The 144,179-nt window shown below is 41.5% G+C and overlaps 1 protein-coding gene across 9 annotated transcripts; it reads right to left on the bottom strand.

Annotated features, from left to right (window-relative positions):
- Window positions 1-42,381: 42,381 nt before the first annotated feature.
- ARHGAP12 (Rho GTPase activating protein 12) lies at window positions 42,382-117,535 on the bottom strand. Of its 9 annotated transcripts, none has more exons than XM_041487765.1 (19): window positions 117,454-117,532; window positions 112,364-113,115; window positions 85,717-85,980; window positions 80,502-80,642; window positions 78,838-78,918; window positions 70,478-70,603; window positions 67,164-67,238; window positions 64,327-64,388; window positions 62,635-62,716; window positions 60,497-60,619; window positions 56,142-56,246; window positions 55,690-55,788; window positions 52,640-52,748; window positions 51,777-51,893; window positions 48,812-48,910; window positions 46,694-46,771; window positions 45,778-45,912; window positions 45,406-45,508; window positions 42,382-44,986 (listed from the first exon to the last, which is right to left on the bottom strand). In XM_041487765.1, the coding sequence occupies exons 2-19, from the start codon at window positions 113,030-113,032 to the stop codon at window positions 44,812-44,814; spliced, it is 2,643 nt and encodes an 880-aa protein (XP_041343699.1). In that variant the 5' UTR covers window positions 113,033-113,115; window positions 117,454-117,532; the 3' UTR covers window positions 42,382-44,811. The 9 variants fall into 9 exon arrangements, 8 of the variants coding, with proteins under 8 accessions (XP_041343699.1, XP_041343690.1, XP_041343715.1 ...); XM_041487756.1 differs by having other exon boundaries at window positions 51,777-51,896; window positions 117,454-117,531; XM_041487781.1 differs by lacking the exon at window positions 60,497-60,619 and having other exon boundaries at window positions 51,777-51,896; window positions 56,142-56,243.
- Between the last annotated feature and the right edge of the window lie 26,644 nt (window positions 117,536-144,179).

Genomic DNA, 144,179 nt, shown 5'->3' with positions numbered 1-144,179 from the left:
ACGGGCTTCATTAAACAAAGGCTCAAAATTGTACAAATGAGAAAGGAGCCTGCAAATTAGGATACACAGCTCTTGTTCACATGGCAAAACATCGTTAGCTTTGAGGTGGGAGACTCTGTTACCTTTTACACCCTGTTGACTTTTAATGCTGGTGTTTTTAATACACATGCTGCAAGCTGGTTTGGAAAATACAAACTGTGGTAATTGCTGCAAAGCTCAGTTCATCATTCCTGGGAACAGATGTCAGTGGGGAAGGAACCTGCTGAAGGAGAAGGGGAGGAGTGATCGAAAGAGCTGAGGAGTAGAAAAGCAGAATAATTTGCGTGACTGAAATAGGTTACCCATCTGGACACAGAGACAGGGCAGGCACTGCTCAGGGCTCTGCCATGATGCCTGGTACTTGCTTTTACCACTGGGTGCTTGCACATTCTACAGAGTTTAGGAGAAAACACATCAGATGAGGGATATATCAAAGACAGAAAAACAAATGGTCCCTTTGCTTAAGTGTTGCCTCAGCTTAAACCTTGCTTAGCCCCAAAAAGCAAAGGTGATGTATTGTCTTTCTGTCTGTCTTTCTTTGAGAATGGAAGGAAAAAGGAAGGGAGGAAGTCTTGAAGTGGAAAAACAAAACCAAAAAAAAGCCTCCATGGACCCGTACGTGTGAATGCTGCCGAGGAGAGCGAAGACGCGCTGACAAAACAAGCCAGGAATGCTGAGGCCCGAGTTCTGAAACACATACGGTTTATGTTGTTCTTACCACAAACCAAAAATATGTTCCCATTTGAAATGGTTGAATCCACAGCTGTTTTAAAATCCCTTGGTACTTCTGAGACAAATGATCCAAGTCAGACTGTGCTAACAGGGTCAGTTTTAGAGCCAGGCAAGAGCTGTGACTGATGCAGAATCACTGCAGCTCCATCCTTTTCCGCATCAATCATAGCTCAATGAAAATCCTCTGGGGCTGTCGGGCTCTCTTACAATATTGTTTACATTACAAGATGATGTAAAGCTCCTCCAGCAAAACTGCACTGCTGGATTATGATCTTCACTAACAGCAAAAGATCTTAAGTTGCAGCTGCAGGACAGCACAGAGAGATGCAGGCACATACCCTCAAATTTACATCTACAAAAGCAATCATTAATGTTTCATAAAATACACCCATTGATTCATCTCTGCAGGCAAATTTTCTCCCTTTAAACCGATGATTATAAAGCACCTTGGGGCGAGTCTACATCCTAGATGGTCTATAAAGTAACCAGCTTGTATTGTCATAAAAGCTGAAATGGCTTTAATCCATTTCCTCACAATAGCAGTTTTAATTCACTCCAAGAGGGCTGGCTGTCAAGAAAATAGTATTTTTCTCAGATTCACACCTGAGGTCAAAACCTTGCCCTCTATGCCAGAGCTAATAAATCACATTTCTTTTTTCCTGTTCCTTTTGAACAGTGAGGACAGTCTTTTGCAGAAAGACAAAAAGAAGGGTCTTTGCAGAAGCGTGTGCAGCATTGTGGGGGAGGGATGTGGAAAAAGTCCCAGCAGCATCCCATAATCATGCACCAGTGAGGGCAGGCTTGCAGCTGTGCCTGGCCTTGAAAAGAAAGACTCAGCACCTGTTTACTCTTGACTGAAAGGTCTCAAGTTATGGCTGTAATGCTCTAATACACCCCATTAAATATTTGCATATTAAACATACAGAAAATAAAACCCTTTTGAAGTGACAGAGAGTGAATAGCATTGCACTATCCCACTCTCCACTGGTCCCTCTAATTGGTCCCTCTCATCCTGTCACTTGATTGCTGTGGAGACAGGGTGGGTTTTAAGGCAGAAATTCTCCAGGCATTCCAGTGGTGCACAGCAGTAGCTGCTCACAGACAAAGCCCTGGCGGCTGCCATCACAGGATCCGGGAGCTGGCAGCCTTTCCCTCAGCCAAGGAGAGGACACTAGACTGTGTCTCCTGCAGTGTCAACAGGAGCAATCACGGCAGGTCATGACCCCTCTTCAGCCCAGCTTTCCCACCATCAACATCCCTTTCCCAAACCAAAGTGAATCTGAAATATTTCTTTCTACCTGCACACTCTGCCTGAATCCCCTAAGCCCCTGTGAAAGGTCCTCCTAACTACCACAGTTCTGGCTGTAACTAAAGCCAGATAAAATACCTTCTCTGGGTTGCTCAGCAAAATGCCAAGGTGCCCACAGGGCATGTTGCTCTCAGCCACCAACAGCTCAGCACACCACCATGGTTTGGGACCACCCTGTCCACCCACAAATGCCCTGTAGTGATGCCAGCAGATGGAATCAGGTCTTGCTGTACTTCCTAGCTCAGTGTTTGAGCACTTGGACCACTTGCTAGGGAGCAGCTGTGGGGCTGGGGAGCACTGGCAGCACTGGGAGCATTTGTACCAAAGTTCCAGAGGCTGGTCCATCCCCTGGCTGCTCCCCGGGATGAATGCTCTGCTTCACGGTGCCGCAGTGCCCGGGCCTGGGGACAGCAGGAAGTGTGACCTCACCAGCCATTTTGCCATGCACTTTGTAAGACTCAGCTGAAGTCAGACTTGCATGTGGTTTCAGAGGTAGTCAATGTCTGGTTTGATATTCTGTTGACATGGTTTGTTTTCAGTTGTGGTTTTAAGCACCAGCCTCACAAGTGCTGCCGCCTGTACAGAGTGTTTTTCATTTGAGTGGCAGCAGGGGCCCCCTCAGCTCACAAGCTGAGCTTGGACCAGCAGCAGGAGAACATTTAAGAAGTGGCATTTCTGCCTGCGGTATGAACACTTGTTTGGGGCTTTTCAGCTCTACAGCCTGCATTGAACCACAACCCCAGCCTTGCAGGGTGCAGGAGAAGAGATTACCAAGCCTGATGGCCTGACATCCTTGCCAGAGGTGCCAGGATGGCCTGGTTGCACTGGAGCAGCAGATACCAGCCACGTCACATATTCAGATACAACCCTGCAGCAGCAAGTCCTCATCTTTGCAGCCCCAAGCTCCCTCACAGAGCAGGTACAGGACAAACCCGTTTCCATAGCCTGAAACTTTGCAATCAATGCTGCCGTGTGCTCTGCAGCATCGGAGGAAGATGCCTCATTCTGGGAAAGGATGCCTGATGCTGCCTAGTCCCTAGGGGTGTTCCTTCCACTGCCACACACTGGAAGTGCTCTTCTCCTGGCACAAAGAAGCTTTATTCTTACTGCAGAGACTTTTATTGTGCCAAAGGAACTTGTTCAGTACAACGGCCCCCTTTGTACGGCTGCTTCACCCATGAGCCGTATGCAGTCCCAAGGCAAGGCCTGAATACTGTGGAAGGCATTACAGGGTCTCTCTGCACAGAGATACATTCAGCTCAAACAGTGTTATTTTTGTCTTACTTTTGGTGACTGCCAGGGGAGACTCAGATGAAGACAATGGCAGGGAAAGTGTGCATGAGCCCTGCAGACACTTTGTCTTTTCACTTACAAACAAGCAGAGAGGGAAAGAAGCTGACTGAGTTCCTGATGTGCCTAATTGCCCAGCAGCAGCAGCAAGTGAATTGGCAGTGTCTGCATCAGCCCGCACCGGCTGGTTCCTCGCCTCACCATATGTCTGCTCAGACACTCACGACTCCCCCGAACAAGACACATGGCAGCTTGGACACTCCATAAGGGCTGTGCATGCTGTTCTAGAGGAGTAATCAAAAATAATTCCAAATGTTCAGTGTTTCTGGCCTTGCCAGAGACTAGAACTGGGCTGTTATGGTACCATTCTATGCTGTAGTTTATTATAAGTCTCACAGATGTTGGGAATGTAACGCTGTCCTCTTACCAGTCACATTTTTAAACAAATTATTGAATTAAATTACCAATAAGCTTGACATTTCCTATTGCTCCTTACTGACTGGATTGTTTTTCAGCCACAAAACATATTTAATCACAAGTAAGCCTGTAAGAAATGCCCTTTCTCCCAGGTGCTCTTGCTAAATGACCTTGAGCTAGAATGGTCACAGGCTCTCAGAGGTCTGGAGGGTTCAGCTGAGTCCTGCTGCTCCCCTACAGGGTGGGTTTCTGGAGCAGCACAGCCTTGCCTTCCAGCTGGCTCCTGCCTCCATCTCACCAGCAGAAGACAGCACTGCTGGGTGTTCCAACAGTTGTCCCCTCCACAAAACCATTTTTCAGAATGACATTCAACACTACTCTGTGCTCCTATCTCATTGCACTGAGGTACCTCTTTACCAGGATATGCACAAACAACACAGCAGTCTCAGCTTCTCGATTCTTGCTTCTGGGGGAAGGAGAATGCCTTCAAAATACTTGTCCCTGGTATACCATCAGCTCATCAGCATTAGATGTTTTCATGTGATGGAGGATGTTTCGGCCTGACACAGTTCTAACAGCGGCAGGAGTTACTAAAGGTCTTGCTGTGAGTATTGCATGCAGCTCTCTCAGCATTTAGCTTCCAGCAGCAGAAAGTGGACAAGTACATTTCTCTAAATCTGCTGCCCTATTGCAGGATCAATCAGACAAAAATCTTGATTCCCTTCTTGTGGCAATGAAACAAAAAATTTTACTGCAAAAAAGACCCCAGATACAGACTCAGAAATTCATTACCCACTGGAGGCTGTACACTTTTCCTTCTCAGCCAGTTTTATACCCCACAGCAGTCAGATATGTGAGCTCCTTTTTTGAATTACCTTCAGTGGGTGAACACTCTGTAGAGGCAGGGGGAGAGCTCTTTCAGCTCTCAAGGCACTGGAAAGAGCTTGGATCTGGCCATGAAGTCACCCAGCCCAGGGCACGCCCGAGGGAGACGGGGTGTGTAGAGCAGTGTCAGACTCCCAGGCCATGCTCCTCTCCTCCGGCAGCTGTGCAGAAACGCAGATGGAAATGTTTTCCAAGCAGACACTTTGCAAACCCTCACCCAGGGGGCAGGCAGCACAAATCCTCAAACAAACAGCTACCAGCTGAGGAAAAGTGAGCAGCGTGGCTGTTGTCATAGCTTTGGGCCCACCACCACCGCTGTGCCTGGCACCTCGGCCTCCCTTCCACCTCTAATCCCTCACCGCTATCGGCCTCAGCGCAAGGCTAGCCTTGGCTGGGCTGCGTTTTTTTAATCTTTTCAGGCTGCCAAAACCCAAGCTGTCAAATACAAGTTAACAGACCGAAAACACAGATGTCCGTTCTTGACTGAGTTTCCCATGCAGACTGGACGTGCTCAGAACAGATTTAAGGTCAAAGCACTGGTCCCTTTGGCCAGGCCTGGCTCCTCAGCACTCAGGCACTCATTGCCGGTGGCGTCCCTCAGGCCCGGCCCGTCTTTGTGAGCATCGCTTTTCACACACGTTGGCTTGACAAAGCACTGCCTTGGATATATGTGGCTACAATTTATTAGGGACAAAAGCAAGGACTTCATGACACATACACTTTGTGTGATAGAGTGCACTGGGGATCAAAGATTTTTCAGCTACAGTGCTGGAGAGTGGCCTGAGGCAGGGGGATTCAAAGTGTGCAGGAAGTTTGTTTAAATGCCCTTCTTACTCCTGGAAACAGAGATGCTCTTCTTGCTCACAGCCTGAAGAGACTTGACCTGCACAAAGACACAGCATATTTGTATTATTTGTGTGTTGCCCATGAAGAACACAGCATTGGGGACCTCTAGGATTTGCTAAGAGCCTCTATTTGGCAGCCAAGGCTGGGTTCCAAGCACCTTCTTCATCAGTAGGCCTCGGATCTTCTCCAGAAGGCAAGTATACCTGGGCTGAGATCATTACTCGGCTTCCATATCACTGAAACCTCAGTTTCTCTCCAGACACTGCCAATAAAACCACATATTCAATGAGAAGATCAGATCTGTCATTGTAGCAGTGTGGGAGAATCCTGTTAATTTTTTCCTAATGCATGTAGAAGTTTGCCCTTCACCTTCGCTGCTGGCTTACCTGTTCCATTCACTTGCCACAGATTCTGTTCAGGACAGTAAAGCCTTTGAAAGGGGGGTGTCAAAACTGAGATAGGCTTGTGCATGGGCTACTACTGTGGGTCCTGGGCAGGATGACCTGATAAAAACTTAATAGAGGATAAACTGCGATAATAAAATCAGAACCTAATAGTTGGAATCAAACAATTCTTGCTGAGGCCACCCAGCTTGGTGACTTCAGGGGCCTTTGAGCCATAAGTGAAAGGCAGTTTTTGTGTGTCAAACTGCCAGAGTGAAATCTAATTTCTGAGATGCTCACCCACAAAATTATCCCTGAAAAGCCACAGCTCATTTTCAACAAGGATGCTCAGAACTGCATAAATATTAAAGTAAGGCCTCTCCTAAAGAAATTATCAATAATGTGAAGCAAAAATAAAATTAATACAATCATTCCCTGCAGTACTGTATTAAGATATTTTATTCTCTGTTACTCTAGTCCCAGCTACATTGAGATGAGGTAGTAAGTCTGAGTTAGGTATTTGGGATGCATTTCCAGACAGGGGCATTGTTTTTTAAATTGTTTTTTTCTTTTGTCTGAAGCATAAAGAATGGGCCACTGCCAGAGGCAGGGTACCAGGCTTGACAGACCAGTGGTCTGATCAAGTCTGGCATATCCTTTGTTCTTCTGTTCCAATTTAATGCCTGCAGGGAGTGAATTCCAATCATGAGGGGATGTTTTTGCCAATGAATATTTACCAACATCCTGACTACCCTGGGAGTACAGTTAAAAAACTAACTCCCAGAGAAGTGAACACATACTAGAATAAACACTTACAGATAAGGCATGAGCTTTTTTTTTAACACTGAAGGGAACATTTGGTTCAATTCCCATGTACATTTAAAACTAAACTAACACAAAGGCACATATTCCATGTGTCATTGTTACTAGACCTGGATTTTTAGGCCATTTATAAGCACGTTGATCTTGTTAAAAGCATATATTATTCTAACAACCTATTCATCCTTACAGTCCAGGACACAAATAGGCAGCTTGTAATCTGATTTCCTTAACTGCAGAGAAAGTAACTTGTTAGAGGCACAGGGTTTGTGCAGATAACCCCAAAAATTCAAATCCCTGATTAGTACCAGGAACCCCTCCATCATGTTGAATCTGTGGATATGTCTGTACCTCTCATCTTCACCAACTGCTACCTCAGTTGTGGTTTGAGGATCAGTTGGTGCTTATCTGTGAGAACTGGTTGATGATGCAATGTTTGTTCTGCCTCTCTTCTAATTGCTAAACTCCATTGAAGCAGGCAAGAAATCAATGATACTCTTCCCTGGTGTCACATGGAAGAGCAGACAATTGCAGCAGCTATGGGAATGGTAGCTGAAGAAGATGAGGTGGGTTCTGTGACAATATGAAGTGCTGGAGGATGTTGTCACTGGGTGATCTCTGCTCCAACCAGTTGATGAGTTTTAACCACCACACTGCATTTTTTCATCCCTTGAAACAGCATCAAAGGTAGGTAAATGTGAACTCTTCCTGGCCCCAAACACCTCAAGTGAAGCCTGTGAGAACAGAGGGCACCTAAGGTCTTCTTCCCTACATGAAATTCACAAGAAACACACCTGCAGAGGAGCTTTGTAGCAAAGCCCTGCTAACACAGTGGCTGGAGAGAACTACAGAAGTACAGAGCTGCCCTGGCTATATGGTGTTCAACAAAGTAGTGCTGGCAGCTTCAACCTTCAGCCTGTCCATCTGCTTAAAATTACAAGATTTTACAAAAGCCCACAACAAAGATGAGAGACTTTTGAGTTTAAGTCTGTTACATGGCATTTGCTCATCTTTTCTGGCATTTCTCCATAAGAAGGGTTAGAAAGTTGGTGAGGAGTTTTGTATATATTTTAGTTTGTTTTATGGTAAAAACATCCTGTAAAACCTTGTTGCAAAGCCTATGGCTTCAAGAAAAAAGAAATCAAAGCCTCCCCGTGAAAGCTGTGGTGCTGGCAGCACAAATGCTCTGTTCTGCTCTGTGATGTTGACCTGGTGTCCTGCACACAAATCCCCAGTCTCTAGAGGGGTGAGGGTTTCACCTTCCCACTTTCATGTGCAGAATGATGACAGGGTCAGGATTTTCTCAGATGGAAGCTGTTTTGGGCAGAGAGGGATCTAGTGTTGCCAGTTTCACCCTGACTCCCAGCACTTTGGAGCTCTAATAAAAGCCAGGTTCCCCGAAGAGCGTGCCTGCTCCCACGTGTGCCTTTGCTGGCACTGACCTTCTCCCTGCCCATGCAAGGCCTCACCACAGGTATGGAAAGAGGAGCAGCTCTGAGGACCTTCTTCCTCCTCCTCCTCCTCCTCCTGCCTTATTTGGGCCTCACACACTCGACTAGTGAATATCTGCATCTCATCAGTGAGAGCAAATGGGCAGCACGAGGGAGCTGTTAGTGAGCAGCCTGACATAGGAATGCACATTTGTACCTCCTCTAGCCCTGGATAATTTGGGGTGACGAGATCTGATTGCACTGGAAGGAGTGAGGCAGAACTCCAGTATTTATACAGGTCACCATATAACCACAAGAAAAGTAGGACAGACAATTTTGGATTAACCTGTAATGTTAAGTACTTAATCAACAACTTAAATATTCTTCAAATTCCCAGCTTGACTGACAGCATCTGAATAGCTTTCTGCAAATTAAGTGGGCTTAAATTTAAGCACATTAAGGCTCTCTAGTTAGTATTGACAGTCATAACCAGGGCTTCAGCTATGCATATTTATGCTACAACATAACACAGGGTGTTCAGTCTAGATTTGGAGGATTTAGGAATTTTTAGAGTTCCAAAAATAAATGTAACGGAATGAAATATCAGAAATATGACATTTGCTCTAGTGCATGATTTGCAAGAGACTCTAGGTCTGTTCCTTTGAGAACATTATCATTGCCAGAATATACTAAGTCCTAAAAAAAGTGTCAACTATAATTTGCAAATACTAAGCCACATTCCTCAGTCATTCCTTTCCAGGGCAGCCTGTCTACTCTGTATCCGTTCAGGATGCTTCTCTCTTTTTAGTGCCAGAGAGTCTCAGAGTATTAAATGTACATATCTTCATCATCCTTGCAGGGCAGCAAAGTGCTGTCACCAGCTTTTAAAAGATGGGGAACATGAGCCTTCGGCTTGCCCACAGTCTCTGAGGTAAAGCAAGGAATAGAAAGACTGTTTTCCAAATCCTGGTTTCCCTTTCATCTTTCCTACTGGGTGGCTTGGCTGTTTAGGCAGCAGCTTTTAATGTGTAGGTCTGCTGGTGAGAAGTGAAGATTAAAGCAGTGGTTCCCCTTCAGCCACAGCAGTCTGGCTTCATGCTCCTGGCTAAAATAACAAAGTCCATAGTCTTGCCAGAATGGGCAACCTCTCTATTTTTACACACTGCTCTGCAAATAATAAGCAATTTGCAAACAATTAATATTTTATACCAGTTTTTCCAAACTTTGCTTGTCATTTCCTCAGGTGCCCTGAGTATAGCTGCTATTTTCTCTTTTCCAAAGTGATGAAATCAGAAGTCCTGTTTACATGGATACAGCTTTTTGGCACATCTTCCACATCTTTAAGAGCAAGGCTCATAACTACTAGCAGTAAGGAACTGCACAAGGGCTTTATAGAGCTTGTGAAGGCTGGTTTTAGTGCCTCTTACTCAGTTCCAACTTGCCAGGAGATGTAGTTCTGATTTAAACACTTACATGATTAAATGCTGCCTCCACAGTGGTTTTCAAAATCTATTTTTTAGCATGGATTAAACAGAACCTGAGTTATAAACAGTTTCTTAGTCTTTCCATCTTCCCCCCACCCCAAAATTGCATAAATATTTGATATTTACTATATCTCAAAGCCTAAACTTTGCCATATGGGACATGTAGACTGATAGATTCTGAAAAGAGGTTCATGAATAATGATTTTTTTTGTATCTGGCAGCCAAAACTGTTACAAAAAAGCGAACTCCCAAATATTTTCCTCAGGCCAGAGATAAAGGTGAGGTTTTTTGGTTTTTTTCTGAATTACCTGCCCTTACCATTATGATTACCATAAATCAAGGTTAAATAAAAATGTGAAATGTTGACTTTTTAAAATACATGAATGAATAATCTAGAAGCTTCAAAGTTTTCCTCTTGTTTTGGGGCAGACTGTAAGGGTCCAGCCCAGGTGCTTCACAGCTCACACTTACTAACAAATGTGATTGTCCTGCAATTTTCTGAACGATCCAGCTTGGCAGAGGCAGCTGCTGCAGCCTGGGCTGAACAGCACTCTCAGAAAAAGGCTCTGCTTATTGAACCACTTGTATGGCAGTAGCTGTTTTCTCCTGCAGCAGTTCCTTGGAAGTCTAACAGAGCAAGTTGCTTTTAGGCCAAAGGTGCTAAAAAAAGCAACACATTTTATCACATTATTATATGGAAACAATTATACCGCAATCTTTAAAACCTAAAGTCCTGTCATCAATCTCTGTATTCAGTGTGTCACTGAGAAAATGGAAGACTTCAGGTACAGACTTATTAGACACTTTGAATAGATACGATTTTCTGTTTTCAGAAGTGCCCAGTACCCACTCTGCCAGCATCTCTGAAAATGCAAATGGTGTCTTTTTTTGTCTTTTTTCCCCCCATATATATATATATTTAAAATTAAAAGAAGATGGTACTTTGTGCATGATGCAAAAAAACAAACCGAAGATATCTCTTTGGGTGAAAAAAAAGCCAGGAGGCTTCAGGGGTGGCCTGCCTGGGTGACAGACTTGGCTCAAATGAGGGGCAGAGGCAGAGCACATCCCTTATCTCAGTCATGCTTGCTCAGAGCAAAGAGTTCTGTGAGATCTTCCTTGGAGGGGACAGCTTTGGTAGAGAAAAAGAACATTTACTATTGTAGCTGTTAGCTGCCATTAGCAGGAAACCAGGTGTAGACTGTGTGAATATTTTAAGTCTAATTTAATTTGGTGCTGGGATTAGGTGTGCGCTATTTATAAGCGAGCAATGCCAAGTGGCTCCTCAGGTCTTGCAGCAGGTGGGAGCCTATTTAATGTGGAGTCAGGGAGGGCTGTGCACGCTGCAGGGTGAAGCTGGAGCTCTCTGTGGCTGGCACTGCCAAAGCCCAGCACACAGAGGGGAGATTTACATTCTCTAACCACCCGAGGGGTGATTAACAGGCAGAGCATGTGCATCCCCCCAGCTCTGTAATCGCATCCCTGAGAAACCACACAGCCTTTTGTGCTGAGTAACATTTGCATGAGGTGAGGACAAGTGGTTTGTTCTTGCTTTAGGGCTCTCCCTGGTACAGGGGTGGTTTGGTATCTTCCTCTGGACACAAAGAGCCATTCCTAGCCATCCTGGCAGAAGGCTGTGGCCAGGAGCTGTGCAGCACCAGCGGTGCTGGTGAGCGGAGGCCAGGCTCGGTGTGTTCTGCACAGCTTGCTTCACTATCTAGATACTGAATTTTATTGGACACATGGCCCTGAAAGAGTTTCCGGAGCAGTAAAACATTGTCAGAGATAGGAACAGGGCATTTAACCCATTAGATCTGGATCGGCTGCAACTTTTTCAGTGGGGGACACAGTTGATCCCAGGAAAAAAACCCTCAAAATCTGGATAAAAAGCACTATAGGGAATTGCTGAAATTAGGGGGAACTGCCAGCTCAGTTAGTGATTCTTATTTCCCATGTCCCTTTGTTGGGGCAGGGAAAAAATTTCACAGTGCAGTCTGATGGCAAAGAAATTGATAAAAAAATATATAATATCATTTTATCTCCTGCTTACTGTACTAATATTACATTATTGCAAAAATAAATCCTTCAGATGGAGCAGACACATTCCCTAGACATTCAGTCACAGTAGCCCTACACTTCTGTCTGCCTGAAACATGACAGGCACCCAGAAAAGCTGTCTGCTAGGGGCAGGAAGTTTGTCCTGGCTGTCCCAGCACTGCCAGGTGCTGTGAGTGTTCCCGGTGCTGTGAGTGTTCCCAGTGCTGACTCACAGGAGGTCTGTGCATGGCTGCTGCTGTGTTGTGCAGAGAAGACCTCAAATACTGCTTGTCTGGGGTTTGGATGCACATTGTCCCATTAAATGCTTCTTTCTTCTATTCCCTGCAATTTGCAGGTGGTACTGAATGGGGGGAGAGAGATAATTCATATGCTGTGTTTCAAGGCTTTACTGAAAAACCTGGAGAATCAACTGAGAAGAATCTCATGGCACTCAAAAAAGACAAACACAGAGTCCTGTACCTAGGGTGAAACAACCCCACATGGCAGGACGGGGTGCAGGTGAAGCAAACAGACAGTGGTTTGGCAGAAAAGGATCTGGGAGTCCTTGTGGACCAAATGTGGGACATGAGGCTGCAGTGTGCCCTTGCAGCAAAGGCAGCCAGCTCCACGCTGAGCTGGGGGAGCAGGAAGCAGAGGCAGCAGGCAGGGAGATATGAGAGTGTATCTGGAGCACTCTGTCCACTTTTGGGCTCCACAGTACATCAACAAAAAGGATTGAGTCCAGAGGAGGCCACAGAGATGGTGAGGGGGTTGGAGCAGGTGATGTATGGGGAGAGGCTGTGAACTGGGTTTGTTCAGCATGGAGAAGGGAAAGCTTCAGGAAGGGGGTCCACACAAGGGCAGATGGAGTCAGACTCCTCAGTGGTACACAGTGATGGGCAGTAGACCAGCTGGAACATGAGAAATTCAAATTAGGCAGTGGGAAAACCTGATTCATCAGCAGAGCAGAGGAAGATCCTGACCCTGCAACAGCTTTCCCAGGGAGGTCGTAGAGTCTCCATCCTTGCAGATGTGCAAAGCCCAGCTCATCAAAACCCTGAGCAGCACGCTGCAGTTGACCCCTTTCCGAGCAGCGGGGTGACAAGATGGTCTCCAGAAATCCCTTCCAAGCTAAATGACTCTGTGCTTCTGAGGCACTATCCAGGCTCACTGCTGAGTTGGTCTCTTCAAGCATGTGCCCCAGAGCACAGTTTCAGGTTAGGTTCTTTGAACTGACCACTAAGAAGACTTTCAGTCTTTATTGAGACCTTAGTGAGATCATATGAGTAAATAAGTGTGCAATATTGGTTGTGGGAATATGCTCCTTAATTATCTGTAAACCTGATGATACAAATACAGGTGTGAATTCTACTGAAATTGCTAGATCTTCCTTTTTCTGGAAATCACTAACTGATTTCTGAATATTTTTGTTTCTTAAAAAAATATTATATACTTATTTTTTCAGCTTTCCAAAAACCTCAGATAAATTCTATTAGTATTGCAAAACATTTAAATACATGCACAGCTTAATGATTACAGACATTATTGGTTAGACCAAAGCACTTGTATCACATCACATCACAAAAGTCAGAAGTGTGATATACTGTATTTCTCAATCGGATTTTCTGTTTTGTTTGTTTTCACCGTTCCAGTCGTTTGTTGTATGCAGAACTACATGATGAAATGAGAGAACAGTGCTGGTTTTAAAACTGCAGAAAAAATTCTGGCATGAATTGCAGTTTAGGATTTCCTAGCATTCTTTTATCAAACCATCTCAATATATTCTCCTAGGTATTTTTAGTTACTTGACATGAAGCTATTAATGCATCAGTGCATAAGCTATCTGCAGGCCAGTCCACACTGCTAATTTAGCTGGAGATTAGGCCAGGAGCTTTCTTATCCTATGTTAATTTATATTTGAGCCCCTAAACCTGGGTTATTGAATGACATCCCACTGTGATCTAGAGCTTTCTCTAACCCCAGAGTCACTGGCTAGTGAACTTCTTAAGAAAGACTCAATTTTTCCCTTAAGCACCATTTAATTGAGAGTAGTTTTCCTTCCTGCTGGAGAGAATAGTCAAAGTTTAGAACTTCTGAGTACCTGAAGCTACTGTGAGCTTATAAAACCTCAGGCAAGTTCCTACGAATGCTTGTATGTGATTTTATGGAATGAACTGTAAAACAAATCCATTTTAAAGCCTCATCCTTGCACTGCCCTGCATGAGAGTGTTTCAATCTGTCGTGACAGTGTCCTGAAGCTGTGCTTTTCAGTACATGCTTGCAAGCTCAGAACACAAAGCCATACAAATCCTTTTTCTGCACACATTCAGCTTGGTCTGTAATGAATAGAGGCTATCAGGTTGTACCCAAAAATGGGAATCCAGCCTCCTTCTGGATTATTGGTATATGCAGACACTCATAGCTGTAGTGAGATGATGAAACTGAAAGAGGTGAGGTATCTCCAAAAGCAACCTATGTATTTGGTTATGTCCTAGCTCTGATTGTCTTGAAAAGCAGAAAATTACCTCCCTTTTCCACTGGCTTTCAAACAGCAGTGATTGCTTTTGAGCACTGAGGTACCTTATGAGATAAGGAGGTTATTAGTGCTTTCATTAGACCAGAATGAAATTAGAAAATTAATAACCAGAAAGATCTGTTAGATCTTTCTAACAGATCTGTTAGATCTTTCTACTGTTTCCCACCAACAAAAGTCACAGAATGGAGTAAAATAACAGCAGCATATTTCACCTCTTTATTTTTGATAGGACTGATTGTGGCACAGAAAGTTCCTGCTTAAGGTTATCCAACAGGAAAGTGCTGAATGTACAGGAAGTGGAAGGACTTGTCAACTCTTCAGAGACACTTTCTTTGTGAAGGTGAACTCTTTACCGGAGAATTTGACACACGCAGAGGAGAAGGTGTTAATCTGTTCACATCTAAGGCACAGTCTGCAGACTGCTGGTAATTGCTGCCCCATAAATGTGCCTGTCATGCCTCCTTAGTCTTTAAATATCCAAACTCAAAATAGATGTCTGTGCAACATGTTGAGCCCAGCACTATTGTTTTGTGAGGCAGTATTATTCATTTAGCTTCAGCCAGCTGCTCTCTATATTCAGCCTGGAGGAACAGACTGGAATTTATAACCAGACAGGCAGGCTGGGAAGCTATAACTTATTCCCTGGGCTGATAAACCAGTGCATCGAAAGTACAGTAAACAAACGCCCACTGGAAACCCATTCCAGGGCTGTGTCCCCTCCTTTCCCCTGCCACAAATAGCAATGATCACAAGGGAACCTGCCTTCATAAACAAATACCCTAGACCTTAATTCTAGTATCAGCTGCATGACATAGTGTTGCTGGTATGTTAAACACGGCACATAACAGCAGGATACACTATTAGGTCACACATGGCAATATAAAATACTAGGTAAGGTCTATGCCTTCTTCTGGGTGGGGACCTGGAGCAGGTCGGTTGTTTGTAACTACATTGCCCTCTACTGACAGATGCCCAAAGAGGTTGAGACCCTAATTCTGCTGAATTTCACTCGGGAAGAGGCTGTCCTGTCACTCATGGTGAGGCAAAACAAGAGGTGATGTCATGGTCCAGCCTGGCAGGAGATACCAGATTCATCTCCTTTGGTGGAGACACCATTTATTCTCTCAAAGACGGGTACTTGGCTATGAATTGATGTTCTCCACTGAGAGAGTCTCCTGCTTTTCCTTTTTTGAAAACAAATAAACAATTGTCTGAGATGTTTTCTCTGCATTCTTCAACCTTTTGTGGACATTGGAAGCAACCATGTGCATAATCCAGCTGCAGGCAAACAACCATTGTGAGTAGGAGTGCCTCCAGCCTTCTGCAGAATGCTGCAGCTGTGTGGAGCCTCAGCACAAGCACATCCTCTGGCAGCTGTTCCTGCTGCTTGAGGAGCAGGAATCTTCAGAGGGCTCCACAGGGATAAACTGGGAGGTCTGTCTCTAAGTGCTCCTACAAGAAATAATGAAGCAATGGGTGACTTCTCCCCAGCCTCCAACAGCTCCCAGTCGATGGCTGTGACTCTGTGCTCACCCTGGGAGTTGCCAAGGCTGACAGAGCACTCAGCTAAGCAGGCACAGCCTTGACTTCATCTGTACATCACAGGCTCTCAGTTGGATTGTGTCTGGCCTTCAGCAGAAGCTGTGCTGTCTGCTGCTTGTAACAGGCTCTCACTCCCCATATGCCTTTGAACCACCTCCAGCAACATGTGGGCTGCAGAGGAGATGGCACTCGTCTGTGAAGCTGCCATTCAAAAGGCTGAGAGTTGGCACAGCAGATTTAAAAGCCTGTGAACTCCTCTTCTGGGACAATGCTGTGTTTTACTGAGGTACTTCATGTTCTCTGGTCTTTATTTACTTGAGGCAGCACAAAAGTTTTAAATAAGGCAAATGCAATTCTACAGCTATGATAGCAAGGAGAGTTACATTGTATCTTCTCAATTAGCAATTCATACAATCAAGACTCATTTATATATGTTCCTTAATGTAGGGAGAAATCTTGGATGCCATATATTTTCCCAAGGGAAATTTCCACTAGTGCCTTTGCCATAAAAATTCAAATAGTAGAAACTTCATGTCGGTGCTATGCAATTTTTCCTGTCTCTAAAGATACTGCTTCATACCAAGAGAAACCAATAGAAGAAACATATTATCTATATTATCTGCATAAGAAAACATGTCCACGTGCACATGTCTGAAGAGTGTGGAATGTATATGCATGTGTGTGTGTCCCTCTCTACAGCAGGATTCATACGATTAAAATCAGCACATTTACTTCAGGCATGAATTATTTTCATTCAGTCAGTGGTGGATTTGAAATGTTTTCAAATATCCCATGAAAACAAGTGGGAACATCTGCAAAGCCGACAGACTGTGGTGTGTGTGGGACTGGGTGAGTTCAGAGGAAGGAAACCAGCCATTGATCAGGTCACCATCAGGTGTCATCTCCATGGCTGGAAATGCTGGCAAGGAGGGAAGCTGGACACGGGAAGGAACTGAGCAGCAAACAAGCCATGCGTGAAGGCCTGGAATAAAAAGTGCAAAAACAATGAAGCTTAGGTAATGGGAGAACTCCTGCCATGTAGGAAGAGGAACAGGCTGCAACTCATTCCAGCCCAATCACTCCAGGACAAGCATGTAAATCATCTGAGTGTGCACACAAGATGCTATTTATAGCTGTTAGCTGAAGTACTTCTTATTTATTGTTGTGTTTTTGCAGAAAGAACAGGAAAGATGTTTCTCCAAGTCTCAAGTGTTTCCTGCAAATTTTATATATGGGCTTTAGCCCAGCTTTATTTATGTTCATTCTTTGTTTTAAAAAGCATATGGATTAATGGTGCACTGCTGATAAATATTTATTGATGCCAGTGTGGTCCCCTCCCAGGAATTCCTGCAAAGGTGGTTTAGGGGACCCCTGGGCTGATGAGTATGTGCATCTCCTGCCAGGTCTTCCATTATCTCCTCCCTGAAGGGCACAAAAGGCTGAAACATGAAACGCCCCAGGCTCATCTTTACAAGATAAATAAATAAGTAGCAGGCAGAGGGCTCGGTGGGCTCTGGGCCTGGAGGAGGAGGTGGCAGGTGATAGAGGGCACGGTGAAGGTTGGCTCTGGCTTTCCCCTGGGGAGTTCACCCAGCTGGGTTGTTCCCCACTAAATGCTCCAGGGTGACAAATGCTTTAGTCCAGAGTGTGCCTGAGCAGAGCAGCCCAGCAGCTCTGCTTCCCTGGGGCTCTTCCCCTCTGCCACCACTGCCTTGCTGGGAGCACTGGTGTGGGGGAAACCAAGAATACAGGCACCACCCCTTTGGCCCAGTAAAACACCTTTCAGGCCTGCCTGTCTCCTGTCCCCAGGAGCCTGGGAAGGCTAACAATGTGTCCCTAAATTGCCAGCTCTACAATGCTGGCAGGCTTGCATAGCTCCCAGAGATTTTTTCCTCTGCCCTTTCTGTCAGTGGGAACCCCCCAGTTGGTAATGCCCATGCAGAAAGTGAAGTCTTTGTGGGGCAGATCCATTTATGCTATTGCTTCTCATGGAATGAGACATGAGATGGGTGGTGGTTCCCACTTCTCTTCGTGTGCCAGCATTTCTGTCCTGCCTGACTGCTACAACTTTCAGGGCCCTTCCCTGGTGGGCTCGAGGTCTCCTGTCCAGCAAGGAACTGGCATGTCTTGGATAACCTTTGGTAAGAGGGAAGCAGTGAGAGAGTGCTCAGCTGTAGGAATTGTCCTCCCATTTGCATGCCTGTGCAATCCCATTTCACCTCCAGTCCTACTGTAACCATCCAGCTCTCCTTTACTGAGGATCTCTGTTTAACCCTTTCCTGAAACGTCAGCATCACTTCTGTCCTTCCAGAGAGCAATACACAGATAGATCTGTTTTTGACTGAAGGTGTCAGGAGTTCCTGTTAGCACCAGTGAGGAAATACCATTCAGTTCCTTGCTAAACAAACATTTAATATATTGTTAAAAACCCCACAGTAAGTAGTATTTAGAATACCAGTGCTTTAATTTTAAACAAAACCCATTCAAGCAGTAAATCCATTGGCTTTTCTCATACAAAATTTCCTCTTTGTTACCACTACACATACTTGTAGTAAAAGGTCACATCACAGCACTTGCACTTTCTACTTCAGTGTGCACAAAGAAACACAGTCTTCTCCAAATGTCTTTCAGGGGTAATTTTCCTGTCTTAGTATAACTGCAATTTGCAGTCTAATTTCTTAGAGCTGGAAAAGAAGAGTATCATCTTATTTGTTACCTAAACACTTCAAAACTCCTTCAGCAAGCAACCTGGGTATCTTCACAGCCAACAATATTTTCCTGTCATGACTTGACCAGCATCTTCAGCTGCAGTGAGACTCCCCTGGAGTTCTGCTTTTGCACTAACACTAACACAATCTCATTTGGCCAATTAGTGCACACATCTAAATTTAATTTCTAAATTTACAAGCTCTCTCTGGGCTGAGACTCCTGTCTGTCTCAGCAGAGCTGCAGTCAATGAAGAGGAGACTCATTCACCTGGTAAGTTTTTTAGTTGGGTGAACTTTGTTAGAAGTTAGAAATCAGAGATTTTCTTTGCTTGGGCCCTTCTGGCTGAATTGTCCTGGACACCATATAGTCAAATAAGAAATGCATCTTTGTTTTCATATGATTCTTCTCCTTTGTTTTTGTATTTCCCATCACAACTGAGGTGTAAAGAGAGTGGATTGTTCCTCCAGTTTTAGCATTGCAAATGATGTAATTTAGAAGTAGCCTTGGGAAATCTCACTCCATTCACAGCAGACAACGTCCAACTTAGTAGCTAGGTGGAAATTTCCAGGTTCCAGATTGTATTCTGTGCCTTTTGCTGTGCACCTCTTAAAAGAGTCTGGCTCCTCTTCCTTCTTCCCTGCCCCCCAGTAGCTGTAGACAGCAGCAGGAGCCCTGACAGCCATCCCTCTCAAGGCTGGGCAGGCCTCTGTCAGCCTCTCCTCGTCCACATGTACCAGCCTCCAACAATCTTGTGGCCTCCACTGGGCACAATTCAGTATATCAAGGTCTGTCTTGTTCTGGGCAGTCCAAAAGTGGACATGGTACTCCCAGTGTACATAATTCTGAATAAAGGTTAATCACGGCTTTCCTCAAAACATGAAAAATTCTCTCAAACCGTGGTAGCAAAAGCAGCTGTTGCTGCATTTTTGGGAATGGGGGCATCATAAACAAGAATTTTCAAATCAAAACAACCTCTTCTTTTCCTGTCTTCAGCTAAGGCTTTAAGCTGAGCATCTGGGAGTTTCTCTTCAGTAGGAGAAACCTGCATGGAAGCCACTTTTTCATGCCCAATGTCTCCTTCTAATAATTCGCAAGTGGATCCATTACAAAGGGTAGAGGAAATCAGCTGCTCTTAATTTTCATTTCTGTACTTTATTTGTCCACAAACCTAAAGCAAGACTCTTTTCTAATGTCTTGGCAGCAAGGAAGAGGAAGCATTTCGCCCAGATGCTGTATTCTGTGTACATTATTTTATATAACTTGCATTAATAATATCATTATAATAACATGCAAGGAAGAAATTTGATCCGCTATGCTCTCCCCTGAAGGGAATGCATTTCTTTTTCTGCTGAGTGAACCTCCCAGCATCTCACAAACATATGGTCTCTTAGATGTAAGTGATGCTCACCCGCTTTATTGTCTTTAGCAGGAAAGAACTAAGTATGTAACAGATGCTCAAGTACCTTGAAATGAATGTATTGTGCAAACAGAACTGTCATCACAGCCCTTGCAGTCACATTTTTCACCTGTTGTGTGCTTGTTTATCTGTGGTTTGTTTTGACAATGTGTAAAATGTTTTTTTTTAAAGATTGGAAAACTCCCAGTTTTGGAGCTGGGCTAATGTCTTATGTCTCCATAGGTGGCACCTTCATATCTAGACTATTTAATATTTGTTTAAAACTCAAGCAAATGTATTCCGCTCCCCCCACACCCTTTTTAATTTTTTTTAAATTGTGCTAAATTCATGCTTGATAATAGACAGTTTGGCAGAAAAAAGGTGTTTCATCTTCAAACAGCAGAAGACAGTCCTTCTTTGTTTTGCTTGGAATGGATCCAAAGAAGAACTCATACCTGAATTTGAATTCCTTGCATTTCAGATGTTTTCAGATCAGACTTCAGGTTTAGACTGTTTTAGAAAAAACACAAACCAACATATACATTCTAGCTACTGACAGTTTTTTTTCTTTCTTTTCTCCCCATCACTTTCGTCAAGTAGAGTTTGGATGAGAATTTTTCCTGCCCTCATGTTCCTCTCCGCTGAACTAAATCTGTGTCATGTCAGCAAGTGAGCCAGGTCCTCAACCCAGGGCCTTCCACAGGTCTTGCATGTAATCAATTTTCCTGGTTTTATTAAATGTCTAATCTTCTTAACAGAAGAAGGGGAAGGTTTGCCCTGGCCTTTAGGGCTATGACTTTTATATTTCTGTCTGTCAGGTGATTTGTACTACAACCCTTTCGGCACTGAGAAGCAAGAAGTTGGCACTTGTGTCCTCCTGGGCACCACCTTTCAAGGTCTCCACCACTGCTGGGATGTGAGAACAGCACCCATCCTCTCCTCTCCTCCTCTGTTTCTTGGTTGCCTCATGTTCATGGCTGTCAGCCATGCTGCACACATTGTATGATGTGTACTACAGAGTTTACCTGCCCCAGAGCTTTTCTTGTGGAATCAAAGAGACAGGAGGTTTGTTTTCTCTCCACAGGTATAAAGCTGTGATGGAAATGGTGGGTCCATGGGCACTCTGCTTGGTTTGGGGTTGTGCTTGTCACACTGTTGAATTTCAGAACAGGGATGCAAACAAGAACATGGCAAAACTGTTGCTAAGTGATTCCATGTTGCCAAGAATTCTGGGATGTGCCTGGTGGACTGTTAGCTGCTCCACAGCTCCCATATAAGGCAAGATCTCGTCCAGATGCCCAGTATAAACTGAGCAAAGGCAGTAAAGATTTCCTGATATTCAAGCAGTTTTATCCTTTATTGTCTCCATAGAATGTTTAAAAGCCTCTCTCCCCAGTGCAGCCAAGTCAGAAGGATCAGCTTTTTTCCATTTGAGGCACTCCATGGTGGTGGTTAAATGGGTGGAAGAGAGAAGCTCACACTCAGTGCAATCTGCCTCAGAAGTGTTGTACCTGACTTGCTGAGTGAGTTTTCTGTCTCTTTGATCCACTCAGGCTCCAACTCTCCAGGCTTGTCCTGTATTGTGAGGCAAAAGAAGTGGCTTCTGCTACAGGGACTGGAAGAGCCACCTTGCCCTCAGCTCAGACCCTTACTGCATGAGCCCCTGGGGCTGGCAGGGGCATGCCTGAAGCTACCACAGCCAGGGAGAGCTGTACCTCTGCCTTCTACCTCATCAGGTAATGTGCCATTGCAGGATTTATAAAAGGCTGCAGACAGCTCTGCCTGAGGGATATAGGCTCTGTAGTTCCAAGGGTGTCAATCTCAGATAAACATAATCCACTGCTCTTGCTGTAGGAGTTCTGTGTTTGCTGGGTACATGGGCCAGTGCACAAGACAGATCTGAGTGTTTCCTAATTGCTGTGCAGGGTTCTTTTTTACCCTGCAGCTTGGTTTTCATCACTCCTTGTGTGATGAAGACTAAGAGGGGCTTGATTCCCTGCAGTCATACAGTGTGCAGAGAGCTTCGGGACATAATTCAGGGCCATGACTTCTAGTAGGCAGATAAGGTCCTAAAAACTTTCTTTGTGCTTCTTGCCCTTAGAGATGTGCACTGAGAGTGTGGTCTTAGTAGAGGGTCACTTCCCATGCTCACAGGCCCCTGACCCATGGCTGGCTGGCACTCTGAGCCAGCACATGCTGGGCTCATTTTTCAGTTCTGCAGCAATTTTCTGAGAGTTGCTCAAAGGCTTCACTCTGACTCCAGGACGTGACTCTCAGGCACTGTGCGGCTGTGTTGGCTGACTCGCCTCCTCTTGTATGCTGTGTTTGGGGCACTTAGACCTCAGCAGAAGAGGAGGTGCCCGAGCCCCTTCCTGTCCAGCTCACAGGAGAAATGGCACCTCAGCTCCATCTCCAGGCACCCACCAGCTCAATCAGCCCCCAGAAATGGTACAAATGCAGCTCTGCAGGAGCACTGAAGCAGCACTCAGATGTAGTGTCTTGGTTGGGAGGGGGAAAGGCTTTCTAACATTAGCACACTCGCAGTCCAATTTCCTTCTCTTTAGCTGCTCCAGGATCTGCTTCACCCTCAGTAGGACTACCTGGAAAGCCAAAGTGAGCAGAGCCTGACCTTTGACATAAAAGAATGTAGTTGCTTCATCCCAGGCTTTCTTCTGCTTTACTGTGTTCATCTGTATGTCACCTAATTCCTGGTACCCAACCATGGCAAGCTCATTTTAAAAAGTAACAGCTCCCAGGATCAGTCCCTGCTGCCCCTCTCATGAGTGACACAGTGTCTGGAGGGCTCACAGGTGCAGGTCCTGGGACTGCACAAGCACAGTTTGCAGGATAAAGTGGGAATTGTGTCCCTGAAGGGACCCACTTCAGGCTTCTCTGTGGTCAGGCAGGCCTGGGTGTCTGGTGAGGTCCTCTAAACAGTGGGCAAACAGTTTAGAGTTTTCATTTGATGTGAGACAAACAAATCACAACTTAGATACTGGAAGTTTCTCTGTTTAAACAAAAAGGACTCTGACTTGCTAATTTATTTATTCTTTTTTCATACTGCAATGACTGTCCAAATCCTTATGCCTTGAAATACTTTCAGAATGAGATACAACAGAAAGTCTTGTATTGGTAATAGAATATTTTAGAAGCCAGAAAAATCTTTGGAAGGTAAATGAGGATAATTCTGTGTGTTTGTATACTTCACAAAGAAAGTATCTAAGAAAAACTCACCTTTACAAAACTGTTATGATATACCAAGGTTGCAGGTAGTTAAGCTTCAGCCAATTTCTTTCAGTTCTGCAGCTTGCAGGCATGCATTGGGTGGCAGAAATTCCCACCTGTCCTGGCACCTGTCGTTCAACTGTTTCAAGTGGCACCTCTCATGGATTTTTTGTTTACAGCTTCATTAAAGGCAAGGCACTCTGAACCCCACTTGATTTTGAAGGACGTGTGACATTTTGCTGCAGTGACATCTCCAGCATCAGAGATGTTCACTTGTTCTCTTTAAGATCAGAACTGTAGAAAATTGAGGATAGTTGCAAAGCACATTATGCTCTGGCTGAATACAATTTCAATGGGTGTTTATAAATTCAAGTAACAATGACCTAAGTTAATTTGACCCTCATTCTCTTCTGCAATATCCTGCATTTTTCCAAATGTAGGTTTTTGTGGCTATTGTTTAAACTAAGGCCAACACTGGTCAACACAAGTTTGAACACCAGCCAAAATACCACTAAATACAACTCTCTGCTAATTCTGAGCAGCTGCACCTTGCAGGTTCTTTATAAAGCTGGCCTGCTGTGATCCACTGGCCTGAGAACAATTCCATGAGCAAGGAGTGAGTCTGCTCCTGGCATCAGGGAGGGTTTGGTAACAGGGCTTGGGCACTGCAGTGTGCAGCACCCTCTCGTGGGAGCTGGCCCTGCTCCTTCTCCCCTTCACTCCCAGCCATGCAATCATCCCTTTCATTGCAAACCTGGAGGCTGATTCTTCAACGATAGCATGTCTAATTTCCAAAATCCATTATGGTGCACCTGCAGATGTCAGTATAGCCTAAAAAATATATAGTTTAAAAAAGGGGCTCCTAATTAGTGGAGGCTAAGCCATTCATGCAAAGCTTGTGACCTCGCTCAAGACTTGGGGTTCTGCAAGGGAAAAGGCTTGTACAGGAAGTGTCCAAATGCTTCAGTCCACAAAATCAAGACACCTGAAAGGAGACAAAAGGGGCAGAGGCTGGAGAAAGTAGCTTGCACAGCACAGGTAGGAAAGGGTTGGGCTTTCTATTCTGTGCAGCAGAGGCTGTGGCTCTGGAAAGCACAGGCTTGACTATGCTTAGAGGTGAAGCAGTTGTCCATCAGTGCACCTAGAATTTCTCTTTAGGCCATACTTCTAAAAGGACCACATGCTGAAATAGAGTTTCAGGACACATTATTTGCTTTTAGAATCTATGCCCATCTGTTTCAGCCTAGGCTGTTAGCTCAATATAACATTTGCAGATAAAATATGGACATTTTGCATCATCTTTGTGTATTTGCAGGAGGCTGAAAGCATGCCTTTGGGTGAGAAGCTGGAGCCTTTTTATTTCAGGTGATTTCTGCCTTGGAGAAAAAGGCAATTACAGAGGTCAGATTTCCTGTTACATTCTGAATTTTTTAGAATAATAATGAAGATGGGACAGTTATTCTTAATTTGTCACTCATGAAGTTAATCCTGTGTGCTCAAGGACACTGCCTGCCTTGTGAGCTGATGGCTGTGTATCACAAGCTCAATCCCAACAGGGGCTATTGCTTGAGGGTTGGACTCGGTGGTCCCCTCCAGCTCAGAACGTTCTGTGATTCTGTGAGCACAGCAGCCTTTCTGCTGCCAGGGAGGGCAGAGCACTTTGCAGGAGGCTTGTGGAGGCACTTGCTGCCTTTCTCCTGCAGGCTCTGAGGTGGGAGGAGCTGAGTTAGCTCTGTAATGTAAATCTGTAGGTATTTACATCATGATTTTGCAGCCTATCAGAAGTAAATACCTTGGAACTGAGCAGCAGATGAATGCCAAATAGCTTTGCTGTAAGGGACTTCATGCTAAGCCTTTTAGGAGCCTGGCTTACGGCAAATACCGTGGGGATATAACACAGCAGCAAGCAGCCTGTGCAAAGAGCTGGCACAACTCAAGTGTGGTGTCTCTGGAGATGACTCAGAGGAAAAGCAGCATACCTGGCTGGGCCCCTGCCTGAGCAAGAAAGTGCCTGTATGTGCACAGGTCACAACCCCCCAAAATCAAGGGGGATTTTTGGTCAGGGTTTTTTGCTATTCTTGTTTAAATGTTGAAGGGTTACAAAAACCGGTGACAGCTAGTGGCCAGCAGCCTGCACACCAGCACATGGCCTTTGTGCCCACGGAAAACCAGTGCAGGGGTGTCTGGTGAAGGTTTGCCTCTTACATTAACTCCATCCTGTGCCAATCATCTTGTTTTGCCTAAATAGGACCATGAAAATATTTGACTAACCAATGCCTGCATGTCCCATATATAGGGCTTTGTGTCAAGGGCCCTGGACTGAGTTCACCTGAGGCTTTTTCCAGGACAGACTTGCAAGTACTTGGCCAGGGTGTAAAATTATGCCAGGAGATCTCTAGGCAGGTGCAGACACAGAACAAATGGACCCACACAAACCCACAAAAGAGTCCAGGAGAAGAGACATGGATGTGACTCCTCACCCAGGTGTGAGCTCTGGTGCTGCCCATGGTGCGGTGCCCCAACAGAGATGCCCAGGGAGGAGTGATGCTGCTGTGCTGGCAGCCTGCACTGCACCACCCTCTGCCTCAGCCTAGAGCAGCTCCATGCCTGTTGTTGGCTAGTTTGCCCCCTCAATCTGTATGTTTTAATCCAATAAACCAGAGCATGCAGGAGCCAAGTACAGCAGAGGAATGGAACAAAAGCTGTTTCTTCTACCCAAAGCAGTCACACCAAGCAGTTAAAAGCTGACAGCACAACAGTAAACAACCACTTTCTTTGGCTCTGAGAGTTTGCCCTAAGCTGAACAGAGTTAACAGAAGTCTTCCAAGTCTTCCAAGACTGGGTTTGTTTTCTGCTTTGTTCATCATCTGTTCACATGATAAAGAGAAAAGCTTTGCAGCTCCTCCTGCTAACCTTTCTCCCTTGATGTGAGAGGATACCAGTCCTTGATACCCTCAGACTGAGTTGAAAAATAAAGAAATTACTGGAGAAATGAGAATCTGACTATGACTTGTCTTGCTTGTTTTGATCTAATTCAGTTCTCCTGAGTTTGTAAATAAATAATATTGAGATACACACCAGACTCAGGACATAGGTCTAAATAGAAAAGCAACCCCTTTTCTCTCTCCTAGGACACACTGCATCACCAGTTAAACTGTTCTTGTCAAGAGTTGTGACAAAGTGGGGACCCACAGCATCTTTGTGCCTGGGGCTGGGGCAGCAGAGAATGTTGGGGGAGGCTGAAACACCAGCTGCATGATCCTCTAAAAGTGTCATTTTCTCTCCCTGAGCCCCAGTGAAGCAGCCAGGGCTGCACCTGCAACAGAAGCAACAGCTTTTCAGGAGCCATCTCCAATTTATTCCATAGGATAAGCTGTGTCTGAGTTGCCCAGCGACCTATGGGTGGTGGTCAGTAGTAAATGCTGAGAGGAGGAATGTGTTGGATCTGTCTATACTGTAAGTGCTCCTGATTAATTTCTACCTGTTATTCTCTGTGTTTGGAATCTTCTTTGATGCCCTCAGTAAACGTCAGTTAAGTGGCAGACCCTGAAATAACTTTTTTTTTTCCTTCCAAGTGACATCATTTAATGAACAGCAGTGGTGCTTAAAGGTCAAGTTTTCCTGGAAATGCAACAAATTAAAGGCAAAGTGGTGCTAAGTTGTGTGGCCTTGTGTTCCTAGGAAGGCTGTGCTATGCTGAGCTGCCTCGCTCCATCTGCTCTCTGCTAGCCCAGGTCCTGCCTGTACCTCTGGCAGTTTTAGATTCTACAGCTCTTGCAGGCAAAACCTTCAACCAGCAGCATTGCAGCAGGCAAGGGTGAGAGTCCCAGCGGGGCACTTCCCAGCATGGGAAAAACGCGCCAAAGTTCTCACTGCAGTGCTCCCCTCCCCTCCTATTAGGTTTTCAAATAACAGACGTTTCCCTCTGACATTGCACAAAAACTTCTCTGTGAGGTTTTCATTGCTTTCCAGACACTTTCCAGTTAAAAGAAACTTATAAAATTTCCTACTGTTTAACACCTGTTTAATATCAAGACGAGTGGCAACTCATGGCACCTGTGCTAGCGCTAAAGGACCACTTTCTAAACGTGTCACTTCCAGTTTCAGCTCCTGCTGTGCTGTGAACCAGGACACAGTGGCATCTTTGATCTCAGAGGGATGTGGGGAGCACAGGGATGTTGCAATTATGGAGACTTGCAGGAGCACAAGTTTGCTGTAGTGAGTATTCCAGCTGTATCCATATGCACCTGTAGCAACAATCAGTCAGAAGTTCTGGAGAAATTTCATGGAAGGTAACTATGGAATAACTTTACTAGGGCTTGTCACTCAAAACATGTTTATGTCTTGAATACATCAGCTTAAATACCATGAATGAAGTGGGCTGTTATTTCTTTAATGATATAAATACACAGCATGTGGACTTGAAGGTTTTTGGCACAGCAATCCTGCGAGTTTGTGGGTTATTGCTGCAGGGAACAGAAAAGCACCATGTTTTCAACAAAGTACAGTACTGGCATAAGAGCAGAATGATGCTGTAATTCCTGTAGTCTGCTTTGTGCTCCACTTGTGCTTTTTGACCTTTCCCAGCTCCCTTTGGCTTCTATATTTTTCCTTCTTTGTAACCAGCTCTTGCCCATCATGATCTCTATCTACTGCTACATCATAAGTACTAATTTCTAAGGCAAAACTTCTCAAAGCCTTTCTTTAAAAACCTGTGGCTGAAGAGAATTCCTTTGCACCAGGACAGTTTCAAAAAGCACCAAAATGTAGGAGAAGACTAAGTTTTTCTTCGAACACCCCTTTTCTTTGAGCATGTTCATTTTCTTTTGAAGTTATTGAATCCACAACCCTATTACACACATTCTCACTCTTGCCCAATGCACTATTCCTTCCCAAGTGTGGGTTTTGTGTATGTGTAGTAGGCAGTTTGTGATGTCAAAATCACAGTCAGTGCAAATTTTCATGGTTTTTGTATTGCCCTTAAGCTGATACTTAACTGTGTTCCTTTTATAAATCAGCTAACAAGTAGTAGGATGCTCTGTGGGGTCTCTTTAGTGAGGCATCCTTCAGACTCTTCCGAAACACCTGGAAGGGACAGCAAGAGAGTAACAAAAGTCTCATGGCTCTCTGGATAAAACCTGTGGTGCTGGGGTTTTTGCGAATTCACCCCATGCCTAAATACATCAGGAGACTGAAAAACATAGGCTTAAAATCCAGCCAGGCTAAGCTGAGGTTCCAAGTGAGCTCCAGTCTGCAAGCACCAGTGACGTCTTGTCCAGCTGGGAGCTGAAAAACTTGATCTGCTGCATACCTGCTCCCAAGGCTCTTGGAGAGTTCTCTGACAACCTGCCACATCCAGACATAGTAAGGTGAGCTAAGGATAGCTTAGGGTAAACTTCCATTTTTCTCTTCCCTTATTTGGACTTGCAGCACAGTCTTAACTTTTTAAATGGCTTTCTTTGTCTTGGCAGATTGCTGTGAGCTGCACCATACTAGGATGACATTTTAATATTAATCTCAGTGAAAGAGCAGTTTAGGGCTTCATGTGTTTTCTGAGATGTTCCCAACATCTGTTAACAATTTGGGCATGAGTGTTCATTTTTGCTTTGTCAATGGGCACACCACTATTCCAGTAGTCAGTAAAATCATGATAGGAAGGGAGGAGGCTGGAGACTCATTGCCTGCCAGCTGCCAAAGAAGCAGTGGCAGAGTGGGTTTTACTCCCTTCTGCTCCTGCTTCTTCACAAGAAACTAAAGCCTAAGTGCTCAAAACATTTTTGGTAGTGCAAGGCTTCCTCTGAAAATGGGGAAACATATTTTCACTGTGAAAGTGAAAGACCAAGCAGTGGCACAAGGTGCCCAGGGGTGTGCTGGAGTCTCCATCATTGGAGATATTTAAAAGCCATCTGGGCATGGTCCTAGGCAGCTCCTCTAGGCATCCCTGGCTGACCTCCAGAAGTCCTCTCCAGCCTTGTCTCTGCAGTGGCACTGTGGCGCTGACTGCTCCCACCAGGGCAAAGGTCCAGAGAGCCTATAGCCGTGGATGACAGGAATGGTGGCACTGACTGCCCATTTGTGCCACAAAGACCCTGTAGTTCTTCTGGGGCTCTTCAGCCACCTGCTGCTGGAGTTACAGCCCTGGCAGGAAAACTCATGATGGCCACTGACGTGGCTGGCATTTCCAGAGCAGCTCCAGTTACATGTGCCAGACCAGGGTCAGACACAGGGCGGGTGCTCAGGAATGTCCCTCTGGGTCCGTGTGTTTTGGTGCAGCCTGTAATTTTTTGTTCCTTTCTAATTTTTGTAACATGAAGAAGCAAACACGGAAAATCTTGTTTCAAAGCCCAGTTTGTTGTAAAAGATCAGGAATGTCAAGGCTGTGTAGCTGTAGTTGTTTGGAGAGCTGTTAACAGCCTGGAGGAATCTATGCCGGGTTAGAGGTTTGCTTGCCTCCTTTTTAAAGCTTTTCCTTCTGCTCACAGCTGGGATTAAATAAAGAAAAATAGGAAAGGAGCTTTATTAACAAGAAGCACTATAGGGTATTTTTTTTCCTTTGTAAACTTTTTATAAGCAACTTTTTGTCAATTGTATGACATTTCTTCCTGTGGCTCGTTCCTTCACCTGGCCCAAACGTCTCCCTCTGGCCACCTCACACCTGGAGACTGTGGCTCCACCATCCACCTTCCACCGGCTCTGCTCAGTGTGCACGTGCCTGACAGTTCAGGCAGTGGCTTTGGCAGAGATTTGTACCTTCTGACCCCCTGTTGCACGCCAGTTCCTGCAGCAGCCATGGTCTCAGTGAGCTGTAAGAACGCAGAGTCCTCCCCACATGGATGAGCCGCGGCTGCACTCACAGTCCGTGCAATCCTCCATCCTCCCTTCACCTGTGCATGACTTGCAGGGTGGACAGTCTGGGGATTTTTTATCAAGTTCTCTTATCTGCAGAAAAATGTCCTAAGTTGCTCTCTCATCCTGCCTTTGAGATGCATTTGTTTCTTGGTGTGGATATTTTTGTCTTGTTTTCATTTTTTTTATTACCTTGTTATTTTTACTACTTGCTTCATTTTACGAAGGCTTTTGCTGAGCCTGTTTTCCAGAGGGGAGAAACTCCTGCAGATGCTGCTCACCCTTCTCAGCATTCCCCACCCCGAGCTTTAGCCTGATGGGCTTATCTCCTTTCTACCCTGTGTCCTGGCAATGTAATATTATAGAAAATCCATGACAGAGCCCAGCCAAGATGAGTTTATGCCAATTGCACAGGCTTTTTCTGTAAAGACATCATCTTGCTCTTTTGAGTAACTCTGTTATTTGAACTAGTGTGTAAATCTTGGCAATGCAGTGGGGAGTAATAAATAATTAAACAATTCTTTTGACAAACAATAAAGACATACCTTTGACATTTTTGGTTATATGAACATGTTTCTTGTAAAAGCTTTATTTTACATACTTTAAATACAGGAAATATTAATTTCTCCAATGGCTCTGTTACAGCGGGAATCTTCATCTTGTTTGTCTGCACAGCTTTGAGTAGGGTCATTGAGCCAAGAAATTAATTAAAGGGACCTCTAAAATTAAGGTTTCTGGAATAACTTTAATTTGGTCCTTTGCCCCCCACAGTGTTTGTGCCCCACAAGGGGAGGTGTGGAAAGCTCATCTGGCATCTCATGGCCCCTCAGTGGGCCCACATGCTGTGGGCACTGCATGTTCAGTGCAAAGATATTTTAGCTGGCAGACTCCAGCTGGAATTTATTGCCCATGTGCAGTCTGAAAGTTTTCACAGACTCAAAAATTGGCCAAATTTGGTCAAGCTGCATGGAAATGACAAAATCCCATCACTAACAGGAGACCTCTGGGCAAGTTTCTGAATTTCTGCCTTGAACAATAGATGTGCTAATGCTCCCCAGTGAAAGCCTGTCACCACAGTGTCTCCCCCTGAGCTCCTTCTGAGGTTTCTCTGAGCAGGTTTTGTGACAGTGCCTCTCAAACATTACAAACCAAAGTAGAAATCCCACACAGCAAACCTTGTCAAACTTTTCTGCTCTTGATGGGTTTATAATCCACTGGAAAACGATCTTGTATTAAAGAACTTTGGACTGCCCACAGTACTCATAATTATAAATGCTGAAATGCCTTGGGAAAGGGGTGGAGGGAGGTGAGTGATTCTTGCTGAATGATGGGAAACATGAAATGCAAGGTGAGGAAAAAGAAATGGAAGGAAATAGAGAAAAGAAAGAATTATTAAAAGAATCTAGAGGTAATAGCAAATTGCAGCCTTTACAATGGAGGAGAAAACCCCAAAAGTGTGCCAGTGGTTGAGCTGGGATGAGACACCCCAAAGCACTTTGCCTCATCATGTCCTGCTCCCAGGTCATGGAAACTCACAGCTCGTGCCAGGTACTGTGACATTAAAGCAGCATTTACTTCCTCTGGTGCAAAGCTTTTTGTTAAGTCCTATGTGTAAGCAGGAGCTGCTTTCAACCACCTTCTAACCAGAGAGCTGCTCTTTGGTCCAAGCTGGAGTCCTGCTCTGTGAGGGTGAGCTGGGCTGCAGAGGAGATGCTCTGTGGGTGAGAACTGAACACACTTCATAAGCATGGTCTGTGCCTCTGGCACTCTCCTTTTTCTTCCTTGCTCACTTGGCTTATCATCTCCACCAGCACACAGGTCTCATTTCCTCTTCTTCCCCTCCCTGCAAGCGGCTATGGCTTCGGTGAGTCATCAAATACCCACGTGGGGACTGGAGGAAGATGGTGATGTGGTGCTGACTGGAGCAGAGGGAGACACACAAACAAAATATTTTCTGCCTGAAAGACTCTGGCCAGCACTACTGAAGCCAGTGCTTGTCCCTGTCCCACAGAGAAAACTCTTCTTGGCTCTGTGCAGGGTCTGGGGGTCACCAGAGACCTCTGCTAGGGATTAAGAAGAGGACCAAGAGCTCATGGCCGCTGCAGGGAGAGACAGAGTGAGCCTCAAGTGATCCTTTGGGGATGGGATGCAGCATCTGACTGAGATACTTCCCTGTGTGAACCACTTCACAGTGCTGATCTGTGCTGACTCACAGAGCTGAGGATGCACCTTATTTCAAGCTGCTCTGCACTCTTAGGCTGCCTTTCAAATATCTTTCCTGCAAAGATTAAAGATGCTAAATAGTAGGTCCTACAGCTGCCTCTCAGACTCCACTCTCTCATATATTAATCCAATAACATGTAAAATGATAGACAGCAGCTCTCAGAAATGTCATACAAAGTGCTCATTTTAAAAAAACCCAAAACCAGTCGAGTTCTCAAAATAAAACTAATATAACTCACAGTGCTTCTGTCCCCAGTATCAGAAGGCTTAACTCTGGGAGACATTTAGGAACAAGCAGTGTTTAAAAACAAAGGGGTTAGAGGTGCAAAATGTAGATCCAGACTGCATGGCCACCCAGGCCTGGGGTCCAGGCTTGGGAAGGATGGAAATCTCAGAAACAGGCAGCTGCACGGACTTCATGAGCATGAAGATGCTTCTCCTACTTTCGGACTGTTGAGGCCTATAAAGTACACAAGAATTTTTAAATAGTGCTGTGGAGTCAACACACCATTTTATTAGTAAACCAGCTGGGATGAGTGGTGATTGTTTACAACCTTAATGAATCTGTACCTCAAGACAGGAGGACTGCATATGAAGTTTAATTAAGATTTGCAGAGGACTTTCTGCTCTCATCCACCCCCAAGCTGCTGGTACAACATTGCAGGGAGGTTGAGACCTCACTGCTGAGCACAGATGGTGGAGATGCAGAGGGTAGCACCCATCTGGGAGCAACATCAGCAGCAACAACACACTCAAAATCATCTCTGTGGGGCTGTAGATGTGTTAACATCAGCACCAAGGCTGTGATCAAGGTAGCCAGTCCAACACAAACCAGCCAAGGGCAACTTCTCAAAAAGAAGGTATTGTCTGCACACTGCTTTTATGCACTTATACATCATCATGTGCCAAAAGGAGAAAGGGGAGAAATTTTAAAACATTCCCTTCTTTCTCTGTTTGCTCTGGGAATAGATAAATATTTCACATTAACTATGTTCGTCTGCCAATTTTTGTCGTGAGAGCACTATCTCCGAATTGTAGAGCCTGTGAATTATAGTGGTAAACGCTGTATTGCTTTGACCTTTTGAAATGTCTCCAGCATGACTGGCTGCCTGTCCTCCTCTTCCCCCAGAGGTCAGGCAGGTTGTAAATATAGGCGAAATGGAATAGCCAGATAATCAAATTGAACCCATTTCACTGCAGTGCGGTGCAATCACAGCGCAGCGAAATTCCATCAGCGTCGGGGGCTGCATCTCGAGTGCCACGGAAATCGCTTTGTAACTGTCCACACAACCCGAGGAGCAGGGCTTGTCATCTGCCACACTGTGGGCTCTGCATTTTTAAGCCTCCTTTAGCAAAGGAAAAAAGAAATCCCAAAGCCGCATAAAAAAGGGTAAGGAATAGGCTGACATTTAAAAAAACACATCATCTGAAAAAAATTACCTTGACATATAGGATGATTGATAAGTTATATTTGCCTTGTTGCTGGGTTGCTTTTTTTCCTTTTCTTTTAAAGACTCAGAAATGCTTCCTCTGCTCCAGTGCAGATAACAGAATTGCTTGCTGCATCATCTGAGTATGCCTTCTTCAAAGAATAAGTACTTTAGTCATTATACTAGCAACAGCATTGAAGTACAGCACATAAGTAGTGGTACAAAGAGCACCATAACTCTTGTTATTCATGAGGATGGAATTTAGGAGCAATGTCCCTTGGTCAAGCAAGACAAAAATCTGGAAGTTGAAATCCATATAGATGGTTTTTTTGGTAGGAGGAGCCAAGCACAGCACTGTGCTTCTGTTTCTTGCAAGCCCAGAGATGTTAGCAGTGGGGTAGCAGGGCATAATTGATGTTTACTTACAATCAGCATCTTTCTGTGCCAGCAATCATGGCAGACTGAAACTAAGCAGGGGAACCAGAAACCCTGCTGCTTTCAGCTGTCTGGAACAATAATTACACAGTGCCACGGCACCTCTGGGAGTCTGGCACCATTTATCCTCCCGGCTCTCGGCGTTGGTTACCTGCCACAGAGCAATCCCCAAAGCAACCAATCCTCAGCATCATTTTCATACAAAAGGTGGAGAGAATGATAATGGCTATGCTATTGCTCTGCCTTCAGAAACCCGGGCTGATGGCTTAATTGAGGTTAAAATAAGCTCCAATCAGAGAGGTAAAAACTTAACAGGGCTACTTAATCTTATATAAATACAAGAGAGATACAAGTGCATGAGGAGAGAATAATAACTGACTCTGGTGAGGTTTCTATGGAGAATAATCATTAGCCAAGCAGTGAACAGATTGGACTGGGAACAGGCTATTTAGCATTCATGCCCTGGTGGTAAAGGCTTTGAGCTGGAGCCTAATTTGAATTTTAGGGTTGGGTTAAAAAGAATAGAAAAGAAAAGAAAAAACCCACCCTGTCTGGAGCAAACAGCATCAACCTAATTTTTGCCCTAGACTGTGCCAAAGAAATTCAACTGACTTTTACTCTGTCACCTGAGTGCACACTGTCAAATACAAGAGAGAAGTAATTGCAGGGCACGAAGGCTTTCCATTGTCTCAGGAGCAGGAATTTGCCCAGCCCAGGGCAGTGTCCTCAGCCCTGTTTGTACCTCCTCCCTCTCCCCATACTCTTTGTAAGGCTGAACAGACAGCTCAGCCTGCTGCCTTTCAGCAGCAGCACTGGGCCAAAAGAAAAAAAAAAAAAAAAAAAAAAAAAGTAAAGAGGGTTTGATTTTTGCTTTACATTTTCGTTCTCAGAAATATTTCCCTTTTTAGAGCTTGAAATTAAAATACTTACTCTTTCACAAATCACTGCAAAGGTTTGGCAAAACTCTGATGTTTTTATTTTTCAGACTTGCAGATTGTTGCTTATCTGTTTTGTTAAGCTAAATTAGATGTTAGATTTCAGAAGCATTTGAAAACACTTCTTTCATGCAATGGCCCTTCAAATAGGAGCTATAATTTCAATCCTTTTCTGCACTGGTTTTTTTTTTTGGTTTTTTTTGGTTGGTTGGTTGGTTGGTTTTTTACCAGTTGCTTGCAAGAGTGGTTTATGTTACAGTTGCTTTCTTTTAAACAGACAATGTGAAAAAATGCAATAACTAGCTGGAGATGTGCAGATCCTGCCAAAGAACATTTTCTGGGCTCTTTTTTCCATAGTGTGTATCCCAGAGATGAAGTGATGTCTTTCCCAACCAGCAGCTCAGCTGACACAGTCCCATACCAGCTGCAGCTGGGCCTGGCCTCTGGATCTCTACTGGGGACAGATGAAGTTAGAAGCATGTATGATACTGCTGACTGTATTTCAGAGTTTATTTATTTTAATGTAACTCGAGATCCAGTCTCTCCTGTTACTTTTTACTTGGCATTTAGTAAAGCATATCTTGTTACTATACAATTTCAAAAACTTGTTGCATGTACCGTGATAGAATCTGTGGTTTGCTAGGGGCTTCTTCTGTGTACTTACTAGCTTTGCTCATACCTCCCTATTTTCCTGATCTTAGCTGGAAGTCCTTCAGCTTATGCCCATCAAGAGATAAAAATAAACTGTGGGCTGCAGCTCGGTGTAGCTGGATGCTCCATTACTGTTGCAAAGTACAAGAGTCCTCAGGAAAGCAATGAAAAATTACCCCTCTGCAGGCAGTGAAAAATGTCAGGAGCCTCATGGTCTCTGAGGCCTTAGCAGAGAATAATTATGCTGTGAACAGATTGCTCTGTGCCAGAGACCTCGCAGCACGCTTTAAGGGAAGACTATGAGACCCCCTTAAAAGGGAGATCAGAGCCCTCACATGGCACTTTTTGGGAGAAAGCAGGTGACCATAAAACACCATACTCCCAGACTGGCTGCCTTCACTGAGGTGAGTGGTCCTGCGCCTTCCAGGACTCCGTACACCCAGGAAAATACAGGATAAATATGATCCAACAGAAAATTGGGTGGGTATTTTTAACAAACTGAGCTGTGACCTTCATTCTACTTGTAGCCAACCACTGGACAGCAAAACAAACAGGAAACAAGTGTGAGGTCTCAGGCAAGGAGAGAACTTGGCCTGGGAATTTTCCTGGAACACCCACCTGCCCCTGTGCTTGTAAGCATTGCCTGTCCTCTCCAGGGCACTCCAGGCAGAGGATCCAGCCCACCCTGGCCCAGGATGTGCCTCCTGCTCGTGCCCATCATGGTAAGGGCCAACCCAGAACTTTGCCCTCATTGTTGTGCCTGGTGCTGGGGCTCTCCTGCCCACGGGGAGCTGCATCCAGTGTCTGACTCCAGAAGCAGGATGAGAAGAGGGAATTTTTTGCAGCATGGTAGCATTCATAAGTGTGCTCTGCAGAGGAGATGTAATGAGGACGAAGACCAGGACCAAGGATGACCAATGTGATCAGGTCAAGGCAATTCTGAAGCAATTTGTGCTTAATGGGTAACAGGGGCCAGAATTTGTTAGATATTTCACCTCCCTAGGAAAGGGTCTGACAGAGCCAAGTTCATTATCCTGGGGAAAGGTGACAGTGCTGTTCTGCCAGATTGAACAGGAGCAGGGTTAAGGTTGCAAAAAGAGGGCCAGAGTCCTCCTAATTGTGTCTTCCCTCTCTTTTCAGTGCTTTAATTACAAAATGTGTTTGTGCAAGACTGTGAGATGCTGGGCAGCTTGGTGGGGAGCAGAGCTTTGGGGGCGGGCAACAACTTTGCCCAGGGTTTGTTTGCAGGGCAGGTGGGAGGGGGCCCAGATGGTGGGATCAAAGGAGCAGTAACTCACTCACTTTGACTGCACCATCTGCTCTGCCCTGGGTTATAATTTCCAGCTCTTTCAAGTTCACCCAGGGTTTGGTGACTTGTTTGGGGACCACTTTGTGTGAATAAAAAGGGAAATGGAGGCTCTGCTTTGCAGACTTTGAATTTCTGTCAGGAAGGGAATTGGCCATATCTTCCACACAGCAATGCACTGTGGGGAAATCATTGCTAGACCCCAAACTACCACTGAATGGCTTTACAGGGTTTGAATTAAAGGCTTTTCATGGGTTCCTGTAAATGACAGGAAGTTCAGCTTTGTCATGCTCTTCCTGGTGTTGCAGGTGTAGTGTTGATCACCAGCTCATGTCAAATAGTGATAAATGGCACCTCTGTTCATTCTTTTAATTTGTCAGCCAAATCTTCCAAACTAAGCCAAATGTGCTGGTACCTTATTTTTATCTTAATCTTGGTTCTGAATGTTCAGAACCTTAATTTTTTTGTACATAATTGCAAGATGCTGAGACCCGTTACAAAGTAAAATAGCTCATTGTCACAACAAGCTTTGTTGTGACAATGAGCTATTTCAAAATAATAATCAAGCTAGATGTGTTTGGTGTTTCTGTGTCCAAAACCTCTTCCAGCTGCCACAAGGTAGCTAACAACATGGTCCTTCAATGTTGACTTTCATGCCATGAGCAGAAAGGTAATTCCAGCTTTTCCTTCTCTGTCCATGCACAGCTGGTGGGGCAGCTCTTGCCCAGGTGACCTGACTCATGGAAGCTACAGAGCAGGGCAGGACAGCGTGGCAGATGTCATGGTTACCACTGTGGGAGACACAGAGGAGAGGGTACTGACAAGAGGAGGGAGGGGGAACCCCAGGGTTTTCCCATTTTGTGGCCCTGGCCCCACCCAGGATGTTTGCAAGGCTTTGCAGGGCGTTCTAGGGAGAGAACAGCAGGGTGGGCCAGGGCTGCTGCTTTGGTGACAGCTCCTGAAAGCCATTCTTCTTCTTCTTCTTCTTCTTCTTCTTCTTCTCTGTCCAAAGTCTGGTTTTGAGGTTTAGTGCAGTCCCTCTGCAGTGCCCTGGTTTGCCAGTGCTGCTTAGGCTCCCTCACCCTTGCACACAGCCCAGCCTATGGAGCAGCACTTTCTGCCAGTGCTCTGGTCCCTGGCACTTCAGAAAAGCTTTGGTTCACAAGGATAACAAGAGTTGCAGTTACCAACCTGAGTGTTGACATCACCTAAACTTGTTGTTCTGGAAAGGAGTCAGAGTAAACAGCTCCTCTGTCCAGACCCAGTGCAGCTGCCCATGATGGTTTTCACTTTCCTCCCCGATAATTAATGCCAGTTCTCCTTGCCAACACTTCTGAGTAGATTTGTGAATTTTGGAGCACTTTGATATATCAGCTGTTAATGTGAGCTTTTCTCCTCCCAAGGATATGTCCCTGCAGATGTCAAGCAGAGTGATTTGCACACCAGCAGGGCTGTGAGTGCTGCCATGGGTGATGAGACAGGTTTGCTCAACTGAGCAGTGTTCCTTTAGGACAAAAATTGGAAAGAAGCCTTTGGCCAGAAGAAGTGCTTTCATTTGCTAGAGACCATGAATGGCCAAGTAGGAACAAGGAAGCCCATGGCTAAACAGGAGGGTACTGCCAATTCCATTCATAGATTCTCCAAAACCCGGGAGGACTGCTACAATGATGATGCCTGGCCTGCAACATGCCAAGAGCCTTAGGTCACAACCAAGCAAATGAGAAAGGCAGTAGGAAGGAAGGAAAGGCTCTAGTCCCAGCCTCTGCCTTGTACAGCCTGGGCAGCACTTCTGCCATCTGAGACTGATGCTGGCAGAGTGGGATTTGGTGGCACAGCACTCAACATTTGGTTGTGCTGCATCCTGCTCTCACGTGCTCGGGCTTTCTTTTAATCTCAGGGATGCAAAGAAAGCCCAGAACACATTAGGACAACCACCTGGGGAGTTAGTTATGATTTTTAAAAGCTAATGATGCCGCCCACTGTTCAATGTTTATAATAAACTGTCTTCTCCCCCTCTTAACTAAATTGTGTATACACAGGGTAAGAAGCTGTACCCGAGGGCCCTGAGCACTTGGCTTGCTGTACAGAGCTGCTGTACTCCATAAATAGGAGAAGTGGACAGAAAGTTATTAATTTTTGTGCATGTGAATGGGACAGGCTGGGAAGCTCAGGCAAAAGAAAGCAACAAGAATGATCCTGGCCTACAGCTGCAGTGTTTTAATGCAAACCTGAAGATTGTGCTGTCCTCTTGGCAGCTGGCTGACAGCTCAGCCTGCACAAGTGATGCAGACGGGGACACAAAGGTTGCATGGAAACACATTGCTTTCCTCCAGCCCTGTGCCAAACGTAATACCTGATTGCTCAGCTTACGTACATTTCTGAGGTACCAGAGAAGAGGCACTCTGCAACACGGAGCAGCACACAGTCTGCTGGAACTGTTACCTGGAAAGGAACATTTTTCTAATTCTCTAGTCCGTGGTTTTACACTGATGTCTGCTTTGTGATGAAGTGTCTATGGCTGAGTGGCCCGTGCCTCAGGCTGCGCCAGGGAAGCAGCGCTCTGGGCAGAGCACAGCACATTCCAGGGCTCCAGACTGTTGTACAAATAAGGAAGCAAAAGGTCCGAGCTGGATCGGAGCAGGACTAGTGTATCAGTGAGAAGAGCACTTCAGCTCTGAAACAGCTCCGTCATAGCAGGAAATGCAGTGGCATCCTTCAACCTGCCAGAGGAGGGGCATTTCCTTTTGCACAACCATGTCTCAGTTTTTCCTCACAGAAGAAAGCTGTGAAGGTGAGCAGGTCACACGTGTGTGTTGGCAGAGGCCAGCACCCACAGAAGATGCACTCAGTCACTCTGTGCAGGGGAGAACATCCCTGCAGCAGCAGGAGAGCTTGGGGACAGCACTGTGCAGGTCAAGCCCCTGCAGCCCAAGCACCGCCCAGCCCCAGCTGGCAGGAGAGGTTTTCTTGTAAAGAGGTGATTTTTCAGTTCTGTTTCTAGGTAAGTTACTTCCTTTACTGGAACAACTGAGTAGTTGGACACTTGCATGCAGGAAGCCACCAAGCCACCGGCAGCTCAGCATCACCCTCTTGGTAAAGGCAGAGAGCACTGGCACATCAGCGGCCAGGAAACACTGCCAGTGCTTTGATTCCAGTTATTTGGCTGCAGCATTTGATGAACTAGACAGGCTGACCAATGTTTAACATGTATTTTCCAATGCCTGATATAAGAAATGACAGCTTTTAATTACAGTACTTAATTTTTTAGAGGACAGCTGTTTCTTTCACATTATGAATTAACAAGCTATTCTGAGCATATTTGTACTGTGCAAACAGATCTAAACTAGCTGTGAAGATAGTTTAGCTTGGAGCTTTATTTTTTTGGCATACTCCCACTTTTGAGCTTCATGCATTTGTTTCTTCTGGTGTGCTGAGGTTGTAGCAGACAGGACCACCTGTGTTTTTCAGGATCTGGTGCCACAAGGGTTGGATCTTGGATGGGGCCCTCAGTGCCACCAGAACAACATTGCCCAACTGAGAACAAGTTTATTTTTGTATTGCACAGATGCTGGTTGAAGGGACATAGTTCTTGACACCCATTAGCACTCAGGTCTTGTGTCCAGGGAAGTTAGACACAAGTGCATCCCTGAGGAGCTGACACATAGAAGCCACTCCAGAAAAGATGGAGAAAGGCAGGTACTGCTGCTTTGCAATGTTACTTAACTTCACCTGTTTGCAGAGCAAATTACTGTTAAAAAACATAGCTAGGCCTTCATCTGTATTTTAAGACATGCAAAGAAAGAAAAAGAGAAAATAAAAAGCAACTCCAGCCCACACTCTTGGCAGCCTGGCTCTCTCCCAGGTCTCTGGCCTGGATTCCTGCAGTTCTGAGTGAATGTTTCTTTGCTATCTTGCTTGTCCATCACACCTGCTTTGTCTGTTGCCTTCAGTGTTCCTCATTTACTTATTCCCACACTCAGAGCCTCTCTCCCCTTCCCCAACCCAATACATTTTAGCGTAACAAGCTGTAAAATGAGATTTTATGAAAAATAAAACTGACGCTATACCAGCTTGTTCCACTTTGCGTTCTGAGTTTGCTGAACAAAACACAGGTTTCTTTTATTTTTTTAAAGTAGCAGCTGAGTACCTTAAGAAACTAGAATCTGTTTGGGGAAGTTGTAGGAAACTAATATTAGAGCTGCCATTTAATTCTCAAGGCAGTAAAATGGACTGAGAGGCCAAGTCCCTCTGAATGTCTTTCATGTAGGTTTGTTACACAGTGTGAGCTTGTTTTACAAGTGCTCTGTTTACAAGAATGCTGGGGGAGCTGGAGGGGGGGGAAATGTTCATTTAAGCCCCACATTCACATAGGGCTACTTTTGTAAAGGCCTGATCCAGTCCTACCAGCTGCTTGCCCACAAAACTTCCCAATTGTGGAGGCTAATTAAGATTCCTCAGAGGAGCTCTCCTCTCCCCAGCGGCTGCAGGCAGCCTCATCAGACATGCTGTCCCTCCCCCTGGGCCCGGCAGAATGCCCTACTGTGCCTGGGTTACGTTATGCCTTATGAATTAACCAATTGATTCTGAAAATATCACTACTTTAGGGCTAAATAAAGCTGTTCCCTGCAGGGGGAAAAAGGCAGGGCTCTGCCTAGGAATAAACTGATACTGTGTTACCTATAACTATAAACTCCCTTCTCTCTCATGCTGCAAGGCCAGGATTTGCTTGCCAGGACACAGGGAGTTGAGTACAAAGGGAATTTATCATGGATTTCTGTGAAAACAGGGAGGCTTTCCTGAGCCTGGATAGTAAGCAGGACTATCCACTTGCAAGTAAATAAAGCTGCCTGCATGCAACTCCGAATTAAACAATTACTTTATGTGAAATGACTGCATATTTGCCTTGTCTGTGTCCACTTCACTCTCGAGCTTCAAAGTGAAGAAACCTGTAACCAGCACAGATCAAGCATGGCTGAAAGGTGCTTGGTGCTACTGCTGTGTAGCTGAACACAGCTCTAGCGCTGGAACAAAAATTTCACCGGGCACCAATACATAATGTTGGACCTTCAGTATCCTTTGAGTGGTCAAATTTATATTCAGGCTTTAAACTGATTTTAAACCAGAACCAAATCTGATATAGAGCCTGAACTGAGGAATATAAAAAATTAGTGTGTTTCATCTGATACACATAGCTTTCCCCTGTTTGTGCAGATCCTATCCCTCATGTTGATTACTTAAAAGAAAGCTAATTGCAGGAACCAGACAAGATCTTTCAAGCACTGGAGAAACCCAATGTGGTGACATGTACAGTTTCATGTTGGTCACAACAAATGTACCATCAGCTTGGACTTCCTCCTCTTCCTGAATGTCTCAAGTGTTTGCCTACAACTCTTCCAATTAAAAAGGATCCTCTCCCCACCCCAAACTAAAAATCAGAATATTAAGACAACTTCACTGCACAAAACCATACTAGATATTGTAATAACAAAATGCTTTATTTTTGGGGAATACAAGGAAAAGTGTGACATCCTCATAATCAAATAGCTTTAAAAAGGCATTCTTCCTTTGAACAAGGTAACACTCGCAACAAAAGGTGACCAGTGAACAAGCCCTCTCATGTAGCAGCAGGAATTCCTCCTTTACAGCCAAAGGCAGGGTTTGAATAATGTACAGCCACAGATTCCAACTCAGTCGATATTTTCTAGTAGGTTAGGGCACAGGCTCAGCACTGCTCGGTGTGACAGCCCAGAGGGAGGCTGACAACACACCTCTGAGACAGGGCTTTCACAGTTCTCACCCAGGTCGCTTTGCAACAAACCACAAGACTTCACCATTACCACAAGAAGACACTGAGAAAGCCACAAGGTTACTAATCTTCTCGCTCATCTCCAAAAACTTTTCATGCAAGCCCTATGCTCGTGAAATTCTCGTACCATCAGTCTGGTTACAGCTCAGTGTGTCACCACACGTCCCCTCTGCTGCCAGCCAGGGCTGTGTGTGAGAGGGACACAGCAGACCCAAGGCTACTGACACAATCCCCTCCTCAACGTAACTGTTTCCTGTACAGCGGGCTCCAAGCTGGGATGTGTTTTAAAGACTGCAAATTTATATCCATAAATTACTTATGCCCTCTCTGAACCTTATGTTAGAACTCAAGTTGTTAAAGAAGGGGACGGGGAAGTTCCTAAAATTGTCAGGTTATAAAGTAGGCATTCATAGTTCAGTCCAGTGTGACAGCTCTTTGTCACAAGTGGTAGCCATCCATGCTAAGGGGTAAGATACATTGGTCTTGTTTAAAGGGGGCTCGTGTTGTCTGAAGTGGGTATGGTAAACTCTAAAAGAACTATTGGTTTTCTTTATTCAGGTTAGACATAACAAATATGTCAGATACAGCAGTTAGTCTAGAAAAATACATTTAAAAAAATCTTCAGCAGACCATGCTCCCTGTAACAAAATCTTTCAAAACCAATTTTACAAATTATTCTACATTAATGTAAAAAGAAAATCTTAAATTTAGCATAGTGGATTCCATCAAACATCTATCTATCAAAACATGACTTTCACTATCTGCAGATGTTAGAATTCATAATACATTTTTCTAATGTATCCTGTACATATTAAATAATCTAAAAGGCTCTTCTTGTAGTGCATTAACAATTTAGCAAGCACACTCAGTATTTCTCCAGTACCATTTGCATTACAGTTATTTGCCCGCAAATGTAATTAACATCTAAAAGTGCACACAGTTAGATCTCCCTCCCTCCCCATAACCGGTTTCCCTGCTGAAACCCAGACATCCACTGGAAACATTATGCTACTGTAGCTAATCTACCCATGATTAGAAATGTGTGACTAAAGTGTTCTTAAACTATACAGGAACTGACTTATATACAGGAATCAAAAGGACAGCCTGTATTTACATCAAGAATGAGCTTCCACTACCACAGCATTATACCAAGAACTCAGTACAGTGTTACAGTCGGTATTGACTTAGGACTTTAGCTTTAGATCAGTATAACACAAAACTTAGGACATACCCTGAAAAAATGGACATGTTTATTAAATATTACTTCTATTATGCCCCACGACAAATAACCATTGCTGGATATTCTTACAAGTTCAGTGTTTGAAATAGTGTAATAGTGTGCTGCTCTATGAAGCAGCAAAGAACTTCCAGAGAGGCTGCTGGGGAAAAAAAAAAGGATGAAAGAAAGAAGTAAAAAAAATAATCCAAAAAACAGACAAACAAACAAACAAAACAAAGAAGGAAAAAAAAAGCTCCACAAAAAAACAAGACAAAACAAAAAAACAAAAACCCCAACAACAGAAAAACAGGAGACAAAGAAGGACAGAGGGCAGCAAGGGAAGAATTGGATTTGAACAACTAAACCAAACTGTTAGCACAAGTCTAGGACAGTCACGGCATGCAGAAACCCCTTGGAAAACTGTCATACAATCTAAGTACGTTGTAATAAACAAGCTTAAGATGTAACTTCACTGAATTTTTCCATACTGGGAAAAATGGTAGACTTTTCCCCATCATATGGAAGAATTTTGAGATTAAATTCCAGATTATCCAGTCTGAGATTATTAGTTTTACTCTCCAAGAAATCCAGTGTATGAACCTATATTAAATTTTTCCAATGATACTTTAAAAAGGCAAACTTTTCAATTATAAACTTTTCAATTCATTTTTTATATTGAACTTTTCAAAGAAATCTGAAGTGTCTTTAATTTGCATCAAAGTGGTCAAACATTTCTCCTGTTTCTCCCCTCCCAAAAAGTGCAAAAAAACAAGTTGCTGCTTGGTCCACAAACATAAAACATCATATACAGCAAGAGGTTTTCCTTCTGATGGAGTACTGCTGCCAACCCATCACTTCCAGTTTCTTCTCCAAGAAAAATGTCAGCGTCCAAAGATGGAATTCAATTCCAGCAGAATTAACTCTACAATCTGATTCTGGTACACTGTGTGGACTGCTATGTTACCAGTCTCTTTCTCTGGTTTTAATAAGGTTGGACCAAAAACTATTGCTATACTTTGATAGGTCATTCGGTTCTTTTCTCCATTTTCTACAACTCTGAAAGAGAAAACAGTACACAAGAAGAGATTTATCAGTGTTAGGGCAACAAGATGACAGAAAAAGACACATCCCAAAGCAAATGGCTATTCAGAGTATTTATTTAATGAGTAGTCTTGCTATTAGGACATACAGTTGCTGTAATTCCCCTCTCTATGAAAAAAGTTTTGTTTTGAAATGTCATTCTTGGTCCTCTCACAGTCCCTCTAAAGGACTTGGCAGCAAACATCACAACTATGCAACATACTGTCTCAAGTCTGGTGCTCTGCAATCTCACATCCAAACAGACTGATACATGCTTTTATCAAGTCTAATATAAAAAAATGCAGTAAGAACATTCACTTGGTACTTTAAGTTGGATTCTTTATCTTTAAGGAAGGATTAGCAACACAAAGCCTTTCCTTCTATCTGTTACTTACCTTTTCAGGTGTCTAAAGAGTACCTGCATCGTGTCCTGGTTTGGTTTTGGCAACTGTTTGATTAAATCTTTAACAGCAGGGACACGCTGCCTTGGGTCTTGCTCTGCAAAAGGGTGAGGTTGAGAAACAAAAGTTCAGTATTTTTGTTTAAAGCTTGAGCATAAAATTTAAGAGGCTGGGAGGGAAAGCCACGGTTTGTAGTGCCAATCCGAGATAGGACACTGCCACCTCCCGGCCGGCCCCGGCAGCACGGACAGGCAATTCCAGACAAGTCACCCTGTTCACAACCAGATCATCCTTCTTACGTCCAAAATAATTTTTAGAATTGTACAGGACTTATCCAAACACCATATGCAAGTTCTACAGACTTACTAATTGCATTGACAAAGTCATTGAAGTGGTTGTAAGTGAACAGCGGCTCTGGCAATTCTCTGAAGAACATTTTTAGAGCTCCTGTAATGACATGTATATCTTCCCATTTACTGTCATTCAAGTCCAGCTTCTCATCTGAGAGAGAAAAGGAAATAATTAATGATAACACTTCGACTATAAAAGCTCTTTTTTTTTTTTAAATAAATTCAACTATTCTTCTGTATTTATTGATTTCAAAGCAGTGAAGAGTTGCTCTACTTCAGCACATTCCATATCCCAATCTGGGATACAGAGCTGCAGCAGCAGATAGAGATGGCTAAACTCTGCCTACTGCACTATATACAGTTCCCCTACTCCTAGGGCATTTTCCAGAAGGGAACAGGAGCTGCTGACATACACAAAATTTACTGTTAGATCCTGTCAATCAGGAAACGAGAGGTCAGATTCTGGATGGGCTACACTAAGATACTGCCAGAAGAAAGGGTTTTACACACAGAGTACAGTGAAGAGGAGCTCAGCCCTCCCCCCACTAAAAGGCAGTAGCAAATCTCACTAAAAAAACCATAAACTTACAATTTTCATGCTAGTGAAAGTTTAACATGCTTACTGTTTTTCCATAAGGTGGTGAGTTATTTTGTTTGAAATAATTCCCCTACCTCAAATTCAATTACCATATTTTTTTAGAATTCTGTTCTAGCAATGCCTCTATGGTCCACACGAAACTAAACCTCCAGAATATCAGGTTTTTCAAGTAACGTATGTTACATAGTCAGTTCTATAATTCTAAACTAACTTTACTTCGAGGATGACTGTCATTTCTCGTGATATACTACAGAGAAATCTTTTTCCTTAGCTTTCTATGGACTTGAACAATCTGAAAATATATGCCATTGTAATATAACTGGAGAAAGCTTACCATGATTGACTGCAAATCTCAGCTTCTGTATCACTGCAAGATTGCCACTAACTCTGTATAAGCCATCAATATCTAATCCTGAAACAAAGGGATAAATCCATTTTAATAACTTATATATGTATAGGTCTACTCAGCAAAATTAAAGCAAAGGAAACCCACCTTGTAACAAAGAAATAAAAACTTAAACTAGCTTCTTTTGATGGACAGGGCATATAAAACAGAGGGGGGTTTAATTTGCTGACACAAGTTTGGCAGCATCAAGCTCAAAGTAATCTCTAAAACTTCCTATTCAAGTAGTAATGAGGCAACAGCTCCAAGTTTCCCAGATGAGATCAGATGTCTTGTTTAAGATGCTCTTGTGGGTGGGCAGGGAATACATGGGAGTCCAACATGCAATAACCAGGTATTTTGTGGATACAATGTTCAATTTTTAATGTATGGTTAAGGAAAACCCAATCAAGTCATGCATAGAGAGCATCTCAAAGTTGTCAAGTGACCAGGTCCACATGGAGAAGGAATGATGCACATGCACACTCAGAGCTACCCAACAGCCTACAGAACTAAAATGGGCAGCCCTCACGGGGCTTTACAGGACTGCACACTTGACCAGAAAAGAAGAAAACTGTGTCTCTGTAGTTGCTACTGCAGTTATTCAGCAGTGATTAGGAGGTAAAGAATTCATCTGAGAAGCCACTTGGATGCAACAGGTGAGTCAGTGCCACTGAGAGGGTGAGTGTTGCCAGAATACCTGCAAGTCCCTGTAGCTCCTCAAGGAGTTGTCTGATGCAACACAGCACAGTTACCAGCACCATCTGACATATCCCTTTTCCCCAAAATCCACTAGTCATTCCTTTACAGAAAGAACTGATTTGAAGTGTATTGGTAGAAGGAGGAAGAGTTGGAGAGGTAGGAAAAAAAAGCTGTTCATTTCTGTCAGCTCCCCCTCAGGTATTTAAAAAAGGAAAACTTCACTATCTTCACTGCAGTCCTGCCTTTAAAATAAAAAAAAAAATTAAAAAAAAAAAAGGAAGAAAGAAAAATAACTCCTTTCTCACAGTCTTCAGATCACAAATGGAGTAAAGCCTGCAGCCACAAGCAAGGTGGCAGTTTGTCAAACTGGAGTAATGCAACAGAAGCAGTTTTTCTCCCCTCCCAGGCCATAAGATAGAAGCATTGACAAAGAGGACTCCAGGCTAAATGAAGTTCCCGTGGAAGATGCCTTAGAATTCACATGTATTCCCCTGTAAAACTTACCCTGATACTCAAGGACATGCTCTCAGATTAACGAACTGGTAAATATCTGAATGATGATTATGGAGATTCCATAATCCCCTCTCAGTCATCTTTTCCAAGAGATAAGGTAAACACAACAGCAAGAAACAGGAAAGAAAACCCGCAGAGACTACAGCCAAGTCTGGAGTCACAACCAACAAATTTTCAGCAAAAATGTGAAGGTTTGCTTTACAGCAGAAAACCCAGAATGTCACATGTAGCTTTGAAACAAAGTGTTCTCAGTTGTTAGGTAGGAAATGCATATTTTCAATCAAAACAAACAAAAACTGAGTCAATGTGTACACTGATAATCTCAAGAATTGCATAAAATATAGCAATTTGTGTAACTGGCTGAAGGGCATCAAACCAACAGGCTGGTCTTCTGGCAGTCAGTACATACACAGAGCAGGAACAGAACTTTTTCCTAAAAGTTCATTTCAAGGAAGTTTTAACAGAAGTGACTGTTAGCATGCTTAAACCTTCCAAAAATGAATAGCTGCATTTCAATAGTCTCACTTTTAATCTGAAAAAAAGACTTGATGAGCTGAGCTCTTCTACTACTTCTTGTAATCCCTCTTCCTTTGGAGCCTTGCTGCCAGGAGGCTGTCCTGCCTTTTCCTCAGTTTGAAATATACTGAAGCAGATTAGTTTCTCAGACATAAGATTTCCTCCCCTCTCCCCACTATGGATCCCACCTATGCCCTCACTCTTGAAAACCCAATGCTATCTCCAGGTACAAGTTTCAGATTATCTTCCCCAAATAAACCAACAGCATTTTAAGATTAAAACGTTCAACATAAAGGCTGGTGAGCTAGAGAGATTTGTAAACAAAAAATTCAACCATACCATGTTCCTCAACATGCTCAATGCACAGCTTCACGAACTTTGGCACCGTGCTGTTTTCTCTTTGACACAAGCTGGTGAGATTTGAACCAAAAACTTGATCTGGAACCAAGTAAAGAGACTGATTTACAGTGGAACAGGACACAAGTGACAGAACTAGTTCAGGTTAAAACAAACCTCTACAAAGGGCAAAGTCTACTGGATACAATTGTCGCAGCATTGGAGAGGAAATAGGAAAGTTTTGAAAAGAGTTCTCAGCAGCTCCCAGCGAGAAAAGCTCCCAGTAAGAAGAGAGTCAGCAGCTACACAAACATGAGCCTCCAAGAAAGGAAGTTTTGCCACTGAAATCCTTTTAATCCATCAGGTGATACTTTTAAGAGTCATTTCGTCAATAATGTTATAAGAAATGCAATGGATTCAAATGTGTCCTGTTACACTCCATTCCTGTCCCAAGTTCAACATGCATTTATTGCAATCTTTGTTAAAAATTCAAAGAGATAGTGAACTTTAACCAGAGTGAAAGCTTTTGGCACTGCTTGGGAAAAAACCCTGCAAAATGTCACCTTTCACTGCACCCACTGTTTAACACAGCATTATATATTAATTTACTTTATTGTAGAGTCTTCTGACATTTTTAAGTTCTGACACAAATTTGTAAATGATAGATTTCTACCGCAGAGCTCTGAATGGATGCAAATCTGACCATGCATAGGCAACCTGGCTGCAAGGTCAGAATCTAAATACAGATATTTATGGGCAATGGTAAATCTGAATCTTATTTTCAAAACTACACAATCCAGGGGGAATATTTTCCATCACAAAGTGGAGCAAAAATGAAAATTAGCTTGGACAGAGAGGAGAATCTTGCGATGTCTCAGTGAATTTTAGCAGCTTGTCAATTCTTCTTGCTCAGATTGTTATCACCAAAACATTTGATAGATCCATTTCTATGGCTTTCAGCAAAGTTGCCCAAATAATAGATGGCCTCTTCTGCAGAGATGCATGAGGGTGACATGGGGTCTTGTGACTGAGAAGCAAAGATTCCACTCTTAAAGGGAAGGGTTGTTTGTTGGTTTGTTTACTCTGTTACATAAGTGGCCATCTTCACAGAATCTGGTGTATCTTACTTCAGAGCTTCTGCAAAAGAGAGACCGCTCTTGCATTTGCATCATGCACAGCATCTAGCCCATTTTTCTTGTTCAATAATTTCAGTAGATTAACAACTCTTGCATCTTGACTAGTGCTTTGGGAAACCCAAACAGCACACCAAATCAATTTTACAGTACAAAAATGGGCATTTAATGGCATTATTAGCTAGACATGATAAGGCCAGTGGTCCACACCACCTCGGTGCTGTGGCAGCTACTCACGCAGCGAGCTTTATAAGCAGAATCAGTAGCAAAGGATTGAAAAAGCCCACGCAGCAGAAAGCCAGGCTAGCATGCAGCTGTGGCAGGTAAAGCAATGCAGATTAGGTAGCAGAAGAAAATAGTAGCATGTAACAAAGTAATTTCCTACAATTGCCTTCGACTTCAATAATTTCAGCATATACAGAAGTAGTATTTTTTCTTCACATCTTAAAAGTAATGTCTGTACTTTTGGTTTTCCATGTAACAAATCTTTAACAGAGTTCCTTCTCCACTTAGTGCATGCTGTTTCAAGTGGATTTTTTCTTCCAGAACTTTTCACTAATTTTTCTGCTCATACTGGATTTGCCAAGCTTTCCATTTACTAAGCTTGTTCTGCAGCAGCCACAAAAGTAGACTGGGCTTTTAAATGAAGACCTCTGTATTCTTCATTCATACAATGAATGTAAAGCTGTACAGTGCCCATCCAACTTTTAAAACTTACACCATGCTTTTAAATGAAAACCAAACTCCTCATTCCTTAATGCCTTTATTAAAAATCCAATCATTAGCACGCACATGTACAAATTAAACTTGGCTTAGTGTTCACTGTTGCCAAGGTCAGAAGTTACGTCACTGAGCCATGACATGAATACTAAGTTGTAAAGCAGAGCAAAATGTCAAAGTCTGGGAATAATGCTCCCTTATTCCAAACAAAATTTCCATCATTTACAAGTAAATTATATTTGCAGATACACAAATATATCAAATGCCACATGCAACAGAAGCACACCTGTTAAAGTATGCGGTGAGGCAAATCACAGAAGGATTTGGTCTGGTATTTGCCTACCCATATGCTATTTTGACCCTAGTAGAACACCACCTACAAGTCCTGCTAAAAGCATACAAATAAATAAATAAAGTTTTACAATGAGTACCAAGTCAATAGTTTACACAAACACATTAACTTAAACCTGTGCAAATACTGTTCTCTCAAATTTCTACAAGTGTGACAAAAAGAAATCTTTCATAACTTTGATTCAAGAGTATCTGTAACACTCTTTGTGAAACAATTAAAACAATGTAAACATTCAAAAAAGGTAATGGGAAAAAGATGTTTAAGTTAAGACTCATGTAACCTCATCCTGGTTTTCCCAAATATTTAATTTCTTATGATATGGCACATGATTGTCTGGTTCCACACAGACTACAACACCCTTGTGAAACGGGTGAGCACACGCACTCAGCTTTGTACCCAAAGGACTGTTCTTTCCCGTTTGCACAAATGAGGGTCAGATATCTGGATTTCCAGCTCAGAAGGGTGGAATGCAGTGCTTCTTAGCTAGAGAGTCCAAGTCCAAACGGGCTCCTGGGCCCCCAGTTTTCACTGCAGTTTGGCCAGCACTGAGCCGAAGGAGAGGCATCCTCCGAGCAGTTTAATGGCTAGTCACAGCACTCAGAAGTACAGCAATCACCAGTTCCACTATACATCCAAGACTTTTGTTAAACCAACTATACACATGTATTTTACTCTGAAACTAGACCATTTTAACCCCATTTTACACATGAACTACTAAATTCAGCTTTTCAAATTATGTCCTTTGTTAAAAAGGTTCATTTACCCTTAATGTAGCCTTTTTCACGGACAGCTTGTAATGTAGGGCGCCGTGTAAGAAACTTCTTGAGCTTCGTTTTGGTCTTTTTCTGATCTGTGGAGTCTATATTGCTGGGTGCTTTCACTGCTGAAAAGAGAAACATATTTAGCATTACTACCCACAGAACCAACACTGCATTTATCAGCCAAGGAACCAACATTAAAAGAAAAAAAAAATTATGCTCCAACACACAAAAAACCTACTCGAATTTGCAACTCATCCCTAATTTTTTCCTTAACTTTCTGGAACTCCTTATAAATACCATCCATTTCTCAAACTACCAAGAGACAACCCTGTCACCAAAAACTTGCAAAGCCAACTAAACAGTAGCTTACATATGGAATTGATGTGGAAATTTAAAAATGCAGATATGTTTCAAAACCAGTCCTGCCTCTCGTTAGGTTAACTATCTTGAAAGAAATAAATACATTTTTGAAAATTACATATAGAGCCTGGAAGGAAAGGAGAGAAAACAGTTTGCCTGGTAAGTCAGATACTATTTCTGTACATTTGACAACACCTTGAAAATAATTAATTTCACCACTGCTTATTTTCCCCTGTTTTAAATGTGTCATACATCAGGAGCTAAATACATTTCACACTTCTTTTCTTCTTCTTCCTTTTTTGAAGTATGATTAATAAAATATGGAAGAAAATTTACCAAGTGGCATCAAGAAGTAGAATGAACTATATTAAGATTGTTTCCAAACTTCAATGGTTTCATTTTTAGCAGTCCTTTTGAATTCTTCCCTATTTACACATAATACTGAAGATGCAGAAAATGAAAACTGCCATTGGTAGAATCAATTAATGGAAAATTTTCAACTCACAACGAAGTTTGTTAGAGTCTTTATTTTCTTTCTCTTTCTCTTTGTCTTGTTTTTCCACTCCAGGGGAATCTGGTACTTCATCATCTAATGCTTCATCAGACTCTATTACCTGTTGGATTTAAGAAGATAGGCAGTGCTCAGCTTGCCAATTCAGAAAATACAGCATTAACACACACATTTCCTGCAGACAGGTCTACAATACACTATTTTTCTCCCTATAATGACATCCAGTTTGCTCTTTCCTGAACTCTAGGTGTTAAACATCTTCAGGGACAACACCACTCTGATTTGCAGAGTGAGTAACTCTGAGAAACTCTTTATTTCATTGTAAGACTCAATAAAGAAAATGTTGCTGGACATTGAACAAAGTACAGCCAGACTTTCATGATAAAACTTCATTACATCAACCAATAAACAACAAAAATTACTTTTGGTTGGGTTTATTTTCCAAATCCAAGAGACAAACATCAGCTATTTAATGGTCTGCCACAGAAATGCCTGACTGAAAGAGCAGAAAAAATTTCTAGAACATTTACCCAATTTGTTTTCTCTATAAGTACAATTTTCTTAATAGAAAATTGAACTATTCACTGGAAAATCTCACTACTGTCAAAACACACACTGAATTCACTCTGAAAAATAACCAGTACCAGTACCAGTGTCTAGAATTCTTTCCCAGTGTTCCTGCTATCTCAGCATATTCTCATTAAACATTGACAAGTGAAAACACAGATCATGATGAAGCGTGGAGGCAGATAGCAGTCTGCTGATCTTACCTGCAGCCCAGGCTACGTGCGTGACTGCAGACATACCAGGAAATGGGGAAAGAAACTTCCTCAGCTTCAGAACAACATATTCCCTTCCCAAACTGTGTGTCTTACTTCACTTCAACTGAAGTGAACTGGACTGCCAAGCACTTGCCAAAATCTGACTGCAGAGTGCCTTCTTTTACAAGGAAGGAAACCCTAAAAATGAGGCAAGGTTGTGCACTCCAGAGCACTGAGCAGCAGCATGACTTCCTGGACTAAGATGTACTTTAACCTATAGGGCAGTGTTAACTTTAAACACCTTCATTCCTGTTCCTTTTCAAAAGCCTTGGATAGCCTTTTTACACATCACAGATCAATATATTCAACTGCTCAAATAATGTCCCCATTAAGGATCCTATGCCAGTCTTCAAGAGCCCTCTTGAAGTTTTTTAGGATTGGAGTAGTTTTAAACTATGAAATGCTTTGGAAAAAAGTCACCTGGGATCTAGTTTGTACTATACAACAAGTCTAAAGCAATAATGTGGAAATTTCTGTGTTTAAAAAAAGAGCAGCCACATCCTTTGCAGGTAGCTGTTCCTCTTGTAGAGGATATTGCCACAACAGCAGCCTGAGGGAGCAAAGAGAACAGAATCTGATCTGCCCTTTCTTTTGAGGAAGATCTTGTCATGCTACCAATAGTACCTCGGCCATGGGAAAGAGATCACAGCTACTATTACCATAAACTTTCCAAAATTAAAAGTTGGCTTTAGATCTGATGGATTTTTGAACCCAAAGTCTAAGTGCTTCAAATTATCAGGTAGTCTAATGCACTTTCTTGATTTATGCCTTGTAGTCTTGGGTCTCTTGGCTACCAGCTCCCAGCAGTATACATCACCACTTCCTCCAGAATGCTGATAAACTCTCCTTATTCCACCATTCCTCAGCCTAACATGTAATACCTCATATCTCAGCATATCTCAGCCTTTCCATCTTCACTCATTCTTAAGCAGGGAAGAAGTGGCCTCAGTTGTGTTACACAGAGCAGACAGGAGAAGGGGTCACTGAGTGACTGGGTGACACTGCCTTGCCTGGTTATTAAGGGCCATGACATTTCCATACCAGGAGACAGCAGATTAGGAACCTAAACTACAAGTGCTCAGAAAGTAACTCAACCATTCATATTAGCCTGCTGTGTTTTGGTAGAAAATACCCATAAGTGAAAAGCACTAACAGAGCTAAGAGAAATTAAAACCACTGACTGTAGCCATGATATTTTATGAAAAATCCTTTTCTAGGATTTTTTCTCCTGAGAAGCTGAGAAGCCTCAGGAAAGAGATGTAAACAATAACTATCTGCTGCCATGGAATGCAACAGGTGCACCTGTGATTGGTGCATGTTGGTTGTTTCTAATTAATGGCCAATCACAGTCAGCTGGCTCGGACTCTGGGCGTCAGGAGCCTTTGTTATTCATTCCATTCCTGTTCTTTCTAGCCTTCTGATGAATCCTTTTCTCTCTATTCTTTTAGTATTGTTTTTAGTATATAATTTTAATATAATTTATATCATAATATAATAAATCAGCCTTCTGAAACATGGAGTCAAGATTCGCGTCTCCTCACACAAAGCATTGACCGTAACTGACTAGCATTGAAAGCAACAAAACTGAGCTTATGGACAGCAGACAAGCCTGGAACTATTAAAAAGTAAGAATACACAAGAAGTAAACTTGATAGAGAGCAGTGTTTTCTCCAAGATCTCCTCCAACTTCTGAATTTAAAAATTGTTAATCCTATTTGGCAGTATCACAAGCAAATGCTTGAGCACTTCTCTGATAACTAAATACTTGGCATTGTGCTGTCAGATTAGAAGAGATAATACAGTATTTTGCCAGGACTTTTAATCTGCACTTCAGTGCAGCCATAGTAAGTGAAGAGCAGAATCAAATGCTGATAAATGTATGTCAATAAGTTGTCCCCTGGCCATCCTCACCCTTTCATTCCCTCTCTATCAGAACCTTTCAGGTCACTGAGACAGAACAAGTATTAGGCTGCAGAAGTAAGTTGAGATGGATGTCAGCCCACACCTCCTGCGTCCTAAGCCAGTGGACCATCTTTTTCCCTTTGCCACTATTAATTATATTTCACTCACCACCACCAGGAACTGCCATATCCTCAAACACGTGCCTGCTCTCAAGAAAATCAGTAAATGAAGATGCACACAAAACTTTAGAAATTGTTATATCAATTAGTTTACTAAATAATATTACCATGAAAATAGAACCTTCATTATATAAATACATACCTGATTATTGATGGTGTAGTTAAGAACTTTATACCATTCATTAATAAAGCTGTCATTATCTGATTGAATTAAGAGCTCAGTGCCTTGGCGGGTTTTTAGCTTTAAAGAAATAAAACCAGACATCATCAGAACTGATAAACACTTTACAGTTCAAAAGTAAAATCACTTAAATCAAATTAAACTTCTCACTGGCAAAATTGTTAGGTAATACACAGACACTGAAGAACATTTACCAGTGAGAACAGCCATTAACAGTCTGCATAAAATTGCAAAGCATATCCCATACAGACATATTAAAAATGGACATTTCTTGCAGGTACTAACAGTTACATTTAAGCAGGTAGAAGTAGATAAAATTCAGTTTTATGAGTTTTTAATTTTAAGCTTAAAGAAAATTTCATACATTGCTAATTGAAGTGCATATAAGTCTATATTTAAATAAGATAATTTACCTCAATAACATTCTTTTTGCTGGATTTGTCCTTCGAGGCCCAATCAATCAAAGCCCCTTTGAGATCCACTGTAAATTCTGGCTTAGACTGATTAACACCAAACTTCTGGAAAAAATTACGAACAGTGATGATAAAATTAAACCTGAGGAAATTTTTTACAGTCTTACAATCTTTTAAATATAATATGTATTATTTATAGTCTATACAGTTTAGACCAGATACAGTACTTTGCCACCAACCAACAAGTATGTCACCAGGAAAACAAAAAACCTTCCACAGAACAATCTTTAAGCAGGTCTGTTACAAGCTGTTCAGCTTAAAGCCCTCAAAATTCCACAAATTTAAATGCCAATCAGATTCCAGCAGGGATTTTTTTTCCTATTACAAATGGCAGAAGTCCATACAACATTTGACTGTAGCTTGGTTTTAGCCAAGATAGTCCCAAGCTTTAAACAAAACCAGCTAATAAGTAACTGAACAAAACATCCCCAAACATTCTGCCACTTAATCAGTGGTTGCATATAAAACCAAAAATCAAACCAAAAACAGTAGGCTTGCTGGACAAGAATCACATCCCTCCACACTCAAAGAGCACTCTCAGTTTGTACATTTCTCTATTTGTAATTTTTTTAAAACATTTACCCCCCCCAACACTTTTATACTTTTCTGTAGTGCTTCTATTGCAACACTGGAGCATGTCCTACCAAGTAAACAGAACTCACTGTCTGTCTACTAAAAGACCAAATAACCCACAAGTAACCCTTCAAATAATTTGGAGGAAAACCTCATGGATCTATTCTTACCTCCTACTTTCACATTTGTACCAGGTATCAGAATTTTTTAAAATAAAGTACTTTTACTATGATTTCAACATACACCACATAGCTTTGAAATGTAATTCCTCAAGGAAACCAGTTCAGTGGCCCACACAAACAAAAAGTTCTAATTGCGAGTGAGACAAGTAAAATATGGAACAGGGAAAGCTGGAAGTCTCTCATTTATAGCACAGAAATTTCCTGCTGTAGTTCCAGGGAAAGCTTGTAGCATCTGCTCCCTGAGAAATGTTCTTATTTCTGCTCGAAGCCTTTGATGAGTGAGTGCAGTTCCTGTGACAGCTCTGGGGGACCCAAGCCCCAGGACAAGCTCCTTGCTGCAAACACAAGTTTCCAGCCTGTGCAAGAACAGCCATACCCAAGGGGAGAAAAGATGGTTCAGAAAACAGGACTACTCTGCTGCTTCTGATTAAACTCCCAGCATGGATGTTAATTAATGCTAATTATGTTTCAGAAAGGCTGTTTACCACTGGAAAATCTCCACGTCTAGAGTCCTAAGGGCAATGAAGTGTTGAACAGAAAGCAGCATCTTAACTTCTTTATTTTCCCCATGAAATATCAGAATAGGGCTGTACTTCTAATTTACCGGATGATAATTAGCACTTGGGAAAAAAATCCACACCACCTTCCGCTTTCTAACTTAATTCTCAGATACCTCATCCAAGAACATTTTTTATTAATCATAGTAGAGCTTTTGAAAGAAGCCCAGCTCAGCAGCAGTCTGCAGGAACAATCTCTGGGTCATTTTTGGCTCTGGCAGCAGCTGCCCTTTCAAGAGAAAGTCCCATAACTGCTGCACACACATCCAAAGTGTCCCAGACGCACTTCCTGGCAGTCTAGATCAATCTTGCTGTGTGTTGGAAAAAAAATTAAATCAATTTATAGAGTTTGGCACTGGAGAGAACGGGAAACTAGTGCCAAAGTCCTCTACAGGATTGGGGCAGGGAGGTGATTAGTTAAAACCATGGCCCACATGATGCTGAGAATCACAGGACAGGACTTGCTACAGGTGACATCAGCACATAACAAGAAAAAAAATGTTACCTGTCAGTGCTGTTTTGATCAAAAGAAAAGGCCTCCACTACATTAGCTTGCTGAATCCACACCTGACAGATTACAGCACTATCCCCTACAGCTTTACACTGTACCCATCTTTTTGGCCTGACTCCCCTGAGCATTTCAAAGGAGCACAGAAAAAAAGCAAAAACTAAAGCCAAAAAGGCAAAAAGACTTTTACCACTCCTTCACTCAAATGTTGTCCAAACTGCTGTGTGAGAGCCAAGGACAGGGAAACCAAGGGAAATAATTCAGCTACCCTGCAAAGCTCTTCTTAAATACCAACACATTACATACATACTTGTCACAACCTTTTTATTCAAGGACATTTTAAGTTTACCATGCAGGCTCTCCTTTGAGCTTTCCTGTCAAGGTTCTTTTCTGCTCCCAGATCTATGAAAATGAGATGCCAGCAGCCATTTCCCTCTTTCCCTCCTTAAAGCTTTCAGGAGCAAGTGCTGCACAGGGCTGCTCACACAACCTGCACACAAAGGTTGCTGAAGGCAATTGAACCCTCCTGAAGCCAGCAGATTCTGCTGACAGAGTTCAAAAAAAAGCCTTTCCTTTTGCATCTGCTGCCACACAGATATTAAGTCTGCTTTCACAAAACAGTGCTACCTAGCCAGCACCAGTCAAGAGAAAATCCAGCTCTTATTGAGCAGACACCTGCACTGGACCACTCTTACTGGATTCCTCTTTTGAGCTGTCTGGGCATTTTGGAAAGGGCAGCAGTGTAAGACAGAAAGAGGGAGAGGTCTATATGTGGTGCTGCCAGCTGTCCTAGATATGAAGCTGTCCTACAGTCACTTCTGACACCTTTTTTTAGACAAAAAACATAGTCATGGGATGTACTTATGCTGTTTGTATGGGAGAGGTAACTTTGGAAAGAATATGGTGCTTTCATTGCTTTAGATAGAGAGGATGCTGTGCAGCTTAAGGACAGCCTTGAAGATATGTACTGACATCAATAAATAGAAGGCCTTTTCAATCTTTTCAGGATTTTCTCCAAGTCCTGGAAGGCTGCACAGGGACAAACCACACATTCTAGCATTCTTTGGAAACAGAACTGGAAGTTATTTATGGGAAGACTTTGGATGTACAAATGACACCTAACATTCTTGTAATTCTGTTTCTAATTAGATTTGGTAGGATGCTTTAATTCCAAGTCCTCCTCATCCATGTATGGACTGTGGAAAAAAAGCTGTGGAGACAGATGCACCTTTTTGCCTGGCAGGGGAGTTTCAAAACTACAGCTTCAGGGAAAAAAAAAAAAGGGGGAAAAAAAAAAAGAAAATATATTCTTTATCATCACAGCAAAATGATGGATTGTTTTGAAACCAGACTGATAGGAGCATTTGCATTGCAAAAGGTTTACACAAAAGCATCTGAGCTCCTGCATAATGAGCAGTGCAATATTGATGAACTGTAGTAATGTACACAACACCCTTGGCTGAAATCACAGTTGTGTAACATCAACAAGAGTTTGCTTAGATGAATCTTGAAGAGGATCTATTTCCTTGATGTTTGGGATGTTTACAGGCTTGGTTTGCCACCCCTATACTTGTCACTGAGGACATGGCCCTATTACAGAAAGCTGACAGATAAAACCTTCTAAGCAGTTACCATTTTCTTTGCTTTATGAAGCCCTGTCACTTTGACAATAATACATCTCATTCACACCAAGAACTGAGTGAAAAATGCTTTTAAAAAACATCCAGATCTTCTTATAATAAGTAGCCTTTTACAAGGCTACCAAACTGTTCACAAGTTATCTGTTCCAGGCTTCCACATACAGAACAATTAATTTCACAAACAAGAAAAAGACAGTTGCATCATTTTAGACACAAGGTTAATTTAGGAATTTTTGATAGGCAGCTTTTCTGTGCTTGGCATTTTAAAAACATAACTACAGATGCTTAAATTACATATAGAAGTCCTACAAATTTACATTAGTTTTCTGTATGTGGAATATAGCCAGAACATCCTTGTGCTCTTTTCCTTTCACCTTTTCATGCATAACATTTACATTTTTGGGTATTCCAGTTACAGCTAGAATTATCAAACAAGATATACACCATTGTATCAAAGGTATCATAGGCACCATACAAAGATTCCAAATTAGTTGCGTTAGAATGAACCAGACAAAATATCTGTTAAAAAACTCAGAATATCATGCTGCTTATTAGTCAAGGCACTAGTGGTTCATATAGTAGGCAAATTTGGGATTATAATTCTAGTACCAATGAAACAGGATGCTTTCTACTTTGTTCCAGTGGAACAATTACAGGATTATTGCAACAAACTTGTGTTAATTTGCACCTTGGATGACTTTCAAAAACAGCAAACAAGACACGTGAGCTGTTATATGAAGTGTCAAAACAAAATCTTGGAAAAATTCAAGTTTACTTTCAGGATTAGTGGCAAATAGCCTTACAGTGACAAGAGGCATGCAACAAGAACACATACAGTGATAGCTGAAACTTGGGCAGAGTTTACATAGGTGACAGCAGGTCGATGACTGAGAGCATTTTTCCAAGAAGAAAGCAGCGAGAGCAAGAGCTCAGGAATTGAGCCCCCTTGGCAAAATGACTTGATGAGAAAAAGGAAGAAAAGTGATGAAGTCAAAAAACAATGCACAAAAAAAGAAGATATGGTTATATCAATCACTAGATGAATGCTAAATATTCTCATAAGGTGAAGAAGAAATGCAATTCTTATCATATGTCAAACTCTTAGACTTGACTTCACCCTACCAAAATATGGACACAGAACAAAGTTTGAGAGGTGAGGTGGAATTTTGAATACCTAAAAAACAAAAATTGCCTATGGAGACCAAGAAGGTGATGAACACTCAGTTACATATCTACAAATATCTATCAGCTATGATTATGCAGGTGTAAAACATTAGGTCCTTGAGAGAGATTCTCTTTTAATATTTCCAGTTTAATTTTATTCTGTTTGTATTTTTGATATTTATTTTGCTGACCCTGCTCTAGTGCTTTACAGTACACACAATTGATAGTGTCTCACAGAAATATTCTGACTATGGGAATTCTGCTCCACTTAAATTATCAAAAGAATTCACACACTTTCATTTTTAAATTTATTTGTTAAGATTTTTATTTATTTTTAAATTATTCTATCTGGCATAACATGGCTTACACTAGCGCCCATAAATCATGCAACTCTGCTTATAGCTTATCTTTTATGGGTAATTAATTTGGGCACACACCATTTACAACATTATCATATATTCATGAACAGTTTAGCATTGTGTGTCTTAATGATATCAATATGCAGCTGAAAAAGACGGTTCTTTTGCTTTACAGCCACACCTGAATTAAGAGCTACACAGGCAAAACTTTTACTTTGCAATATGCCTATAATAGCTGTAAAACTGAAACACTTTTTGGATCTTTGGCTGCAAAAGTCAATCACAGAAGTCACCAAAATCCACCCCCTGCCATACAGTGGAATTTACCCTCTTTCATGCCTTTCACCTTTATTGTTTTCTTTCCTCCCTCTGCTTGACCATCTTGCCCAACTTGAACTTTTTCATTCTCTTCTACTCCAAACTTTATTTATCCATCCTCACCTATTTTTTTCCAACCATCCCTTGTGTAGAAGGGGGGGGAAATATATTTACAGGTCTGAAAAAAACTCAGTACTATAGAAAGGAATTGTCAATTCCAATTCATTATCCATTATGAAGCACAGCAGGAGAAAGTGAGCCAAGTAGAAAGACCAGTAAAGCACAGCAAGATAGCACAGATCTGTTAGAGAAAATTTTGCTGGAATTCACATGACAATACATGGAAATAATGAACACTGGCTCTGGCCTGTCTTTACTTATTACAGGAGATCCACACAGTTTAATGTCAGACCTCCAAGAGATGCTATTGATATTGAAAGCCATTGATAAAGAGTCATTTCTATACCTATTAATGCAGGAATGTAGCTGGATAAACATAGCAAATTTAATGATAGTGCTACTGCACTAGAGGTGACAAAAAATGTGAGTAATCATCATCTTCAGTGTGATATTTCTCTTTTGGTCTTCATCAGACAAGAAAATAAGTACAAGTATTTGTCATGCACGATGAAGACTAAAACAAAATATGGAATCCAGCAAGACAAAGACTAAATCATAAGACAACAACACTGCATTGCTCAAATAGGCCAAGGCAAGAAGCCATGTGTCAGACTATTTTCTTTATTATATGTATCACATCCAAAATTACCTGGACTGTTTACCAAAAAATCTCCAAGAATGGTAAAACACACAAACTCTTTAGACAAACACATTAGTAAAGACCACGAAAGTATTTGGAATGGAAAAATAACTTCAAGCCTAAGGAGCACCTGAATGTTATCAGTTTCTTGCCTGTCAAAAATACATACATACAACTGGTTTTCTTCTTACTCTACATCACAATTACATTATGGTTATGTTAAACTATTTTATGCCAACTTCTACACAGGTATTTTTTTCTGTATTAGGTGTATCTATATAGGTATTTAGACCTTGCAATAAGAGGGTTTTCGTTTATTGAGCTTTATATGACTAACACTTCAGTGAGGGCGGGGGTTGTTCCTGGGCTTACCCAGCCAGTTCCACTTCCTTGGGTTTTAGTGAACAGCAGCGATGACCCTTGTAACACTGCCCATGATGACATCCAATTCTTTCTGTAAATAATTGTAAACAAACATAAAATAAATTGACTCTGAAAGCAGATATTTAAACCGTCGATCATTGTTGCTCAGCTGACCTGTAAGTTAATATAGTTAAGCACGTATATAGTCATTAGTGGCAGCAGTAAGTCTTAATTGCTATCATACTTGTAGAAGGAAACATATGTTAACAATCCCAGCCTGACCATCAAAGTCTAAATCAAACAAAGCTAATTAGTAGTAGAAGCAGTACACCAAGAGAAACACCATGCAATTATAATTTCAAAGGGGCTAATCTGGAAAGCTCAGCTCACTGTGTACTTAACAGATCATGCCAAACTACTGCATAATTCTGAAATTCATTCATCTGAAATGCAACTGTCCCATGTTTATGTAATAAGCTCATTTATATTGGCAAAAAAAGCACTTCCTACACATCTAAAAAATTAAGAGAAAGAACAAGTTGTTTCAGTTGTCTGACTTTGATTTTATGCCAGCAGATCCATCCTCCTGAGATTATATAAAAAAAAAAATCTTGACAAGCCCTGAATATCTATTCCCACTGCCCAACATGAATTATTACTTAACAGCTCTCAAAGTGACAGGATGGCCACGATGCCTCTTTCTGTTCAGCAGTGCAACAATCCAGATCAATGATTCCAGCAGATGCAATGTAAATGATGACAGCACGTTGTACCAGCAGCAGCTTGCACACGCTGCTGTCTACCCAGCCCTAGCAAACTCTTAGAAGAACTCTGAGAACCAGACTGGAGGTCAGATGTGCTGCCCAGCCAGACTGGACTAGGTCAGGGTGGGTCTGCAAAAACAGCTGGGTGTTGGCTACTTAATCCTCAGAACAAGCAAGCTTCATGTATCACAACTCTGGGAAACACCGAACTAGATATAACACACTATTAGATCTAAAAGATTAAATTAACCAAAAAACAATAAAAAGGGGAAAAAAGACAAGAAGCAAATCTAAATTAACTCTGAGGATGTGCCACACCTCTGCAGTACTTGTTATTGATTCAAAACACCAGAAATGTTGTTAGACAGCATCACCTGATTACACATTATGATTTATAGTGCAAATTGCTGCCTGGGACACAGAGGAAAGTTAGAAATTAGGTCACTCATCACCTGCAGGAGACTGACATTGGGCAATACACTGCTTCAAACCCTTCACAAGCACAGTGAAGGAAGAATTAGGGAGCACATGGATGTACACTCCTTGGAAGTTAAAGAACAGCCAGTGAAAGTCTGAAAGCTCGTCTTACACTGATTTTACCCAAGGAACAAAACACACTATAAGCTATACAGATTTGTTCTTCAGTAAATCAATAATCAATCAATCCCATTTCAAAAAGCTGTCTCTCATCAATACACCTTCAGGAAATTGCTGGCCTGTGTGAAGCCCTGATCCATGAGCCTCTGGCTCTCTGCAGTCCATTATCTTTAGCTCACTGGGACAAACACATGGGGTAAGACTAAGCTGTGCCATACAGGAAAACCTCTAAGGCAAATTCACACAAAAAGTAAGAAGTTGCAAACCCCAGTATGCTGTCCTAATACAAAACACCTCTCATAAACCCTAAGTACATGCACTTTTCAAGTCCAAGACTTACCGAACTTTCTTCCCATTTTCTGTGATTTTTGTCACATTTAATAACCCATACTTTTCTTGACCCTGTAAGATAAGAGTAAGACATAAGAAATATAAAAGAAAGTCTACTTCTATTAGCATCACATCACAGAATTCAATCCCCCAAACAATCCATTTCTGGCAGTAAGCCATCTTTGCTCATGTCATAACTTCAAGAAACTGTCTTTAAGCATATTTAAATATTCACAGATCAGCAAAATCAAAATTCCTCTGGGAAAGTACTTATTACCATTCAGAGGGTAAAAAGCTTTCCCTCATCAAAACCAAGGTTCTTTGGACAAGCCAAATTAAATAATTTGTGATAGCAGACAGTAAAAATTCTGAATGTAAAATTTATAATTATTTGCATAATAATAATATAATAATAGCACAGTAGTCCTTTACTAAAAAAGGAGGTGGCTGACAAAAAAAACAGCCTAGATTCCCACATAAATTCTTCCTATTAATTTTAATATAATTTCTTATTTTAAATAAAACATGGTTGAAGTGCATAAAAAATTAACATATTCATGTTAAAACAGAAGAGTGAAGCATTTCTTTGATGTCCTCTTTTTTTCCTATCCCCATGGAAAATAGTAGAATTTTAAACTACTTAGTTATGTCTTGTTGATGAAAACCATCTATATTAGCATGGCTACAAAACAAATTTGAACACCAGTCAGTAATTGGTGGGAGAACACTGCTGAACAAGAAGGCTGTTTACAGGTTTCAAAGATTTTAAGTGAATATTTATAGTCTCTGTGTAAAAATAATAAAATGAAGGAAAAGCATTCTAGGATAAAAAGATTCACTTAAACTATCATCTTAAGATGAGGTATCAAAATCTACCATTTTCTTCTGACACGCCAGCCTTGCCCGACCAGCCAGTGGTGCTAGAAGAATGCTAAATTATTTTATCATCAATTCCTTTTCAGTAACAGCTTCTAACAGTTCCTAATGTATGTAATAAGCTATTAGTTGAAACAATCAACTAGGGAATGGATCCAAATTAGTTTTATCATTAAAAAAATGACCTCAATTCTAGATCCAATGAAAACAGAAGACAAATCCTCTTCAGAATTTTCCTCTAAATCTCAAATTTAAATGGACAATAACTGCACAATAAAATTTTGAAGAATTTTTTTTTTTTTTTTTTTTTTTTTTTGCTAGGATACCATGGAGAACACTCTTATCTGAGACATAGCTCTGTTTTTCATGGACTTTAAAAATTCTACCTGCATGTTTCAAGCCCAGCACATAAAATACAGAAAAGACACATTAGCAAGGACAAGGCTGTTTAGCTGGCAGATCAGATGTTACTTCAGTCCAGTGGGAACTGCTGCTCTTACTCAGTTTAATATCTTCGCTGGGCTGAAATGCTTTTCCAAGCCAGTGACAGATTAATTATTTTCCAAAACTGGTATTTTCAACAGAAGAAGCAAGCCCCTTCCCTCATTCACTCTTCAAAAGGCCAAACAAATGAATTATCCCATTCTCTAGATTACTCTATTTGTGATCCATGTGGATCAGGGACCAAGTCCCATGCATGGCACCCTTTTAACTGGCCTTTGGCTTTTAACAAGCAGAACAGCCTGTTGCCAACTTTCACAGTGACTGAGCAACCAGTGCTCACTTCCCAAAATAAATCATGGTTTTAGTCAATTACTCACAGTGGAACCAGTGGGGATGTTCCAGAGAATTATTCAGAGAAAGTATCACACTGCCCTACTTAGCGGCAACACTAGGGGGTACTAACGGGAAAATTAATGGAATCAGGAAAAAGAAAAGGAAAGCAGGATATGGATCAAAATTCTCAAAAATTTACCAGCTTTCTTTGGAATATTTAAATCTCAGGGAACAGCTAAAGAACATACAGATGCTTTTTCTATTACCTAAATCAGGAGTGAGCTCTTCTGCAAAATACAGTTTCAAAAATTCAAGATCTGAGCCATATTTAAAGAAATCAGATCACGTGAAGCAATAATTGCTTTTGTGTAAGGCTATCAGCTATGCTTGCTTAATAAACAAAGTTTATTTTATCGTGAAAAACTGTTTGAAGTGTTGTGAGAATGGATTATCACGACTAAGCCAGAGAACTATTTCCCTTCACACACAGTAAGAAAGAAACAGAAGAAGTTGTGCCTTTAATGCCCTGAGATACCTATCAAGGGGCTGGTAAAACTGACAAAGCTACTTATTTCAATGCTACTGTAGTACATTTAAAAAAAAAAAAAAATAGAAAAATGAAGTTTTTTATTCATTTCCCGCTGTTTAAAGAGGAATGATCACATTTAAAATATAAACTGAAATCTAAAAAGCTGTTTAGCAGGCTAAGGTTTTTCTCCCAGAAATTATTCTGCTAAATCAAAAGGACACAGTTTATTTATGCCAGGCCCCTTATGTCCCTTTAAGAAGACTGAAAGACAAGCCAAAATTAGAGATATTAACTATTACTGACTAACAGTGAGGGATTCTGTGAAGAGGGGGAATTTTCTGTTTTTACCTTTCTAGATGCTCTGTAAGATGTGACTGTCAGGGGAAGCAAAGTGAATTCTACATAATTAGGCGCAATATGGGCACAGTGAATTTTTGCTAATTTAATCTACTATCACTAAGTTGCATTTAAACCAAGGACAGTCACATTTTTTTGTCCAAAAACAGAGCTGCATGTAATGCATTCCTTTTAAAATGCAAAGTCTTCAAATAGTTTCATCCCATTAGTTTTCTCAAGAACAAGAAGGCTTGCCCCCAATTCTTTAATCATGAATAGCTCCGTTTCTACAACATCTACTTATTTATTTAAACATTTTGCATACTGACTGTGGCTTGATGCTTTGGTGAAGAAGGAGATGATTCATTTTCTGGAAAACTGGCCTTAGAAGCAGTTGATGATTCCTATAAAATTCAAATAGTCAATGTCAACAAATACTGTTATCATCTTTCATACAAATATATTTTTTTTTACCTAAAGATGCTTTCTCTCTCTTTTTCTTTTTACACACTCATAGATTACAAAAGTACTTCTTTTAGGCATTCATAATAGTCTCAGATAGTTACATTCTAAACTTACTTAAACAGTGTTCTTACAAGGTTTACAGACAACACTCCAATTGGGTTAATTAGTACATAATCATTTGAAAAAAGATGTTAATACATGCTGCATCAGCTTCAAGCAAAGCCTTCATCCTTATAACGGGTAGATTTTTGTATGACGTTGCTATCAAATTATGATGTATATTTAAAATAATGGCTGATTACAAGGTATCATATACAAATACTAAGATTTTAAAAAATACATATGTTTCTGTGTGGTTAGTAAATACAAGATTAGCATAAAAAATTAAGTATGTAGAAAAACACATACCAACTTCATTAATTTTTGTGACTCACGATCATTAATCTCCTTATAATCAAACACTGAAAATCGCTAGAGATTTGAGGTTTTGTTTTGAACTGTTAACTACAGACCAAAATAAAATACTTAATCTCTGAAAACTAGAAAAATTGCCCATCTGGAGCAACCAAAAAAAAAAGGCATGTGTGTTTTCTCTGAAGTAATGATTGCCTTGCACAAACACACTGCTTGAAAATCTGGTAAAGAATTTCAAAGGGAAGAAAAACATCACTTGTTCTCTGTTACTGTTAGCACATTTCTCCCCCTCTCTTTTTAAATCCCTTGATAGCTCTCCTAAATCCAGTTTGCTTTTGCAGCATTACATAGCACTCTGCACACTTGTGCTTTAAAATTCACTTGCAAATCTACCTAGAGAGGTCGCCCACTAGTTCTTTCAGTAGCACAATAACAGAGAACTTTAGCACTCCTAAGTAGAACAGCCTAAATGTTCCATATTTTCAGATGTCTGCAAAGAAGAAAAAAAAAAAAAGTTCAAATTAAGAAAATCAGTTGTCCCTCCCAGGAAGGTATTTTTTCCTATGCTTATCAATTTTTTTAGCTGATGGTCATATCCAGATATGTGCCACAGCCAATGAACTGTTAACCAGTATGTTTGGTATCATCAAATTCTCATGAGCCCTGGCAACCCATACTTTCACTCTGACACATTTCAAGTACTCTTTTGACTGCCCTATTTTCATACAGTTGAGTTCCATTGTTTTTCCAGGAAAAAGAAAAAAAAAAAAAAGGAAAATAACTGAAAACAGCTTCCCTAGGAGACAGCTAAAAAAAATGCTTGGGGTTCAAGTGTCCATTGAGACAAAAACGAGTTGCTTTCCTTTCTATTTCATTTGAAACTGAGGTAGCTTTCATACAGCAAAAGCAACTCTGGAACAAGAAATCTAGTATTTGTGGTAATGAAACATTCCCTTTCCACATACTAATTTCAAGCAGAATATATTAACAGTGTACCTGCTAGTGGTAATAAAACAGCTGCATTAATGAACTAAAAATTATTTATCTTTCCATAAGACATTAGTTTATTGCTCCACTACATGTCTGAAATTTTCTCAAAGCCTTAATGTTGTGCTCTATATAAACTATTTTCTTCTTACCAATAAAAAAACACATGCTGCCTACATGTTTGGAAACTGTTAAAGGAGCTTTAGGCTGCTGACTTGAGTTCACAAATGCAGCTCAAATAGAGTTTCTTTTGGTTATCACCCACAACATTTGTGCATTTTCATGTTTGCTTCACTAGGTTTAAGTTTTCGATACATGAACACTGAGCCTTGAAGAAATGTAAACAGCTCCACTTATTCAATGTATTACAAAAGTTTCTTCATTCAGTGCAGCACTACATAGTTCTTTCCAAAATGGAGACAGCAGTATATATTACGCCAAAAAATAAAAAGTTACGTCTTCCTTTAAAAGTGAAGCCAGAACTTCAAGCTATCTCCAACAAAATCATTCATACCTTGAAGCATAAACTGCACATGAGGCTAGAAGTGTCCACTCAGCTTTGATTTATCAGGACTCCGTCTAGGCTGTGTCTCATGGAGTGCCACAACACACTTTGAGTACAGAAGGATGCATGAGGCAGACGAGGAGGAGGAGGGAGGGGAAAGGAGCAGCAGCGGGATCTCAGAATCACTGAAGCTGAATTAATGCCGAGAGGTGTAAAGTCTCCAGCCAAGCACGGCCCACTGCCTCCGCAGCACCACACATGATATATCCCAAAGTGACAACTCAAAAGCTCAAGATCAAATCCAATAAATCCTGTTCTGAAGAGCTAAGTCAACTCATGGAAAGCAAGTCCATCAAAATGGATACAACAGGTCGAGCAAGTACGGTTCTGGGCAGCAGATCCGTTGTCATTACAACCACAGTGTTGTGTCCATTCGAGTTTGGTTTTGCCATCTGTGATTACACAAGGCCACACATACGCTTTTCCTTACATTTTCAAATCTGCATTAATTTCATTTTTTTTCTTGGAATTTTAGGAAAAGGAAGCTTACAATGCCATTTCTTGGTATTTCATTCTGAGAAGTTTGTGCTAAGATTTCAGCACTGCCAAGTTATTTCATTTTCCAGGTATCCTGGGATGGACTGCAGCGAAGTTACAGAGACCAGCATGTCACCACTGTACAACACCCATTTCAGTTCCTCCCTGCCCAGCTCACGTCAGCTCTCCTGACCCACGGGCAGAATGGCCCAGCACAAGCAGAAATGGGAAGGAAAAAGGTCAAAGCAGAGGGAGAGCAAGGGAAAGGCCCTGTCTCCTTGCTGGCCTAAACAGCACCTCTTACTGTACAGCCCAAATATCAAGAACATGCCCTAAGAATGGGCAGAAAACAGCTTTTGTTACTGGCCCACAACATTTTTCAGACTAAACACCAGCTCAGCTGTGGAGAGGAACAAAGCCAAGTGTTTCAGCACTTTCAGTACTGTCCTCTGCCCTTCGATAACAATATTACAACCCTGTTGTAACCATGCACAGCTTTTCCCCTGAACTAACACCAGTTAAAATATTTCAAGGACAATAAAAGAGCTACTATGCACAAAGTAACAGCAGTGAAGTTATTGAACAGCCCTTTTTTTGCTGCATGTTATACAAAATGATACAAGAGACCAAAAGAAAACTGAAATATCAGAAATTCAGGCATAGTAACTTCTGGTACATTAAATGTCACACCTCAGAAACAAGTGGCATTTCAGCATGCTGATAACTTGCTCCTACCTTGTCGTTGGTGTCCAGCACAATTGTGCTATGCCTCCATTTTGTTAAAACTATTGGTTCCTGTAGCCTCCTGTCCAGACTCCTACTCTTTATTATATCTCTCTGCTGCTGTGGTGAAGCATTATACTGAAGAAAAGAAAAATAAAATTGTAAGTAGAATCTAATTCATGCAAACAAGACCTGGACATACCTCTCAAATGCCTAAATAGTGCAAACTTTCAGACTCCTGATATCACCACCCAAGGGTGTGAAAACAGCCTTGGTTTTATTCTGCATTTAGTCTTCAGAATTGTCCTTTCTCCTGTAGTCCTCTCTGAAGCAGTAGCTAAAACTGGTGTGTTGGGATAATATTCTCAATTGGCAGAGAGATGTTTGATTTCTTCTGCAGCAGATGCTGCTGATTTTGCCACCCAACAGGTATTGAGAACCACCAAGGAATTACAGGAAATACTAGATTTAAACATTCACTCTTCATATTGCATTGACAGTACTACAGCACCTGACCACGTCTTGTGTAAGAAAAAGTAAACCTATTATCCTGCAGTAAGATATTTAGATTGTTATGACTGTCTGGTATGACTGTGACCCAAAGATTTGGGATGCCTAGGATGAGGAGACACGAGGGCAAGGACTTGCTTTTTCAGAATAAACACATCAAATTGCTTATAAAATAATTTGCTGGTCTGGAATGTACTTACCACATACAAACATACACATTCCATAAGCATGGAAGATAAATATTTAGCAGGAAATAATTTTAAGACTTAGCAGAGCTATAACAACCAAGGAGAGACCATATTTATCATAACATGGGTTTTCTAGTAACTCAAGAGCATGCAAACTCACAGAGAAAATGTGAGGGTCATGAGAAGGACACAGCATTTAACTGGATCTCACAATTGCAGCATATTTTTCTTTAATTGTGTTGCCATTTTACATCATCCCAACACATTATAAAAAATTCTAAAGATATTTCAGACAAAGTGTTACACTGAAAACACAAACAAGAAAAGACAACATCAGTGTACGGGGTTTTTAAGTGATTTACTAAAATCTCATTGTTTTTAGTCAGTATCAAAAGACTGAAATCTGCGCATAGAAAGAAACTGAAGGCAGCATTTGTGGAGTGGTGTAAAGCACTAGAATCCACTAAAGAGGAAATAACAAAGGAAAGTGAAGGGCCCCTTTTACCTAAAGCAATAATCTCTGTAAGGAAACTGACTTCTACAGTTTTGCCATTGATTCCTGCTATAAGCTCAGAGCCTCAGGTGTTCAAAGACAGAATAATCTATTCCTGCACATACCAAAAGCATAGCAAGGTTTAACCTAAACAATATAAACATGAAATCTAACCAAAATTGTGTAATACAGCTATATTTATTACCCAAATAAAGAACAGCATTGCTACAGCTATAGCACTCACAATGCTTGAGCTTGCTTTGTAGTTTACTATGAAGAGAGTTAATCCTCCAATAAATTAACAGATGCTTAAAAGCTAAATAACTTTAGCATTTATTACATTATTTTAATATGCACAACAGCAATAAAACACTCTCAAGTGAATGGATGTTGCAGTACCAAGAATAAAGTTTGGTAGTTCATGAACAGACAGAATCATATCAGCTGTCGCTGCAGAAAGTCACTTCTGAGCCTGCCTTTGCACTGGCTTCAGCACGCCTCCACTCACATGACAACGGCTTCCCCACAGTGGTGAGGGTTAACCAGCTCTCAGTTTGTCTCCTTGTTAAATCAAAAGCTGAGCTGTGATACATGCTGAAAGGACCCTAGTGCTGGCTTGCTTTCTTTTCAAGGAAATATCCACTCTGCCAGAGCTCCTGCAACCCAAACCACAGCAGCACGCTGAGCAACATGCAGCAAAACTGCCTGCCAGCAAAACTAAAAACTAAACAACCTCCAGCAAACTATGTCTAAATCACAAAGGCTGCAACAAACAGCATTCCTTGCAGCAACTCTAACCCATTTAGGTGGGCAATTCCAACACATTTCTTGCTATGAAACAGAACAGTTTATTTCAGAAATAGATTTACACATTACTGACACTGGTATATATTATTTATAGAAATCTTCCATGCACTTTCCATTTGAGTAACTCAAGGAATTGAATAAACAAATATGTATTTTAAAGTAATTTATCTTGAATTTAATTACATTTTAAAAGTTAGGATACAGGCACAGGTGATCTGTATTTAAATGGTGCCTTTCATACTGTCACAAGCCACAGGAGTTAACTTCTCTAACAGACAACCCCACCTTGAAGGGGAAAGGAACTGTAACACGGAATTCAAGTTTTACTAAATATATTTAACAAGAAAGCAAAGCAACAGTATATGGAGCTCATCAACAAAGCATGGCTGATAACTCAGGAACACTGAGCTCTGTGCATCTTAGCAGCTTAAATAATTTGCATGGGTGATACAAACAGTGTTAGTAAACTGACAAGTCTTTAAAGGGAACATTTGACATTTTTACCCCATTTTCTCACAATAGAAACTTCAAGTAAATCTTTTTTTCTCAGATGTCTATGAGGTTTTTTGTTTGTTTTATTCATTATAAATAGTAAAACACACTGGGAGGAAGGGTGACGTGGAAATAAAAAGTTTTGTGTTTCTGGGCTCAAGACAAGTCTCCACTTTTAAAATACTTGAATTGGTCTGTGATGTCCAAAGAGAATCAGAGGGAGACAGAGGCACCACTTCCTACTCCACACTGTCCAGCAGAACTCACCATCCTCTAGACCAGGCAGTGTCCACCAGCCAGGGAGAGCTGGCCAGAGCAGGAAGGCTTGCCTGGTTGGGTGACACCACCCTGCTACCCTTTGCTCTGCCCTACCCAACCTCAGTTCAAAACGCCTTGCAGAACAGCTTCAGGTCGGTTCCGTGATCCTCTACAGGACTCCTACCTGCACGGGAGCTGCTCTCTCTCCTCCTGCGTTTGCAGTATTTACCATTGTTTATCAGGAACTAGGCTGGGCTTGCCTTCCCTCAAACAAAACTGTGTTTTTACATAATCATAAGGAGGCTTTCTATGCCTAAGACTTGGTGTGATCCTGAAGACGGAGATAAGGCAAAGCTGTCCTCTGCAATAAAACTGACCCATTCAAGACTACACATTGCCTGGTGGGACAACCCCTGCTACACCAGGCGCCTTAGCAGCATCTTCTTAGGGCGCAGCGTTCGTTTCCTAATACTAAAGCTTTTTAAAAGGTAGAACACAACTCCAAATTTACACACTACTGCTCCTTGGAAATCCTCCACTCAAATTTGTCCCACTATTTGTCCCACTACACTAACCCCTCTGGCACATCACCCCAGCTTGTTTCCCATTTCATTGGGCGCATCTCTTATCACACAGGGGGCACATAAGCCAATTGTTCATTCTCTGACTGCACACACCAAGCAAAACAGGGATTTTTTTGAAACAGTTCTTGCTGTAGCTCAAGGACACCAGTGGTGTACATTTAGGTCACAGAGTATTCTTTTCATTGCTGAATTTGTTCAATACCTTCTCCAGCTACTTAAATTAAAGGCTTTCTTTGCCTCAGTGTAAAATTTTCTAACCTTCTCAACTGGCTGAGTAATTTCCATTTAATTTTAAGCTGATACATGGCATGGCTCAAGGCCCTGTCCTAGCCTAATTGTGACTGAAACAAATGTAACACCTCCAAGTTATTTGTAGCAGTTGTCCCCATTCTTACAGAGATGGCACAGATCTGTCAGTTTTAAGAAACAGAAAAAAGATTCTTCTTGGTTTGTGTTAGCAACATCTTCAGCCAGACACAGGAACTGGGTGGGCTAAGGGAGAAAAGACTGGGAAGCAACCAATACTGAAAGTTGGTAAAGACCTGAAATGAAGCATTTTAGACAACCTTACTGCAATCAAACTTCAAAACAGCAGCACTTAAAAACACTGTGCTATCCTAGTACCCTTTAGCACCTCATATATGTTATTTGCAGTTGTCCCAAAAGACTGTCTGAAATAGAAGAACCTTCCTTAAATTAAAGCTGCCTCAGAACAAAACTACTTTCTAGTGCTCCTACTGTCCTTGGCTTTGAATAAACGTTTTTGTTGTTGTGATAGATGTAACACATATGTAACATCTTTAGCTTTTCTTATCAACTAAATCAGTAACACAATTTTCTTAAACCTCCATAAATAAATAAATAAGGATTTTTTTTCCCCTTTTAAGGGATTCAATTCCCTTCCTTTCTCTAGGGAATGAAGATTTCTCTGCCACAGAATGTCAGGGTGGCAGCAGTTGGAGGCCTCAGCCCCACAGGAGGAACAGAACCAGGCAGAATGTTCTGCTTCTTCATTGGCAGAAGCAGCTCAAGCTCAAACGCACCAGTGACTGAAAGACACCTCTGGATAACCTACTTTGTTCACTTTGCTGTCTTGGACATCCATTGCTTCCCTTTTAATCCTCAGGGTCACCAAGACTGCTCATCTGTGATGCGCAGCCCCAGGTCCTTGCTGATTGCCACAGGTCCCGCTGTGTGCCCAAGCAAAGGCTGGGGGGAGGTGGGAGCCCCTAAACCCCAGGACAAATGAGGAAGATCAGACTAGGTTTTGTGAGTGGAAATACAAATATTAAAGAGAAAGGAAAAAAACCCTGAATGCCTTCTCATACTTAACTCGGGTTTGTTTTTTAAACAACTTTTGTTGGTAAAAACTACCTGGATTTCACATCAGCAGAGGCTGTCTCAACTTTCACCAGGCAATCCCAAATTAAAACACAGGAATGTCACTACTGCTAATGAAACTGCCTAGTGCATTGACTTGCAGTAGACCCAAATGCCAGCACAGAGGGTAAACCTCAAATCCAGCAGCACAGCTCAGAACAAGACAAATTTACCATAAGACAACCAAGTTTTATTTACGTGTTCTCATATTTATTTTCCTTCACCATTTAATTACACGATATGTTCCTGACATTACCTGCCCCCTGTTTTACTGTAATTTTTTCAGCTATCATGCTCTGAGAGTTTTCAGGTCTCCATCAGGAAAACCATTCAACAAGTACCAGAACTGAGGCCCCTGAGCTCACTCCCCACTCTGTAGTGCACAGAGTGAATTAACAGACTGCTGGTCCATCAACACTGCCAAAAATGAAACTCCTCCAGCTACTCCTTCCTCTGTGGATACAGCAAGGAGAATTTACGCTGCAGGAACTTGTGAGAAGAATACAGACAATTTCAATATCACAGGCTGTAAATATTAACACTAAAACTGAGTTCACTCCAGAGGCTTATAGTAGACACATTTTCTTCCAAAGGCTAGTCTTGGATCAGTGAGCTCATTCAGAGGAAGGCCAAGCTTCAGTGCTCTTATGCCAGGTGTTGGCCTAGGAATGCATTTTGAAAATCTGAGAGATTTTTAATCTCTACTTTTTATCAGGTTGTCCCCTCTAACTATCATTTGAGATATTTATTTTGAGACTTATTAGAGTTCCCCCCTTTTTTTTTTTTTTTTTTGTCATATTGATAGGTTAACTTATTTTGAAACTTCGAAATTAGGGAGCTCTTACTCCTGAGATGAGTTTAATTCCCCTCACACTTACTAGATTTCTCATTTGCTTAAGTCATAAAACTCCTATTAGAAAACTAGGTTTCTGGAATAGGGTTGTAGCCCTTCTTAGACTGAATTTAGACAGTATTCTTTCACTAAACAGGAAATAAACATATTTTATTTTCTAACTTTTAATTGCTTGTTCATTGGGGTTTTTTTTCTTGCTTGGTTGTTTTGGTGTTTTTTTGTATTTTTTTTTTTTTAATAATTGGCAAGAACCAAAAACTGAATATAGCAGAATACTTCAGATCAGAAATCTCAGTCCTCTGCAGGATCCAGTAGAAACTATGATTAAAACATTATTATCCATTTTAAAGATTAATTCAGTATGTTCTTCTCTTCCACTGCAGAAAGCTGGGTCACACTCATCATGAGCTTTAATAGACTTTTCAGCAGTTGTCAAAGCTACTGCATCTGAAACATCATTTTTAGCCAGAGGCATCCAGCTATTCCTAGATGTTATTTAAATCCACATGACTGGAGGGCTTTCTGTGAGACTGTCTGAAGTAATTTGTTTTGTAACTGTCCTCCCTTCCCAACACATACCCTCACAATTTTTAACACACATGCAAGAACAGCGTGTTATTCCCAAGCATGTGCACACATTTATAGTTAATTCTATTACTCTGAAGATTTTTAATGTCACAGTGTTAGCTCAGATAGTGTGCTATTTTCAGAAATCTCTGAACAATTCTTAGTTCTAATGAAATCCAGGTTATTTAGAACCATCTAACAAAAAGATTCTATTCTTTTTCTGGTTTATAGTATTACATGACCATGCTATTACATCACTTTATTTCACAAGATTTGGAAGGCAATATTTGTGCTAAATACACTGGAGGGGGGGGAGAAGCAAAAAAATCCTGAGCAAGAGTAGGATTTTTCCTAGTAACTTAATTTTCATTTAAGTAAGTTACAATGCTGAGATCCTTCTATGGTTTTCTCTCACTGCTGAAGAGAAGTTTCAACATATAGATTATTTTTCTTCAAAGCAGTTTTGTGGTCTGAGTGTCTTTTAATTAATTTGTTTTAAGTACTTTATAACCAGCTTCAGCAAGATCTTTGAGAGACTAATCTTCAATCATGTTTAATTACTCACAAGCATAACATCTTCAAATATATAGTTACATAAACTAGCTTAATCTTTTGTTGAAATATTTAATCTATTCCACAGAATTTGAAGCTAAAAGCCAAGGATTCTGAATCTAAGAATCAGTTGCTCATTTTCTTCTGTTTACCTTATATTTGCTGGCAGTCAAGATTTACTAGTTTCAACAAGGAATTAAAAAGTACATTCCACCTAAATGAATCATAAGAATAATAATTTTCAAGGAAAATTTTTAACATCAATATGTGATCACTTTCAGATCACAAATTACAAACCAAAGGATATGTTTCATTCTGGAAGTGGCTACTAATACAACAGAACTCAGACTTTGTTTAGAATAACTAGAAGAACACACATTATTAAATAAATACTAGAACCCAGTCCTTTATGCCTCCTAATGTACCTCAGGTAATGGTTCTGGATTACCTTGTGACTTATTCTAATTGGGTTAAAGGCAATTTGCTATGTAATTCAAATCCTAACTCAATCTATTTTTGTGAAACACAATTTCTTCCAAGTCAAAACTTTCTGCACAGCACAAGTCATAGAATAAAGTACTCATGACATTATTCCCCAAAATTATTTCAATTACACATATAGAAGTAATAATTGCTTCTGGTAAAACCTGGTCTATCAGATTTTAAGACTTCTAATAAATCCAGTAATGTATCAAAAGCTAAACAGCTTTTAAAACCAGTAGGTACAGATTATGTTGTTACACTGAGACATGTTACAAAATTTAAGTTATCTAACACATCAGACTGACGTAGGAGAATTCTCAAAGCTAACTCAACTCTTCAGTGCTTCAGATGCACATTCTTCTACTGACATAACAAAACAGCTTAGTATATAACTTCATTCATAATTTTCATGTAAACATTTTTCTCACAAGTATTATGAAAGCACTACCTATTAAGTGGAAGTGATTGAGACACTGATTTTTATACTGATAAAACAATAATGGAGAAACATGCTTTTTCATATATTTATGCACACAGTTTTGTGTGAAACAACTTTGTTAATGGCCACAGCTTATTATGTAGTATTGAACAAACAGCAGGGAAGATATACATAACAACATCCATATAACAAATTACCAGTTTTTTGAAGTGAATTTGAGAATTAAATAGTATTAGATACATCCTCAGACTACCAAGTGTCCCGAGATCTGTCACTTCCCTACCAATTTCTATTTTCACTACAAAATTAATGAATACCAGCACACAATTCTGGTGAAACTGTGCCTTCCTCAAAAATACCACAAAACTCTGCTGAAACATTTGTTTTTCGACACTTGTTTGTAAAAGCACTTTGGAGGGTTCTAAAAATAGACTACAGTTTCTCAGTGAAGATTTCTCCTTTTTCCCATACAGGTTTTCTTTATCACAGCAAAATCACAGATACTGTTTTGCAGCCTTGCATAAAACCTTTGCTCTGTTCAGCAAAGACACCAGATCTCCTTTGACATCTGAATAAATTACATACATATATTTCTCATATCCTTTTCTTCATAATCAGAAATTCCACAAAAATGCAATAAATAACATAAAGAGCACTATCTGAGTCCTCTGGTGGTTAATACCTCACATTAAAGGCCTGATAGAACAAATATTCAGGAAGAGGGGAAAGCCCCAAGTTGTTGAAGTTTCTTTTTTAGGTCACTCACCTTAGGTAACTCCCACTCTGATCTGGAACCATCAGCACTGTAGTAGTATGGTCTACCTTGTTCATCTGCGTGTTTTATCCACTGCAGAAAGAAATGTGATGATAGAAAATGTAATCAGAGTGACAGTCACAACAGTAAATCTCTGAGACCTGAGATTTAAAGTTAATTTTTAATTAAGTGCCATCCACTTCAGCCGTGCCTAATGCACAACATCCATTAACTAACCAAGGTTAGATTGCAATGAGAGCAACAGTTTTCAGCATCCTGATATTTTTTTTATTGTAACTCCTCAGAAAAAAAGTCCAGCAATATATACAAGAGATTGTGATAAACAGATTTTTTTTTAAGATGCCATATCTCATTCTTATCAACATTATGTTGTCAGTTTAGAGAGGCACAATTTTTCCATCAGACCTGCATCAGGATCTTATACATAAAATTACAAAAAAGCAGCTCAACCAGCAACTGCTGATAATATGAGAGATTTATGCACTCATTGAACAACTTTTTTAAAACATCAATGGAAACATGAGATGCAGTCCCTAGAGAAATCATGAAGAATACAATATAATTTCTGTAACCTCTACAATCACCTCCCACAATCAAAGAAGTAAATCCATGACAACTGGGACTGTTCATGCAGACAGAAAAGAATTGTAATGAGCAAAATTCAACAAGATGGTTGCAGAAAAAACACAGAAACACTCACAGCAAGGCTCTTGGCTGAGGCAGGTTTCACAAGATTGCCTTTCTATAACTGTTTGTGGTAGGAAAGTCTGGTTTTTATCAATCCCAGTGCAATTAAAAAAGAAGGCTGCATATTTGCTAAAACATAGGAATGTGCTTTACAGATGTTTGTCAGAAACTGATTAAAGAGAATAAAATTCCAAAACTGACCAAAAAAAAATCTAACTATTTAGAAAATTCTTGCAAATAAGACTTGCCTAATTCAATTCAAGAACAGGTGGTGCTATAATATAATAAAGTACTGTTTCAGTGAACTTTAGAAGCTCAAAAAACCTCAAAATGCAACTTCACTGAACAATTGGAAAAATGGACTGCTTTACAAATATAAACAAATACTGTAATTTATACTAAGTGGAAGAAATTTTTATGGCATGCCCAAAATCCCAGTAAGTTGTCAGTAGCAATTAGATAGTAAGAACAGGGCACAAATCTGCTGGTACGGCCGTAGTTTAATTAAGAAGTTTGTATATATCTGAAAGGAGCAGTGAAAAATCTCTAATAAAGGAAATTATGAAAGCAATAAAGCAGCATTACATTCAGCTCAAAAACATCTTAACTAGAAGGTCCATGTGGACAAGAGCAGCTCTTAAAAGACAGTAAGAAAAACTTTTGGGTATGAAGTTCATACCTGAACTATAACCAAGAGGAAGGGGGAGGGCAGTAACTAAAAAAATTATACCTGGTATGTTCATTTAATATAATCTGATACACAACTGGAAATAAAACTTCTTCTAAATAACAAAAACATGCATAAGAAAAAAAGTCAGTTCACTTGCTAAAGCTTCATGCATATTTAAAAAAAACAAAAGGAGCTACTGCTGAGGTACGCTCTTCACTTTTGGAAATGCAGGTTTCATTTCTAGAAGTGAATAAGTGGAAAAGATTTAGAACACAAGACGAGAAGAAGGAAAAAGTACCTTTTCATTAGTATAGTCATTGGTATATAAGGTTTGACCATGTTCATCCAACTCTTCTGACCAACCCTTTGGAGGAGAACCATACTGACTATCTGACTGGCTGTAACAAGAACTGTGGTCGTTTTCTTCTGATGAAAGATGCTACAAGTAGTCAGAAACATACAAGGCAGTTTTGAGAATGAAAGCGCTTTAAAATCTGAAAGATCAAAGATTATTTGACTAGAAAGAGAATAGTAATGAAAACAGGGAGTTCACATTTTTATATATCTTATGAGAGAATGAGATGCATTTTTACAGTGCAGACAATTCAAAGTATTTTTAGAACTAGCTTTTACTGATACTTTTTTTTTTTTTTTTAATTTCCACTGCATCAGATTTCACTACTCAAATTTAAACTCCAGGGGTTTTGTCTATCCAAATTTCAGTCCTACAAATTTACATTACTGATGAAGAGTTAGCTTTAGTAATCTGCATTGCCTTAAAAAAAAACTGCCCTGCTACCTCAGTTTTCTACCACCATCCCATCTACCACCATCCTTAATTTAATACCTAAATACTTCTCCTTTTCTCAAATACATCTGAAAACACAGGAGTGATTAAGGACAACTTGAAACTCCAGTTTCACCTTCTTAGATAGCAGCATTTTACAGTATTTGTCCACTGCATCTTAAAATATTATGAATTTCCACTCTCCTCTTTCCAACTCTGATGCACGTGACAAAGAGCACTGCAAAAGCAAGGCTTTCCACGAGGCACAGCTAGCTGAGGTGAAAAATTGTTTCCTGAAGGTAGAAGTCAATTATTATCCTAGGAACAAGTTTGATGTGTAACGCAGAGAAAAGATTTTACACACACATCAAACAATTTCTGTTCCCCCATAAACCTTGTTCATCCCCTTGCTAACACACTGTAGTCTTATTCTAAGCATCCACTCCATGCATCAAAAAAAAATCTCCCTTCTTTCATCTCCCATAACATCTCTATGCTGTGGTCTCCTGAGGAATTCTACGCAGATTTCCTTTCACAATATCTTGGATCCTCAGCTAGCAGGAGGCAAAACATTTAAGACACCCTTCTACTCAGAAACCACAGGAATAAAATACAATGTTCAGTAACACTGGCATAAGGGGTTTGAGAAAAACTGCAAGGCAGGAGAGAGACACAATTTCAATTTTAAATCGGAAAAAACCTCTCCCAAAAAAATCAAGTCTTACAAAAAATATTCAGTTATCAGAAGCTCCCCAGTTTTTAAAAGTCAGTGGGTTTAAAGACTGTATGTTTAGTGACATATCCAAATGATTTTTATATAGGTTTTTGGTGTTACTTCTCTGAGTACCTTACCATTTGTGTGACACACACTCCTTTAACTGACATGACCCAGTTTACCAAGCACAGGAAAACCCACAGGAAATCTTTAGACCATTAATTAAGGAACATGAAAAAATGCTCTACAGCTTACAGAATGTGAGCATATAAACTGTGGATTAACCAATGCTACCTCTCTTGCACATGGGGCAATGTGAAATTCTCATCTGCCAATTCCTAACCACTGTGGGGAAGGATGGAGAGCAGAGGGAGCAGGGAGTCTTCAGTCCCATTTTTACACTTGCAGAATTAAGACTGAAGAGTTGCCAAGGCTGCTATTGGCCCCATTTTAACTACTGTTTCATAGGATAACTATATTGTATACATGTACTTAAGTTTACATGGTTTTAATAGTTAAATATTAATTGCATTGTCATATGGCAAGTCAATGTAGAAGACTTTGGACATTTTTATTATTACTATCTATAGAGATTATGACCTAATAATATAATACATTGGTATTTGCCTCTTCCAAGCAACTCCTGATACTGAAGAAACACCTTACACAGGTAAAACTAAACAGGGGACCTAAAAATGAAAATTCTCCTAGAAAAACCACTGTTGTATAGAAGGATGACTGTTAATGTGTCTATCTGCATGGCATCCATATAATAATAGCTTAGATGCTGCAAGGCTTAACTCATATCCTGTACATTTGCAGACCTAAACTTCAACAAAATTCCTGAGTTATTACAAATTTTACCAAGCCAAAGCATTCCTTGTCTCTCAGCTGTCAGGAACAGCTGCTGAAGCTGTATCAACAGGGTTTAGAGAACACTGGCTAAACCACGTTCCACAGCTTTCAATTTCACTTTCAACACTTTTTCAGCATTAACTGCCTATATGTTTTTTTTTCATATTGTCTATGCTTTATCTCAAGTCTCATCCCCAGTTATACTATCCCACACTTAAATAAACCCATCTTAAGCAGACAGGTGCCCAGCCTTACACCTTATAATAACTCTGCTGTGACAATAAAGAGAATTACAGAAAAGGTCCCCCACAGCATTGTTTATATTATCATTCTTGGCTTTTTTCTATTTACATAGAAAGTTCCTGGGGACAGAGACCAGTTCATCTCCATGTATTTACTAGGAACAGCTATCTGTGTCCCTGCTATCACTTAACCTTTCTAGCTTTTAACATTGCTACTACTTGTGAAAGTGAAAATAATCACGAAGAATACTAATTAAGGAAGCTACCATCCCTTTATTACCATTTGTTTATATTAAAACAAAAAACATGGAAGGAAATCACATTCTGGACAAGATTTAAATCTAGCTTTGAAATTCAATTAAAACCCATTGCTTTTCTACAGCTGTTGGGTAATTTGTGGATGTCTACTTCACATTATGATTTTTTATCTAGGTATTAAGGATTTGTCTTCTCTGGCATTTTCATATCTTATTCCTTTTACAGTTCAACTTAATTAAATCACTTCACTTAACAAATTCCTCCTACTGTTAAGCACTCCTTCCTCAGATACATCAACAAATCACTGCCTCTAATACATTTTATCTGTAATTCCAAAATCTTATACACTTTCTTACAGGCCCTGTTCATAGGACTTCACTGCTTCCCCATATCCCATCCATGTAACATCCATTTAACTGTCATGACCTACAACTGTTTCCTTTTTGCCATGTCTGTGACCAGCTACTTTGGCAAATAAGAAACAATTCTGCTCCTTGTTAATTATCCAATAAAATTTGATTTCCTAATCACAAAGTTCAAAGACCAACTATAAACTATGTCACGTTTCATATATTACTCATATATTAGAATATCTGATCTCTCAGTTCTCATTTTTACATCACCTTCCATTTTGCTACCTAATACAACACAAGCTCCTCCGAGGACAAATCAGTAGAAACTAGCTTTTAATCCTTCTGCATGTACTCTTTTATTATTAAAAGAGTATAACTCAGGCTAACAAAAAAGCCAACTTACAATTGTTAAGATATGTTAGCTCTAACTTTTCCTAATCAGACAAAATTTGAGATGCCCTACATTTTCCTGTAGCTTAGGCTTGGATCTCAATCTTTACTTTATATTGGATTAAATACCCAGAGGTTCCAAAAAGGAACACTAACAGTGGAGTGTGAAGCATATTCCCAAATGCAGAACAGAAAAGAAACAAAAGGAAAGAGGGGTGGAGGGAAAGGCAGCTTCAAAATCAAAACATGACTGCTGGTAAGTGGATTGACATGACCATGCAATGTGTATCTCTCCCTAGACCCATATTTTGATAACCCAGTCAAGACACAAATTACCTAAGGAGCTTATGCTACTGGAAATACAGACTTACTATCTAGTAAAAAATCAAAACATGTATGGTCCACTGGTCTCGCAAAGACTGAAAACTTGATAGACATAACTGCCTGATGGCCAACTTGTGATACCTGAAGCATCACAAATAAACAGAAGAACTGAGATGAAAGAAGTTACGGATAATTTTTAAAAAGTAAGTTAAAAATCAAGCATTTCAAAGATGCAACCATGTGGTGAAGTGATGATACAGGTATGAGTAGGAGTCAGAAGGATTGCTTACAGAGGGGGAGGGAGAAAGAACTCCTGCAATCCTTCCATGAAAAGAAGGAGGAACTACAATGAGAAAACCATTACTAGGAGATGGAACTACAACAATGAGAAAACCATTACCAGGAGATGAAACTACAATGAGAAAACCGTTACTCGGACAAGGAGAATCACTACTCAAAAAAAGCAATCGGCTTACCCAGACTAAAACCAGTCTTATCCAGCAAAAGGACAGTCAGTGATAAATTAAGAGACCATCACCAGAGATACCAAAGGGACAGGGATAAACATTCCGTTTGTTTGCCTGTTGCTGCCACACGCCTGAGGCAAGAAAATTTGGCTATTTAAATGCTTGTGGAAGTCACAGGTGCTGTGAAAGCCAGTGCCAAAGGAAATGAAAGGTTTCCATTTCTCTTTCTTGCCTGTTCCTGTTACTACCTTCCAGAGGTAGACTTCTGTGACAGGCTTCCAACAATCACAAAATTTTGATCAGTCCACAATTCAATTTTAAAACTAAACTCTGGTTTTATAGCTCAGATATATATATAGGATATATAGAGACACTATATAAACTTGGCACAGGAGAAAATCCACCAAAACTATATATATATATATATATATCTGAAAAGGGTATATAGAAATGAAATATGTAGAAGATTTTTTTGATAAATATTTGCTTTCTCTTTTCATCAGGAAACTGGTTAACCACAGTACTGTTTGGACACAAGAACACTATTTTAAGCATATCTAAATAGTAATATCCATCTCCCAACTATTCCTTTGCTTTATCTGAACCACTGCAGTTCAGATAAACACACTTCAAGATCAGACTTTCCCTAGCAACTGGCTGCACAGAATAAATTGGCACCTCAAATATTAGTCCAAGTCATATTTTAACATAAATAACTTCACAGTAAGCTTCAACTATCTCAAGCAAGGTCAGCAGCAAAGTTTTACCAAAAGGCTTTGCAAAAGCAGAACTGTTACTTAATGAAAAAAATCCATTTATATACCTAAAGAATATGTTCATGGTCTGAATGTAATCTAGTCAAAAGTAGCAGTATCTGCTATGGGGCTGTTTCTACAGGCATTTTTACAAGTTGCTACTCTTCCACACAGATCATGTACACATTCATGTACACAAAAGCAACTCAAGAGTGAAACTGTTGACTACTTCATACCAAGACACATAACCAAAAAGACAAAGGAAGACACTCCTTGACGCCTTGAAACCAAGAGATACCAAATTCCACAGCAAAAGACCATTCACATGCATTACAATCTCATTGCTTTTGATCTCAGAAGGAACTACCTCATGATCTGCATGGCTCTGGGAATCCCCTTTATTAATGCTTGCATCTCGGGCCCAGCGCGGAGGTTTCCAGGTTCGCTCCTGTGATCCTCTGTTGTAGTAATAACAGCGTCCTGTCGTATCTTTATGGGTTTCCCATTCCCCATTTATTTGGACTGGAGCACTTGTAGGTAGAGGTGGAAGTGCAGACTGAGATATTTTCAGTTCTTGTAAATTAGCATAAACTGGTGAATCAGGCCTCCCTTGGCTTGGTGGAGTAGTTGGCTATTGAGAGAAGAAATGCACTGTTAACGAGCAAATGAATTTTTGAATGCTCCCTTACAAATCAGAATACAGCAGTAAAACAAACCAACAAACTCCTTTTTTTGTTGTTAAGTACAAAAGCACAAAGGACAGCCATAAAATGCTGGGGTGTAAGAACATTAGATTTTTCATTCTAAGGTAGATATCACAAGCTATATTTATTTAATACTGAACCAATTTTTCAGCATTTCTCCGGATGACAGCTGATAATTATGTCTTACAGTGGATTTGAAATACACTGGAATCATCATCAAAAAATTATATGCTTGCCATGCCTTGCTGAAAAACTTCAGCTTTACAGTTCAAGTATTGCTCAGAAACTGTAAGTAATGTGATCTTGTTCAAGACAATACACAGCATTTCTGAGATGCCACTTGTTAGGCAAAGATTGCTCCCCAGCCTTTCCACCTCACTGTTGATACAGTGATGGTGAATGTAAAGCAGCACTTTTGCATTCTCAGCAAGGTCTAAACAGACAGCTCAGTTGGAAAGATGAGCACAATGTTGTGACTAAGAAATTATGAAAAACACCTGGACAGTTCACCTGTATGCCTTTTCAAACAAGCTTATTTGAAAATATTTTAGGCAACATCACCAAGTATTTCAATTACCCCTCTCTTCTTGTAAAAATTAAGTGGATATTCTTATCCACCTGATTATGTTCACATACAGGCACAAAAGTAGAACAACAAATACCTACAAGAAAACAAAACACTAATGACAATTGCTTATTAATAAATAGTTTGCTAATGTGACAGACAGCAGAAATTATGGTTAGAAGACCAAAGAACTTAATGAAACCATCAGTATTTCCAAATGAGCCCCTACAGTGTTTAAGAGAGAAATAAATCTTCAAATGCTCAATTTTTAAAGTATAATACAAACACACCATGCAGAGTGTAAGAGCATGTGTTTTCACGAGAACTGTGATTATGAGATTGTGAAAGCAGCTAGTTATTAAACCAAATTAAAGAGTTTCTGGTAATGCACTGCCACTTCTGTATTTTGGGGCACAATATTTACATATTCTGAAGGAAAAACTATACAATTTATAGCATCTCTTTGGTTTTAATTGAGCAGCTTTGCTGTAGGCAAGTCCTTGTGCCTCCTGTTGCTACTGCATTGCATAAAAGATCTTTTATAATGTACTTTTAAACATTAAAATCATAAGACGCTAATCTAGGCCACATCTAATCATAAATTATCAGGGTTTGCTCAGGCAAGACAGCGTATCATACCACAATCAGATATCAACTGATTGCACCATAGGTAGAACCAAATATGGGCAATATCCACAACCAAAGGGGGAAACAGCTAGAGAGGAACTTAATGAGATTATAACGGGCATGGACTTGTTTTGCGTGCCTTTAAAAGAGACAACACAGCTTACCAGATATAGCAAGTACACTACATCTAAGACAAACCACAAGTGCTGAAAACAAAAAAAAAAAAAACTGTAGCCCTGGCAAAATCTGAAAGCCAAAATCAATCAGTATCCTCCTATACCTGATTCAAAGGAAAAAATCTGTTACAAAACTTGATGAACAGTAAAAGGATATTTTTCTACTATCCAAGTCACACGTGTTGACTTTTTGTTTTGTTTTATTTGTTTTGGGGTTTTTTGTGAGGAGGGTGGAGCAGCTGCCTTTGGTAGAGAGTTGATCTTGAGAGCCCTAAGAGCATAAACAACACTACTGTGAATGAACACCACCCTACTGTCCTCAGGGATGATGAGCCAATTCCCTGTGATGTTGGGGCAGCAATCTTGATGCCTCCTCATTCAAGAGCACCATTTCTGCCTTGGTGTCCAAGAGCCTGCAGAGCTGCACCTCCCACGTAAACCAGCCATTAACCACAGGGTTTGTCATTGAAATGACACCACAGAACTCACAAACCTCCAGCTCCTTCCTCTCTTTTAAGGAAGTGGCAGAAGTGGCACCACCAAGTGCCCTGGCTGCTGCAAAGTGGGGGCTGGTGGCTTGCACAACCCTCACCTCCTCCTGAAATTCCTCTTCCACAGGAAGCAATAAGGCAGCTCCTCTGTCTGGCCCACATTTAACAAATAATATTTTGTTTTAATTAAGACAGTTAAGAGTCATCACTAAAAGAACAGTTCTGTGTGTTAATAAAAGCATTTTCCAAATAGCCTGAAACACAGAATAGTATATTTTTGCATTGGAATATTTTCTAAAGCAACACATAGGAATATGGCTCAGAGGCTTCACACGGAGGTTTTCAACCATTCCAGCATTATAACCAGCACAACTCCAGATGAAACTGCAGGACATGGATGTGCTCAGCCAATACTGGGAGCTCACAGCCAAAGTACTGCCACCTAACTCAGGCAGCATACAAACTATATTTAGAACAGTAACATGATATGAAAGTGTAAATGAGGGATTTTCTTCTGAATGCTTAATGCTTCCAAACTCAACATACCAATTTCTGGTTTTCAAGGAGAAGACAGAACTTTTCTCCTGAGCTACAAAGACAACTAGCTGTCCTGCCAAGCCAGCCCTTCAGCTACTTTCATTCCCTGTTGTTTTCTCTTCTGACAGATTTTTCAGGGAGAACTGCAAAATTTCTGAAAGACGTCTGGAAATTACTGCTTTCAGTGAAGCATTAAGAAAAAGCAAAGCCACCAATCTGACTATAACACGCAGCTTAGCTCATAAGTACGTCTTTGAGGGATATGACTTTGTTATCAGGATCTATTTTTAATAACCTTGCAGCACACAAGGAAACTTCCTCATACCCCAAGCCACGCAATGAGGTATGTTGTTTTGTCTAGGATTTTGCTCAGTTCAACAGCACTCAACCTTACCAAGGCTAATTTTGTCAATATCTTATTTATTGATAAGAAAAATAGCTTTTAGAAAGTTCAAAGTTTCCTGAAATTAACATCAGTGTACGTTCTATGCCAGCGTTGGCAGGAAGGTCAATCCCCCCTCAGGCTGGGAAGGGAGTCCCACACAGGCGGGTCACAGTGCACGTCCCTGTAGGGCTCCCAGGTACTGCACCACCTCCCCCGTTCCTTTCAAATGATCATTTTGTGAGTTCACAACTGAGTTCTGCAAAAAACTTGAATAATTTTAAGCCAAAAAGCAGATTAATTTAACTTTCATTTATCAAAATCATTACCCACTGACAATATATTAATACAAATAGACAAAGCATTACCTAGACCAAAAGAGTTCCTGATCACTTCCATGGGTGTATGCCCAAAATCATATACAGTTAAGGGAGATTTAAATATATGATAAACACTAAACAGGACTTCCAGCAAGAACTTCCCTCCCTGAGGCCTTTTTTTTTTTCCACTATCAAACTCTGACTGCTCATAAACATGGAATTAAATCTTCCCAAAGACTCCTTGTCTTCTCACTATCAGAATTGCAAGAACACATCCTTCAACATGCCCATGCATGCACACACTAAATGCCTTATGCTCCAAACATTTCAACATTCATTTGTTATTTGATACGGATTTCAGACTTTTACATGTTGCTTTTTCCTGCTAAGAACAGTGAAGGACTCTTGCTGGAAAAGTGATGTAGGAAAATTAGCAAGCAGAAATACTTCTATGACACTACAACATGAATGAAAATTGTACAGCCAATTAAGCACGCTGGCAACTTCAAGAACATAAGGGCCTCTCCCAGAGCCCAGTAATGCTCTGTATAATACCATAAAAATCTGCCACATTTAACCTCTCTCTGAAAAGTCTGCTCAGATTAGATCCTCACTAATGGATAAGGAAGAGAGTTTTGTGCAAGCAGGACCAAGTTTCCAGGATCAACACACAACATTCTTCAGAGACTGCACACACAGCATTTTCAGAACAGTTTTTATACTGACACAGTAGGAAGCAGATATGGGCCTTTAAAAAAAAACCAACCTGTTAATCATTCATGAATGAACAGTCAACATTTTTAACAAAGGCCACAGATATGCTATCAGGCCTCTGGAAACCTGAACTCAGTGCAGTGGAAAGCAAACGTACACATTTCAGTAATGAAAAGTACCTTGTGAAGTGTCAGAGTATGCCAGCAACAAAAAGCCAGAAAACAAAGTTCGCTTGCAACTGGTGATTACCTTTTTCCTTTTATAGAACTTAAATTCGAGACAAAAACTTGTAGAACATAACAATTGCTTAAAGAATGACTGCAATGCTAGCCTGCAAAACATGACCTACCACACATCAAATTGCTTTCACTGTGGTGCCTCTGTTTGCAGTTTCTTTTAATGCTATAAACCTGCATGTAAAAGCTTTCATTTCAGTAGCAGCATTCAGACTGCTGTAAGTAGATGCTGAAAATGAAGAAGCTTTAATAAAACAAAAAGGAAAGGCGAATCTCAATACTCCTTATGAAGTTACAAACAACAGATTGTCCATACTCACGCAAAAGAGGAGCATTATATTGAAGGAAAGCAAGGGAATACTGTCTCTGCAGCAGCAGGCTGAAGAAAGAACAGGCAAATCCCACAGCATCCTGAAACTGGGAATGAAGCATCCCAGTTCCCTCAACAACTGAGCTTCTTGCCAAGGAATTCTCACTGTCCTTTTAGGAAGGCCTGGGACTTCAATACCAGCTTTATTCAAACAGGAATGATAAAAAAGAAATCTCAAAAACTCTACAGTTTCATGTTCATAAAGTGACAGCTTCAACTGGAATAATTAGCTCATATTTTCCACCCTCTTTCTGCTTTTGGTTTATATTTTTACAAACATGTTCCGGACTCTGTTTTCTTTCTAACAGATACAAGCATATTTACAACTTATACCCAAAAACACACAGGGCAGATTTTTCAGTGAGTCCTGTCCTACCTCAGAGGTGAAGAGAGCAAGCTAATTTAACAAGCCAAATTTAAATGGGAACTGAAACATTTTTTTATGCTCTAACCTTCTCCAACATAGGCTGGATAATTCACACTGTAAGTCTAAGGAACATATAAAACAATGAGAGTAAATATTATAAGCCTGTTAACAGCTGATTATAAATTTCAGACAAGCTATAGTAATGCAAATATTATTTAAGTGCATTGAAGATCTTGTGTTCAGTTGATTTGCCATTATAAATTGGTAAGGAAAAAAAAGGACATTGCAAAGCAATACAGAAATAAAATCATCCCATACAAATCATTCAAACATATCTGCCTAATAAAGGCCATTCAGCAGTTAAAAGTGCCCCATTTAAAAATTAAGCAGAGAGATTCAAAGTAATTTTTTAATGGCTAGTCAGTAACTTCCTATTAGACTGGAAACAGTTAAATTAAGCATGATTCACCTTTGCTAATTTTATCTTTCAGGAAATTTTGTATTTTGTATTTGTATTTGTATTTGAACTGAACTACAGGCTGAGATATTACTTTTTTCTATTACTGGAGATAGTTGCATACAATTAATTTTATTATATATATTTCTATTAATATTTTGCTTAAGGAAACCAGATTATGAAACAGTCTTAGGACATCGGGGTTACCAGAATGTGCTTATGTTATTTCAGCCATGTAAATTCCCTTCTGTTTTAGCTCTCTCTAATACAAGAAAAAAGATTCCTGTAGTTGAAGAAAATATAAATCTTTATCTTGTGCTACTGTAATCTACCAATATCTAGGTGCATAGCAAAAAACCCCCTCAAACTAAATCCATTTCCTTCCCTTTGTAGCCCAGAAGAAGTAACTTAAATTATTTTCATACTCATCAAGATAATTATTTGTTTAATTGTATTGCAAAATCGTGCAGCACAGGAAGCTAAAGGTGGCTGCTTCTGCCATATTGACAAGCACTCAGGAACAGGAATGGAACCTGGCTGCAGCAGCAGGACACAGTCTGTGACAGAAGGGAGCACTTGGCTGGGTCTTGGAGTACCAGAGACCACTCCCAGATCATCCATCATAAGTGACCGATCAAAGAAAATTGATGGAAAATCATTTTTTTCCTTGCATACTCTGCAAGCTTCCCATTCACATTCCTGCAGTTGCCCACTGCATGAGCAAACTATGACATATGAACATAGGAAGTTTGTAGCAATAAAAGAAAGTATACTGAAGGACAGCAACAGTGATGTCAAATATTTTAAAAAACGGAAATAAGATCTTACAATGGGATCCTTTGTCAAACATGCACAAAGATGACAGTGTTTACCGTACTTGTACTTTGCCACTTGCACAATCTAGCTTCTCCCTTCCATAAAAAGCTTTTGTCCAAGGATATAGACAAAGCTGCTTTTCCTATAGCAGAAAATTTCAATACCATATGAAACACTTTACGTCATACATGCTTACACAGCAAGCTTACCCCAGTTAGGAAAGAGGAGCCAAATTTGACAATATTCAACAGTCAGACAGCAAATTTCCCTCATTCCTTTTCCTCCTGTTCACCAGATCAAATGCTGATAACTTTACTATGTGTGTTTGAAAGTATCTGCAGCCTAAATCAGAAATTGAGCCCACATCTTGAACAACCTGGATATGCCATACAGAAGGAGATTTACACATTTATTTTTCCTAGACTTTTAGGGAAGGTAATTTCAAGTTGTTTCTGCATTTCAGCTCAATTGCTGCCAGTTCTTGAGCTCTGCGTAGCCCGCAGTACATGCACGAATGCAGATTTGTGAATAATGAAGCTGTTGGGAATCATTTGTGATCTCTCTCAAGGATATATTCTATCAAAACTAAAATAGTACACTAAGAAAGCACAAGAAAAGCCTAGCTTACTTTCTCCAGTGGAAAATTATCCTGTAATAGGCCAATAGGTGCTGCTTTTCAGACAGCAAGTATCACAAGAACACAACAAGCACTTCAGTAGTTTTAGAACTGTTACAGCAGAATTATCTCTTGAAGATTCAGAAGTAGTGGAGACCCCTCACTTATCAACGCATTTACTGTTTTAACTGGTTTAATGTATAGCTGTACATCTCATTTGCTTCAGAGAGGTGAAAGTATTCTTAAAGGCAGATTATTAAAATCTTCATGGAACACTTCTTTGTTGTATCCATTAAAGAAACAGAGCACATCTAAGAAATTAGCTCCTATGAAATATTATTGTGGGAATAGTGTAGTGTATTATTTGAAATCATAATAGCCTAAAGGTCATAGAAAACTTTCCATTACAGTCACTTCAAACTGAATAGCAATTTTTTCTACACTTTACATTTTCAAAAGTACAAATCCCATAGCCTTTAAGTGTACTTTTGAGGGTCCAGTGCTTACACAAAGCAGTGTAAATCCAGAAACCCATGAAACTGCAGATGGAAAAGTAAACACCACCTCTGATAAAATTCCCAGCTTACTGAAGTTGTACTGAGCAACCCCAAAAACCTAAAAGATAGCTTGAGAACCACTTGAATGAACAGAATGAAGTCTAAATACTATTACACAAGTTACCCAAACCCCATCATTCAGTAGAGAAAAAACTGTAATATTCTTCTATAAGAAAGAGAAGGAAAGGCCCAGAACAATTAAGAAACTCTGTATGTGTATTATAATGGTTCACTTTCACAATAGATAGTTGGGGATTCTTAAAAAAATAGGGAAAATAACAATTTGCAAGAGATAGTCCTCAAACAGAGCAGTCATCAAATATGTGTTCTGTTAGAAAGGGTATTTCATTCCAAACACTTGACAAGAAAATGCAGAACTCACACTCAGTTTACAGCTGCTGTCCTTTTACTTTGCTGCAAAAGCAGATTTCATTTGTGTGAAACTGTTTCACCAAATGTTGCTCGTGGCAGCAAATCCAGCAAGCATTTGTTATGGTAGTATTTCTTGGTTAGGTGTTAGAATAACTTCAAAATATGTTCTTGAGCTTATGAACTGCAACTTTTAGAAGTTTTTAATAACATATGCAGCTGCAGAACATCACCAGTATTCAAACAGTATGAACAAAGTGGATGTATGAGCACACTTACTGGGATACTGGAAATATTTTACAGGATTAATTAAGGCGGCAAACCCCAGTGAAGAACACAGTTAACTGGCCTAGGAAGCAAAGCATAGCTAGGTCTGAAAAGTGTATCATTAATCTTTGATTTTCTGAAACAAATAAATTCATGATTTTTCTTGTTTTTTAAACTTGGAGTTTTGCCTGAGTCCGTTGAACTATGTGCTTTATTGATTTGGTTACCTGAACTGAATTAGCAAAAGCATTTGCTGAACTTCTGTACAAGCAGAATTGTCAGTGTGGCTTCTGCATTTCTGCACGAAGCAAATTCTTTGCTTGTGTGCATGAGTAGTTAGGGTAACTAACTAATCTAAAGTTACTTTGGCAAGCTACTTTTCTTTTGGCTTCCCTTTTTTCTAAGATTAGCAAACCAATATTTTCAAAAGGAAAATGTGAAAAAAGTGGGGTTTTTTTTATTTTTTTTTTATAGTAGGCATTCTCATGTGTTGAAAAGGATACCTCTTGTGTGTACAGACTTAAGAACATTCTGAGATTCTTATTTCCCTAATCCAAGTTTGTTTTATATTAGAGTATGAATGCATCACTTGATAATTAGATTTTATCATAATTTCTCTAGACTTTGGGTGTATAATTTGGTTTTGGTTTGTAATGGTATTGACTTAGTATGTAAAATGTTCAGATCATATATTTTGAAATTGTTTAGCCAGTCATGATCCCTAGAACATGCCTTTTCAGGTGTTCCTGTGTATAAATTGAGCACTCTTGAAACTTGTTTCCCAAGATTTTAGTACAATGTTTATGGAAGTCAATGTGGATAGGTACAGCTGCATCAGCTGTTTCTGAGGTTTATTCCCGAGTGGGCCATGTAATCAAGGAAATTGCTCCCTGGAGTTTTGGGGCACATGAGAGGGGTAGTTGCTTGTGAATGGTAATTGCAGGTAATAAACTCAGGGAGTGCTTGGAGAGGCAGATGTGGAGGGTGACAGGGTAAAAAGTGACTGGAACCTACCAGTTACCCAACAGAATGTATTACTGTTAATATGTTAGTGAGGTAAACAAACAGATGCCATTCTGTTTCTGTAATAGATACAACAAAGAAGTGTTCCATGAAGATTTTAATAATCTACCTTTAAGAATACTTTCACCTCTCTGAAGCAAATGAGATGTACAGCTATACATTAACCCAGTTAAAACAGTAAATGCTTTGATAAGTGAGGGGTCTCCACTACTTCTGAATCTTCAAGAGATAATTCTGCTGTAACAGTTCTAAAACTACTGAAGTGCTTGTTGTGTTCTTGTGATACTTGCTGTCTGAAAAGCAGCACCTATTGGCCTATTACAGGATAATTTTCCACTGGAGAAAGTAAGCTAGGCTTTTCTTGTGCTTTCTTAGTGTACTATTTTAGTTTTGATAGAATATATCCTTGAGAGAGATCACAAATGATTCCCAACAGCTTCATTATTCACAAATCTGCATTCGTGCATGTACTGCGGGCTACGCAGAGCTCAAGAACTGGCAGCAATTGAGCTGAAATGCTGGTCTACTGGCCACCCTGTACTAAAAGGAGCAACCCCATCTCCCTTGCCCTCTGCACCCCTGATGCTGATGTGACCCCGTAGCAAAGAGATGGAAAAAACCAGAATGGCAATAAATTATCCCCGTTGAGACTTCAAAAACAAAACCCTCACAAACAAACAAAAAGCCCTCCCATATTTAGACTCCTTAGGTGTTTGCAGGTCACTGCAAGGTCAGCCAGAGACACCTCTGAAGTGTCTGACTAAGGTGACAGGAGAGCAGGCCCTTCTCCTTCAGAACCTCTGTGTTAGTTCTTAAGGAGGTTTAGCTGCCTAATTAAATTCCAAAGGTGGAGAGAGAAGGAATTATCTTCAAGTATCTAAAACAGAATCAGTTGCAGAAACAGTAATAAGTAAAGAACTGTCTATTTCTCCCAGGGACAGGTAAAAAAAAAAAATGGCTAAATTGGAGGGGGGGAAAAAGTTACATATGGAGCAAACAAGGAATTAAATTTTGCAACAGCCTGATCAGCAAAATAAGGAACTTTCCTTGAAAGCTTAAGTGCAGTTTAGGCCACAACCTTCAATAGCACTTTTGGTATTCTTGCTTCTGTCCCTATGCAGTGAGAAAGAACCACAATGGGGTGTTCTCTATTTCCCTTACTCCCATAAGGCTTTGTAAACAAGGCCACATTACAAATCTCTAACCCTCATCCTGAAAAGCAGCACATTCACATCTGAAGGCTGAAACAAATGAAGAAGCTATTAAAAGTATATAGTAAGAAGCTGATTTATTGTACAAGTACGCACAATTAAATGCTGGGTTTAAGTCCTTGTTTTTTCTTAAGAAAAACCAGCAGACTGTAAGAAAGAGCAATGCAGGACCATGGTGATCAGAGCATTCAAAAAATAAAGCTGAAGAGACCTCATGCCATCAAAGAAGGAAATAAGTACCCCAAGTAGCTCAGGCAGAGAATAACAAATATTTTTAAGTGACTAAGGACAGCTCTTCCTGTCACCTCAGAGTACAGAACGCAGCAGTAGGATGAAAGCTAAAAGTGAGAAGAGAAAGATATTTTGTTTACTAACTGAAGTTCCACACTTGGAATGAAAAAACTGAATTAAAGAACATGGTTTTTGTCAGCATTTTGAGAAAAACTGTTTTAACATTAAATCTAACACTTTCAATATTTTACATATGAAGTATAAAATAAAACATTTTCCTCACAGCATCTTGAAAAATTAAAAATTATTAAAATTACTTTAAAAATTAAAAATTATTACTAATATTAATTTTAGTAGGAAAACCTAGGTCAGGAATGTTGGGAATATCTTAAAATCAATTTAAGCCAGCAGAGATCTTCTCCTCTGCAAACCACCAGGATATCTCAATACTCAAAATAAGATAAAACCCAGAAGTGTCAAATTCGTACCAGTAAGGAAAGAGGACATTTTCACTCCCCTCCCTCTGCACACCTTCCCAAAAAAGAAAAATTTAAGGACAATTTTCTTCAACCTGTAGCAAAACTAGCAGGGACAAAACAAGAGGCTACCACTGGGTCTAGTCATCCTTCCAATTTCAGACATTCCCACAAATATGAGGAATGAGTTATGGACAATTAAGTTTTTCAGATTTCAGAAAAAAAAATAGGGACATACCCCCATTTTGAGTTCACTGAGGTGGTTAACGCCCAAAAATTAGTAAGATGCAAAACAAACCAGAAAAGAAAATATACACAGAGCTGTACTTTGTGGGATTAATAGGCATCTTTTTCAGAACAAGCAATTTCAAGAATGAACAAACCTACCTCCATGTCCAGAGATGATCAAAAAGGCAGTAAAATCATCTGCCCAGTAAAAAGCTGTCCAGCAGAGAATTTAAGTCACCCAAGGCAATACCCTGAAATGTGCCAACAAGTGGGAATACTTGTGCTTCAACTGTACTTCTCCCCTGACTGTGAATTATCAACTTCACCATCCTCAGAATTGCAGCTGTTAAGTCAATTCCAGGTACAATTTGCAAAAACAACCCTAAAATGTTATGAGCTGGCAAACCACACGTGTTTAATTAAGTGTAGTTTTACTGGACCCGTGGCCATTTCCCCCTGGTTCGCTTTCACAGCTGCAGCACTGACAGGAAACTTAAAGTCATTTTTCTTCCCTGAGAAGTTGCAAATACACAAGTGATGAAACAAGCTGCATTTTGTAATACAAAATAGAGGTCCTGCAAACTAAATAAACTGGGCTTTAGGCCTTTTGCTTAACTTCTTTATGCTTCTGAGTAAATGCAGTGCAATCTAAAATCCAGTATTCATCCTTTCAGAAGCAGTTAATTGTGATTTTCACAGTACAAACATAACTTCTACATGGCCATGAGGATAAAAGAAATTCCTTTGATTGTATGCTACAGTAACCAAGAAAGAACCACAAAATATCCTCAATGCATAGTGCCTATAGCATGTCTATTCTATCTTACATAAAACAATTGGTGAAGGGACTAAAGCAGTGTGTCACATGGGCCAGAAACTTGTTTTAAAAAAAGGGGGAGAGAAAGAGTGTATGCCACAATACTCAAAAAATAGTAATGAATGGGCATATCAACAATTCTCCCAGAAGCTCCACCCTCCAAAGCCAAAACTATATCTGAGTATCTCTCTTCTTCCAACAATATTCCTTAAATATAACCCAGTTACATCTTTCACGCAGAAAATTACTGCATTATGTCCATTGGTATGTGTTGCAAAACAAGTGTCAGATCATGTTCCAATGGTCCCTTATGTTCTACATGGACTGCTGAGCAATTAAAAGGCTTGGTATGCCTTTTTACCTATGCAAGATAAAATGCTGTGTTTGCTGTAGATGCCAACTGTGTAAGCAACAGGACACATAAAAAGTCTTACTCTAGTTTTCCGTGTGGATTTCATTTACTCAGACAAATACGAACATCTATTGTAATCAAATGTTTAACAGAAATCCCCCTGCTTGATTGCAGGTCCTTCTCCAACAAAGTTTGAAGTTGAAAGGCCTCTTATGAAGAGCTGAAACAAAGAGGCACAGCCTGCCAGAAAGGGGGAGGAGGTGTGTGAGGGAAAGGGGACAAGTGTTTTGATATTTGAAGTAGACTCCATCTCCCAGAGCCTGCTGTCACAGTTATACCAATCCAGAGAGGGTCTGCTAAAGATGCACTGATCATAAAGACTGCATCTGGTCTTCTCAGGGATGGCACTGCATTCAAAGTAGAGCCATTCTGACCATTCTGTTGGATTAAGACCATAAAAACCTTTTTTGAATTCTGGGCTCCAGGAATAAGATAAGACTCTCAGAAGTAAGAGAAATGAGTGAGAGCAGCCATAAGTGAACCAGAGCCTGCAATAAAAATAGGAAGCAGAGTTCTTTGTCACATCCCTGCCCATCATGCAGACTGCTTGGGCTGACTGGTACCACACTGAGGAGTGGGGAAACACAGTGACCCTTCTCACTTCTCCCATGATTGTAAGACATGAGAAGTCAAAGGAACTGACATAATTGAATTCCTTGTGCTGTGCAACACCATTTTTCACTGCTGACAATCATCCAAGCCCTAGGTATCAGAGATTCACTCCAATTAATTAGTAAAATGAAGGACTTATTAAACTGCCCAAAAAAACCCAAAAAAAACAAAAAAAAAACCCAAAAACAAACCTGCCCCTAAAGAAAGACAGGGAGGAAAAAGAAACAGTCAGATTCAGCTATTCACTAACCCTCTCTGAAACTTACTCCTGATGATCCTAGTGAAAGAGGCCACACTAGCACACACATTCCCCCCCCCCCATGCACTGCATGCTCCAGATAGCAAAGCATGTTCCAAAATACTGGGGGGTGGGGTGAGACATAATGTAAATTAATTTTTAAAAACCCAAGTAATTTCTGTGATTTTTTTTTCACTGAAGTAGGATTTACAAAGTCTTCTGACAAGTGTAAAACCGTGACTAAATTTAGAGAGTATGTTTAAACGGACTAAAAACATACAAATGCTTTTGTTGCAAGGAATCTATTTTGTAAAATAACAATTTTAAATTCTAATGTAAAAGCTTTCATGTAAGAAGAGTTGTGTTGCAAAAGACACAAATAAATTACCAGCACACAGGAATGTGTAATACATTCTTGTTATACAGCATGCGGGAGTTCTGAAAACCTTGTCAAACTTCATTAAGAGGAATGTTATGCTTATTCAAAATTACTAAAACATTCCAGGCTTTTTTCACTGTCCTATGCAATAAAGCAAACCTATTAGCAGTACATTATAGCTGAGATGGCAAGAATTTGCTAATAGTTTCATGCTGATTAAGCAACAGGCAGCAAGCGGTGCCCTGTGCCCGCCGCAGCGAGCACAGCCCTCCCCCGTGCTGCTGAATTACAACTCCGTGCTCAGCATGCAGCGGATCAGCTGGAGCCACCATCCTTTAGAGAACGTTCTCATTGAAACTGCAAGTGTAATAAAGTATGGCAGCACTGTCCGCCAAGCTGTCAGGGGGAAAAAGTGCTTTAAAGGACATGTATGTTTGTTTGAGTATATAGTAATGCTCCACACATGAAGCTGCTCTTGCAAGCTGACAGAAAGCTGGTGCTCAGCTGCAGAAAACACAGGTGGAATGGAAGCTGAACTTTCTGGGAGGCTCAAGAGAACAATTAATTAATAATCAATGTATTTTGAATTACTGGATACACCAATACTTTGCTGTTGATTTCTATGTTGTTTTCCAGCGAGATTTCCATTGAGCTCATATTAAAAGGTGAATTATGCAACAGCAGGCATTGTAGGAGCTCTGGATTCCAGGTCCCTCGAGGGTCTGTAGAGTACCAGTGCTGAAAGCTGATCAGTCCACTGCCCAGAGAGCCTTCTGCAACACTGCTGGCAGTGTCAGCTTATTCTGCTGGATGACTCTGAAGATTTTGCTGTTCAGATTTAGTACAACAGCTATATTAAAGATAAAAAGCTTATTGGGAAAATTTAAGTGCCTGAATAGGCTTTAGGCTAACATTGCTCCAAATGCTTTTGTCTTCACAAGAGCAGTAATTGAGTATGGAGGGTGATTAGTTCTATCTCCCAAATAACACTTACTGGAAGCGTTAGCTGTGCATTTCAGATTGCCAGAGAAATGGGGATTACAGGACAGGCAAACTATCTGGCACAGCAACAGTACAGCAATCATAACAAAACCTCCAGTGAAGCCTCAAGATGAGCCTTGCAGCCATAAATCCCCTCAGAGGAATGCAGGGAAATGTTAAACTGCTAAACTCTGCTAAGAACACATACTTTCCATTTTAGCATATAGATTCATCTATTTTGAGCAGAAAATGAAGGTTTATGCCCCCTTTTGCCACAGCAGTGCAGAGCTTTGGGCCATACTGGCTGGCATACCATGATAAAATGCATCTGGTAGCTGCAAGAAGTTACAAGTACCAATTTTTTAAAAAGTCACTTGTCATAAATCATGCCTTTATTGATATGCTTAGCATAATGCATTAATATGAGAAGATCCTTCAACATGAAGAAGATTCAGACCAAGAAGCTGTTTGATATGGTTTTAATGGCTTTTCATAGGCTTCTTTCTCCACATAAACCTTCCCTCAATACAGACTGAAGCTTAGAGATTACACAGAAGCCATTTTCCCCACACTATTCAAAATTTTTAACATATTTAAACAATTTCAGCTAACAAGCAATCTTTTAAATGGTTAAATTAAAATTAAGACATCATGTTCTCACTCATTTATCTTATTATTAAAATAGCTAATCTAAAATGTCCTTATTTTAGAAATCTAAATTCATTTTCACTGGGCAGATTTCAAAAAATGGTCACCATATTAGACTTTCTTGTCTTTAAAACCCACTAGTCCTTTATTAAATCTGTATTCAGATCCAGTATCCTCTCACATGTTTACTGTGTAACACTGAATATAATTAGTGGGTTCTATGACAGACAGCAAGACTTTTTTTACAAGGTGCAAGACAAAGTCACTGTATAAGGACTTAGAGAAGAGATTACAATTTCATTTTCAAAGGAGTATTTGGTGTTTTAGGACACTGCATTTCTTTGGAATCCTCCCTGTCTCCCAGTATATTGGAATGGGACATTCACCAGCCTGCCTGAAGCAAACAAACCTTAAGGCAAAAAGCAATAGGTGGGAAAAATACTTAACGTTAAAATTAATATATTTTTTGTTTTTTTCCAGTACTTTGCATGTGTTTTGTGTTTTAAACCTGTTCCTCTGACCAGGAAAAATACCTCTGATTTTGGCACTTACGGAAATGAAATTCACAGCTCCACTAGAGAAGAATTTTAAAATTAAATTCCCATTGTAAGTTGGGCTCTTAACAAGCTCTTTATATATTGTCACCTCCAGTATACATAAGCACTCAGCTGTTTAGCTTTCATGTTGAATTTTCTAAATAAACCATAAAAATCCCACATATATTGGCATCTGTCACTTATACTGGAGGAGAGAGGTATAAAGAATTAAGACAAAATGTCACAAGGCCTTCTAAATTCCCAAGACACTGCCTCTATTCTCAAGACAATGTACGTGCTACAGCATACAAGCAAAACTCTGAGGTTTTGTTAGGGCTGCTTGAACCCCCCCAGTCTCATGTATTTTAATGACTTGGGACAAAGAACGCCTCCTATTACATCATGTATAACATTTCTTTCTGGTAATGAAGGATAAAGTAGAAAGCCAAGTCTCATGCCAGAGAAGACATACAGAGAACATTAGGTCAAGAATTCAGTTTAAAATTTTGCCTTAAAAGACATAATAGGATGAGCAAAATAAGTGTTATCAGTTAGCATATTTACATATTTATATGAGGTGTTTCAAATTTTGAGCAGAGCAGGATTATTTCCCTCAATAGCTGTTTAAGACCACACAAAAAGAAGCCTGTACCTAATTATGACATGGTGCTTCTAAGATATTTTTAATTTTCAGCTTTTAACTGAGCTAGAACAGGCTGTGATCACTCCAGTTTTAACACTGGGATTCTGTTTTGCAAAAGTATACTGAATAGCAGGAAGAACATTTTTAGGAATATATCCAACCCACTGTGCCCAAGTTAAAGAAGTTAAAGATTTTTTTAATATCACTTTTGAGGGTTTTTTAAAATGCTAAAGCCAAGTACACAATTGTACAGACTTTTCTTAAAATTCCCAAAATACTCAGCCATAGACTATATGTGCTGCTTACAGCAGAATTAAGCAAAGCAATAAAATTCTCATGGGAACCTCAACCAGGTTGCATCTTTTTTTTTTCTCTCTACAACTACTGAAAATAGAAGTATTTGTTGTTTGACTGTATTTCTTAGTCTGTTTCTCTCTACTTGCAGACAGTTTGTTGGCACCCAGTGTAAGGACAGAAAGCATGAAACACTCAGCCATGCATTTCTGCAGTTTTTCTTCCCCTTTATTTTCCTTACACTAGCAAGAATGTGTTTCATTTCCAATAACAGCTATTTCTGCAAATCAGTATCTCGAAAGAGAAGTATACCTTTTTCACTGAATTTTGTGTTTCAACATGAAAATGTTAAACTAAGTCTGCAACTTCCACTTTACTTCAATGAATATTAAATCAGCGATTTTTGTTTCAGATGGCAGTTAAGAAGATATAAAAAGACTCAGTATTTGTGGAATTTTATTTACTTTATAATTCTGAGGCTGCACTCAAGCAGATCCATCCATACCAAGAACAACAGAGAAGGCTGGATCGGGGCTCAAATCACCATTTAACACAATACCTTGAGAAGCAAAGGAGCAGTTTATGGATAGACAGTAATGATATGAGAGCAGGATAAGCACACACAATTCCTGAGACTATCTATGGGTACAGAATTTAAATACAGCCCTTCAAGCTACTTTTCTCAGAAAATTGATTGCAAAGAAAGAATTTGTCAATGTAGCACCACCTCAGCACAACATTCACTTCAATTGTTTTAATAAACAGCACACCAAAGACCTGCAGCAGCTGGAAAGAGCTGTTTTACAGCCCTCACAATGCTGTACAGGGAATCATCACTTCTTAGGTTTGGACACAATCTGCTGAGGCTTTAAAGATTTACAAAACAAGAAAAGAAGAATAAGAGTTTAGAGCTAGATTTTTAGCATAACACTCAGGATTTGGATTTTTCTGTTTTTCCATAAAAGAAAAAAACCCCACAAGCCTAAGTACATATCTAAGTTTTGCTCAAATGATAGCTACAGTAGCAATTTATGAACTAACAAAAAGCAAAAATGGATGCAGTACAGTTTTTACATATATAACTAACTGAAAAGTATGCAAAACTTAAAAATAAAATTTACACCTTGATGGAGCACAACTCACAACCTTGTGAAACACCAAGACAGGGCTCTCTTTGAGACTGAAGCATGGAAGAATGAAAATAAAAACTATCTCAAGTTGAGCATCCCTCACCCTGTGTCTTCTCAGGCAGTCACAGAAGCACGACCCTTCAGGCTGGCAAAGGCAAAAAGAATGAAAGCAAGGGAAGGTGGAGGCTGGAGCTTTTACTGAGGAGGCTGCAGGGGGCAACTGATGAGGAGCTGCCATGGGCACAAGCGAGCAGATGAGCTCAGCGAGCAGATGAGAGAGGGACAGAGGGACAGAGGGACAGAGGGACAGAGGGACAGAGGGACAGAGGGACAGAGGGACAGAGGGACAGAGCTGTGTGACCACCAGGCCCCTGGCAGGGCCACACTGCATCTCCCCACGCTCCTGCTCCCTGCCTAAGGCAAGGCAGCCACACAGCCTGGCTGTGAAAAGCTCTCCTGAGAGGAAGCATTGCAGTCCCCTGGCACAGCTGGTGGGCACCAGCACCATGGGGTAACACGTACTGCAGCAGGAAAAGCACAGAGCCTCGGGGAAGCATGAAAATGCCATTACAAGTTAGAGTGCAGCACCCGGGAGGGATGAACACAACAAAGTCACAGCCAGGACAAACGGACTTATCTGGATGACAGAAAAAAAGACAGCACTGACAAACTCATCTCATGAAGTCGTTGTGAGAAAGCTTAAAGTTGGTAGTCACACTATATGAGGTGCAAGTCAAGATCAAAGGGCTATCAAGAACAGCTGCCCCTGTTTTTTTTTATATCTCATATATACAGAGAGCACAGGTATATAGGTATACACCCACACGCAGTCCCCCGTGCCTAAAGCACAATGCAGTTATGCATGACAAACACCTATTAGTTTTTCCAGTTGGATGAAGGTACCCAAGAATTGATAAGGATAGCGCCAAGCATGTTGATAAATCTTCAGTGGTGGGGGCTGGGGGGAGGAGGGAAGCACCTGCATTCAATTTCAATAGGAAAAGCAGTCAAATCAAAGTCACTCAAGAACCTCATTTACTGTTCCAACACTTTAGTGCAGGATAAAGCTTCTTCCAAATACTTAAAAGACAAACAATAGTTATGTGCAACACTATAACATTTCTGTTGTACCATGAATCATTTCCGAACAATATCCTGGTGAACTTTCAAGCTCTCTAGAAAATAAATGAGCATGCAATATTACTAGACCTGTTGAACAACCAGCTGAGAGTCCAGAAAGTTTACTAACTGTATTTTTGTTTTTATCAGACATAACATTTTACTACAGTATTGCATAAGCACTCAGGACTTGCCTGAGTCCCATCACATCAGTGACAATAAAAAGGCAAGTGTGTCCTCAAGTCCTTCACATCTGCTGACTTTGCACTAGACTGTGACTCCCCAGGCTGCCATAAAGGAGTTCCTTGCAGGTAGTGACACACTCGTCACAACACTGCCCAGGCCAGCACCACCACCTCCCTGCAGCACTGGAAATAAATATTTGTAGAGCTAGGTGGTGACTAGAGCAGCAAAGTGATTCAGCTGAACAACAATCCACAAAAGCAAAAGATGGCAACTGTGTACACTACACATCAGCAGAAAACAGACATAAAACTCTGCTCTTCAGCACTGCATTTAAACAAAATACAAGGAAGTTACTTAATTTGACTAGATGATCTGAAGATCATCCAGAAGCCTTAGGTAAACTGTTTTAAAAGGGAATAATTAAAACTACAGTATTTAAATTCAAAATGCAATACATAATTTCAGATTTAAAATAGGAGTCCAAGTTTCTAATCATGATTTTGATTATAAGCAGAAGGTGAAACCAGATAATTTAACATCAAAACTCAACATAAGCAATAACCTAAATTAATTCAGACAGCTCCTCAACTTCTAGCATTCATTTACAAAACTTATCAGATGGAAAACTAGAATGTATTAAAATAGACTTCAAACACCTATGCCAGTCTTCACATCATAGTACGCAAGCTCCAAATCTCTGCCAAAAGAGTTTACAAAGATAGGACAAACTATCCAAAGATGGGGGAAAAATATACCAAAATTACCTTCTTTTCAAGATGAGAGAGGCCAGGAACTGCATGTTATTTAGAATACAGAGACACCATGAAATTTGCATTCTCCATTTTCGTTCCGCACCATTCCCTACTACTGACATTCTCTGTGCTTGTTTGAATGCCTCTCTGCACTAACTTAGCACTTTCATATCTACCAGAATAGAACTATAATCTACTAGAAATCTGTCTTTCCCAAGAACTAGGTCAGAAGACCTTTTAAGACAGGCTAAATTCAAAATTGATACAAATATTCTAACAGTATATTGTTCAGTTACTCACTATCAGAGAAATAATTTGGAAATCCTCAGTTCTTACTATCCTGAACGACTGTTTTGTCCAGAAGTATTGCCCTTAGCTTTAGAACAAACTCCACATAAAGGCAAAAGCCATTTGTCTCTATTGTTTTTAAATCAAACATACCTGGCAAGGCATGTCAGAGACAGATCAGCTGTTTGGGTACTAGATATGCAAAAATTTTGCTTGCTTTTTTTTAAGCACAAATGTCTACTATTCCAGAGAGCTGCCTAAAAAAAAAAAAAAAAAAAGGAAAAAAGTGTTTTGTATTTTATTCTACAGAGTCATACGTTCCCTGACGTTTTGTCACACTGCTGTGAAACAAATGATACTTTCTTTAGGATTCTACAGAATAACAGCACCTTTGTTCTATAGGCAAGCCCTGCAATATTAAACAACTGCCTAGATCGTAACCAGGTAAAGACATAGCAAAAGCAATTGTTTGTACCCAGAGCTATGTGAGAGAACAAGATATTACCAAATATTCTCAAAACAGTCTCAGGCAGAGTTTTACCTATTACAGTCCTTTCTGTGTCTGGTGGTTCCCTACTTCAAATGACAGAAGCACTGCCAACAAGAAAAAGCTAGTCCCCAGTATCCCCAGCTGCTTTCAACTTAGGCAGCAGGGAGACAAAACTCCCATTCCTTTTCCTAGGGCTGCTTTCCTGTTAAAACATTTACTTCACCATCCCTAAAGACTCTGTCATCACCCTGCTGAGGCTGGCACTTGGCACAAATTCAAAAGAAAAGGCAGGTGGGGCAGCATGCACCAAAACTCACACATTGCACACTAGAAATTACACTTTTCTAGGTAAAAACAGAAAAATCAATTCCATATTATGACTATTATTCCTTACGTAAGGCAGCTTGAGCTTCATTTGAACTAGGAAGTAATTCTACCAGGATAAAAGCTGCAGGTTTATTCATCTAAATCAGTGCCTTCAAAGTTCCATTTCACCATTTTCTGCATGAAATTAGGGTAAATAGGAGTGCAAGAGTCAAAAGACTGTGTTGGCACTTGCAGAATTTTGACAGTGCACTAGATGTTTGTTTCAAGTCTGAAAGCACAACACAAAGCTGCATGTACCAAGCAGATCTGTAGCTTACTCAGCTGAGCATTCCATCACCAGTATTAGAACAAGCCAGTCAACTAAAACCAACTTGTCTCACAGGTCGTGATTTTCTGACAAGTGCCCCACACAGCTAACGCTGGTGCTTGCTGTTTACTTTTCTTAAGGAAGCTCAATCTGATTTGCAGCAGGGATGGGCAGAGCAGCATATGGGATATGGGCTGTAGGCAGCCTTAGTGGCATACAAGGGCTGCTCATTTTAGGGCACCTAAATCCAGATTTACTCACCTGGACTGAGAGGGAGAACTATCAGCAACCTGATTTACATATTAAAACTACAGAGGCCAAGCTGATCACAAACAGCAGCACCATAAAATGAAACTATCCAGACCTGTCAACACTGTGTAGGAAAAAAAAAAAACCCACATACACAAAATCAGCCAGGAAAAATACTCCCTAATATTATCTGTCCAGAACCCTTGACTTATTAATGTAATTTAGCAAACATTTCAAGCTGTTTACAACAGCTTCACTCTAGCAGCAGCTACCAAAATCATCAGAAAAAAAAATCATGTTTTATAAAACTCCTTAAATTATAAAGCTTTTAGTTCCTTGTCATTGAAAGTAATTCTTCACCTCATTATAATGTGCATATTATTTCAGCATTTAACATCATTAAAATAACAAGTGCTGTTTTTAAGAAGGTAAGAGACTAAAGGATGGTACTTAAAACATAATTCAAACTACTACATTATACATATCACCATGAATCTGCAAACATGTTCAGTTTTATTAAGAAAAAAATCTTGCATGCTTCCTTCATACTGTCAAATTACTCATCTCTTGGACAAATTAATGAAATTTAAAAAACAGCATGAAATTTCTTATCATAGAAGCAAACTGATTCTGTTCCTCACAAAACAGTGAGAGCCATTTATTTAAGAGGTTTAATGTTTGACCAGCAAGGCAGTCTAACACTAAAAATCTGCCACTAGTCTTTCAACTAAGTTCTTGACAAAGTCAAGAACGCCAAGATCTCCAGAAGATAAGCTGACATCCACAGAAACAGAAAATATTTTATTTTCCTGACTAAAAAGTTACTGCAATCACACAGAAATGGCAAAGGCAAGACAGAAAGAGCTCTTTAAGATCTTTACTACTCAGAATTAATCAAAGCAAAACAGCCATCCTAGTGATAATCCCCTTTAGTGCTTCACAGTTTATGCAATAGTCAATTACCAAAGAGGATGAAAGACAGAACAATCTTTGCAAATAGGTCACTGTCTATATTTATAATGATTAAAACCAACCTGTTGCTAAAAGTAACTTTTAATAAGCATAAAAAGTAACATTTAGACAGTGCCATGTATTTACTCTTAAATACATTCTATGTCTCCTATGACAAAAGAGGTAACATGCATCAAAAACAAAGTTATTTCCCATAGGTTATCCATTAGCATTGCCAAAAGCAGATTTTAATTGCTGTCTGCAATTTTATCATAAAGTATCATCCTCAAAGATATCACCTAAACATTCTTGACATGATCTCTGAACTCATCCAACTCTCTCCCTGTCTGCACACCTTCTCTCTCAGAACTTGGTAAGAAAGCAAGCATTGCCCAGGGTGCTTTTTAAAGACTTTTAAAGACTTTTAATGCTTCAGCTTTTCCTGCCTGTTTAGGCATGCCTGAACGTGTGCTTTTTTTTTTTACTTCAGAACAATTACCCAGGTCTCTGCTTCTAATGCATACTGCTCAGACATCCCATCTGCTTCTTTCAAGTACTGTCCATATCTGTTAAAGAATCACTCTTTCAGAACTCTCTTTCCTCACATCCTTGGCCTTCCTGAGGAATATTTTTGCCCTTTCCTTGGGATCAGGACATGACACCTGACACCATTTTCCTAAAATTGTATTGAACTTTATTGATTCTCACAGCTTTGAGTGCCACCATTGTCGCAGTGATTCTTACACCCAGCTGTGCATTCACTCAAACCATTTCACTCAGTTCCAATTCGACCTGCAGTTACTGTCAACACCAGAGATTTAAATCTGGTTAAACTGAAGCTTGTTTCCCCTCAAGCCCTACTTCCTCTCATTACCTCCAGCCCCCCACAGTTCAAGTCCATAAACTAATGTGTGGTTCTTACAATGCCTTATCCACCAGAGTGGCAATGAACAGTTGTCATTTCTTTGCATAAAATGTCAAGAATGTTCATTATCCAGTCCTGATGTTTCTCTCGACCAAACCCCTTGCTACATCTTCATTAGCAAATACTTCTGCTCACACTGCCAACCCCCTGTCCTCCACATATTTAATCTACTAAAAAATCCTTCCTTTTTGCATTACTTTGGAGGCTCTGGATCTTCCAGTATTTCTGCAGCCAGCAAGCCTATGACTTCAAGACTGTACAGTTGCAGAACCAGCACTTCATTACTGGAAAGGAGGAGGAGGATAATCTTCAGGGAATAATGTAACCACTTAGAAAGATCTCACAAGAGAAGCATTCCTCTGTATCTCATATATTTGTACTCAAGGACAGTGAAAACACACTGAAGGTTGGGCTAAAGCTGAATGCTATCACCTCAACACCACCAAAAATTACTTACATGAGGGCATTATTAAGGTAATTCTATCTTCTAATCTTACAAATTTAAGAGAAAACACCTGTAGCTTAGAGTTTATTATAATGCAGACTGCATAAAACTGAACTCCACAGCAGGCAGGGGAGGGAGAAGCAGTCAGTCTTGTGAAGTGAAATCCTGTTTGTGCGTGAAAGCCAGGAACTTGATGTTCTCACTACAGACTAAGAGCAATAAAAACAGCTTTCTGAGCCATTAATTTCTACACAGCTGATTTCTACTAAACAATGCTCATTATTGAAAGAATTCTAAAAAAACTGCCAAGCTGTTCCAGTGAGAAGGCTGGCACTCTGAACATCCAGACTGAGCTAACGGTGACATCAGTTCTACCACTGCTTTAATCCCCACGGCTACTAAATGTCAAACATTTTCATTGTATTTAAAGAGCTTGCAATTATGCACCATGAGATTAAGTTACAAAATAAGGCAAACTGCAAAGCATAGCAAGCATCTGCACTCTTGTTGCCCAAGATTCTCATAATGGCAAGTGAAACTGCCAAGCATTTTCCACAGCCAAAATGTAGCATTTTTAGCATTTGTTATTCTTAAACACTGTGAAAGCCACACCCCCTTCAGACCTCCCATAACAGCGTCTACAATACGTGCATTGCTGCCCCACTCAAATACAAATTTATAAATCAGTTGTAGCGTTGAATAAAGTATAGTGGGAAGAGGGGAGAACGGTGAAAAGATTAAGTGTCACTGCATCAGGAGGCACAAAGTCCAGTGGAAACTGAGCTGCAGGCCATATATTTATTATTGACAAAAGACACCCATGCAATATTAATTCCATCTGCTTTAGAGAAGGAAATGCATCAAATTATAGTCAACACAGAAGAAGGAACTGTTCTACCATGTAATATAAATTTTAATGTGGTAAACTATTTAAAGCAGGATATACTTTCCAAACATTCCTTGGTATTTTCATCATTTGTTTGGCAATTGATTAATATGGCAGTAACATGCCAACACACACTTCTAAAATAAATATCTAGTAATCACTTTATCGTGCCAAGTTCAGAGTAGTTCATATCAACTACACTGAGCTAGGGCAGTGCTGCAAAGAAAGTGCAAGAAAGCTCATGGACTCACACTGCATAAGAAAGACGTCACTGAAGAAAATATATTAAATTCAGTAATCCTATTTATTCCATAATATTTGGGGGAGGGGTGATGAAGTTAAAACTAACATTGAATACACACATATTAGAGACATGATGTCCCATAACTATAGAAACTCTGAATATCCAAAATGATGCCAAGAATACAGTAGGATATTGAAAAGCTACAGATTCTGAGTATTTCAATAAATATATATACACACAGTTCAAGACTCTGTAATTCACCTAATCAATATTGTGTCTTTAAGATCTTCCCACACTGACTCGTTCCAGCCTAGTGTTCATTGTTTCTTATCAGCAAAGTACTGATTCACAGCTCTCAATAGGAAAACTTTTCATGTCTAAAGTTAGCATCAAGTTTGATTTGAGATACTCTGGTAAACCAGTTTCATACTACAGATTAAGTTCAAGAGTCAGGAATTTTTAACAGAATTTAAACTAATTTAATAGGTCCCTAAAGAAAGATGGGGAAGGCGAGTGTGAGGTGGGGGAATTATCTATACACACATATATAAATCTATACACACACATATATAAATAACTATGTGTATGCACACATACATCACTGGTTTAAGAGCAAACCTGGATTACAATAGACTAATTAACTTGGTTTCCGTACTAGAAGTGACCTGATTAAGTCAGAGTTCTAATCTTTTGATGGGGGTGGGGGATGCCTGTTAAAAAAAAAAATTAAGAAGTGAGAGAAACTGCTTTACCAAGGACAAAGGCCGTCAATGCTCAGTTTTAGCCTGAAGTAGGAGTACATCATTCCTGAGATTCTTCCATACTAATTAACAAACTCACATGTTTTGAGTTTTAATCCAGAGTAAAGTTGTGAGAAGCAGAATTGGCAGGGCTAACTCATTAAAACAGTCTACAAATAAAATGATCAAGCCAGAAATTCAACTCCATGTAAGTCTTAAGTGTAATTAAACCCACTAAGACATTAATTTACAGTTCTTATGTTATCTATACACACTTAGGGAAAACTGACAGTAACTTGCACATTTCAACAGGCCAAGTCATGAGGAGTTGCAGCAGTAGGCTCCCCTGTAAAAAGGAAGGGATTCCTCTGAAAGAAAATATAACCTGAATTCCATGTCATATTAAAACAATCTTAATATAGAAACACTGTTGTTCTTTCTTTAAATCACAGAATAATGTAAATGGAATCAATTCCCATAGCACAGAAATTCTGCAAGAACTAAGCACATGACCTGTTTCGATTTTAGTAACAATTTCACGCTGACAGAAGACATTTTTATTTGAACAATTGGAAATTTTTGAAAATAAGTCTCACAAGAAATTTTTGGAAATAAGTCTCTTATGGCAATAAAAAAAGAAAACAAATCAGATGTGAGGGCCATTTTTTAGCTTACCTGCACTTGTTCTGTAGAACTACTACTGAGCTCATCTCCAGACTCCGAATCTTGGTGAATTTTTTCTGAGCCTTCTCCTGCTGAATCACAAGATTGTTCATGCAAAAAGCTGGTCTTCTCTATTTCCAAGAACTCCGGGCATGGGAAATGACCCATGGAAATGGTTCTAAACTGATTAGAAACCTTGGGAGATTGCAACTCATTGCTAAGTTTTCCATTGTTCTGGGTAAGGTCCAGACTCAAACCAAAAGTTTGACAGGGGCTATTGTTCGGTCCCAGATTTTGATTGGCATCTCGAACTAAGCAAGAAACTTGAACTGGAGAAGATTTTCCAAAACTAGAAAGCTCTGGTGACTTATTCACATTTTCTGTTGATCTCTGTAATCCATGTGTCAACTTCAAGGTGTTATTTGGCAACATGCTTGCCTGCTTCACAGGTGGCATCAGTGCTTTCCGGGGTATTTCCTTCACATATTGAGCTGGCACATAAAAGGGTTTGGAATTTTCATCTCTTTTGACTTGCCACCAATCGTCATTAGTCTTTTTCACTAAGATGTATTTCTCCCCTTGCTTGATCACAATTTTCTTGTCCTTGGCCTCATACTCATAGTCGTACTCCACTTGAATGTAAAACTGTCCTGGAAGCATCTTCCCACCCTTATCAGCCATTTCTATCTGAAAAGAATTCACCTTTTCAGACAAAAGGTAAGCGACATTCTGTTTCAGTGTTATCTTCCTGTTAATGTTCAGAGCTGTAAGAAAAAAAAAAGTATATGTAATCAAGTGGCTGTTTAAGAGCACTTTGGATAAAAGTAATTTTCAAAAAATCCTGCCTACTTAGACTAATTGATGGAAACATGCAGTATTTTCAGATATCCTTCCGAGTGTTGAAATAGAAAATCAGTAGAACAACTTAGGTCACTGATTGAGCTGTCCTATTCACACAAGCCTCCTGCTATCAAGTGGCTCATTAGCTTCATTAATTAATTAGTTATTGTTTCTATTACTGATTAACATTGATTGATCATTGGGGATTTGGTGAGGGGGCTGATCTGAGTCAATCTCTTGCTTACATATAAGCTTAATTTCTCAAATAAACTGTTAATACACTAGTTTTAATCAAAATATTCCAAATAAGACTTATTTACCTCACAGAAAACCTGATCTAACCAAATGTTTAAGGGCCAGATCTTAAAATGTAAACAAAGACCTCAACAGTGTCCAACAGGATTATGAACCAAAATGGGTAATGAAATAATGAATAATACATGAAAATTCTGAAAGGTACTTTTCAGCATCTTTATAATCCAGACAACTGCCACTGCATCCACACCCAAGAAAAAATTCTCTCTATTTAATCATGTAGCATCAATGTCCAAATTCATGGGTGGGTAAGCATTAGTCTTGCCAACTTGCACTGAACACAATATTGTAAATTAACATGGTAGGAATTTTAACCTTGAAAATCAAAGCATGTAAGATCTCCATTATTCACACAGAAAGTAGGAGAATTCAAGTAAAATGCTGCCTTATTTAATCTTATGAAAATTAACAAACACATTTTTATTTTTAAATGCACATTTCACGAATGCGAAAAGTTATGTAGAAACTTGCAGCTCTGCAAGTTAAGACTTTCTGATGAGATTTGTAGCCTTCACCCTGCCACAGAGTGGAACTAATGCAATTCCATGCAGGCACACACATGCAGAGTGAACTCAGCTGCTAAATGGGACCAAGGACAGAAATAACAACAGAAAAGAACTTCTGGGGAGATCTAAAGCAGAAACCGCTAAGGATCATTCAATTTTCTTTTGCCATTTCTGTTATTTGATCTGAGCCTTGAAAAAATACATTTGGCTCATAACTCGGAGACAAAGTAGAAGGTAAAAAGCTAAAGTATTACACCAAGACAGAAGTGCCCATCTTTAATCTGTGTCTCTCTCCCACAGACCATCCTCTTTTACTTCCAAGAAGCATTTCCTACAGGTAACCAGGAAGCCACCACCATTTTCATGGCTCCAAACAGAATCACGAAGTCAGATTTACAATTTTATTAAAGACTTGACAGAAGGAATGATGGTACCACATTCAACAGAGCTGACAATAGGAACAGAAAGCAGTAGAAAAGAATGTCAGGATTCTGGTGTTTGCTCTCTACCATAAAATGGTATGATGACAGTCAAAGTCTATTTACAGCCTCAGTACAAAACAACTTGCTTACCTGCTATTCTACATAAATAGGTGTTTTTAAGTGCAGCTCTGCAGTTGTTTAGCAACAGCAGCAGAAGGTAAACATGAACAAATTGCAGCCATTCCCACTCTTCCTAGTTTTGGAAGCTCTGCCATGCAAAGACTATTTTTTTCTTCTTAGCAAACCTGACTCCTTCCAACGACTCTTCAAAGTTGCTATCAACCCCTTTCACAGTTTCCAGGTCAGACACCAGGAAAATGCAAGTCTTACCAAGCTGCAGTCTACCTCAAAGCTCTGTTACCTCAAAAAGCTGAACCATAGGACAAGGATCCATTCAAAATCTCTTTCTCCCACACAGAAACCAAAGAGAGAACATAAGCCTCTGGTTTCCCACAGGATTAACAAATGTTTAAAAGCTTGGATTTTTCATTCCTTTTTTGCCAGTTCCATATGACTACTTATTGAGAATGCATGCTTAACATCTTTTCAAGACAGAAAGGTTCAACAGGTTGCATGTTATGTTTAAAAAGCTCCAAAATTTTGAATAATACAAGTTAAATAAAACAGAACCACTACAAATATAGCTCTACCCACTTTTGAAGTCAGTTTTGCAGCCTAATCCCTCTCCAAAAAATAACAACAAAAAAGAAACAACAAAAATAAGCAGCACAATTTTTGGTCTTTCATCCAAGCTGCAAAATTATCAAGTCAATAGCAAACATTTGGTAATGTTGAACATATGATTAAAGAGAGACAGGCTGTGTTCAGCCAGAATACTAAAACAGTTTTACAAACAGATCACATCATCAGGAACGAGCAAGGGTCTAATTCTCCTCCTCAACCCAAAAAACCAAGAAATATGTATGGTATAGGTGGGAAATTAACCCTGAAGATCAGCAAACAACTACCATGGCCTTGATTTCACAAATTCAAATGCATTAATTTTTGTTTTGCTTTGATCTTTTAATGCAGCTCTTGTGTCACAAAAGGCAGACTGCCTGTACTCTCTGTGCAACCCAGGGGACAGCTAACTGTAATGCCCTTTCATGAAGCTGTCTCATAGAACACAGTTTAAAGAGCCACAGGAGCCTTGGTCAAACCTCTGCTGCAAGGGGCTCACAACAATGCAGGTGTGAATGCACCATATTGACACTTGGAGCACTGACTTCACTGTGCTACAGCCAACAGCTGAAGTAGTAGGGCTGGTCAGTCCTTGTAACCTCAAAGTATTTTTTACTCCTTACCATTTACCTGTCATGCTCGATGGCATCCACATTGGTAAAGAAGGTTGAACTACTCTAGAGGATGATAAAACCATTTACTTCCACAGAAAACGTGTAAGCTTTCATACCTTAATACCTTAAATAAAGTCTCAGTATCTGATTGAGAGATTAATAACAAATGGCCTCATTAAGAAAATCTATGTTCGTGAACACAAAATGAGACTCAGACCTTGCTTTTCTCCTGGTGAAGAAAACCCCAATCGCTACTGGCAAGCGATCTAAGGTGGGTCACATCTCCACGTGGACACACAAACCACCATTCCATGGAGCATTCCCGCTGTCCCACGGGAGCAGAGCCGGCACCGGGTGCGGCAGCGGTGCGAGAGAGGCGAGCAGGGCTTTCACTCTGCACCGGGCCAGAGAGATCCCTTCGGACTCCGGCTGCGATGGAACCGTTCCCATCTCTTACTCAGCTAAGGCTGACTAAGGCTGGCAACCCTGGGTGCTCGCAGAGGTCAGCTCCTCCCTCCCCCCAGCCCTCCGCCCGCGGGCGCGCCCCTGCCCGGGCCGGCCCTGCCCCATCGCCCATGGGCTCCGCTGCTCCCGGCACCGGGCCGGCCCTGCCCCATCGCACCCTCCCGGCACCGGGCCGGCCCTGCCCGCTCCGCACTCGGGGCTCCAGGGAACTCTCCCCACAAGCGGGTGCACACGCGGCACCAGGGGTTCGGCATGCCAACACTTGCATCTAGTTACGTTTTTATGTGCGTCCCCACAAAACGAGAGCGTTTTTATCTAGACCCGATGTGACAGCTGCAATCACCCTCAGGCAGGCAGGGTTCGGAGCTGTAGGTCCGCTCAGAGCTCAGCCTCTCCTGGAGCATCCTAAGCCCTGCAGCTGCACCCTCACCTCCTTACAGCACCCAGTCTTAGCTACAGAATGATGCTCCCTCGATTGATCCTGAAGTCCATGCAAATGCTTGAAAGAAGCACGGTCCTAAGACACAGAATGATAAATACGATCATACGTGATGCACATATAGTATGCTCATGTATCATATGAGACATGATCACCCCTACTTTCAGCACTATCCTAGAATTCAAGACTCACCCCCACCCTCTCTTTTGAAATTATCAGGCACAGGCATTTGCCTCTCATCTTCCAGAACAAGATAACTCAGTCTTGGGAAATAACCTAAAATACTTTTTCACTATTCTTTTATCTTCCTCTGGAGTAAAAAAAAAAAAAACCCAACCAAAAACACCCTACCGGGGACAGGGAATTGTTACTTACTTTCCAATACAAGCAGATGATAAATTGTTAAAAATGCTACAGAGTACCAACAGATCGCCTTAAATTTCTTTGTGTGACCTTGTTCGCAGTGTCCTACAAAGCAGCAGCAGTTGACTTGTGTAATCTTTTTCCATTTTCAGCATCAAACTTCACCCACTACTGAAATGAACCCTTACGCAGTGCTGATACAGAAATAAACTCAATTATGAAGGCTAAATTAAGATAAATTCTTAACAGTTCAGGCCAGATGAGATACCCTGGCTACACCTCAAGAGATTCCATGATTCTGCTTCTCCCTGAGCAGTTTTCTTAGGGGTTCAGGCTGTATCCATATGACCATTGCCTGGGAGACTGGTCCCTTGTCAGACTTCAACCCCATTCATACCTTTCCTGCCAAGGGGCACCACTGCTTGTCCAGCACACCTGACTCCTCAGCCAGTGTTTTCCTGCAGACCAGTCCTCACCAGCGCCTGCAAGAGCCACCCTCTGCAAAGCACGCATTGAGAGTATGCAAAAGTTGCATACAAACAGAGGCAAATGGAAATGACAGATATAACCAGAACATAGACAACTTACAAGCTGTATGAAAACAACCTTAGCCCTTCACTCTTTCCTCAAACACACTTCGAAATCGAGCACTACTCGCAAGTAAACTACCTACCCGGAGCTCACCCGTCTTTAAACGCTAGAGGCATAATAAGCAACCATTTAATAATTGCCCGTGACTCAGAGCACTGAATAAGCGATGCATTTTAAACAAGTGTCAGGACAACTTTTCAGCGCCGCTGCAGCCCGCGCCCCCCTCCCCCCGCTCGCTCGCTCTCTCTCTGCCAGCCCCGCTCGCTCCTCGGTGCGGGCTTTTGTTAAGTTGTTGACTGCGAGGGCTGGCTATAAATAGCGCGGCACGGCCGCCCCGACCAGCCCGGCCCAGCCACCCCAAGTTACCGCGCTCAAGTTCACGCAAGGGCGGCAGATCCCCCCGGCCCGGCGGGCGCGCCCGGGAAGGGCGGCGGGGCCGCCGCTGCCTCCCTTTGTCTCCCGCAGGTGAGCGGGCGCCGCTCGCACACGGCAGCGCGGGCGGCCCGGCCCCGCCGCCCGGCAGCGCCCCGCACCTACCCAGGGGCGGCTCCGGCTCCTCTCCCGCCGCGGCCCCGGCGAGTGTCGGCTCCGGGGCACGGCGGCGTCACCGCGGGTCACGTGCCGGGGCGGGCCCGGGCGGGGGTGGGGCGGGGGCGGTGCCCGGGACCGCCCGGCCCCCGGTGGGAAATCGGCGATCGCGCCGGCCGGCCCGGCCGTCCTGCTGCCCGCCTCACCCTGGGCTGCTGCAGGGCTCCGGGGCGGCTGCTGGAGACACGCCAGCAGCGCCCAAATGATGCGCTGTGTGAAATACCCGGGCCTTTCTGTCCCTGCTGAGACGAACAGAGGGAAAACAAAAACCATGAACCTTCCTCGATGCAAGCAGGGGTCGGTCTGACTGCTTAATAGACGATACCTGAAGAAACCACTTTTTTTAAATAGTTGTCCAAAGAGAAATAATAAGAAATAGTCCTTGACATTTATTTCGAGTTAACTCCCTTGGTGTCTCTTACTGTATTAAATAAAGTTTTCAAACATTGTTTGAAAACATTTAGGTGGCCTTCACAACATTTTCAAATTGTGAGTAATCTTATCATTCTCTTTGAAAAAGCAGTATCTAGTTCTCCTGGTTGCAAAGATAACCTTGAAAGCATGAACTGACTGTAACTGATACAGCGGTGTCTGAATGAATCTGCAAACAGCCCGAAACAATGGCATGGAGATGTGTAAACTGTCTGCACTCTATTAATCTCATGAAGGGTAATGCTGGTCTAGCTTCTTCTTTGACTATTTTAACACATGGAAGGAGGAAGGAGACAGTAAAACCATCAAAAGATGGAAAGATCAGGTTTGCTGAGGGAAGTACAAGCAATGGGAAAAGACCTGAGAAGTGCCAGTAAGAGACAGAAACAGACTTTAACTGAGGGAAAGATGAAAACAGCATCAGTACTTTTAATTGAACATGTGGACATATTTTCATATGGAATTGCAGTGCATCTTGAACTTTCAATATTGATAGTTCCTTGAAATCTCATGCATGTTATGCAACAAACTTGCAAGATAAGTAGAAAACACTGCATACACCTTAAAGCTTCTTCTTCTCAAGCCTGAATACTGGTGAGAATGTCCCCTTGACACCAAGGATCATTTGACTTCGGGCTCTCTGTTCACAAAACATAATTATTAAAATTCTGTTGATGTTGTAAGACCGATAACACTGTCACACCCATGCATTCAGCAGTTATTCACAGGGTCTGGAAAAAACAGACTAGACACCAGCATTTCTGTTGTAAGGGAAACAACATCTTGTATATAGATGTCCATTATTTACCTTTAAAAGGCAAAAGAAATGTGTAAAAGGACAGTGGTTTTTTTATTCATGCTCACTCTTTTGTAAATTACATACATGTGAAAAAGATATAGAGTAATTCTTGGATGTAGTAAAAAATAATGTACTTGGGTACTTCTGAACAAGCTGACTGCATTTTACCTGCTGACATGCCTGAGGTGTATATAAAAGCATCCCAAAAATCAGTCACAGTAACCACATTGTAATTATCCTTCCTTACTGCCAAGGCTTCACTGGAGTGCTGCAGGATATGGCATTAGTGATTCAGTCTGAGGCACTCTTCCCTCTGAGTCAGGGTTGAACCAATGGTCCCACATAAGATCAACAGGCATAATAGAGCTGAAGGTGCCAGAAGATATGTAATTTTGAGTCCCTGCCCAAGTGCAGTCATGAAAGATTCCACATTACAAATAAACTGTCCAGCCCAAGTTCCAATTTTAGTATCTGTTGCGTATTCTGCCTATGAAGGATTTCTCTGCCATTTCACTGAAGTAGAAAGAGCTAAAGTTCACAACCTTTTCTCACTGTGACTTGTTTTTCCCAGCAATGTAGGAATGCTGCCATACTCATACCTCAGATGGGACTGTATGTATGTATTAGTTGGAAACATCCAGTACATGTACTGACCTCACAAATCCCAGATTGAAAGAACTGCCAACTATAATTGCTTTATGTAGTACATGCAAGCTATGGTAGAGAGTGCAGGACTCAATTCATGTATTTATTGTGTTCTGACTGTTCTGTGTCATACCTTGCACACAACAACATCAGTCTCTCTCTTTGTAAACTGATTCCTTATGAAACATCAGTGTTTGAAGTGTCTGTCTGTTCTACTATGCCAAACCTTCAAAACCTTTGTCCAAATTTAGCTGTGTTTGCCAAAAGGGAGTTCCCTTAAAGGTGGTTAAGCTCCCACAAGGTCTGTGGAAGCGGTCAGCCACATAGAGGTGGAGAAGAATCCACATAAGAAAGTGACATTATAAATGCTGCAACTGTGGGAAAAAAAATGATGATAGTTACTATCTGTGATAAAACAAAAATCCATAGAAAACCAGCTTCACAGTTCTGAAAATCCAGTCTTGAAAAAATCCATTTCTGGTGCTTGAATTAGACACAGAAATGTTGCTCTCACTTCCCAGATTCAAAGTTCTCAAGTACTAGTGTTATATGTATAAAAAACTGAGCCTATTAATTTTGAAGGTGAAATTGCCATATTTTTCTGTTCTATTGTTTTTTTCTTCTGAGTCTATATCAAATCTCTGCAAGTTCAGCTGTGCATTATTTTATGTCTCAGTCACAGTAATTCTAGGTGTGTGTCATGTTTTAATTAATTAGAAATGCGTATCTGAGAGTGGCTGCTGCCATCCTGTTACTCACAGTGCCAGAACTGGTGTTAGGTAACCAGCAGAAATGTGCTGCTGAAAACGTGATTGGTATTAAATCTGGGTTGTTTATTCATTGTTTGCCACCCCGCCTTACCAAACATAATCTCATTATGAACTGTGTTGATTCTTTCTTTCGGAAATGACCAAGAAGGCAAATACAAAAAGCTTTGTCACTTCTAACAGGCAGATACTGCAAATATCCACCTTGCTCATTTTGCTGTTTCCTCAAGTCTTCACTCCTTTTTAGAGACCTTTTCTCTTTTTGGTCTTATAACCTTAGCAGTGATATGCTCTAGAGAAACCATCCTGAATTTAGACAAATGCACTTATTTCAACAAATATTCTTTTATATAAATAGAATATATTTTTATTTTACTTTTAATCCTATTTTCAAATGTATTTTATACAATGGCTCAGCTTGCCTGATCTAAAACATTACCTGGGGCATCTCCTGTGTACTCTGCTCCTACTCACAGTTTTTTGACAGCTTCCAGCCTCTCACCTCTATCTAAAAATACTCTTACCACCTACACATAGACATACAATCAATTCCTTCTTTCTGCTCTTTCTCTGTACTACAAAAGCACTTTTTCACAAAGTGCAGATGCTGTGGGCTTTTTGCATGAACTTGTCAATTTACTCCCCATCTCCTGACTCAACTAATAGATGAGCCATTTTTATTTATATAACTGTGTGTTATAAGGAAAATCAATTGATAAGGGAACAACTAAAGTAAAGACTATAGAAAAAGGAACCCAGATTTCTCACAGGTTCAGTAAAGAACTTCTTTCACCATGACACTACAAAGGAATTTTCTGCCTTAAGGAGGATCTTTCATCCACAGTTCAGAGAAGATGATTTGTTTTACTGTGAAAAATCAGCAAGGAATTTGTAAATTTTTTTCCATTTTGCCAGAAGATTATTTTTGCAAATTGTATTAGGCAGAGTGGACAGTGGCCAACACATGCTTTTTCACTCTGTTTTGTTTGTTAGCCACATCGCCATTGTGATCTTCAATATTCACAACTCTCTCGGAGCATCCAGTGGAAGCTGTAACAAAAATTTAAACATAGCTATTGTTTGCATTTGCAGTCTCAATTTGCAAGTGAAGGACATTTTTTTGCAGCTATCTGGTTGTCAGCCTTATTAAAGAACAAAGTGAGATTTGTTTTGGTCAAACAGATCTTTTGATTCTGCTCTTGCCAAGAGCTGTTTCCCTACTTACCTGCGTAGTTAAACTGTTTATCACCTTTCTCTTATGGAGCACAGTATTCCAAACTGTACCACTTCTGTGTAGAGCACTAAAATATACCTCTGAGTCACAGCACAGAATTAAAAGTGGAGAAAAGTAATGAATAATTTTCTGACTGAATAGCTAAAGCCTGCAGTAGATGAAGGCGGACAGTTCTTTGTGCTACCTTGACCTAAGGCTTCTGCCTAAGATAAATCTTAGTTATCTTTGCACAGCTAGTCATGTCTTGATCTCATCATGGTTTGAGATAACAGACAATTAATCCTTCTAATAGTAATATCTATTCTTATAAACCTATAATCAAAAGTGCTCACATTCAAAGGCACAAAGTGAATGTCCATTTATACACTGGAGAATTAAGGACAGCCCCACATAAGTGTCTTTAATTTTTATGTACCTTGTATGTTTTCTAATGAAAAGGAAGTGTTGTCTACCAACCACTGATAAGCAGAATCTAAATAATACATAGCTTTGCAAGAAGAATTAAATAAAACTTAGTGGGATAAATGTTTTAATCATGTTGAAGTAGATTTTATTATTCTGCACCAAATTCACGCTTAGAGAAGATTCACAGAGGAGTTTCTAGTTCCTCAAATCACAGAAGCTCAGAATTTACTTCAGTACAAGCGTCTGGTGTGACTTGGTAAACAACCCAGTCACTGGTGGGTGCTCTGAAACTGGAAGCTCCAACTCATACTGCACATTGCTGGTCCCATGCAACCACAGAGGCTCCTCAAGGTCCAGCAAAGCTCCCAGTGGATGGTCAAAGTGAAGTTATGTGAGGTTGTCTGGTTAATACTGGGTGTTTTTTTTCTGAGGAACAGCAGAAACTGACAGCCTGGATAGGTTTCCCCTCAGCTTCGCAAGCAGAGCTAAAAATCAGAGGAGAGGTTCATCCTGCCCAAGTATTTTTTGGGTCTCTACTAGCGTGTATCTACTAGCGTGTATCTACATCAAAGATGGATGACAAAGCTCCCTTCAGACTCAGTGGACTTCTATTTATCGCAACCAAAGGAGTCTGGGGAGTAATTCATCTCATCTTAAGATAGGCACTCATATGTGATCAGATCAATTGCACTCTAGAGTGTTCATGTACTTAGTGGAAATCACTGCCACTGGAAATGGTGAATGCCAAAAGTTTTCATGTTCATAAAGAATTAGACAAATTCATGAGAGAAAAGTGAGTGACTTAGACTTTAATTTTCAGCTGCCTGAAATCATGTGATAAATAGACACACGTTTTATTTCAGACATTCTCCAAATTATTTTGTTATATAAGCATGATATTTTCTCTTAAAAGCATTGTCTGGTCACCATGGGACTATCCTTGAAGAAAACTGAACTAGAGAGCAATCCTGGTGGAAGAGGTTTCACTCTACGCATTCCAGTGACTCAGAAAAATACCTAATATGCTAACTGTGATATTCAACTGAGTAAACATTCTTGCAAATCACAGTCTAAAGCCTGGCTAGGAATGGTCCCATTGCAGAACATGTGTGGGAGATGGCAAGCTAGCCTCTCATCAAAGCCATGGGGAGGACTGCTTTCACAATTTCACAGTATGGATGATCAAGTTCCAGCACCTGTGACTGTGTTTAATTGACTAGTACAGATGCCACCTTTTATTCTTCCTTCTCCAGTTCCTCTGCTCCATCATAGGCCTGCACCAACTCTTCTGAATTTCATTCTACTTCATAAAAGAAAAAGAACAATCCTCCTGTGTCAATAGCTACTGCAGAAAGAGTCAGGTAGAAGGTCACGACATTTCCATGACAAGCTGTGTTTCTATCTTTCATTTCTGAGTTTTGCTTCTGACAAAAAAAAAGAAAAAAAAGTTATTTCAAGTCCCTGAGTGGGCTGGTATGAAGGAAACTATGTGCTGGCTCAGAGTTCTTAGTAATTTCAGTATATCATAGCCATTCCCAAGGAGTCACTGGAGTTCAGGGCCCAAACCCTTTCCAATCCATCACTCCTTCAAACAGAGCTATCTTAAGGAATTCAAGTGTACATTTTGTCTTATGTTTGCTTTCTTGCAAGTTTCTCTGCTGGTTTTCCTTCCTCTTTCCACCTAAAAGTGAACAGAAACCCTTATAAAGAATTTCATTGCTCGAAGGCTGGCCTAGCAATAACGCCATAGGTGACACAGTCAATGCTGCTGCTGTCTCACCTGCTTCTAGCCAGAAATGAGTCATTCCAGCTTTTCACTAGAGAGGAAACCATGGGAGAAAGTGATAAAAAGGGATTGGCTGGGTCTTTGTTATTTTCATGTGGTTTTAAAATAGTAAAATAGAAGTTTCATTAGAAAGAATGGAAATTTTTTTGTATTTTGGCTCAAGCCAGCATAGTTTTACATCCCAAGCTGACGCGAAGGATCCCCTGGAATGTTTCACGTAGGTCATGGTTTGACCATTACAATTGCTCAGTGATAAAGAAAGGGAGAAACCAGAGGCTGTGTTGGCTGTGACATTGCACTGCACCTCTCTGCCATAGGATGCCTTTTTCCCCAGCCTCAGTCATTCGCTGAGCTGGCGCTCCCTAAAATGTTTGTGAAAATGCCTTACCCTTATCAAAGTCATTAAAGCAATCCCCAAACTCTCATAAAAATTGTTGATTCATGTAATCACAGACTTCATTTGAAAAGTCAAGTTTCAATTTAATAAATGCTAAACCTTTTAGAGGCTTATATCTCCTTTGAAGCCCATGAAATAAAAACGTGTGCACTACATGGGCATTTTAGCCAGTTCTAATTAGCTCAGTCCCTAATTAGAAAGTCTAGAGGCCTTGTGCATACCAGGTTATGACTTCGCCAGTACATAATATGTTCTGTCCATCCGCTGTTTTGCATAACTGAGGTCATGATCTCTTCCTGCAGGATGGGGAGAAATATGGTGAGCACCTGTCTGCGGCAGTGAGGAGTGAAGCTGTGTAGGATGCTGGTTTCGGTCAGGATGAAACTATGTCCTGGAAGGGGGGAGCCCAGAGCACTTGCAAACAGCTGAGCCAAGATAAAAGCTGTTAACACCAAGGCAGATTCACAAGGAAGCAGTGGCAGAGCTGTAAGTATCTATTAAACTACTGATAAAAGAGTCCCTTGAAGGTGCTTCCAATTATGAAATAATAGCTCTACCTTAGGGATGAATAAACTCCAAAGCCAAGTGAGAAGTGTTCACTGGCTCAGAGTTTTGTTAGCATTATGTTTGCAATTAATGAAAAGGGAGGGAGAGTTCTCGAGCTTCCTGCCGAGACAAAAAAAAAGCAAGGAGGGCGGGGGGAGGGGAACAAAATTACGAAATTAAAAACAGGTCCTGACCAGGGTCAAAACAAATTTGAATATTAGAGTTTTTATACCAAAACAATGACCTTGTAGTTTAGTTCAAATGAAGCAGAAACTGCCTTTAAAATGATGTTTATAATCTCTTCCAGATTAGCCTGCTAACCACAAGAGTCACTCTAAACGGGCCACCTCTGGTCCCTCTGACTGCCACAGTTTTGGTGCATGGGAAATATCTGAGCAGTCATTCAAACAAAGGGTGTGAATGCTTCTCAGCCTGGAGCACTCCTCGAGGATGGAAGATATCTCAAGCTCAGTCCCTCTGCAGTGAAGATTTAATTATTAATGCTAAGTGGAACAGCAGCAACAGGATTGCAGGCACCCCAGAATACTAAATGGTGTGGCTGTTAGTGATGAAGCACTGAGAAATAGGTGGTAGAGGGGGCTCAAATCCCCTCAAGCAGATACTGAACCTGCATTTTTCATGCCAAGCCTGAATGTTCAAAAGAGGCGTTCCCCTCCCCCAGCTCTGTGATAGGAATACAATGACATCCCTTTTCCTTTGCTCTCCCTAGGCGGCATCGTTCAAATGAGTTCAGATCAAATCTGAATTCTTTGAATGACTGAAGCCAAATTTCTTGTTAATTTACTATTCACTGGGAAATATATCACCCATTTCCAGTCCTGTTTAATGGAAATTGTTTTGTGCACTAATAACCACAAGTTATCCTCAAAAGAACCGCAGTATCTACAGTCATCTCTTGGTCAGAAAACAAAGGGCAGGACAGTCACTTCTGAGCAAGTCTCTCGAAGTGCAGTTTCCTGTGCCAGTCCATCTGGCACTTAATGGTCTCTGGCACTCACTGCATCAGCTCCATCTTAACAGAACAGAAACAGAAAGGCGGAGCTGGTAGCCTGGACCAGGTACTCTGTGCATGCCACAATTTGAGTGTTTTGTGAGGTGCTGGACACGCCATAATTCAGCAATAAGCATGAGACAGGTTATTGCTGTGGAGGCTGAGAAGCTGCCATGACAGAAGTTAAAACACGTCTGCTGATACAGCAATGAGGAAATAATAAACAGTTACTAATTTCTAACAGTTCTAGGTCTTCATCTATTGCTCCTGCAATCAGATATCCCCACAAAACAATTTGCTTCCTAAGCCCTTTGCATTTGCTTCTCAAAAGAGGACAGGGGAGACATAGAAACTGAAGTGTTGCTTTCTCTTATGTGAGTAGCTCTGTAGTCTTCTGCCTGTAGTATCTATTAAACTACTGATAAAAGAGTCCCTTGAAGGTGCTTCCAATTATGAAATAATAGCTCTACCTTAGGGATGAATAAACTCCAAAGCCAAGTGAGAAGTGTTCACTGGCTCAGAGTTTTGTTAGCATTATGTTTGCAATTAATGAAAAGGGAGGGAGAGTTCTCGAGCTTCCTGCCGAGACAAAAAAAAAAAAAAAAAGTCATCATGGTAAGGACAACTCAGATCAAAAGTTTCTAAGTGCGTTTATTCATAAAAAGAAAAGAAAAAAGAAGGGAACATCCAGTGATACTGAAATGCTACAAAGCAGAAACTGATAAAGGTTTTCACACAAACTAGAACATGGAACTTACTGCCAAAGCCTTTCACCAAGGCCAAGAGTGTAGCAAGATGAGAAAACAAAAGGCACTTTACACAGGTAGCCCTGGAGCAGCGGCAGTCACAATTGCTCAGGTTTTACAGCAGAAACCAGCCTTCTATCCCTCCCCCCTGTGATTAGGAAATCAGGACATGTTGTCTCACTTGCTATTCCTCCAGAAGAGCTTAATTTTTTTTACTTTCAGAGACAGTATATTGGCACAAACAGAACTCTGAATTGAGACCATGGGCCTATATTTATGTGACTTCCTGTAACGCAAAAAAAGAATTAGTGGTGTTTAATCTTTACAGCTGCAGGGTGTAAGTTATCACATAGAATCATCACTTTCAGACACAAACATACTCAATTCCCAAGGAAACATACTTTACAGACTCCAATTTAGCCAGCCTGTGCTCCCTTGTTTATTCTGCAGGAGCACAAGAAAGTTAAACAAGTTTTCATTTGCTGTGACAAAAGTCAACCTCACTACATTTTATGGCTTGCAAAGTGAGCAGGATGATTAACCATGAATCACAAGATAGAAATTCCTTCGGGGTATTTTCAGGAGCTGTGAAATAGCCATTGACAAGATGGTATCAGCATTTTGTCCTGTTCTTTTTAAAGGTGTATCCTCAATGCTCACCGCTTTGGGCCTGCAGTATTATAGGCTACAGTCATTTTTAGGTCATGCTTCAGACACACCTTGGCATCTCATGTGTGACCAGCCCCATCACCTGACAGATGGCAGGATGGTAGCTGGGTCACCTTTGAGCCCTAAGGCCAAGACAGGTGAATAAAAACACATTTACACTGCTAGAAAACTCAAAAGAGAAACAAAGGGAAACAAAACCCAGTTCTCTTCTTTATTTAAACCCCCCTCCAAGCAATTATAGATGAATTATGCACTCTATCCCTCTCCTGTGTATGCACTTTCTCGCTGGCTATATTTTAGTCATCTATTATTCATTGCCTTGCTCTCTCCTCCCTGCGTTTCCCTCTCCCCACGCCGCAGGGATCTGCAGGGCTGCTGGGGCACTCCTGGCCCAGCTGCACAGACCCTGCCACTCACCCAATGGGTTATTGCCATCTGCCGGAAAACCAGCGGGCACTGCCAGGGAAACCATCCCAGCGCCAGGGAGAGAGCTCAGGTGGGTGACCCGAGGCTCACTGCGGTGCAAGTGGCATCTTTGGGGTGTTGGGGGAACAACTTGCCCCCAGGGCTTTGGATGAACCCCAAGCAATGAGATTATTCCACAGAAGTGAGCTGTCAGGCAGGTGAGTAGGCTTGCTTTAAATATAGACCTTTTCAGGTACTTTGTTAGATATACAAGAAGACTTCTTTCTCCCAAGGGTTCAATAAATAAACACAAGTGAGAAGATTCACATTTAAAATTCCCCTAAGCAAGCAGGTATTTTAGGAACAGTAAGATCTTCAAGATCTTACAAAAGACAAAAAAAACTTTCTCTGGAAAAAAAGAAATGAAATTCCTGTTTCAGGAGCTCCTGAATATTTCTCCAGCTTCTGACAAATGACCTAATGGTCCTTCTGGGCCAAATGTGGGAGGAAAAGTCTATCTACCTTGTCAACACACACTTTTAAAACAAGTTCTCATGCTTCCATAGTATATGTCCTTATGAGGCACCTTAAAGATCATCTAGTTCCAGCCCCCTGCCATGGGCAGATGCTTTCCACTAAACCAGGTTGCTCAGAGCTCCCTCCAGCCTTGCCTGGAACTCTTCCAGGGATGGGGCATCCACAGCTTCTCTGGGCAACATGTGCCAGAGCCTGGCCACTCTCACAGTAAAGAATTTCTTCCTAATATGTAATCTAAATCTATTCTCTTTCGGTTTGGATCAATTCCCCCTTGATCTGTCACTACACGCTCTTGTAAAAAGTCCCTCTCCATCTTTCTTGTGGGGTCCCTTCAGATACTGAAAAGCTGAAATTGGGTCACCCCAAAGCCTTCACTTTTCCAGACTGAACAGATCAAATTCTCCCAGCCTTTTTTCACAGGAGAGGTGCTCCATCCCTCTAATCATCTTGGTGGCCTCCTCTGGACGCTCCAAGAGTGTCCTTCCTGTTCTGGAAACCCGGAGCAGGGCTGCAGGTGGGTCTCACCAGAGGGGCAGGATCCCTCCCCTGGAGCCCACCCTGCTCTGGGTGCAGCCCAGGACACGTTTGGCCCTCTGGGCTGTGGGTGCCCATGGCTGGGCATGTCCAGCCTCTCATTCAGCCCAAGCTCTTCTCAGCAGGGCTGCTCTCCATCTCTCCAGCCTGTGCTGGTACCTGGGGTTGCCCCAGCCCAGGGCAGCACCTGGTGCTTGTTCTTACCAAACCTCATGGTGTTCCCACGGCCCCACTGCCTGTCCTGGTGCCTCTGGGTGACATCCCATCCTTCAGGTGCCAAGCTCAGCTATGGTGAAGCTCAACTGCAATCACTGTCAAAGGAAAATTATTTAATCTGTTAATGGGAGATGAAATTGCAGCTCTGATTTGCTGTGTTACCATTTATTCCTGACTGTACATTGCAGTCATTTTATATCCCCCCAGAGACATGCTTTTATAGAAGCATACAGATTACTTTTTATAGTTCTAAATCTTTTACTTCTTTATTTGCAACTTCAAGTAACTTTTTAATTAGCTTGTCAGATAGTAAAAAGGCTAAGTAAGGTACTCCAGTGGGTAATAATCCTGACCAAGGAAAATACAATGTAGAGGAGAAACAACCATATTTACTAGACAAGCCTACAGTGTATGGGAAGATTTAGTTCATATGAGAGATAAAATTGCAAAACAATTCAAAACAGTAATTTAAAATATTTGAAAATACCAGCACTTCCTCTGGAATATTTTTTTTATTTAAAATCACATGTTTAATCTTCATTTTAGTATCCTAAATATTTGGCTTGATGTAAGTGCTGGGAAGTTTAGCACAATTACTAGATGACAGATAGTGCTCAGATTAACTTCCTAGGCTGAGGAAATCTGACAGTCACTTGTCTCCAGACAAATCAGACTCTGACAAGATGATGAGCTGATGACTCTCCATTTTCTGTAAATTCTGCAATTTTTCATTCTGTGATTGCACAGCAAGAGAAAGGCAACTGACCTTGCTAAAATAAATGCTCCCCAAAGTAAAAGAAGCCTTTGATTTGGTCAAGATCTTCTTTTGAAGGCTGTTGAAACTTTGGAATACATTGATTTTTGATAAACTAAAAAATGTATCGGCAGAGGCTGCAGTGCCTTGTCACACTGGGGGTTTGTCACATGTATTTCATTCCCAGATTTATTTCTCTTAATTGACCATAGGATGAAGTTGTTATTTTATTATCCAACTCCTGTGCTAGGGAATATAATGAGGCAAGTGGAGTACTCATAGTTGTTCACATTTACAATCTACTCTGCCAGGAATAGCTGGTAATAGATATAACACAGTGAAAAGGTATCTCCTGTGCTGAAGAATTAATACTGCACAAAAGAGAGAAGAAAATGCTGTGGGAGCAGGAGAGCCCTGGTGCTGCAGCTGTGGTGTGTGACAAAGAAACCCATGGCCAAGTTCTGGGAGTTGCAGGGGAGCACTGCAGTTCCCAGTTTCCCTCTTCTGCCCAGGGAATCTATGTCTCTGGGCAACACAAAAAATACTGCAGCAGAATGGCAGAATTTATCTTACTGCTTGTTTTGGGGGATGCTTCACTGGAGTATTTTATTGACTTTTAGCAGGAATTCATTTACTGTGAGCACACCAAGCCTGTGCTGCTGGTGGTTCATCTAGTGGTATAATTTAGGGATTTTTTTGAGTTATTGACTTTAGAACTGCTTTAAGGTAGGAGATAAGGAAATGTGATCCATGTAGCTGATTCTCACAATTTTCCTGGTGCTCATTGGGTTTAGGGGCTGGCTTGGCTGATGCAGAGCACTGCAACACCAGGCCTGTGCTCAGCTGAGCTTCTCCCTCTCTCCCTGCCCTCCAGCCCACAGGGTGCCTTCACTGGCCCCACTTACTGAGTAAAAGAGTGGTTCTGTCCTCCCATGCAATGCCCAGGGCTGGGGGGGTGGCAGGGGCACTTCAAGCCTCTTCCCAAACCCAAGGGGAGATCCCAGCAGGAACCTGCCCAGAAGCCAGAGGTGAACCAGGGGTCCTCGAGTCACTGCCCCATGGTGCTGCCACCCCGGAGGTGCCCAAAGAAAGGCTTGGCTGGGGGTACTGACACCACAGGAGGCTCAGCTGGGACCAGTTTCTGTGCAGGGAAGGGGCAGAGCTGTGGTCAGCTCCTGTCAGGGGTTTCTTTACCTCTGCCCAGGAGACCACACAAGTTTCCCTTCACTCCTCAACATGCAGCCAGGCTGCTGCAGAACATGGATTTAAGACAGTGAAGATTTTTTGTTAATAGGTTTCCATTTCAAAACCTGGAAGGTTTTATATAGTAGGGCACAGATTTTTCTGTCAAATCTAATCCCAGTCAATGCCACGCCATAATCTCCTAATTACACTATGCAGTGGGATCAGTCTCTCTAATCCCTAATTATATCTTTGCTTGGAAAATGTTTAGTCTCACTTCTGTCTCTTCTACATGGTCTCCAGCTGCCCAAAGGATTCTCAGAGCTGCTAATAGTAATAATCTGCTGAGGTAGAACTCAGCAGTTTCTTAGAAGGAAGCTACAAATTCTCCCTAAAAAGTAATTCAGTTATGCCAAAACTGTTCATCAATTTGACCCAAATTTGTGGGGGAAAATAACAAACAAGCAAATAAAAATGTGAGTAATTGTTGGTGACAATTCACCCCACTAAAGAGAGAGGACACTGCAGGATGCTCCTGGCCCCACTCCCTTGGAGAGTTTCAGTTTGCGCCGAAAAACCCTCACCCAAAAAGCACCGGGGACTCACATTCCTCCTAATGAATCCCCACCCATCAGGGAGCGCTTAGCCCGGGAGCAGCGATTGCCTGGCTCTTCAGGAGATCATCCCTGAACAAGACATTATTTCTTGGTCCATTGGTCACAGCAGCAGCGTTTTGGGTCCGTGTGAGATCCTTGTCATTCACGCAGTGCAGGGGGCACAGCTGCTGTCTGAGGGAGGATTTCTCGGCTGATGCTGGCTGGCATCCTGAATGTGTAGGAACAGATCTGTGTATGGAGCCTCTCCTTTTTTTTTTTTTTTTTTTTTTTTCAAATGCAAGGAAATAAAATATTTTAATGTGGGTTAGATGGAATGGTTTTTGTGGGCAAGGCTTTTTTTAGCTAAAAGAAACACCTGCAAATTTCACATACTGCTCACTCTGGCAATTGCTTCTTTGTTTCTTTTATTAACATTTTGGTTCAGCTGCTGAACTGAAAAAAAAATCAGTAATTTTCTCAAACATGTTCATAATGCTGGGATGGGGTTGCCTCCCTGTTCAGAATAATAATATGGTGGTCTGCTTACTGTAGGTGTCAGTTTAGTGACCTGTGGAAAGTCTGCTGTAAAAATAATAAGTGGTCCTTCTTCAGTCCTGTACAGCTTCCACAAAACAAAAGAAATCAGTGGTCTGTGCATCCAGCCTTACCACTGTAGCAGCTGGTAGAAGCCCCTTCATAATATTTCATCAGGACACAGAGATTTAATAACAATTACTATGTAAAAAAATGCAGAGTTAGATTCATCTCATATTATAAGAACTGTGAACCATTAATATTGTAAGAGGGCCATTAAAGGGTGGAAGGCTAAAAAAGATGATCCAGCAGTACCAGGAGGGCTTAGGGACACATTTGAAAGCAGCATTTAGTTCAAAATGCTTTTGGGAAAACAGTAACAGGCCATGAGGAGTGTGAGGTATAGAGGCGGGAGGCATTTGATGCAGAACGAAATTTTTTCCCTAAAAATCAGTAAGAAAGAGTGGGAGTGGTGCTAAGGGGAAGCTGGGGAGATCACCCTTCCACCCTTCCACCCTTCCCTCCTCCCTCTGGCAGCCACGGGACTCTGCGCTGTCTGCACCAGCACCAGCCTCCCTCTTCTAATAAGAGCCTTAGCATATTACAAACTGTGTGATTTTAAATTTCAGCCTCACTGCAGACACCACTTCTTTGTCCCCCCTGTCCTTCCTTTCCCTGTGTCCAGATGTGACCATGAAAATCCCCCAATATTCATCTCGACTGAGAAAACCCAAATACTGGGAAATCCTCTGTTGGGTCCCCAAACCAAACACATCTGACGGTGCCTCTGTGGTGCTGGAAGCGTTTGACAGGACCAGAGGACAAACAGGGTGACACCAGCCCAGGATATCTTTTGACACAACAAATGTTATTGACAGGCAACACGTGAGCTGAGTCATTGCCAAGGTGTCTGAGTCTTGGACAGGTATTTTGGATGTGGAGCACTGGAGGTAGGATACCCATGGACAGGCTGCATCACCCACTGGTTTCAGCGCCCAGCACTGCTGTGCCATAGGCACTGAGGCAGGCACAGACCAGTTTTGTTCACACATCAGGCTGAAGCCCTGGGCTGTGGCATGAGCATTCCCCACGCTCCATGGAATGGGAGAAGCTCTTGTGAAAGGGAGGGAGCTCTTGGTCTTTGTGTAGGAGGAGACTTCAAGGAAAGAAAAGTGAGTAGGAGGACCTTCAATATTCCTCTTTTTCAGGGGGAGAGCTGGCTCTCCCCTGGGCTCAGGATTACTCTATCACTCAGAGGTGTGCTCCAGGACAGAGAAATTGCCATTTCTTCAGAGATGGAGCTGCAACAGGGCTCCTGTGAGGTGAAAGCAGCTCCTCAGCCTGATGCTGCACAAAGGCTTGATACTGCCCAGACAATTTGTGTAAGTGGAGCAGGAGTTTTGACACAGAAATAGGCCGAAAGCTCAGGAATTTCTAATTGCCATCATTGCATGACTGATACTCAGTATGTGACACAGCATTAATTATGCATTTTGACTCATGAGTTGCAGCTAATTACTGTTGTCCTGGTGAGTGCTTCTATACTTCATCTTGTTCACATACACAGGGTTGGTAGGAATACATCAGAGATTTGCTCTGCTCAAGCCAGCCATTAAAGGAGTATAAAATTGCAATGAATCTTAGGCAAGTGGTGGCAGCAAAAGCTGAGGGCCAGCTGGAGGTACATCCCCAAGTCACAGTGTGAGGGTGAAATTCATACACTCTTTCACCAAGTGGGAAGAGCAGATTTTGACTCCCTGATTTGTTAACCTCACATCTTTCCTGGCATCATAGCCAGCTTGGAGGTGTATGTAGTGAAACATGACTATGAATAATACTTCACACTAGTTAATCTCCTATTTTTTAAGGGGGAGCAGCAGCAGAGGCTCCTTCCAGGAAGGCCCGTGGCAGCTGGGGCACCCACACCTGCCTGGGGCAGCTCCAGGGCACCGGGGGCAGCAGGACAGAGTCACCGTGCCTTAGCAGCCGGGTTCTCCCTGCTGAGCCATCCAGCCACCGAGGGCATGGCTCCAGCACACAGTGCCCCTGCCCCTGCTGAGCCTGGGCTGTGCCTGTTTGTGACAGGAAGGACCATGTGTAGCCGAACCTGCCATTCCCTCTGAGCGTGTCCATGGCTGCCCCTGGCATCCAGCAGCATCCTGGTTCCGGCGTGCCCCGGCTGCTGCAGCACCGAGGATGTGAGTCACCGGGCACGGGGGAGCAGGCTGCTTCCTTTCAAAGCAACTGCCCTCTCCTGGGGTTTGGGGCTTGCTTTTGGTTTGGTTTTGTTTCCATTTAATCTGCCTTTCCCTGTGGGCAGAAGCCTGCCCTTCTTTGCAAAGGGAGGTCAGGGCAGAGCTCGCTCAGGGCAGCTGAAGTCACAGGCAGAGGAAAGATGCTGTGTGCACCTGCTTTGGAGCAGCTTGAGAGGCAGACCAGGAGCAAGGAGCTGTAGTCTGAACACAGCCCTACCACCTCATCCTTTCCATCAGCATCTTAGCTATTAACATTAATTATTTAATGCTTAATAATGGCATTCTACTGCTGTTACTGACACACTGCGAGACTCAAAAAATCATTCTGTACCCACATGTGCAATCTTTACACAGAAAAGAAGTCTGACCTCTGCTAAGTGTTTCATAAACCAAGAACAATAAAAATTGTTTTCCCCCAGGAACTGTTTTCCCTGTTTCAAGCGAGACTTTCCCAATACTTATTTGTCTGCTTATAAAAAAAGTTTAAAATGTTCAGCAGTAAGAAGTGCTATTATAGAAACAAATTGCACAGAGTCTTCAACACGTGACAGTCTGGGCTAATCTCACTGACAGTATTGCACACGCATTAGAACACACATCAAATGAAATTAATATTTCAGAGGGGAACATATTCCACGTCACTCCCCCACAAGAATATTTCAGAGGGTAGGAGAGACCTGCAGCTGTTTGGAAAGTATTAGTCTCTTTGCAGAATGAGTCAATATTTAGTGACATATCTTTTTCCAAGTAAATCAGAGTGCAGGACAAGGTCTCCCACTTTGCTGATGCTCTGGGGGTGCCTGTGCAGAAGAGAGGTGGCACAAAGCAGCTCCCTACCCCCTTGCCCTGCTGCCCAAGTGCAGGTGCCCCCTTGGTCTGCCCTGGCAGGAGCAGCTGGTGGGTTGCTGATGCCAGCACTGGTGGTGTGAACACAGTTTTAAGAGCCACACTGCAAATTCAGGGCAGTTTTGCTCCTTGGTGAAGGCTCACTGTGCCCCGTGGAGTGGGCAGCAAAGAGCTCCCAGGGCAGGGCTGCAGCCAGCTCAGGCTCTGCCTTGGAAACAGACATTAAATAAAATGTGAGCTCTTCTGACACCAGGCTGCCCCAGGCTGGTTTATGCAGCCAGTGCCCTGCTGGAGCAGAGTAGCTGCTCCTTTCCCACCTTCCAGAGGGATGCTCATCCACAGCTGCTCTGCTCCCCGGAGTGGGAGGAACTCTGGCCACGGGCACTGGTGGGGCTGCTGCTGACTTCAGGCTGCGTGGGCTGGGGCTGCACTGACAGTGAGAACAGCCCTGCCTCACCCCACACTCGTGGTGTAAACTGAGTGAGGTAATTTCAGCTGGAGAGCACCCACAGGGATGAGTCTGTATTGAAGGATCAACAGAACAAAACAGTCTCCAAACATACGTGCACATGCATGCAACTACACACATCTTTGTGTATATACACATGGTGTATACATATACATATACATACACATATACATATACACACACACACATATATACATGTACACACATATACCTGAATAAAGAGTGCAATCATTTTGTAGTGCTGCAAGAAGCCTGAGGTATTTGGTGTATTAAGCAGCAGTCAGCTTCTACCTGACTCTAATGAGTGTTTGTTAATGCCTGTGTACTAAATGACTGAATGAGTCAAATACAAATGATCATATCAGTAACATGTACAGAAGGTAAACCTAAGTCCTCAGCTAAATTAATTTCCCTGCTCTCCTTCTCCAGCTGGCATTTACAAGCTCCAAGCCTAGAAAACAATCCTTTTACAATAATCACACACAATCAGCTACAAGCACAGACCAGAGTCAAGGGGATGATTTAGGCTGCAATAGCACCCTGTGATATTTCATTTTTGACTAGCATTCATAATATCACAACCACTCGGGGGATGCAGAAGAGATAGGTAAGTACCCACAGGATGAAAAGCCAGTGCAGGGAGAGCAGTATGCCCCAGGCAGGAGCTGAAATAGCTGCTGAGGAGGGTAGAGCCCAGCCCTGCTCCTCAGGAGAGCTTAAGCAAAAGTTTTTTGCAAATTTTCTTTCTAAACTCAGCGTAAAAAATTATTAAAAAATAGAGGAGGGTTTTTACAGCCTTTGAGGGTATATAGGAAGTGAGAGTAGGAAATTCTGTGCAGACCCATACACCATACGTGAGTCATGACTTTCTGTTTCAGTTCACTTAGCTTCTGGGTTTGGTTTTCATTGCTGCTACACTCACCCTCTGGTTTAGGAGTTTTTTGTGGTTAAAACAGCCAAGACATGGGAACTCCTGGTCTGGTCCTTCCTCTGGCAAGGGCAGAGGAAGCTCTTGTTGCCCTCTCAGCTCCACCGGTGGAAGTTCTCCACTTCTGTATGGAGTACATAAATATTTCTTGTCAGTGTGAGTCCCTGGCCTAGAGGTCACCACTCATCAGCAGATGTTGAAAAGCCCTTTCCCATCCTCACTCCTGAAAATGCTGAATACCAGATAAAGTAACCTGTAATGTTACCTGCAGCACATTCTGTGACACTGAGCCCTAACCTGGGTGCCAGGGGTCAGCACCTCCCCTCTCCCCAGCTGTGGTGTCCCAGGAGGTGACAGAGATGTAGGGACTTCAATGTCTGCAAGTGTGGAACAGGAGGAGATCACAGAACTAGAACCCTTCTGGGTCAAGGCAGGTTGCTGTGATGCACCTAAATTTTGGGTTATGATTTTGTCTGAAGCTCCTCTTAGATGCGAGTGGTATGCAATCTGCACAGCTATAAAGACACAATGGGAATTAAAACAAAAGGTGGCCTCATTAACCTTTTCTAAAATATCTCAGGTCTGTATGAGTTCAGAACTTCCCAGTGGGTGCTCAATTCTCTGCTGATGATCCTGTCAGTGATGCTGCCCACTGTTAGCAGCAGCACCAGGCAAACTCTTCCAGCACTGATCTGCCAGAGGCCCTCAGCTGTGCTAATGCAGCAAAACCTCTGCTTAAGGTGAAAGACTTTTCCTGGGGTAGCATTCAGGAAATGTAAAGGCAGGGCAAGAAATTAAATTGAGCAAAGAAACACTCTGTACCCCTTTATTCCTTTCAAGTACAACACCACACTCATTTTCTGAAGAAGTCCCCTTTCTCCATCCACATGAGTTATTTTGCCTTTGAAATTCTCTTCAGGCATTGGTTTTCTCTGCTCTTAAGGACCTACTTTATTCTTCCACGTTCACTCTCTCCATATAAAAGCACAGACTCTTCTCAGCGATGCATTTGACTGAACAGGAAGCAAAGCCCCACGGGGCCCAGCCTTGACCATGTGGCAGACTGGGGCTTCCCTCTGGCCTCACCTGCCCGGATTCCGAAGTGTTGGAGCAGCGAGGAGAGGCCTGTCCCGGCAGGGAGGTGCACCGCACCAGCAGAAACCCAGAAGAGCAGCGAGCATTCTGCTGTGTCAAAGCCCTGCCAGCGCCTCGCTGCATATATTCCCGATGCTTATCTCCTCTTCCAGGGTGCAGCTCAGGGGAAACGTGTTTCACCAAGTCAGCGCCGAGCCGTGCCAAGCCACCCTTGTATCCAGCAGCAGCGAGGTCTCGGCGTCGATTCCAGCTTCCCTGCAGCAAGCAGCCCTTGGCATTCCCGGCGGCGAAAGGGAACGGCGGCTCAGCCTGTGCCGTGCCCGCTCTCCCCTGCCCGCCCGTGCCTGGCGCTCCTGCTGTTCCCCAGCTCCGGGGGAACAATCCTCGCCTTGTTCCCGCTCAGTGACCTGGGCTGGATTAGCTCGCATGAGCGGCTGCATCGCCGGCGCGGGGGAAACGCCGGGCCCGGCCAGCTGCACCCGCCCGCAGCCCGGGGTGCAGGGGGTCCGACACAACACGGAACAGATGATGGGGAAAAAAAACCAACCCAACCAAAAAAAACCCCCAAAACAAACAAAGGCCAACAAACCCAAACTCATCCCACCCTGGGTGTTGAGAGGGTGATCTACGCGGTTCCTTGGGACAGCCTCACGCAGCGTTGCTGCTGGGGCTGAGGACAGGACTGCACAGGAGTGGAGGTCACATAGGAGACATTTAGAGCAGCAGAGCCCCTGAATGATTTGCCTGCTAGCTGTGAGTTTGATTTCAGTCACCATCATCATCATCACCACCATCATCATCCTCACCTAGGCCCTCTGTAGGGTGCTGCCAGGAACCTCAGCCCTGCCTGAGGCTGTGTGGCCCAGGGAAATTCCCCTCACTGGGAGCGGGATTTGGGAATTGGGGGAACAAGTTTAGGACACCAAAATGTTTTGCCCTGCTCGCCAGCCATGGAGCCGGTGGGAACATATTCCAGCCCCTACCTGGAAGCATTTGCAGCCCCCAGGGAAGGTGTCTGCCCTTCACCCTCTGCAATTTTCTCAGGGCTGTGCCCTTCAGCACTTCCAAAGGCCTACTTTTGTCAATAGCTGAGAGGATGATGTGAAGGTTTGAATGTCTAGAAATCTTTTGGAAGTACTGGTTATACCCATGTGCAACTTATTGCAGACCTGAAGAAGTCAGGCAGCCACAGCTGGATCTGACTTTCTGCTCTGGCTGGAGGCTGAGGGTGGTTCTCCACTTGCTTTACTGGAAAGCCCTAAGGGAAAGCAAGGGAGGCAACAGCATCCACCCACTGCTTTACTTGGCTGTCCCAGCATCACCATTTTCAAGTGCTAGCAGGATGCTGCTGTAAGGCAGGATGAAGAAACACTGCTAGGAATGCTCTCAGAGCCAAGCACTGGAGCTGGAAGCAGAGGAAAGAGCCATCCCACAGTGCAGGCCATGTTACCTGCAGGTCCCACTTGTGCCTGAGTAGACAGCTGAGAAAATTTCTGGTAAGAAAACTTGATGGTGCCAACCTCATAGGAGACTTTAGGCACCAGAGCACACTCACAGGTTATAATTTCAGTCTGTACCATTGCATCTTAACTCCCAGGCATGTTTTGGGAGTGCTTCTTGCCCCCAAGAGCAGGAGTGAGCCCTGCTGCTGTGGGCAGTGTTTGGGACCCCTCCCTGACTGGGTAGTAGAGGGAGGGCTGCAATTGCTTGCTTTGTACTCTTGCTCCTCCATGGTCTGTGCCCACAGCCTGCTCATGATCCCTGCAGCCCGGCAGAGGATGGGAGCAATGGACAACCAGCAAAAAAGACTCTTGAGACACCACATCCATCCATTTCACAAACTTCCACAGCAGAGGCAATCATTGAAAGATTTAGTTCCTATCCATTATTTACTGTATCAAACCAGAAATCTCAGAAGCGGTTACAGAAGAAGGAGTTATTACAGAAGAAGGACCTGTCTAGCAATTTAAATTATCTGCTCCCCCTTATTCCACTTTTTGTGGAGCTATGTTGACGTTTGAAAAAAAATAATTCTGTTGCTATAGCTACCAAGATGAGCTTCCAGCCATGAGATTATGATCAATAAAATATGCCAGATGTGTCTCCAAAAGCTTCCATTAATAAAAAACCAAGTGTGATGAGAATCTTCAGACTAATTCTAGGGGACACGAATGAGATGCTTTTAAATATCTCATCTGATGAGAAGTATAAAGCAACTAGCACCCATAAGATTTAATGCCAAGCACTAACTGAAGCATTGCTCTCACTGAGAATGCGTGCACCAAAATAGCCTTTCAGAAACACACAGCCCAGAAAGATGAGCACAAGCGAAAGGGGAACCCTGTGTTTTCCAAGGCTGCCACTGGTCCTTTCCCTCCTGCAGAACTGCTGATGTGCAGAACAAAACCCTGGGGCATGCTGTAAAAGTGAAGGCTGAATTTCCTGTCCTTGCAAAATCTCTTCTTTGCAAGTTGTCTCAAAAAGCTCAGTATCCATTTCCCTCTGGAGTGTTTTCCCATGTGTGCTGTAACTCCAAAGGAAAGATGCACTCAGGGTTGGGCCCACCAGCCAAGCACCTGCAGGAAGGAGCAAAGGCAGCAGGGGAGGAGCAGAGAGGAGGCTCAGAGCCAGGTCTTGCCTGAGGACCAGCAGCTCCCTTCCCAGCAGCATGGCAGGGTGCTGGGGGGCTCTGCTCTCCCTTCACTGGCCCTGGAGTCTCCCTGCAGTGGGTATCTGCTCTGCTCTACTGGAGATCTTTGGTGCAACTGTTTCCAGATACCTCTGGGTCTCCTCCTCCACAGCCTTGCTTTGTCCTACGTTTCCAAGCTCTGACCAAGAACATGACAAAACCAAACTGCATTCTTTCCCAGGCTGGCAGTGCAATTTCTACCAGCTTTATCAGCCCAGCATATGATCCAAGGATCATTTCTTCATGTCCACATGTGCTTACACTGCTGCAGTCAGTTGTGGAAACAGTTCTCCTCCCCTGACAGCTCCTGCATAGGTTCCAGTTAGAATTAGATGAAGAATAGGAATAAAATTTTTATTAGATTTGACTCAGGCTTTTATGCCTATTTTTTTATTAGTCATATTCTCTCATTTTGCACTTCCCAGCTCATTTTCACCAGCTAATAAAGGTTAATAAACTCACTCCAAGTTATGTGGATGCTTTGAGTCCAAATTGAACACTGCATTGATGATTAGCCCATAACAGGCGAGGTGAGGTACATGTCTGCTGCCATATTGTCATTGAATTATCCTGTGCTGGAATTGGATGCCACTGTTTGTCACTGTGGGAATGAAACGTTAATTTAATGCTATCTGCATTTATTAGAGAGCAAGCCCATTGTACAGGCTGCCAAGGGAAACTGACAGTCCTCTACAATAATGAGCGCAGGAGGAAAAAAATCCATTTCTCATCAGGAATGACTCTTCCCACCTCTCTTGTGCTGCTCAAGTGTCTGTGGATCAATGGAGACAAGTCAGCTGGAAATGAGAGAAAAATACAAAAATGTCTCAAGCTTCACCTATGAGTGGATTTGATAATGATTCACCCACTGCACAGGTCTGACTTTCTGCCATTAATTCACACCATTCATTTTGCAGTTCAAATAAAGAAACCAAATTTTGCAACATTTCCAAGTATCTTCCTGTAAAAAAAAATGTGGTTTAAACAAAGAGTGGAAAATGCCTACCACGATATTCTGGTACTTATTCAGAAACACAACGTGCGTCTTTTCCCAGTGTTTTAACTCCAGGATTCAATTCTGTGCAGCTCAGAGAGGAGCAGCACGGCCGCGGCTCCCGGCAGGACAAGACGGACCCAGGCTGGGCAGCGGAGCCGGGAGCGCGGCCGGTCCGAGCGGGACGGACGCTGGGAACCGAGGCGATCCCGGGAATGCCCGGGGAGCTCCAGGCCGTGAGTCCGGCCGCTCCGAGAGAGGCAGAACGCCGGGAACCGAGGCGATCCCGGGAATGCCCGGGAGCCCCGCGGGAATGCCCGGGAGCCCCGCGCACCCCTGGCGCTGAACGGGCACCGCGCCGGGGCCACGTCCCGAGCGGATCCGGGCCCGGCTGACCCAGGGTCCGGACTGAGGGCAGAGCAGAGGCCCGGGCCGAGGGAGGGAGCAGTGGATCCTTGGGTTCTAGAACCGCTGGAACTGCAGCCCCGGGTGGACAGTTCTGGGTTTAGTGCCCCAGCAGTGAGATAACAGGAGCGGCTTACACTTCATCAGCACCCTGCAGGCTCATCAACAAAACTCCTTTGCTGGGCAGGGAGGACGACAGCCCGGGCAGTGGAGGAACTCATCACTCGGCCTGAAGTCAAGCTGAACCTCAGACCTAGAAAGTGTCACATACCAAACTCAAAACCTTTATTACTCCACAGCCTGGCCTGTATTCCTTCCTCTCCATGACCTGTGGCTCAGCTCCTCTGTTGTTGTGTAACCCTGAGCACACGGCCTCGTGTCCAAGAGGAAAGCAGACCTGGAGAAGCAGCAATACCAGTATCTTTCAGGAAAAGCAGCAGTACCAGTATCTTTCAGTAGAAGCAGGCAGCTCGTCCCTTCCCCCAGCACAGGGACAAGTCACTCACACCCGAGGTGGGCCAAGGGGGGCTCTGCAGTCTGAAGGGGAAGGGCGGCAGGGACTGAGCCTGGTGGTGAGAGGACCGGGACTCTTCCGCTGTGTGAGCAGCAGGAGCTGCGCTGCCCCTGCACGACAACCCAGCACCAAGTGCGAGAGGATGTCCTCTCCTACAGGAGCAGCAGGAAAGGGCTCACCCTGCCGCCCCCTGCAAACCAGCCCCGGGCCCTGCGGTCACCAGGCTGCTGCGGGCACAGAAAGGCTCGCAGGGAGCTGTGGCTGAAGCGAGCCTTCCTGGGCAGCAGACTGTGCTCTGTCCTGGTTTCCGCTGAAGGGTATTTCCTGCCGTAAAGCATTCAAAGAATCATTTACACCCTCTCAGGGAAGATCATAACAAAACACCCTCCAAATACTCGGCTTGTTTATCGGATGATGAGTGATCACTTAAAACATCTGTCCCGGCAGCACTACACGCCCTTGGCCGATGGAACCGGGCCTGTTGATGAAGGTGATAAGCAGACAGGAAAACGCCCGACATTTACACTTTGCTGAGCTAGTTTACCTTTACCTGTTAATGCTGTTCCTGACAACAGCAAAATCAAGAATCCACTGAAAGAGCAAGTGACTTCACGGGTATCTTCAGTACCTGTTATAAGCTGTGAAGGGTATTTGTCTCCAACAGTAGGAGACAATTTACCTGACTTACAGGGGTTTTCAGGCATCCTCACAACAGGAGCTGTGGAAATAGCTCTCTTGAACACACACCCGGGGGCACCTCCGAGTTGTTTCCACGCCCAGTTTTGTGGATTCAGGAACGCGGAGAATGTGGGTTATGCTGCCCTCCTTGCTGCAGGTACGTATCAACACTTCCCTCGGTACCGGAGGTGGAGGCAGTCGATGATGGATTTAGCTCTGTTCCACAACACCGCGGTGCCCACACCACGCAGAGCGCAGCCTGCAGGACATCCCAGGGTGCAGATATGCCACACCATGCTGTGCAACGCCTCAGCTTTCCCTTCATAATCATTAGCCTCTTACTTTCCTTTTCAAATGCAAATAGGCTAAACAGGCTCTTTTCTTTTTTACTGTATTTTCCATCTTCCCGACCTTCTTCTGCCCATTACCCTGGACAGCGCGGCTGACTGGCTGGTACGCTCTGCCCCTCTAGCCTTGGCAGTGAAACACTCGAAGGAGTCAGCGGCTCAAACTGCCCTCCCCGCACTGCCCCCAGCAAGGGCCGGGTAAAGATGAAACAACGAACAGCCCCGGGCGGAGCTCAGGAAGACTCATGAGCTGAAAACTCTCCAGGCAAAAACTCTGACGTACCCATCAGCCCTCAGTGATCATCTTCCAGAGGTGTTTCCTTCGTCATTTAGTGAGGTTTTATTATTTCCTTAATACCTACTTAAGTGGCAGCTTTGCACATAGCACATGTTAAACAGTGATTCATTTTGACACTTCCTAAACGGGGGTTACAACTCCTCGGTGCATGCAAGGGGGAAGGGACCAAGGCCAGCCAATGAACTCCTTACCAGTTTGACAGTGCAGGCAACCACAGCTTTTCCCTGGCA

Source organism: Pyrgilauda ruficollis, unplaced genomic scaffold (genome assembly GCF_017590135.1).
Source record: "Pyrgilauda ruficollis isolate IOZ18807 unplaced genomic scaffold, ASM1759013v1 scaffold12, whole genome shotgun sequence".
Taxonomy (NCBI): Eukaryota; Metazoa; Chordata; class Aves; order Passeriformes; family Passeridae; genus Pyrgilauda; species Pyrgilauda ruficollis.
The sequence above is the reverse complement of the archived record's forward strand: the minus strand, read 5'-3'. Positions and strand labels throughout refer to the sequence as shown.

What these genes read in the sequence shown, in the direction of transcription:
- ARHGAP12 (XM_041487756.1), bottom strand. Translation starts at nt 113,032, where the DNA reads ATGGCTGATAAGGGTGGGAAGATGCTTCCAGGACAGTTTTACATTCAA. An exon ending in CAGAGTGGGAGTTACCTAAG is followed by an intron (nt 70,604 to 78,837) that starts GTGAGTGACCTA and finishes TCTTTTCTTCAG; the next exon opens with TATAATGCTTCACCACAGCA. An exon ending in ACTACACCATCAATAATCAG is followed by an intron (nt 52,749 to 55,689) that starts GTATGTATTTAT and finishes TAAATCCAACAG; the next exon opens with GTAATAGAGTCTGATGAAGC.